We start from the raw sequence: 137,225 nt of genomic DNA, 5'->3' as shown, positions 1-137,225 counted from the left end.
CTGAGCCTCTGTCTGAGCCGCCACTCTGGATCCTCGTCATCTACAGGGAGGCAGTAACTGCTCGAAGCACAAAGCCGTGATTTTAGCTGTTTCTTCCCAGGTAAGACTTTTCTCCGTACTGCACTCACCAATGGTTGCAGTCACAGACAAACCCACCCACCCACATGCAGACCTTTTCTCCCCTTCTCAGTGCACCACTGCTAACTGGGTTGACTCCATAACCCACACATACGGTGCCAGATCATTATAGTCAGAAAACACAAAAATGCATAATCAGATACAGCCCTAAACGTGCAAGAGTTGGGGTTGTGGGACTGCAGTGTAACGTCCCCATAGCTCTCTGCATCCAGTTCACCCAACCAACCCCAAGTGCATTGTGAAAACGTCGGGTGTGGGGCACAGATTGCTCTTCTCTCTCTCCTTAACTCCATCCACAGCATCTTTCCAGCTACTGAATGGGATAACCAGAGGTCTTTGAAATATCACTCTAAATCTGTTGAGGCCACAAGTACAGCAAAAAGATCTCTAAGAGAGCAACTCGACATCACCAGAAAATGTAAAAACAAGTTTAGCCACTTCTGATGTTTACTGCGTCTTCAGCTTCTATGTAAGAGCATCTTCTATTCATTAAAAAAGGGTATAAATGTTTTGAATGATTTTGTCTTGAGGGACTACAGCTTGCAACGAGGCGCCTGTGCTGGATGATCACTAGTAGGGTGCCAGACAGAGCTGTCAGGGAAAAAAAGAGCGGGTAGATACGCGCGTGTCAGGTATCCCGCAGGGCTTGAACTATTTGTCAAATTTGAGCAAAGAAAACCATTTCCCTGACGGGTGTTTTCTGAGAAATGAGTGCGCTGCCTTGGCAATTTTTGTTCTGCCTTGTGCTGTCTTCTGGCTGCCTCTCCTTGGCAGCCACAGAGAGGAGACACCTGGGTCTCCTACCTGCATTTTACTGCCTTGGCCTTAGGACGAACACAGCCTCGCCAGACCTCAAACAGGTCATGCGAGGGGATGAAAAGCGCGCTTGACGTCTCCTTCTCCGAAAGGACTGGCCCGACTTCTCCAACGTGTTTGCTCTGGCTCGGTAATCTCCACCTCTCTTCACCCGCGTGGCCGTAGTTCCCGTGACCTGCAGCAGAGTCTCCGGTGAGAAGGCGGCGAAGGCAAACAAGGCACCCGCGACGGCAGCTCAGTCGAAGAAACGATGCCACCGCCCCTGTGCTCCCCCGTGTTCCTGCCGCCTGCGCTCGGAGCAGTGTGGGTTTGCACGGTCCAGGAGCTGTGACTGCAGCGTTGCACGGGCTTTCACTGAAGGATGCCGGCGTGGAAACATTTCTTTCATTAATAGTGGGATTCCCATCACGTGACAATGTTTCTTCAGCTGCTGATTCACAAAAACATCATTTAACTGACTTGGACGTGTTTTTTTTTTTCTTTCCCAGTTGGGAAGCTCCTGCAAACTTCCCTCGTCCTCCACCAGAGGCCTAGCAGGAGGCTCGAAAGATGAAGAGCGGCGTCTCTTGCAGGATGTGTCAGTAATATCACTTCAGCCGCACCACGTGGGAGTGCCGAGTATCAAGTGCTCCGGTCTGACAACCACAGCTTTCCCTGTTCAATACGTGCTTAGCGCTAGAACAGCAGCTACATAAAACTAACACCTTTTTTACTAGACTCTGCCAGTCCGGACTCACTGATCTCCGCTCACTTTCACTTTAAAAATAACAAACGTTGTCAGCTGCAACATTAAATAATACAGGTGTAAATACTGCTCCAGATCTGGTAATTATTTAAAATAAAGCACAATTCTCCACCAGATTATCTTTTTTTGGTTTTTCCCTGACTGGGCAGGACTGCCCTCTGCCTGGCGCTGGGGAGCTGACGAAACAGCAGGAGAGGGATTTGTATTGGGTCTGTTATCAACAACGCTGTTAAACCACTTCCAACTGCAAAATCTTTACGTATCCGTTATGAAACGGTTTCAAATTCTAAACGGTCTGCCAGCCAGGCAATTAATGCCATTAACTGAACAAAATTCAGCCAGAGTAATTGATTTATACTTAATCACGGAACCTGAAACTTCTCAAGGTGTCTCTTTACACCTTAGGCAGCGGGGCTGCGGAGCCCTGTGCTGGGCTGCGGGTGCGGGAGCACGTTATCACTCACATAGTTCTCGGGAATCCCCAAAACCACACGAGTGGTTAATGTTGAAGTGGTCAATCCTGGTGTGGTTGCCATAAAAACGAGAGGACAAACAACCACTTACTCAGACCAGAGCGCACTAAAAGGATATTTAGGAAACCCCACTTTTCCTCAATCAAGAGTTCACGAAACCAGGGAGCTGTGGGCTTTTCTTCTTTCTCTCTCCCCCACTCACGTTTCCTGCAGTTGGACAAGAAGAATTTGCGTTCTCTGTTTTAATGTGTCGGGGGTTTTTTTTAGGCTTTTGATAATCCTCCCATGATAATTTAAACTATCTACCAGGCAACGTAAAGCTTTTCAGTCCAGACTATTGAATCAGCTCTTTGTTGGTAGACACTTTATCCCCTTGAAGTATCCAGGATGATTTATTCTTATGGGACATGCAGACAAAGTGACATTTTCCTATCTCCTGCTATCTAAACACACGATTGCAATTACTGCAAAACAACTGGCATCAGAATGCGGTGCGCTATCGGCTTTTCAATAGCGGCTGTTTATGAGCTTTCCCCAGGACCTGCCTTTTTTATTGAGGAAAAGAGAAAAAAAAAAAAAAAAAAAGGATCTGGAAACAATCCATTCTCAGGCAAAGTTTTTTGAAGGAGTTATTTTTAATTTGCTGACTTGCTCCAGGGAAAGCGGTCTGTGTGTAAATTCGCCGATCTGCTGATGAGTAATCAGTGAGCTTTTGTGTTTTAATATTTTGATGGTAGAAGGGGAGCAGCGCAAGACTGACAGAATAAATACATATATTTACAAGACGTTCTGTACTGATTGGAGTACAAAGACCAAAATAATAAAAGTGCGACAAAGAGAACAACTAAAAGATACTAAAAGGGAGCTGAGGCCTAAGCCAGCACAGATCATCTTTAACTGACTGGTGCTGGAGGAGCGTAAAGCCAGTCGATGTTTCTCTCTTTGTCCTCAAGAACCGGAGGCTGCTCTTTCCAGTAGACCCCGACCTACGTCATTTAGAGCTAAAACAGCGATTTCAAAGAGATTGGGACGTCAAGGACAACCTTCACCCTCAATTTACATCTGGATTTTAGGTTCGTAAACGAAGCCACGTACAGATTTAGGAAGGGTGATAAGGGAATGGAAGCGTACGAAAGGTGCCGGGCATCTAGAATCAGGAAATTTCTATGGAAATGCTTGGTCGCTAACAGGATTTACGGAGAACTACTTGCCATAATGGATCTTTCTCTTCCACATAATTTCATTACTTGTTGCCTGCTTTTCCTGAGTAGTCCCAGCATCCCCGAAACTCACAGATTCAGCGGAGGAAGGGTTTGGGGTTGGTCTTTTTTGGTGTCAAAGTGTTGCATTGCAACACCAGAGTGGATCAACAACCCCGTGTTTAAAGGGTGGTAAACTCCAGGAACTGGCAGAGCTGGAGAGACGAGCTTGTAAAAGGCAACAAGCTCGAGAAGGCAGAGGAAGTCAGGTCTTTAACTGCTAGGCAGAATCACTAAAGCCCGTATCTAATGAACCATACGGTATTTACTGATGCTGTGTGTCCTTGCCCGTGTACCACGGGCATTTACCAGCGGACTTGCTTTCCCTTCCTGTTTTTTCCACTTTTTTTTTTTCATGGCTTGCATACACTACACATTTTTACTCTTGTCTTGTTGGATAATGCACATACTAACACGTAGACCCCAAAGCCCTCTCAACTTGCAGGTATCCTTCAGCTAAGTCTAACGGGGATGCGCTTTAGCCCCTTAAAGCCTGTCTTTTGGAAGTGAGGGGAAGAGAAGTGCATCCACACCCAGGAACAAGGATAACCTGTTGTCTTCAGAGCAAGAAAAGCAACTCGGGTGGGAGAGCTGGCCGCGTTTCCTCAGTTCCTTCACCCAAGAAAAGGAAGTTTTCTTCCTGCTCCCTAAAGCCAGGAGCTCTGCGCAGGAGGACCCGGCTGGCAGGACAGTGTCCCCGTAGTGTCCCCACGCCCCTCCAGCCCGGTGGGCTCCGCAGGTCCCTTCCCCAAGCAGCAAGAGGCCGTTCAGCCCCGCACGCCTCGCCGAGCGCGGCGGCAGGCAGAGGGCAGCAAAGGGAGGGTTTTCACTTTTTTTTTTTCTTTTTTCTTTTTTTTTTTTTTTTTTTTTGTTCTCAGCCCTTTGCAGTTGGAGCTTTCCAGCCCGATTGTGCTAAATGCTTATGTACCAGTGTTTCCATTTACAAACTCGGCCTCCCCTCCCCCGCCCCCCCCAACCCCGGCCCTTCTCGCATTAACCCGCCGCCGCCACGGAGGGGCCGGGAGCCACCGGGGGAGGGGGAATTGCCATCCCCATTCCAAGGAAACACGGCGGGGGGGGGGGGGTGTTGGATATTGAAAGGGAGCAGTTTGGGAGGGTCGCTGCCCCCCACCCCCCAGCCAGGCCGCTTCTCCCCCTGCCCCCTCCCTGCCCAAGGCCGAAGGGTTCTTGTCCCCCCGGCCGCCCCGTCACATTCTCCCGCTCCCCATCCGTCTCTTTCGGGGGTGCTGAGGGGCGCTCCCCGCGTTATAAAGGGGAAAAGGGGTGTCTGGTGGGTTCCACCACCCCACACCCCCCCCCCCCCCCAAGCCTGCACAGCGGTTACGAAGGAGTTTATCCCTCACTTCTCTGTGCTCCATCTGCACAGGAACGGGGGGGGGGGGGGGGAAGTGTGTCGCTTGGAGGGTGTCAGCGGGCTCGGGGGCCGTCGGGGCTGCGTGTGCGCGCCCCGGTGCGGCGGCGGGGAGGGGGCTGCACCGTGTACCGTGTCTCTCCCCCCGCCCCCGCTCCCGGCCTGGGACTCTTTCTCTCCCGCCCCGCCCCCCCCCCCCCCCTCACTCCTAAGCGGGAGTTTCCAGGAAGCGCTGAGAAGAGCCAAAGCACCGCGCAGCCTCTCGCACAGCGAGCTCCTTCCGCCGAGACCGTGGCAGAAACGCCAAGTAGTCCCGACAGCCTCCCCTCCTTCCCCCGCCAAAAAGCTCTCGTCCCGCTCTCCCTTAGCGGGACACCCTTTACACAAACGGGGAGAAAAGTGCTTCCCCCCACCCCGACCCTCCCCCCGCGGCCTCGACCGGGATAAGTCAGGAGGAAGCGGGGGAGGGGAGGTGAAAAAAACCAAGCGCCGGCTCCGGCGGAAGGATCCGGAGGAGCGGAGGAGTGAGGAGGCCCGGGGAGCTCTGCGCGAGGGAGGGGGGTGAGCGGGAAAACGCGGCGCGGAGCCGGGAACAGCGCCCCCCCCCCCCCCTCCCCCTCCGGCGGCGGGGGGGTGGGGGGGGGCCGCGCTCGGGGGGTGTCGCTGAGGGGGCGGCCGGCAGCCCGCCGCCTTCCCGCTCCCCTCGGCGGGGCGAGCGGTAAAAGTTCGGGTAAACTTTCCCCTGGTTTAGGGCCAGGGGGTCGTGCCTTAACACCCCCCCCCCCCCCCCCTCAGCGCCTCACACGACGTGGTGTCCTCCCTGCCGGCAGGTGAGCGCCCTCGGGAGCAGCTTCTACAGGGGCTGCCCCTTCTCGCCCCACCACCCGTGCTCGGGTTTCGTCGCCCTTTGCTGAGGGCCCGCGTTTCTGTCAGCGCACCTGGGCCCTCCCTCCGGCCCTCGCCCCGCAGCCGCTCTCCCTGCGCCCTACAGATAAGGGCTGGGCTCACCCCACCCCACCGGCGGCCACCGCCACCCCACGGGCGACGTATTGGCTCGTCTGGCTGGGTAACGAGAGCTCCCGAGTCGCCACGTTTAGGGAAGTTTGCCTCGGCTTCTCTCCCACCCACACACCCCCACCCCCCTCCCCTGATGTTTGACTGCGCACAGGACCCCACAAATCCTAAAGCTGCCCCTAGACGAGAGCTGCACATCCTCCCGTTAACCCTGCAGGGAGAGGAGGGCAAGAAACTCGGATCTAAGGCCTAAACACACATATACACCCCCCATCCCCTCCCCCTATCCCAGTTACACAGGCTTCGTGTCCTCCTATTAACCCTGTGGAGAGAGGACAAAAGCTAAACTATGATCCTGCTCCGCTTCCCCCATCCCATTCCCAGCTACATGAGCTTCACATCCTCCTGTTAACGCTGAAAGGAGAGGAGAACAAGAGCTGCTGATGATTGTAAGGCCTTGCTCTGCTTCTCCCCACCCCCTCTGCCAGCCCCATCCCCCACTGCAGCTCCCATAGACTTGTATCCCTCCCATTAACGCTGAAAGGGGAGGACAGCAGCTCTGATGGGTTTTTCTCAGGCTTACTCTGTTTTCTTCCCCCCTACCAACCAATACCAGCTCCACAGCCCTGCATAAGTGCAAAGCATGCAGCTGGCTCTGCTAGCACATCGCCTGAATGCCCCCTTTCCTCTGAGCTCCACAGCCCTGCAAGGGAAAAAAAAGACCCAACCGATTCCCCTCGTTTTGCTTATTCATTATAAGGGGTTGGTAGTGTGCTTTTTAAAACGTGTGATCTCTTGTTTTAGAAGCATCTGTGCTTTCAGAAGAAGGTTTTGTCTTCTGTCATCTTGAATGTAGCTCTTCATAATAATCTCCTGAAGTGCTCCATTTTTGTCCTTAAAGTTCTATTTTATTACCTCTTCTGGATCAGTGAAGGTCGGTTTAACCCTTTACATAAGAAAATCAGCAGTCACTTTAGAAAAAGGTTGCCTTTTTCTCTACTGATTCGCGGTTATAATAATATTTTACTGAGTGAGGGGGTTTTTCCAGACCGGTCCTGATGCACGCTGAAAGAAGTGTGTGCTTCAGCACTGATTAAAGTCATGTATGAGTTAATGAGAAGCTTGCAGAGTATGTGAAGCAAGAGAAAATCTTTAACCAGCTCTGCTGTTCCTTCTACATACCACAAACTTGCAAGCTGTAACCAGAAGGTGGATTGAGTATGTGTGAAATGCTGCAGTAGGAGCCTCTTGTAATTGCATCGCAGGTGGATGCTCACGCAATTAGTGGATTATTTTCAAAATACCTTAAAGTTGGGGGGGATTTGGTTCTTTTAAAAGTGTTTGCGATTGCATATTTCAAAGTGCGTTGAAATGCTTGGATGAAAGATGCTACAAGCCTACAAAGTATTATTTTCTGGATTTTTTTTTATTTTAAACAATATCCCCCCCCCCAACTGCTTCCCAAATTAATTGATAACACCTAAGAGACTCTCAAGTGCTGGAGGAACGTTAGCGGTGGTGTCAACATTCCAGTTGAGGGACTTCTAATTTAAGAAACGTATTGTCATAAGGAATAAGATCAAGGCTGAATCCTGCTTGCATTTAGGTCCAAATATAAGATACACTTTGGAAGGAGTCCCCACTGAACACCGACAGAAATTAAGTAAAAATAAAACCTTTCCCTTCAGCCCCCCCTTCCCCTTTTAAAATAGCCAAGTCAGTGCAACGCTGTTTTCATTCCACCATTTTCATTCCACCATTTTCATTATGTGTCCTGATACGTCTTAATTGTGTGTTGCATCTTAAATCCTCGCGTGACTTTATAATTTCTGTGATTTGGGGGTATTTCTAGACCGTACTTTTAAAGAAGTCATCACACTGTGTCCCAAAAGGAGCTATTGAGCAGTCATGCTCGTAAAAAGGACTGAGCCACTTACAGCTTTGCCTTTCCAAACACCTATTTTTTTCCCCTGTAATTTTCATACTTAATTGTTGAATTCCTTTTTCCTTACATGAAGTAAATATTTATTAGTACCAGTTGGGCTTTTTTCATCTTTTTAAAAGAGCAAAGCCTTGTCACTGAGACAATCACTTCATACTGCATTGAGGAGATGACATTAAAAAGGAGTGAAGGAGAGTTGTCTTGTGCTGAGAACGTCAGTGCCATTTTTGGAAAACAATGCTATAGGAAATGGAAATGTAAAATACGTTTTATGCTGGTGGGAACTTGTAATGAGGCTAAGAGAGGATTTGGTGTCTCAGAAAAGCAATCATTGCGAGGGAAAAAGCGGGACTTTATCATCCATTTGTAAAAGTTCTCTGCCTGAATATCCTTTTGGGGAACTGAAATTTGGCTCAAGTCTGTTTATGAACATCTGTTGAATGGAATTTTAAAAAGGCACAGATTATAATCTTAGTTTCTGTTGACTGTTTAAGACGATAAAACAAAATAAATGTATCTGCAAGTACCTTTTGTTTTGGGGTTTTTTAATTAATGAGCTGCCCGAATGTTCAGTAGTCTCTACTACTGGTCGTATGCATGTTTTCCGTACATTTTTCTCTTTAGCATATAAAATAGAGCTTCTACCTCTTTCCGTAGCTGTTTAATTCCATTTGAATCCTTTCCTGGTAAGCTTTCAAGTCGTCTTTTCTTTACAACAGGAGACTCCTGGATTTTGGTGTCTCTGACATTTTTTTTCAGAAAGAATACAGCGATCTATTGGAGGGGAAATTTTGAGGACTGCTGGGTGTTCCCAGAACTGTGGCCGTTTGCTTCGATTCACATCCTGCCCACCTGGCTTCTGCTCGGTTTCTGTAAATGCCAGCACTTTGTGGCCACTGCCTCTGGATAGTGCTACTTCAGCATCTATCGCTGCACTGGTTTGTGACCTCCTGTTATTCAGGGAGGTCTTCACTGTAATTTTCCCTCCTATTATTTTGTCTCTTTTGCAGCCTGATGTTTTCGCCGTTGTTTTATATTCCAAGCAAGGATCCTGTGAATGCTTCAGCTCAAAATTTAGGTCATCTCCGATGGAAGGAGGAAGACCTAAAAAGTAAAAATAAGATTTCAATGTGCCTTTAAAAGTGACAGCTCTTTTGGAAAAACCCGTGCACACTCATCTGTATTTTGTGGCTCTATGGACTGCAGGGATGGAGGGTGCCTTTCTTGATTCCAGAGTGAAAGCCGAGTACCTTCACGTGAGTGGGGTTTCTTTCCCATGTGCTTTCCTGGTCCTTTTCATTTTCACACCTGCTTTGAGCTTTAATCACTCCAATTATTCATAGACTTGCCCTGGAAAAAAGAAGAGAGTGACCTCTTCCCATCTGGAGTAGATGGATTTACCATCGATAGTTGTAAATGGACTTGGATGGCTTAATAATGGGTGTTACACTTAAAATTTTTAATTCTGTGATTTCATTGCATTTTAAGAACTCTGCGCATGGTCTTTTCTGAACTGCTAAGTTGAACTTACACCACAGAGATTTATTTCTTGCAAATTATCTCTCAGCATTGGGTTCCCATCTACAAACTGCTGATGATCCCCACGAGCTGCGGAGTCATCAAAGAACAGGCGTAACGACCGGGCCCCTGAGTTGCAGTTTTCTTGTTTTCTGTAATCCTACACGATGTCTTTTGTGACAAAGAACCTCAAGGCAATTTATGAAGTCAACAGCCACAAAAGCAACGCAGTCCTGTTGGGGGTTACGCATTCACACCGTCGACAGTTTAGCAGACCCTCCGCCTGAGGGTACGTCAGGGGACGCAGAGCCGACCGCTTCTCCCTTCGTGTCTGTGCAGCGAGCTGGAATCGATAGGTATCTGTTGCTATTGCCAGCAACTCTTGCTTTTCTGTTACTTTTAGTGGCTTAATTGAAATGACTAAGAAACTTGTGAATCTGTTTTGTTTGTTTTCTGCTCTTCCTAGCAGCTCTCTGCAGTTTTATGTGTATTAAATGTGCTAAGCTTCATCTGGCCTAGATGTATAATAAATACCTTAGTAAAGGCGGTTAAGTCCAGTTTCCTCTATGAACTCAGAAGAGATTTGTTTCTTATCTGAATTGTTCCTCCATTCAGAAGGAGAGAAGCCTTGTATAGCCAGCGTTCATCTAGAGAAACTGAACCTGGGGCAGAAGAAGCTACAAAATGAGAACAGTGGTGATTCAGACTCCGTGACCCGTGTGGTGTTCTGCTGTGGAAACGGGCTTGGCATGAGACACAGCGAGCCACCTGCCACCAAACCCATCCTCACGATGGAGGGAGCGCCACGAGGGTGACTTCCATGGGCCCAGCAGCCATGCCGTGGGTTGAGGCAGTCCTCCCACGTTTCTTTAATGTCATCCTTTGCACACGGTGCTGCCATTTTCTCTCTGTTGTGCTTTTCCGATGCTCAGAATGCAATGGGACAGGTTGGCGGGCAGTTTGGTGTCTTCTCGGGGCGCTCTCTCGGTTCACAGAACAAGGTGTCTCGCTTCCTGACGCTGATGGGTATTCTCGGCAGCTGCACGCAAGGGCCGCTTCAGAAATCAGCAGTTCTTCAGCTTCCCAGGTTTTATTAACTGAGCAGCATTCCGTGATTCTGCGCATTTAACTTTTAGGCGATTAGTAAACAGACATGGTAAGAAAATCTGTGGCCCAGCCGTTCCTCTTTGGGATTCCTGAGGCTTTGTCAACCAAACTCTGCACCCTTGCTGTCTACATTTCCGTGTCCCTCTCATCTTAGTGCAGTTTCTGGCTTTTCCGTTGAAGATGGAGACGTGTAAACCATATTTAAGGAGTTTTTGGTGCAAAGGAAGAAAGAAAATGCTCTTCAGCTGCTGAATGTAGGTGCTAGGTGCTTTTGTAGCACCAGGTCACTGCCTCCTATATTTGGTAGAATATTCATTTGGATTAATTCTAACAACTTTGTAAATTAGTGATGTATTTCACTGGCTAGAACAAATCCTGCAGGAACAGAGGAACCAACTGCTTTTTTTTCCTAATTTTTAACAACTATCTGAAATAGAAATGTTTAGAAGAGTTACCGTTTCCCAGCTATTCATCTGAATTGCAGTTGTCAGCTCAGCCCTGCTTCTCAAGTGCCCCCTTTCACCCTGAAACATCCTCTGCATCAAAGCAGTATTTGGGGGCTTCGTCTGCAGTATTGGTCTGTTATTGATAACTTTTTAATCAAAATTAGAAAGGCCTTCCTGGTCTTCACCCAGACGCTGCTATGATCCACAGCTATGTCATGATGCGCTCGCTAATTTGTCAGGCTCTACCGTAGGAGACGGGGCTCCCAGGCAGCACTCTGTGCAGCCACGGCAAGTCATCCGTCTCGGAGCGCAGGTTCTGTACCGAATGGTGCTAAGGCACGGGCTACGACTCTTCCTCACCCCACAGAAACGCTGCGGCTCTTTCTGATCATTAGAACTCTTCTGATTAGTTCCCAAGCTGCTCTTTGTTTGGTCTTCTGCCTAATTTAAACAATTAATCTTGTCTTTATTCAATACAAGGTTATTTTCTACTATTAGCTCTTTTATAACGTCTTCATTGCTTATTGATTACAGTTCTGAAATAGTTGGGGGTTGAGGGGGTTCTTCTTGATTCAGAGAGTGTTTGATGAATGTATTCGTTGGCACCTGCAAACTCTGTCCTTGTTTCCTCCTCTGCTTCCACATTTACTTTAAGGACCCTTCACAACCATCTCGACTCCCCTGGTTATGATGGGTCTTTCCTTCTGCTAGATTAGAGCTTCCTGTCGGTGTGTTCTCATTTCTGAGTAAGTCTGATCTCTTTCAGCTCGGTTGTTGCTTCGTCTCCTCAGCTCTCCCAGGGGTCTCGCACGCACTTTCAGTTCTGCCTTACGTTTTTGATTTTGTGAGGTTCCCTACTATTTACATTTCTTCACATATATCCTCTTCATGCCATCTGCTACCTTATGTTTTGCTCATCTCTGAAATTTAGTAACCATATTTCATGTGATGTTGTTCTACGCTGTTTTCTTACAATTTAATTAAAAGGTTCTGAAAGAACAAAGCAAATTGGAATTCGCCCTTTTCGCGTAGACACCTTAACTGATGAGGGAGCAACTCAATAGACCATCAAATGCCTTGACACAAACGAATTTGTAACCAAAATTTTGTACATTGTTATCCAAAAGGTATATTATCAAATCAACAAGGAGCGGTTTATTACTTATAAGGTTATTACTAAAGGATGCCATCTTCTATAAACTCTTTTTCTTTGGAATTCAGCAGCTCTACTCAGTAGTTATTTACTTTCCAGCGAGTGTGTGCCTGTGCCTTGTTAGATAAAAGCTGCAGCACTAAAACTGTTTTACTGAACTTAGCTCCTGACCTACCTTCTGAGGCCGTGTCTACAAAGGGATGATGCATCAATCTAGTCTGTTTGATCTAATTACAGCAATTTAACTACACTGAGCACAAGTACCCTCACCCCACTTTGTTATGCCGATTTAAGGTATTTTCACTGTTAATCGGGTGCACGGTTCTTTCTCATATTAATTTACCTCTGAAAATATTCTGGGCAGTTATCCCATGGAGTGGTGTGCTGCTACTCAGCTGTATGGTTTTTTCACAGCGTGTTGACAGGGAATTCCCAGGAATTTGGGGATTCTGTGGGTCAACATGACAAATTATGATTCCTTTTCTCCTGGCATCCATTGATTTTTGCCTGTGCAACTTCTTTTTCAAGCTGCTGCAAGGTTGCATGAAGAAGAAACTGGCAAATCCATTGCAGTGCATATTCCTGTGAGGCGGCACAGGTGGAAAGGTTTCGTTCTGCGGCTTCACAGAGCTTTTGCTGCTTCGATAACGGAAGAAATGCAGTAAGAGAAACAGTGAGATGTAACCAACGTGCTGCTTCTGCACAGGATTTAGCGGGAGTTTACTCGATGGTGTACTGTTTCTAGGTGTAGTCAGCTAGCAGTGGCTGATAGCACAGGGTACTGGTGCAGAGCTGGGATGGCCAGGAGCAGCAGCCAAACAGCAGGACGACAAAACTGCATTCCTAGAAACCTGTGCAGATCTCAGCTGCAGCGGCAGAATCCAAACCAAAGGTTTTCCTTAAGGTGCAGGAGCCCATTGCCATCTGTGGAAGAGCATCGTTTCCGGTTACTTCCAACTGAAAACCAGCCAGTTTTATGTCGGGGATATTGTCATGGGGGTTTTTTATGTATATATCTGGAGAAGGTGCTGATCTTCTGTGTCATAAAGCTTGGCAATGCGCAAGAAATTACCTAGAGTTTTTCCCTGGTGCAGTCTGTGAATCAAATAAGGGTTATGGGGGTTCAAGGAATAAACATGGTCTGTCGAGCCAGCAGAAAGGATTTATGAACACAGAGAACAACTTCTTAATGGTTGTACACGGCCTTGCTCATCAGTGGAGGTGATTTACCATCGCATGGATGGAGAGTGGTATCGCGAAACTTCTTCAGAACAAACTCGGAAACTGGAGTTTGTACGTGGCAGGGGAGCGTGGGTAGGAGCAAGAGCGGAAAGATGCTTTCAGTGTTGTGGATGGCCAGTGAAAAAGCCTCTGCAAAATAGCCATTTTATAAGGAAAAACTGCTCTGTGACTTTGTGAACGAGAGGTTACGGAGCAAATTAATCGAAGAAGCAGCATTTGACTGTATTAACAATTACTGTAGGTGATGTCGTGCTGCTGGGGGCTGAGGTGGAGCTCAGTGAAGCTCTTCAGTGAAAGTGTATCAAAGGAGTTTGACGTAGCAGAATATAATGAATGAAAAAGAAACCTTTAATCTGAAGTGCCTTGTAAACTTTAAACTCAGGGCGCGTGTGTGTTTGCAGGAGCGATGCACTGAACGTGTGTGCCCTCGTCTCCTCTGGAGCTGGCAGTTGCAAGGAAATCCTCCGAGTAACTTACTGAAAGAGACAGTGGCCCAGACTGGTGTGTCCTTCATCTAAAAGTCCACTTTTCTCATTGAAATATTCCTTTCTCACCAGTATTTTTCTTCCTGTGTTTGCTGTAATAATAAATATGACTGTCATGGAGACATCGGGAGGTCCTCAGTCCCATCCCAACCCTGAGATAAGAGCTTCTCTGTATCTGTACAGATGTTTGTGCATCCTGTCCTTAAAACACTCCAGAATGCAGGGCACCTCCAGCCTCCCTACCAGCGGTGTCACGGTATAAATGTCACTTGTGTCACTTGACCGTGAATCAGGTCTATTACCTGTTCTGCTTTCTGTGGGCATGAACATGTGATTGCTGACCTTGAACAAAGCGGACTAGTGGTTTTCCGTCCCTTCTCGGTTCTCACATGAGCTTTTTTCTTTTCCTTCTCCCCTTCCCTCTCCCCTTCCCTTTCCCCTTCCCTGCAAATCCAGTATTTCAGTTTGTTCCTGGGGGTTAGATTTCCTCAGCCTCCCAGCATTCCTATTGCTCTCTTTGTGCTCATTCCAGTTGGTTGATACTGGTTTTATTTTTTTTATGTGGTACCTGAAAATGGATTCACCGACACCGACTTGAGCAAGAGAATCATCATGGGTGTCCTGCATAAAGCAGCCGTATTTCGGTGCTGTGTTACCTGCCTTGCATTGACTCAAACTCCGTTTGTGATCCATTATAACCACTGGCCTCTTCAGAGCAACGCTGCTGCCCAGCCAGTTCCTCCCCTCCTTGGGCACGCTCATGTCTTGACCCTTGGCTACAAAAAAACTCCGCTGAAAATGTTGTGCCTGAAAACAAGGGGCAGAAAAAGCTCAGAGGAGGCTTTTCAAATGCACTGTTGTCGTGAACTCCAAGCGGGTTGGCCTGCCAACAGAAGAGGAATTGTGACATAATGTTAATTGTCAATATTGAGTGGAAATCATAGTACATTTTCTCTTATTATTACTCAGAAAGTGTTAATTTTATAGAAGTTCTAATATAAGCTGGCATAGGAATGTTTGCTTGCAAATGGGAAAGACCACAGTTACAGTACCCGAGTCCTCGGTTATCATTTTCTTGCGAAACTTTTTCACTCTCCTGCCATTAACAAGATGAGCAGAATAATTTGTTAATGTCCCTTTTAAAAAGTAATAGACGTGGTTGCTAGGGTTGAGATGAACCAAAGCTAAATCTGAAAGGCATTTGAAGAAAGAAGCAAACAACAACAGAAAAGTTACGGGATTCTGGTTTTGTCCAAAACATTGATGACATGAAGATACCATTTATGGATGTGAGGTGTCCTCTTGGTCTTTCATGCGGTTATCTGGTCAGAACATTGAAAAAAGAAAAAGAAAATAAAAAAGAAGGAAAAAAAAACCCAAAACTGAAGATGCTTTTTGGCTCCCTACCCCTGCCTGTTATTGTCTATAGAAACATGAAGAGGTGGCAGGTACAAGGAAGGAGCCTTTGACGGCGTGGAACACCGTGCGTTTGAAATCGTGAAAAACATCTCCAGGGGTCAAACAGGGAAGAACAAAAGCTCCCAAGAAGGGCAGCCATGGATGGGTTGCTAAAGACAAGTATGGCTGAAGCAGGTATGTTTTGTCGGAGAGCTTGAGGGACCTTAGATGGAAGGAAATAGGCGATGGTGTTTCTGGTGCTGGTATTTATAGTGGAAACGAAAAGCCGTTAGCAAGAACTGGAAATGCGCTGTGAGCCTCTCCTGCTCTTCTGGGGAGGTGGGACGCTTTGGCAAGCTCTGCCCTTAGAAAAGCCGGTTCTTGCAGCACTTCTCTGCAGAACTGGAGGACCATCGCGCTGCTGAGGTGACGGCGCGCAGGCTCGGCTACAACAAGGAGCCCCGCGTGGTTCTCCAAGCGCTGTCTGACACAGAGAATTTGCTGAGCTCGTGCGTGCTCCAGGGCCGGGTCAGCCCACGAGTTACTCGCTCTGTATTTCACGCTGCTTTACGCTCCTGTGGCCCGGATGAATTTAACAGGGAACTGAGCGGTGTGTTCAGTTTTCCTGCCTATGGTTCTTACGCTTTCGCCTGTCTTAATCCAGTGCCTCGCACCATGATGCCGTCTGTAATTACAAATCAATCCTATAACCTGCCTTCTCAAACCCTGTCTCATTCAATGAATGGGTTTTTTTTTCATATTTTCCTTTTATCCTTGTTATTTGATGTTTGCTTACATATTTTATTTATTGCATATAACTCAAGCGCTGCAGTAAATACAGAATTACTAACTGTAATGGATTTTCATGATGCTTTTCGCTATAGTAGCTGAATACTTTTAACCACCATAAATGTATACTGCAAAGAGATTTTCCTCTCACTTCACTTGATGCAGGGAAATTAATGACAAAGCTATCAAGGTTCTCCGCTGTATCTGTATGTTCCACGTTCCCTCGTGACAATAAACACATTTTCAACTTGCCCCAGTGAACTAAGTGTAAGTATCTTCTTCATTAATCACCCACCAGGCTGCAGGTGAGCTTTCCCAGGGAGCTGCTGGGACTGGTTGCCCTCGGTTTGGGCTTCCCTGACGCTGGGCTCGAGGAGCCTCCCCCATGCCAGGCTTTTGCAGGCAATCGTGTCTCATTTTGTCCGTAACCACAGCAAGCTCCAGCATAAAAACAGTTAGTCCCTTTGAGTCTGGTAGCCTCACTAGAAGGGGGTTTTAAAATCTGATTTTTCTAATAATAAGACGTTCTATTCTGATTTTCACCTTGTGTGTACTCAGGCCTTAATATCTATTTGGTGCCAACATGACCCTTTAGTTCAGATATCTGTGTTCAAGCCATAATCTATGTATAGGAACTAACCCTATCCTATCTCAGCCTTTCTTTTGTTGGCGTTAGCGGGAATAAAACTTCAGTCTTTTCTCACGATAGTTCCTTTGCTCTTGTAACCATCTTAGAAAGCCTTTTCTGTGACTGTTCTAGTTTTCATGGATCACTCTTGAATATAAACCCAAAATTCTGCAAGAGAGCTGTTGCCAGAATGTCTGGATGTGCCTTACCTGGTCTTTAGATCACATTTGTCATCTTCATTTTTGTGATGTTTAGTCATTTCTGTGACTAAATAATGCTTCTGAGTCTCCGTCCTTCTCTGTTAGCTGTGATGAATTCCCAGTTTACAAGAATTTTGGCTGTTAGTCCCTGTGTGAACAGCCTTGTGATTTGCATTAATCTTATTACTGCATTCCACCAGCCCATTCCTCAGGACCCCTGTGCTGTCCCAGAACCTCATCCCATTCTCCATCGAGGATATTCCAGTCTTCTGTATCAATGCTTTTTGATTTTCTCAATAACTAGCTATCTTAACACTCTTTTTTTTCAATTCCTTGTGCTCACGTCACTTAAAAGCAATAAACAGCACCAGTTCTGAGACCAGTGCTGGAGGAGCTTCTAAAGCACTTGCTCTCTAGCCCAAAAGTTCCCATTTCAACACAATTCAGTGTGGGGATTTAAGCCATTTTTTACCCACAAAACTTTTCTTGCGCTCATCATCGTATTTCCCAGTTTAACTTGTATTTTTGCATGTGGCACCAGATCAAATGCTTTACTGAGTATTAGGTGAGTGACATCAACTCTGTTTTCCTTTACCAAGAAAAATCTGCTTCCTTATCAAAGACAGACATCAGATTTGTCTGGCATGATTGCCTTCGTTAAACCTATATTGCATTTTATCTGTTTATTTTCTTCTACGTCTTTTTCCCCTCCAGGGGAAAAAAAAACCTTAAGTTTTACATCTCACTGAGGTCAGGCTAGCTAGTCTCTAGTTGTCCAGATGTTACTTTCCAAGTCTTTGGCTCAATTTCGGTGGGTTTTTGGTGGTTTTTTTTTCCTTTCTCCCCATAGTAGCATGTCAATTTTAGATTATTCTTGTACCCCTAGAGGTGGCAGAAAAAAATTCACTCATTTTTTCACAACTCAACTGTAGTTTTGTTTGGGTTTGGTTTGTGGTGTGTTTTTTTTCTCTTTTTTTTTCTTTAATTTTTAAAGAAAGACACTATGTCATGGCTATTGAGACAAGAAAAAGTAATGAGTTTTGAAGTATTGCGAAGTCCTTTAAAAAAACCTAATAACGAGAAGCTTCTTAACCGGTGATAGCTGAATCCAGGACTCCATTACCCTGCGTAACTGTTGATAACTACCAGTTACGCTCGTCACGACACTGATCACTGACACCCAGAAGTTGAGTTCAGCATTATTTGCTGCCATCGTTCCTGTGTTTGAGCAGAAAGGGGAGCGTGCTGGCTGCTCTACACGTACATATGAGGTAGCCCAAGAATAGACAAGACCAGTACAACAATAGGAAGGCAGCGAGTCTGGAGGGTCAGGATCACGCGGGGAAGGCTGCAGCGCTCTCGGTGGCGACGTGGGCCCATGCCACTGGAAAACTCAGGTTGTTAACTATGTTTCCTGAAGGCAGGAAATATTCTTAAATATTTTGTTTCGTAGTTACACTCCTCACCAACACAGACAACAGGTCTGAATCTCTCTGAGCACCTTTTGCTCAGGTACCTGAAGATAGGAATGTTAAGCCACCACCATGAAATGTTGGGATTTTGGGGGTTATTTTTGTGGTTGCTTTTGGGGTTTTTTTTTGCCAGATATACTCAATATTTTTATTTAAATTCAATAATATTAAATACATTTGATATTAGAGATATTAAATATTTTTAAACTGTGTCTTTTTTATGATTCTTCAGTATGTCTGGAGGATTCTGTTTTACAGAGCGAGTGAACAGTTCTGACCAATGCCTTTGTTCTACGGAAAGTGCACGTGAAAGTGTCAGCCTTTACGAAGAATTAACGTCGCTAAGATTTGATTGTGGGCGCCTCTGAAGTCCTAGAGATAAAAATGACCATGTTTTGCAGTTCCGGAACTGAATGCTAAAAGTTCCAGCGAAGCTGGTCCGAATGTGCTTTAGTTTTTGTTTCTCATGCAAGTGAATTTCCCTGAGGCCCGTACTTGTGAAGTTCAGGCGCTGACTTTTGGGCCATGTACGGTCAGAGGCTGGAGGCCTGAAAAGCAGAGAACCAGTCGCATCCCTGCACGCAGGCTGCTGCGCGCCTGCAAAGTCCTAAAGCTCCCCATGTGGGTTCGATTAGGGAATTAAGGTTTTGGAATACACATTGATGGGTGACTGCTGGAAGGTAGGTGAGTAGAACTTCGGTCTGGCCCTTTCATGGTCAAATGTTTCAAAGCTGGTCAACACCTTGTTCCTGTGGAGTATCGCAATTGTTTTGTTTTATTCAATTTTCCATCAGTTATTTGTGCCTGCCTTTGTACATCTGAAGTGAAGGGACATTACTAAGTGTTCTCCCCGTAGCATGAATATTTAATAGTTTGTGTGTTCTTTCCCTGTATTGTGTGTGTGCCTATATGATAGCAACATCTCTTAAAATCAGTTTTTGCAAGAGATTTTCAAAGCACATCACATGATTGAGTCGCAGTGCTGAGTAAACTAAGCTATTGTAGAATTTCATCTAAAATACTAGAATGAATTTGCCAAATGGTGGGATTTTACAAATAAGCACGGATTCGGCTAACTTCCCCTGGAGATTTTATTTCAGTTTGGTCTGAGTTCCCTGTACTGGATAGTCGATGTCTTTTAGAAATCAAAAAATCTTTAGCCCATTTGAAAAGCAGATTTTCTTTGTTTTCTCAGATGTACAGATACTCGTTCTCTTGAGCTAGGAGCTGGTATGAGTATTCTGGGCGGATCCTGCAAAGTGCTGAGTACATGGTTAACTTTAAGGGAGTATATGCCTAAAATCACCGGGCCTGCTGATGTTTAAAATTACGCAGATACTGAAGTACTCCGATGGCCCGAGGCCAGTGGCTTTTGCATCTTCTAGGACTGAGCCCTAAGGAGGCTACGCGGAGCGGTTACAGCTGAATTTTCTTTTCCCATTTAAAATACAAGGTTTAAAGCACAATTTCTGACAGCTGTTTAATTAAAAAGACTTCGTTTAACTGTGAGGAATGCTCTGTGCAGGGTCATACGCCTGGTTTCTTTCTGTCTCTCCTGGCATCCCAGCTCACGCCTCTCCAGCGTTAGTGCAGGGCTTGCAGTTTTCAGTCGTGCTCCGTTCCTGCCTTATCCTCTTCCATCTTTTCCATCTGCTTCATTCTGTTTGGAAAATGGCAATGTAGAATGTGTTTGGTGTAACCTTAATCCTGACCAGCATCTGGGCTCCGTTTAAAAAAAAAAAAAAGGGGGGGAAAAAAAAAAAGCATCTACTGCAGGCGAGGTTTCTGTGTGTGTTTCCCTGCTTTAGTAAAAGAAAGTTGGGGGGGGGGGGGGCACGACCACAACTAACTATAGCAAAATAATGTTTATTTTAATGAACATGTTCATCAATCTGTAGGGTTTGGTATGTTTTCCTGCACACATGGGCAAGCCGTGGGGTCTGTACTTTTCCCCTCTGTCCTGGTGGGTGTCATGTCAGGGGGAAACCGGGTTTGCACCAGTTTAGAAAAGGAGAGAAAGGGGCGGGGAGGGGGGGGGGGGGGGTGTTTGTCTTTAAATCTGAGCAGCCACGCTGTTAATTACTCACAAAGACGTAAAAGTTAATGCCACCATAAAAAAAAAAAAAAAAAAAAAAAGGCGATGAACTGAAATTCCTGCGTGATGCCTTATGACATTTCCCTGTTAAACTTTTACAGGCCTTTCGGAGGTCCCCGATGGCGAAGCGGTTTTGCGCTAAACGCTCCAGAAGAAAGTCACGCAGATGAAGCTGTGCCTGTCCCCGCTGTCCCCGCTCCCCCCGCCCCCGGACCCAAGCCGCCCCTCAGCCCGGGGTTGGGGGCTCCTGGGCCGGTTTCTGGGGCTTTTTTTTTTTTTTTTTTTTTTTTTGGAGGAGAGCTCAGCGTGTCGGACAGCGGGTGCCTTTGAAAATCTGGCGCTAGATGTCCCCAGCACCTGGAGATCGCGCACATGACTCGGTAATTGCGCACCCCGCGGAGCAGCATTGTGTCGAGCCACACGTTAAAACAGCCGCTTCAGAGCCAGTTCCGATGGCCGGGGTGTGACTCCTCATTACAATAACGCTTTGCAGCCAACTGCGCTTCCCCGAGGGGTGGGGGGGATCCCCCCCTTGTCTTATTTTTTTCCTTTTTTTTTTTTTTTTTTTTCCCTGGTTGATTTTCCCGACCCCGAAGCCGCATCTGCCCAGCGCTCGCAGCTCGGGGCTCTGAATTTCACTCCCCGAGCAGCCGCAGAGGTCGCTTCTGAGCAGCACGAAAAGGTGTTTGGGTTGGTTTTTTTTTTTTTTAATTATTTTATTTTATTTATTTATTTTTCCCCACTAAGGCTCTCGGTCCCTCATGGCCGAAGTGGAAACAGCACGTTGAAATCCTGAAGTGGGATTTCCCCCGTGGTGCCGGGTTGAGCTGCTGTCACTGCCCTGCCCAGGGCGAAGGCGCTGCTCCCCCACCTCTGCTGAGAACGCAGGAGGTGAGGAACAGGTTTTGACTCAAGCGATATTTTTCCGGACACCGCATTAAACCCCGGACTTGTGCGAAAAGCGAGCCGTCGGCATCAGCAGGCTCTGGCTTTATGAATCCACCATCGAGTGGGATTAAAGTTCTACTCCACCTTCCGTGGGGGACTAAGTGATGGATGTTTGTCAGCGATTTGAGGGTTAATTCAGCCAAGTTTCAAGCGTTTGGCGCTCTGGGTCTGTATACATGCGAAGAGCATGTGTGGTTTTGGAGTGAAGAACTAGCAGTGTGTACTGGGAGACAAAAACTATGTGAATATAGCATATATTGGTTGTGTATAAGCATGAAACTGGGGTGGGGGACTTTTTTTAGTTGACTTTTCACCCCGTTCGCAGACGATGCGTTTCAACACCCACTGGGAAGAAAGGGCAAGGGAAGGGAGGCAGGGGAATACCCAAAGTTGCATCTGGCCGCTGTAATTTCCAAGGGAAGGTGGCTCCTGCTTCATATTCTGTAGGTTGAACAGCCCTAGAGCACGCCTCAGCTGCAAGGCCTTTTCCCTGACGTCTCTAGGAGGCACCCTTCAGCGAGCAAGGAGAGAAAATCTTGGCAAAAAAAAAAAAAAAAGCACCGAAGGATGTGAACCCCTCGGAAAATTCCACTTCCTCCACAGCACTGCTTGTCCTTGGGTCTCTCCCTCCTTCCCATGCACTGAACGAGGGATTTCTGCCCCTGAAAATCCCACCAACCTCCCCGCTCCGTGCTGCAGAGCACCCCCCAGCTCGCTGCTCCGGCTCAGCTCTGCACGCTCTCTCACTCTTCTCTTCCTACTCCCCTCCATTTTATTTCTCCGGTTTTTGTTTTGGTTTGTTTTTTTTTTTTTTTTTTTTTTTTTCCCCTTTTCAGCAGACTCCCAACTCTTTCTTTTTTTTTTTTTTTTTTTTTTTTTTTTTTTTTTTTCCTCTCCTCCTGAACTTGCCGGGAACAAAAGGCTCCGTTCCAGATCCAGCCCGCAGTTGCCGTGAGAAACTTCCTCGCAAAGCGCTGGCTGTCGCTCCGCTCTCCCTCCCTCGCCCGCTCCCTCCCTGCCTCGGTAAAATGGCAGTGCAAGAGCTTGATGAAAAGGGGGAAAAAAAAAAAAAAGAAAACACCTTCTTTCTCAGCGCCTGCCTCTCCCGCAGCAACCCCCCCCCCCCTTCTCCCTGCCCCAGTCGTGACGCCTGAACTCAAACTTCTCTAAAAATACACTTTAGGAGGGCAGAATTTCACGAGAGTGAATAGATTTTTTTAATTATTTTTTTTTTAAACTGAAAAAGAGCAGCGGAGGGGGGAGAAGCGGGAGGGCCAGCTCGCTGGGAGCCGGTTTTTCTCTTTGCAGGCGAACTCGCTGCTGCTTTCCCCTCCCCGCACGGCATCGCCACTTCCCAAGTACTTGAAACAGAATAATAGTTTGGCTTCAGTGGGAAAATCCAGGCCCAGAGTTGAGGTCTTTCTCTTTTTCGCAGCTTTTAAAAGCCTTTTTTTTTTTTTTCCTTTTTTTTTTTAACTCTTCCGAGCGGGGTTTGCAGCGTCGCTCTGCCAGCCCACCCGACAGGTCCCAAATCTGGTGGGATTCAGGAGGAAATGAGCCGCTTGGCTCCTGATCCAGTGCAGGGGTTTTTAGCAACTCCGGTCCGCGTTTTGTTGGAAATTCTTTTTTTTTTTTTGGTCTTTTTTTTTTTTTTTTTTTTTTAAGTAGATTTACTCTTCCTTCCCCGAGCGCTCGGCACCAGAGAGCTGGTGGCTGAGGGCGGCTGTGCAGCCCCGTGTGCGTGAAATAAATGCGGTTTGCTCTTTCCCTGCACTTTATTCCCGTTTCCCTCCCCTTTTCCCAACAGCTGTCGGTTTGCTCGGGAATGATGAAATTCCACCTCCAGCCTTCCTTTTCCTGGAGGGGCTGAGAGCCCCTCTCCTCCAGCAGCCCCGAATCCGCCCACGTGTGCCCCAAAACTTGCTCCCGTTCTGCTTTTCCCACGCCGGGGGATGGCTTTGGTGGGGAAAGGGGCCGAACCCCCGGTGGCGGAGGATACGCGGGGGGGGGGGAGGGCTGCGCTCCGCTCCTCGTCCTCTCCGCAAACTCCGCTTCGCTTTTTCACTCCTCCTAGCGAGAGCTGCTAAAATAATGCGTTTCCTTGAGTCAGGCCGAGTCCACTTTCCTCCCTTAATATGCAGCCAAAGTTTTGCAGCTCCCTGTCAAACGCGAGCAGCGTGGCCGGAGCGGGGCGGCGGGGGGCAGGGGGGTCTCCCCCTTCCCTTCGGCACCCCGCAGGGCGGGGGGGGGGGAAGCAGCAACCCCCCCCACCCCTCTCCCATCCCCTCCTGCCTGCAGCAAACTGGCGAAGTTACCTTGGGCTGAAACTCCGCTTCGGTCGGCAGCGCGGAGCTCGCTGCCTGCCTGCCCCCGGTGCCATTTGGCAGCGCTGGGGAGGGAGATTATACAATATCTTGACTTTTTTTTTTTTTTTTTTCTCCTTTAAGAGGATAAATAAGCCTTGTCTCGCAGTGCCCAGCACATTAGCCACTCGCAGCAAACAAATAATTCAAATAAAATTAATCTCAGTGGTTACACAGCTGCAACGAGAGCGCTTAACCTAGATATGACAGTGGCTAAAGGCATGGGCCGGGCAAATATATTGGCAGGAAATGTCATTTTCTTTAGCAAAACTACCCTCAGATAAGCGGAGGTCCGGGAGATAACCTTTCCTGACTCCATTCCGTATTTTGCAGCGTGCTCCGTGAATTATAATAGATGGGTCTCTTGTTCTTGGGTCCAGTCTGCATATCTCAGCACACTGTGCCTTTCAGGAAAATGGAAGAGCATCCTCCTTCACCCAACTCTATCGGTCGCTTCCCAGCTCCTTTCATTCCAGCGTAGCTGCGCTCGTTAATACTTTTATTATAGAAACTCTACCCAATTCCTGAAGTAATAATCCAGTCCGTGTTTGTAGCGAGTTGAAAGGCTGGGGATAATGATAACTTGTGTGTGTGTGAGCGAGAGGGAGCGCCGCTGACTTTAGTCCGGTTTCCATGTCAACGATTCAGTCCATATTTGCCATCACACAGTTGGCAGAGCCTTTTATTTATTTATTTATTTATTTTCGGGCAGGGGGGGAGACACTACTCCTGTTTCTAGTACTCTAATCTAGACCAGGTTTCCTCAACTGCCTTAGTGTTGGGTTAAATGGCATGGCCACCTTCATGAAGGAGACTTCCACTCAGGAGGAGCCAGCCGAGTAGTGGTGGCCTGCAGTGCCATGTGAGAGCGCCGGGCTGGTTCCCCAGCCTATCTGAGCAGCCAGGGGCTGAGCCTGTTGCGGAGGAAAGCGTGCTCAGCACTTCGGGAGATGGGGAAGAGAGGACTGCTGCGTGCTGCCTTAGCAGGGATCGCTCGGGCTGAGCGAGAGAGTCTTGATGCGTTGCAATGAAAAAGGCTGGTCCGGTTCCGCAGAGCTGGAAAGATGGTAGTAACTGGCGGGAGGATTTTCAGCTATTAGGTGGAAATGTTGTTAAGAACTGGTACTGGCGTCTGCTTCCCGAACCCCATAGCTGGAACTTCACCGAATGCCTTAGTATTTTGTAAAGTGCCGGGGCCTCATTGATGAGGCATATTCCAAAATCTGCTTCAGCTTTCACAAACATTTGGTAAAGTGAGTGTCTCCTTATTGTGTGGGTGGCTGGGGAATCCAGTCTGCTTTTCACATTACAATCAACACCAGGTTTCAGAGTCTGACATAGCGCTCTTTGAAGAAGATTCCAAAAGACTGACACACGTAGAGCGGTTGTGAGCAGGGGGGGTCTTCGCCTGGAGGCACCTGAGCTGCAAGCTGAGCTCCTGAAACTTCTGGTGGTGCTCAGGCAGATGGTGGGGCTTTGCTTCCTGAAGTAGCTTTGGAGTTGGGGAGGTGGTTGCTCGAGGTGCTTCTGGGATTAAATGGCAGAATCCTCTCCAGTTTTGGGGTTTTGTTTGTTTGTTTGTTTGTTTGTTTGAAGTTTAGTGTAAATGAAACAGCTGAACAAGCGTATTTTGGTGCTGCGGTGGATTATAGCCCACCACAGACATTAAGAAAGCCACTGGGCCTCGCTTGTGAGAGTCCAGCCTGGCGTGTTGAAGGAGTTTTTCCCTCTGCTGCTGTGTCTTTCTAGAACCCAGGGTTTAATCAAATAACGGAGGCTCCTCTGAAGGGAGCATGTAGATCCACTTTTTGTTCTAGCACGTTCCACAGTTTTCAAACCCTCCTGAAGAAAAGTATCACGGTGGTTTTGCTGCTTCTGTGGTCCACACAGATACCGGCAAAGCCACAGAGCCTCCCATGTAAGACTCTAGCACCTTTACTGGGGCTCCAACCTTCACGAAGGCCTTTGAGTACTATCACAATACCGATGGCATCGTTTATTACCCTTTTCTTTCTAGTAGTTTATTTGCAGCTGGGGAGAAAGACTGACCGACCAATTTGCTGAGATGGAATCTGCGGTGTGTCACAGAGTCAACTGTAAAGACTGTAAAATGGCAAAGCTGTCTTTGTTCGGGAGCCTGCAGGGCAGTTTATTGCTCTAGAATACATTTAAAATTTTGCTATTTATTGCCCTGTCCCGCCTCGCCTCCCACTTTCCAGCTTTGGAATAAACCCCTTTGTTCCGCCACCTGCATTCTAGATGATAAATATTTTATATTATAAGTTTTATAATGAGTGTGAGGGTTGAGTTGACAGCAGGAGAGACCGAAATCTTCAATTCATCCGTAACAGGCATACAGCGCTGGCAGTGAGTCAATCCTTCTACGCGTCACCTCGCCTCTTGCTCTGGACTCAAATTTCCCCAGTGTCACCAGTGTTGTTAAAATGGGATTCCTTGTGGTGTGTCCCGCTGACTGCTGGACTCAGCCCTGCGCTTTTTTCACCATATGGCCAGTAACAGGAGTTACTTCTGCCCCATTTTTTTGTTTTGAGGCAATGTTCTGAAATGGCAGCCTCAGAAGCATCTTTTGCCTCTTCACCCATTGTTTTCCCATGTTTTCTGTCTCCTTAAAGTTGTATTTACTTAAACTTCACTTTTTCAAATACTTCCATACTCCAGAGAAGACAGCTGCCTGGATTCAGTACAGGGGACCCGGATCTAAGCCATACCGTGGCCGCCATTTTTACTAGGCAACTGCGTCCTAATTTCTGAGAGCCTGGTTTTTATCAGCCAAATAACTCATCCTTTTGTACCTGCCGTGCTCTGCTCCAGGTCTGTACCATTTGAAGCAGCTACAGAACCTGGCCGTGCCCGGGACAGAGTTCCAGGTACGTTTCTCTCCTCCCTCTTCCTGCTCTGGGAAAGGCCGCAGGGATGGAGGAGGTGGGAATCTGGGTCCGAAACGGTTGCAGGAGAGCACGGCATCGTTCTCCGTTCACCTCTTGACGGCCGGGGACTTTAAGCACCGCGTGACCCTCGGCAATTGCCAGAGCATCCTGTCCCGTTGCTCAACGTGTTGTGTCTAGACACGTTCAGGTGGTTTTAGTTCTGCCCATCCAGCCGCCCGGAGGGAGCTCCTGGGTCGGTGCCCACTGCCCTCGCTTTGGCAGGAGCGGGAACCGGACTTTCTTGGATGTCCGTGCGTGCGGTTGTCGTTCTGGCGCGCCGCCAACGCCTTTTCCAGAGGGACACGGCCAGCGGAGAGGAAATGACAACCGCTAACCGTTTGCAAAGGCTAATTCTAAATGGAATTTCTAGGGACAAAGACGAGGCGCTTCGTTAACCCACGGGCCATCTCCCCACCCAAACCCCAGACCCTCCGGCCCTGCGCCCTCGGCCGCTCTCCCGCTCCACGAGGTCTCCTCGCTGCCCTGGCCAGGTAAGGGAGCCCGCTGCCCCCACCCCAGCACCGCCAGCTCCCCCCCCCCCCTCCACTCCCGCCCCGCTTCCCAGCCCCGGGGCCGCTGCCCACCCACCCCCCGCCTCAACCCGCGCCTCTCGGCGTCCGGTCTCGGCTCCGCGCGATCCGCTGCGGGTTTTGCGTGCGGCAGCCTCCGCCGCGCCGAGCCGCCAGCGGCCGGGGCCGGCCCGCTCCTCCTTTGTGACGGGGGGGAGGCTCCCGTCCGGGCCGCGCTCCGCTCCGCTCCGGGTTTGGCAGGCGGCCGCGGCGCTGGGTAAAATGGCAGTGCTGAGCCTCGTGTCGGAGTGAGCCCCGCTCGGCGGAGCAGAGTCGGGAGCTGCCGCGCGGCTCGCCCAGCCCGGCCCCGCCGCCGCTCGGCCCGGCTCCGGGGACGGCGCCCGCCCGCTCCGCCGTGTTCCCCCCCCTCCCTCCCTCCCGCCTCTCCCGCACCGGGAGCCCCGTCCCGGGTCCCCCCCCCCACCCCCCCCCCCCCTCCTCCTCCTTCCCCCCCACTCCCTCCTCCTCCCCTTTCTCCGCCGGCTGCAACCGAGGAGGTACAGCGGGGCCAGGCCCCGGGAAGCCCAGCCCAGCGGAGCCCTCCCCGCCTCGCCAACCAGGCCGGGGGGGAATGAGCCCCCGCTGCCCTGAAGAGCCCGCCGCCGCCTGAGCGGGGAGCAGCAGAGCAGCGAGGCCTCACGCCGGCCGGCCAGGCAGGGAGCAGCTCGGGGGGGACCGGTCCGGGGGGGGGTGGCTGGGTGGGGAGGGGGGGGGGGGATCATGGCTGCTCAGGTCGCCCCCGCCGCCGCCAGCAGCCTGGGCGCCCCGGCTCCATCCGAGCTGAAGAAAGCGGAGGCGCAGCAGCAGCGGGATTGTCCCCCGGAGGAGGCGGGGGGTGAGGCGGCGGCGGAGCGCGGCGGCGGCGGCGAGAAGCAGGCGGAGAGCGAGGGCCCCACGGGGAAGGAGCTGCAGGACGGGGCCGAGAGCAACGGAGGGGGCGCAGGGGCCGAGTCCGACCTGAAGAGCTCGAACGGGAACCCGGGCCCCAGGCCCGCCGCTGCCGCCGCCACCCTGAACAATAACCTCCCGGAGCCGCCCGGTGGCGGCGGCAGCAGCGACGGGGTGGGGGCGCCGCAGCAGCAGCAGCCGCCGCAGCAGCCTCCCCCTTCCCACCCGGCCGCCTTGCCCCCGCCAGCCTACGGCTTCGGGCAGCCCTACGGCCGGGGCGCCCAGGCTGCTGCCGCCGCCGCCGCCGCCGCTGCGGCCGCCGCCGCTGCCTTCCACCAACATGGCGGACAACAAAGCCCTGGCATGGCAGCGCTGCAGAGCGGGGGCCTGGAGCAGTCCTACCCGGGGCCGGCGGGAGCCCCCGCGGGGCCGCCCCCTCCCCAGAACTCGCACGGCGGCGCCGAGCACGGCTTCCCCAACCACCAGTACAACTCCTACTATGCGGCCGGGGCCGGGCGCAGCGCCGGTTCCTACCCGCCTCCCCCCCAGGCCTACGCCCTGAGCTCCCCCCGGGGCAGCGCGCAGAGCTCCGCTCCGGCGGCCGCCGGCGCCAAGTCCCCCGCCGCCGCCGCCTTCCAGCAGCAGCGCTTCGGGGTCATGGGGCCCTCGGCCGCCGGCGGCGCAGGAGGAGGGGGCGCCACCCCGCAGCCCACGGCCACCCCCACCCTCAACCAGCTCCTCACCTCCCCCAGCTCCGCCCGCGGCTACCAGGGGTACCCCGGGGGCGACTATAGCGGCGGGCCGCAGGACGGGGGAGCCGCCGCCAAGGGCCCGGCCGCAGCGGAGATGGTCTCGCAGTACGGCGGGGGCAACAGCCAGGGCTGGGCCGCGGCGTCCGGCGGGGCCCCGCCGAGGAGCCACCACGCGCCCATGAGCCCCGGGAGCAGCGGAGGCGGCGGCGGAGGACAGTCCCTCGGCAGGAGCCAGCAGGTAACGGCGGGGCCGCGTGGGGCGGGCGGGCAGCGCGCCGTGGCGGGGGGGGTGGTGGTGGTGGTGGACGGGGACGGGAGCGGACCGGGACGGGACTGGGCCGGGGACGGCGGGGGGCGAGGGGCCCGGGGGTGGGGTTGAGGGGGACACGGGGACGGCGCCTCTCCCGCGGGTTCCCCCCGCCGGGCCGGCGCTGCCGGGGAGCTGCCATTGTCTGTGCCTGCTCGCTCGCTCTAAAATGGCTGCCTCGCCGCCTTCTCTTCCTCCCTCCCCAGCCTTTGTGCGAGGCTCCCGGCGAGCGGCCTCCGTCCTCCCCGCTGCCCCGGGGGCTCCAGCGGGGGTATGTGGGGGGGAACAGGTCGGCCGCCCCCGGTGGAGGGCGGCGAGGGGCAGGCGAGGCCGGGCGCGGGGGGCCAGGGCTGCGGGCGGGCCCTCTCGGGCCAACGCGTGGCCCCGGCAGCGCCGCCGCCATCCGCGTTGCCGCCCCGACCCCGCCGCCCGGCTTCCCTCGGCGGCCCCGGCGATCCCCGCCCCGGGGGGGGGGGGGGGGGGGGGGAGGGGGGCAGCACCCCCTCGGTGGGAACCGGCGAGGTCCGCCCGGGTGGTCAGAGCTCGGCCGGGCCGGTCGGGGCCATATTCCCCATTGGTCGGCCCGTGGGGCCGCCGGCCGGGGCGTGTGGCTGGGAGCGCTTGGTAAACAGCTCGGCGATGGGAGCAGCAAGTGCAGATCGCTTTGGTTTGGGATTTGAATTATGGAGGTAAAATCCTTCTGTCAAAGCCAGGAGACAGTTGGTCTTAGGTTGACATCCTATCTGTGATCTGATTGGCTCCCCATCTCCTGCTCTTGGCCATTTATAATTGCCTCTGATGTAATGGTACAACAATCCTGATGAGCTCATAAACTTTTACACTCCGGCTTTTCTGCCAGCCCCGGACCCACGGCAACCCAGCCGCTTCGTTCGCTCGCTCCCTCGCCTCCTCCGTGCCCCCCGCCTCGGCGGAACCGGCCGTGACCTTGAGGCGGTTGGGTGGCAGCCCCGCATCGGCGGGAGCGGAGCCCCAGACAGCCTGCCCTTGTTGCATTGTGCCCGGAACAAAAGAGGAGGCGATGGCATTTTGTTTGTACCTTGGGTTTATTTTGCTGGTGATGTTTTATGCCGCCTGGAATAAGAGTCTGTGTTGTCGGAACAGTGGCAGGGCTGCTCTGCACAATGGGCTGGCTGTTTATTTTGGTTATGTGACTTTCCCTTTGGTATAAATGATTTCTTTGATGGGTCTGAAGATGTGTTTGTTCCTGGCTAATTTTGGCCCTTTTCAAAACGGGGGCTGTTTGGATTCTTTATGAGATGGAGAACGTGGGGGTTTCTGGGGTATGCTATAGCCTTAAGAAGAAGGAAAAAAAAAAAAACCAACCCAAAAACCCCAAGCAACAAAACAATCAAAACCAAACTTGTGCCTGAAGCACCGAAAATGGTGAATTATCAATTTGTGTTCAATAGAGCTTTAATACACGACAGGCCTGAGCCTCTATAGCTGTATGTCTTAGGGCACATTTTGACTTATTTTGAGAAAGCACTGACGTGTCTCCTTCCCCCCATAAATAAAGGGACTCAGATGCTGATCGTGGTCAGGCTCAACAGTGTCACAACTCTTTGCTTTTCAGAGGAGTGGAGATAGGAAAAACAGGCCTGAGAATTACCGTTATTGTTGTATATGTAGAATTACCTGTTTGCTGGAAATATGGATGGCCAGAAAACGTGCAGAGGAGAAAGCAGTACGGCGTACACATCAGACATTTTAGATAACAGGAGAAAGAGGTGCTGGTCTCTAATATCTGGAAACCTTGATTAGAACCAGGTTGCTTTCCGTGTTTAGACATGCGTCTCCGAGGCCTGTCGTGGCCTCGTGCGGGACTGACAGACTTCCCTTTTCATTCGGTGCACTTTGCTCTAACTTCAGGCCCTGGGTCGGAGACATTTGGTGCTGCGTATGGTGACCTGCAGCCTCCAGAGTTTCCCTTCTTGCTCAGTACTTGTGTCGTTCTGGAAACGGCTTTAATTTTAGTTCCTTGATTACCGAAGGCGATGTCTCCTTCAGCGTCTTGAATTACTTAATTGTCTTTTCTGTCAGATTGCAATAGTGCTCTCTAGGAGAGTGGATCTTATCTCCGCTGTGGTCCTCAGACTGTCCAGTGGTAACTGGTAGCGAGTATTCGATTATCCTCAGTGAGGATCTCAGCTCTGCGGGCGCACGTTCGTGTGTACCTGCGGTCCGTTCGGACAGATGTCACGGACGCGAGGGTGTTGACTTGAAGGTACTTTTTGTATCCTGAAAAATTTCAATTTAGATAAAATGTGCGCTGAAATGTGGTGTCAGATTGAACTTTTCAAGCAGGTATTTTGCTACAGCACATACCTGACGGAAGTGTACTTCTGTCAGGATTCTGATAGGAATTTGGGAAAGAAGCTTATTTTGTCTTGGAAAATGAATTTAACTCGATTTGAAGAGCTGCTGATGTATAGAACATTAATAATATCTGAGTAACTAGTCCCGTCAAGTGGAGTTATTAATGGATAGTTGTTCTGAGAATTAGTTGAACTTTAGGTAGTACAAATGGTGTATATAAAAAGTAAACCAACAAACCCCTGTCCTGGAAACCAAACAACTCCCCCAAAATCCTTTTTTCCAAGGGTTATTTGACTCCAACTGACAATTCCTTTTTTTTTTTTTTTTTTTCCCCTGCTTGAAAAAGTAAAGAACAGGCTTACCTACCGTGATGAAAAAAAGCTTCCACATGTCATCTGTACTGCCTACAAGAAATGGTTGATTAATAATAATACTCCAGTCCTAAATTATAGCCTCCTTTTGCTGTGTATTTTGTTAAATTCCCTAGATTGGGAGAATTCAAAGCTTTGTGTCTTTTCTTTGTCTTGTACAGTGATGAGCAGAGTGGGTACTTGCCGCCTAACTTCTGAGAAACTCTGGGAGAGCGAGAGGAGAATGTAATTCAACTGACCAAACCCTAGAAAGAGAACCATCTCTTGGTGCAGGCTTGGACAAGATGATGTGGGAAGAGTGTGGGGTTCCTCCGCTCAGGAATCCTTGGGATAGTAAACCTGAGGTTTTGGGGACGGGAAGCAGGATGATGCAGAAAAGAGACGTGCCTTTAGTTCTTGATACTTTCTGGGATTTGTGAATGATGCCCTAAGGAGAGTTTCATCGCATTGCTCATCAAGAAAGGTGAAGCAATTTCTGGCGTGAAAGTTGTTTGGGTGGAATATTTCCTATAATATGAGAGCGTAGCCGCTTGCACAGAGGTCGACTCCGGTCGGCGGCTCTCACGGACACCTTTGCTCGCTGGCCGGTCCCAGGGCCGTGGTGCTGAGCCCCTGTGAAGGCAGATGGGCTCTGCGTTTGTCGGCACTGTGATAGAGGACTTTGCATTAATTTTATTTTTTTTTTCTGATTGACCTTTATAGCTGGGAAATGGGGAGTAGGATCAAGAGATCAGAATGGCTGTTTTACAGTGTGTGGGATGCGAACGCTATGGTTTTCTGTGGGAATGACTTGTAAGAATCTAGGCCGGGGATCTTAAGTTTTCCATTTTTCCGGCTTGACCATGTAGTCGTTTCCACCCCCTTCACCTTAGAGTGTGTAGCAGTTCTTAATAACACGCTGGCTGTCCCAATGCTGTGGGACTTAAAGGAAACTGCTTAAGAGAAAGGACTTTTCTCCCTTTTGTGGATGGGCGTTTCTCATGGTACAGGCTTTCGCTGCAACGAACAACACCTCCTGTAACGGGAGATGTCTTGGGATCGCATTAAACATTGACGTCTTGGATAACCTCCCCATAGGTGCGCTGACGTCTCTAGGCCTCTGCTATAAGTTCAGCAAAGGCAGTTTAAAAATCCTATGTTAATAAAAAAATGCTTTCGGGCCTGTTGCCATACAATAGCTATTTTTTGTTGACTTAGAGCTCAACTTTAGTAGCAAGTGAGGCATGAAAAATGTTGTTGGAAATATGTTTTTGAAACTAAATTGGCACCAAATGGCTGCGTGCTGCCAATGAGCTGCGATATCTTGGAATCGGAAATTGAGACCTGGCTCCTGCTGGCTGGTGTCGCAGGGTTTTTCCTTGCTTAGCATTGTAACATTAGGAGCCCTCGGATTGCTCACGAGGTGTGGTACACGCTAGATCTCTCCAACAAAAAGGAGAGTGGTACATCTTCTGTTTCTGGGGTAGGGTTCACCTCCGAATGAGTGATTTTAGGCCTTGTCTGTTTTAGAAAAAAGTGGGGAAAACAGTGCTGGTTTAATTTTGTTGTTAGGATCGAGTTAGTTCTGGTGTGGACGCTGAAGGTTTCGCTGGCTTACCTTTACCAATAGTCTGTGCTAGCCTGGAGTAAACTAGGGGTTGCCTGATTCTCTTAAAATCTCTTGTTTTCTGAAATACCATCTCCTTGATGCTCGATGTTGAGGTGACCCGTGCTCCCAGGCAGGGTGTGTGTAGGGTACAGGACAGCCAACCTCAATTCTGACTCTCAGCTGGAGCTTTTTATTTTCCCCTGCCCTTATCACCACCAGTTTACTGGGAAACCTGGGACAAACCACGCAGTTGTGTGGTATTTTTTCCCTTGGTGAAATGGGGTTAGCAAGGCTTGCCTGCCTGCCTGCCTTTCACAAAGTATACGTGAAATGCTCTGTCAATCCTTACTTGTTATCTGGGCTAAGGGAGGATTTCTACCTATGGTTCCTCTTGTAATCGTGGTGTTGGTTGCAAGACAGAAATGTGATTTCTGGAGAGTTGTATGTTCGACTTTTGGGCCTTTTTTTTTTTTTTGGCTACTTACTGGTTTCCTAAAACTGTCCAGTTTAATTCCTTTTACCTGCTACAACTTCTGTTTCCTGAAATGACTGCTCGACAAACAGGCAGAACTTCTTCCCTATTCTTAAATAATACTGGAAACTGGGGTTGGGAGAAGCATGAGAATTGAATGTTCCGTTGTCTAGTTGTGCCTTAGTGTTCTCGTGAGCTTGGTATGTTCATAATACTTTGTTTTTTTTTTTGTAGTCTCGTTTGAGAACACTGGTCAATGAATACTAAGTTACAGAAGCATTATGTGGAGACCCTTAATAGGGTCTTACAAGAAGACTGTATTAAAAAACCCAGCAGCTTTCCTTCAGGGAGAAACTAGTGTCTAAAATTAGGCTAAATAGCGCAGCTGTTCATTTATCTGTTACCTCACATGCGACTTTTCCACCATTTTTCTTCCTACTCTTTTCAAAGGAACACCAGCGACTTGGAAATCCAGTTTTTACCCTACGAATCTGAATGTGTGATCTCGGTAATTAAAATATTAGAGGAGAAGGATGCCCTTTCCAGTTTTTACTCTGTGTATTTGAAATTCTTTGTCGAGTCAGTTTGATTTCTTTTTTGAATTGCAACTCCTGTGTGATGGATTGCTCTGGGGAAAAGCTCATCAGCATGCCATTGCCCAATTCCTGCCAAGAATGTTTGAAACTCTCAAGTAGCAGCAGTAGCAAAGCAGAAACCAAAGGCAGGCAAGCGTAATTGTGGCGGGGGGGCTAATGAAAAAGATAAGCTTGTCAGTATTTTAGTATTGCTGTTACGGCTACTTGCTTTTTCTTCTGGAAGGGTCCTTAAACCATCAGCAGGGGTGTGAAATAGTATCTCCCCTTTTGTTCTGGTGGAAAAAATGAAACATTTTTCTTGGGGAAAAACGGTTGTGTTGGGTTTTTTTTGTTTTTGTTTTTTTTTTTTTTTTTGAGAAGTTCTGCAAAAGTTTTTCTGTCATGTGCTGATTTCAAGAAGTTCAACCTTTAATTTATCTGGAGGTTATGCATGTGCAGGGGTAAAACTATACTGGATGTCTGTTAGCCAGGGCCATAAATCTCCAGCTAGAAGTGAGTGACAGGTGGGATTGGAGGAAAAAAAAGCAGTTTTCTTTGGCACGCTGGACCAAAACTGACATGCGTTCTGTCTGGGTCCCTGCTGTCCGCCTGTTCCTGGATGACTTGAGAGGAGTTGATGCCTTTTTGTTTTTCTTTTTAGTGTCTGGAAAAGCAGAGAAGTTGGTCACCTGAAGAGAGAGCGCGTGTACTTTCTGTGGGCTCAGGAAGACCATGCTGTGTTTATAAATTGATTCCAGTAAAATTCCAATCATAAATTTGATGTCGTCTCTGCTGTATTGAGTGTATGCTTATCATTCTTAAGGCTGAAATTCTGTAGGAAGTAAGTTTCAGGCAGGCTTTTGTTTCGCCCTGGTACGTGGAGGAGGAACATGAGGTCTTAAGTTCTTACGGGGACTGGTTTTCAGCGAAAGCAGCCGAGATGCTGATGTGGGAACTTGCCAAGGTGAGGCACGAAGGCTGGGACAGGGCGGAGGGTGGGATATAGGTCTTCTGGGTCTCATCCTGTGCTGTAAGTGTGAGACCATCTTTCCTCCCTAGCATATGGTTTTAGCTGAATGTATTGTTAAGACTCTTGTAATGGAGTTCTGTGCTTAAAGAAGCAGCACCCAAGCCTGCCCTCGGAGGCTCGTAGGACGAAAGAAGCAGGGCTGGAACAGGAGGAGCTGCTTCTCTCAGGACTGAGCTCATGTACATATTTTACCAGTTCCTGTAGTGTCTTAATCAGATGATGATATGTATTAACATATGGATGAGGGAGGGGTTCCCATTTCTTACTCTTCTTCTGTGCACCTGCACTCCCAGTATCATAACTCAACAGTTCAGTTGTGCAACCTGAGTATTTTTGAGGTTTTTTTGGACTACATCGAGAAGAGTATTTTCAGGTTTGCCACGGTGTTCTTTCTGGAGTATTTCTGAGTTTAAGTGGCAGCTCAGTAAGTATTTACACAATGTGGGCATGAGCTTTCTGTAGTGAAATGTAAAGGATGCTACGTAATGGTAGGTAAACTTAATAAAAGCTACTTCAGAATTTCTCAGCAAATAATCTTTTTGCTTTGTATGTTCAGAGTAAAATGCTAACTGTGGCTAGAATCTAATTTCTGATCACGTTCTTTTTTATTTTTTGGGGAGAAAAAAGGGACAGAAGTGGGTAGGAGCAAATACAGAAGGGGATTGGTTCATTCCGTAAATACACACGGTAAAGACATTTCTTTATGGGAGAGTGAGAGCGTGGAGATAGAGACTGTGTGTTAATTCCTATGAAACTCCTGTGAAAAATCAGTTTGTGTAAATAACTGAAAAAGCTACTGCTCCATTACAGTTGCTGGCATTTCATGCGATAACCAGCAAGTCATTATTTCCTTAAGTTACCTGTAGTAACTGAAACTCTTCCAAGGACAAAACGATTTACTGCTAACTTTTTCTTTTTTTCCCTTATTTTTTTCTTCTTTTTTTTTAAACTTAAGTAACATCCTCTTGCTCCTGGATAATTAATATTATGCCCAAACTGCCCCAAGAAGCTGCAAATTAGATATGAAGAATAGTTTCTAGAGAAGCTGTGGGGAGCTCTGATGCAGCTGGGGTCCCCTCTGCATGGAGCAGACTCCGCTGCTTGCTCCTGTTGGGGGCTTGCCTTGCATTTTGTGGGTGCGTCTGCCCGTGGGGTGACGCAGAGGGGACCGGAGAACACTTTTACCTTTTCTGTGGGATGTGATGGTGGCATCCTGGATGTGGCTGAGGAGGAGTGAGCATTTTGGTGTCAGACCTGATGTCAGACCCGTGGCCTAAGGTAGCCGTGACTTTCCACCCTGAGAAATTCTGTAACTCTTCTCAAAGGGAAATTCTTGAAGTTTGGAGGACTCTGGAATTTCCCCCTGGGGAGAATTACTGGGCTGAAACAACTACTTTCCCCCCCCTTCTCCACTCACTTGTGAAATTTCATTCAGGTTTGACTAAGAGAAACCCTGAAAATTACCATTTCCCTTCTGATGTCAGCACTGTTCTGGCACCCTGCCTGTGAATAACTGAACAGGAATGTTTTAAAACCTGCGCTCAGGCCACAGCTACAGCTGCAGCTACACCTCCAGACGCCGTGCTGGGAGTCCCGCTCTGCCCCGGCCGGGGCTGAGATCTGCGCTACGCTCAGACCGGTGCATGACACGGCCAGCTCAGGTTGTCAACAGTGGGTCTGTACGTTCTTAACACTGTTAGTGTCCAGAGTGGTAGTTTCAGCAGCGTGAATATGGTCCGAGAAGCATGAGGTGCAGAAAAGGGGGGGTACCTGCTCTGAAAATGGCCATTCTGGTTTTGGGTTTGCGGCACTGCATTTGATCTTTTTTGGTGAGGAGAATGGGCGCTGTGCTGCCTGTGCAACCTTCCTGGTGGTTCGTTGCCCGTGTTGTCTTCGTAGGTGTCTGTATTTTTCTTGTTGAACGGAGATCTGGGTCTGAATCCGAAAGGTCACCTAGCTTGCTGTCCTGCTGCAGGACAGGATCAGCTCCACCCGAGAACAGGGCAGGCAGCAGCGAACACGGTGGAGCTGCCTCAGTCTGTTTCAGTGCTTTGCTACCCTTAGCACTGGACATGAGGAAAAATGTTCCAACTCAAATCACCGTAACTGAGTATCTCTTGTTGTCCTGGTCTCTCTAGGTATGGAGAATGGAGGCAAAAAGCTCCCCCGGAGCATTTAAATGTGTGGTTTTCTGCCTGTCCCCTATTTCCTTGAGATAAACTTGCTAGTTAAATTGCAAAATGTCTCCCTTTTACTTCCAGATTACTGTGCTCGCTGAGGATTGCATTGAAGGGATTGGACTGTTCGGCTTTGCCACCTGAACTTCTTCCAGGGTCCCGGAGCTGGCCGGGCTCGCTCTATACTTCTCAGTGTGGGATCCTTCCTGTAGGCTTGTTTGGAGTTTCGTACTTCATAACAGTCTGGTGATGGATTTAAAGTCCAAATGACTGTAGGACTATGCACCCTGTGCAAGTTTAGGAGGAGAATCTGGTATTCATTAACTCTATGTAAATAATTAAACCAGCACCAGACTAGAAGCGGTCTTTCCTCAGACGTACCCCTTGTGAAATAGTTTGAAGAAAAGTTTTTACCTCTGTGCAGAAGATACATTGAAATGGTGGAAGTGCTGGAATTAGTTAAAACTTGATTATTTATCCCGTTCCCCCCCCCGTCCCCTCCCCCCCCCCCCCCCCTTAAATGAAGTATCTCTGACTTTGAAGCTGGCATGGCTAATCAAGGAAAAGGCTTCCCATTCAAGGCTGGTTTACTGAGCATGATCACATGTTCCCAGTAACTGCCTTTTTGTTGTGCTGTGGCTGCTCGTGTTGTGTCCGTGGTCTAAGGAGTCCTGGAGTCCTGCCCTTTGGGCTGGGGTAGCCGTGTGTGTGTGTGGGGGGTGTGTTTATATTAAAAAAAACAACCCAAACTCATTTGCTTACTGTTGCATGTGGTGATTGTAGTGCTTTGGATCCCTTGGAAAGGATTCAGGGCAGTGCTCATATAACAGATTTGAACATTTTTTTTATCGTGTGTGGATGATTGGACATTGTGGTAGGAAGCATTTAAGTAATGAAGTATCTCCTGGACTTTCAGTTTATGGTGATAGACCAGTGTGAGCAGTTCTCCACGTCTCAGAAGCCTTTCCTTGCCTGCGCACCCCGCGGCTGGGTACATGGTAAATCTTCAGAGTAGGTGCTCAAAGCCATCTCTCTCAAAATCAAGATTAATACTACAATTACTAGATCATGGTTTCTCTCTGGCCATGGCATTACAACTGGAACAGTTTTCTTTGGTTTTATGAGAAATACCTTTCTGGAAATGCCTTTTTAGCTGCCCATGGGCAGAATGTGGCTCCTCTGGAACAGGGCACGTTAGTGGGGAAGGGACTTTCAGTTGATGAGTGTGCTAATCCTGGATGAGGGTGCATAATAGACACGGCATAAAAAGCCCCCTTATTCAGTTCCTGCTCTGGAGGAGACGCAAAATGCCTGGCTACCTACTTTCTACTCTTGGATGTGCAGAAGGGGCCAGCAGACCTATCCCAAATTATCCTCCCTGCCTGTACTTTAAAGATCTTTCTAAAGCGCCTTCTCTGGCCTTCCTGTTCAGTTCACAAGGCATGACAGCGTTGCAAAAGCTTCTTTCCACGTTAATTGTGATTGATTACCTTGCAATCTAGGACAAGATTTCCTTTGAAAAGCTATATGCTGATTTGGTGTCAGGAATTAAAATCAGATGAAGTGATTAGTGTTCTATGAAATATCCCAGAGCAATTGAGTGCTCCTCAGCTTTCAGCTGTCTTTTGGCCCTTAACCCTTGCCTCCCTTTTCCTCCTCTGGAGCAAGGCGCTAGATCTGTTGTCCGCACGCTCGGGCGAATAAGTCCTTAGGCGTATTGTATCAGGAGATCGTGGTATAATTTGCTGCTGAGCTTCAGAGTGTAGATTTACTGGCTTTAATGATGAATGCAGAGTGTGTTGAAAGTGCACTGTGTCAAGGCAACTGTGATACTTGTACTGAATGGTGAGCGTGTATTAAGGTTAGTTTTGAACCTGATTACTCTGTAAATGGCAATAAACTGTGCAGAGTTGTCACTGCTGTCAAAGTACAGTCATGTCTCATCTTCTTTTTCTCATACGAGTTGTCTTACAGTTTCTTGTTATACCTGTTCTTGAAACCAGTGGAGACTTTGCAGCGTTGGCTGTTCCTCCTCCCCCCATGGCATTGGCACAGTTATGAGTTTTTCTATCTTCTCACCAGCTGCCAGCACACACTCCTTTTAACTTGCTAAGCAACTCCCCACGTTGTTCATTTTGCTTTAAAAGAAAGCTGGATTTTTCTGGATGTAGATGAAATAAAAGCCCAAGGACAGAAGCGAGCGTGGGGCAGCGGACGCAGGCTTCAAAAATCACTGCAACCAAGGGCTGGTGGGCTATTTTTTTTTGCTTATTTTTTAAATAACAATGACCTTGTGTCGCTGTGGGGCTGGAATTCGTGTTGGGCTTGCCAAGTGTAACGAACCTGAATCACGACAGCGTTGGCTTGATGAAGGCTCTAGTAATGTGTCTTCACTGCTGTCTGGGAGCTGGCTTGGCTGCAGCTCCGAGTTTCTTGCCTACGTAGTCTTTTTATCTCCCACAACCTCCTCTCCCCTTACCAACGCAGGCGTGACAGCAGCTCTGCTTTCGGGATGCAAATAGATCATTTGGGTATAAATACTGGAGATTGGTTGTTGCTTGCTACAAAGTTACCAAGTGCATCCTTGGTAAATGCAGATGGTAACTTGTCGTTACTGCAATTTTAAATATTTTTGGTTCCATGGAACCCAAGTGGAGTCTTGAAGGCTGAATTTTAAGGCTAAAATAAGAGAAGGCTCAAGAAAATCTACGGAAATAGCATCCGAATTTGTCAGCTGCTGTAATGAGAAGGGAAATAACTTTTCTTCTTCCCATTAGCAAAACAAAGCTTTATTACCTCGTATCGTGTTGGATCCCTCCTGTGAAATACCGCGAGGGTCAGGAGGCATGGACAGGGTTTAAGGTGTACTGTGTTGCTTCCACATGAGGCGGTGCTGGGGCTCACCCTGGTGCAATACAGCCCGTGCTGCGGACGTGGGCTGCTTCCCTGTGACTGAGGTATGTTTGAGGTGCTCCTGAAATAATTAGCAGATCGCTGTCCCCAGGCTCCGGGCTGGGGTAAGGGTGTGCCGTTGGGCAGTCGCGGCTGGCTGGTCCGCGCTACCCCTCACAGCGCAGAGGCGATGTCCGCCACTGACCTGGGAGTTTGAATTCGAGGTCTGGGAGGCGAGGGTGATGGAGCACGGAGTTTTATGCGAACTTAAACTGAGGTTGCCTGTTTCTTCCACAGATCCGTTGCAAAAGGCAGGTTTCTTGGATTATTTTGATCTTCCTTTATGTTGCATTATACACGCTTTAAAATAACTGCAGTTATTCTGCAGAAACGAGGGAGAGCCTGTGTAATTCTGAAACGTGGCTTGTAGAAACTACAGGCCCCGACATGCAGCTCTTATTAAAGCAGGCAGCTGCTCTGGACAAGATGGAGCTCTGCACGCTGAGATGAGGTAGCGTCCGACAGCTGTACCTCTCTCGTACGATGAGCGTGGCTGCGTCCTCCTCCATCTTAGCGTGGTGTGCCGTAGGAGAGTTGGGACCGCTGGAGACCTGTCGTGTTTCAGAGCCCTCATCTGATCTGGAGATGTCTCTCAGGTGTGCCCATGCCAACCTGGCACGGTAAGAGGTCGTAGGAATTTGCCTGTCCGGTTGAATCTATTCCGCCACCGTTTATTCTGCTGTAAAATGAGACAAATTTGCAAAGCGATGAGGTATTCAAGTACAGATTGAGCTTTGAGACAGACACAAGTGGGTAGAAACCAGCAATGCTGCATTTTATGGATGAAGAGCTAGCAAGAAATTGTTTTTAGAAAGCTAGGAGGTGCCTTATCGGCTCTTGAGTGTGCCCAGCAGCACCCATCGGATTTTTGTGCAGAAAGGGCTTTTAATGAATGGATTCACTTTGTCCTGGAAAATAAACTCTAGTGAGCCTCTTGCAATGGGCCTTCCTTTGGGCCTAAAGGCTTGGAAAAAGTCCACCGTGTTCGGTAGTGAAAGACATCTGTCCGTGAGATCAGTATTGCTTGTTTTGAAGGAAACGGGGGTTACGGAGCGTTGGCTGGATGGCTGAAGTTCGCCACAGGTCGCAGTTGTCTGAACGTATTTACGGGGCTTCTGGAGCCCTTTCAGGTTTTCAGTGGTGCTTAGTGCAACTATTTTGCATCTTGCTAGCGATCTGGAACAGCTTCTCTCTTACTGATTGAAATTAGATCATGTCAGTAGTGGTGACACTTGGTATAATTTTGCTCTTCCATCCTAGGCCTTCCTCCTCTTGCTTTTTTTATGGCTTGCTCTTGGCCCGGTCCCATTTCTGTGGTACAACATGAGCTTGCTTGCTCCTTCTAGTGTGTAAGTAGGCCTGGAACGAAAACGCTGTAATGAGACACTTAACCGTCTTTTTGTTGACTTGCCTCCAGTTCATTAGAGCAGACGTAGGAGGTTGGCTAAACTTAAAGGCTGATTTAGTATTCAGGAAGGAAGTTTCTTTCCATCTTAAAAAGGAACACCACCTCATTACAACTATCACATGTTCTTGGGATCCTCTCCCATGGAGCCGAGGCACAGTTTTCTTTAAATCGTGGTGTTGCTTAGGTTTTGGGAGGAGTGAACAGTGGCGCTTTGGAAATCTTGGGGCGAGTTGGTTGAATAGCGTGCTTCTGAAGTGAGTTGAAGCCTGAGAGTGAGGGGATAGCTTGTTTCCTAGTTATTTGGATAAAAGGGAATTACATTTTCATCCTTAAACGTAAGTTGAAATTATTGGAGGTGTTTGAGGTCACACTGCCCGTCTGAAGAGCAAACTGCGTAATCTGACTGCGGCTACATGCGAAATGTCTGAAAAATTCACTAGTCTCCAGCTATTGCAAAAGAATCATAATCCTGTGTTAATTTTGACTGCATTTAACTCAATAAGTGGTGTTTGTCAGAATCTCCTGCCGTGTTAAAATAACCATGTAAGTAGTTGTCAGCTCCTGCTCCCACATCAGTGTCTGTTTGATAAAGAAGGAACCGATGGCCCAGCCAGGGCATCCGGGCTGGGCTGGGTTGTCAGATAGGGATAACGGTGTCGTCCAGCCTGCCGCCGAGAGCCAACCGTGCCGCGGGCAGGCTCGGCCTAGGCGTGGGCTGTTCTCTTCCCTGCCGCTCAGAGCCCCTGCGAGGGCATTACATTGCGGTGTGTTGAAACAACGTGGTCGTTTAGTCACATCGTCGGTGTCGTGCTGGCAAGAGAGAGATGGAGGGGGAGGGAAATGAATCCTCTGGTTGTTGCCTAGTTTTCGGGTGGTAGAGGATCCCTTGTGCTGTTTCCCAGGGACGGGCACTGAGCCTGCAGACGGGAGAGGTGTCCACAAGGAACCTGCCGTCGTGGTGCTTGTCAGGAGGATGAGGGTACCGTGTGAGCCCGGCTGCGGGCAAGGTCCAGTCTGGTGCTGAAAAAAACAAACCAGAGTTTCCCCCTCTCCCAGGTCAGCCCATCTCTCAAGAGTTTACAGCCTAAATCTTCCTTCAGGTCCTTCTGTACTACAGGTTTTCACAAGTCCAGAAAAATGTGCTGTTAATGTGAGCGTGCATCTGCCTTTGAGTAGGTCCTGAAGACTGCAGAAAACCAGTTGTGTGTCACCTTTAGATATGATAGTGGTTGAAATATTATGTCGAGGGTCCTGAGAGATACCTAAATAATGTGGTGCGATAAGCAGTGTGGCCATGTGTCAGAGAGAACAACTGACTGAAGAAAGGAACTGAAATCCAGAGCCTCGATAAGCTGGATTTGTTGAATTTGTTAAGGAGGGCTTAAAGTCAGGCTGGGAAGGAAAGGTGAGATCAACAAATGCACTTTGTTTAAAACACAGGCAGGCTTGGCACCTTCCTGCCCTCCACCTTTCAAATAAAAAAAAAAAAAGTAGAAAAAAACCCCAGGACCCTACTTGTACCTGGGCACGAATGCTATACCCCTGTCGGGTTGTTTCCAGTGAGGGTTTGAGCTCGAACTCTCCTTTCACTTCCCCACCAGATCACCTTCTTCTGATTGACTTCTTTCAGGAATAAAATGCTCCATGATAATACATCCTGTAAGCAAAACTCTGGTCAGTTTTAATCAATTTGAATAGTATTAGTAAGAGTGGTGCTTAGGAAAGTCCTCTGAGATGTGTGGACTGGCCTCTTGCTGAGCAATGTTAATAGGGTAATTACTGAATTGTATTTAGCCAGGGATATATAGTTCACAGTATAGCTGCATGGTAAAAACTTAATAACCTTTTTTCCACTGGTAGAACTTAGTATTCTGGATGTACAGAAAATCTCCCCAAAGGAACTGGTGTATAATCAAGGAAAAGAGCAACATTTAACTGGGCTGATTTTAAGTTTACAGCAGCTCCAAGTAACTCTTGGTAGAAGCAGGTGACTGAAGTAATTTAAAAAATGTCCCGTTTTCCTTTTGTGTGTAACGTTAGCTTTTTCTGAGGTCTGTGTGTTAGCAGGAGATTAGAGGAATAGAAAGTGACTTCAGTCAAACTCTGACCTACTGGAAAAAGCCAGAAGAAAAACCAGGCTCCCTCTAATTGCAGAACTGAAACTATTGAGCAGAGGTCAGTTACCTGAACACTTCAGCAACCAATTATTTAATCTACATTGGCCATTGATAATAAGATGATAATGATGTGTTACCTCTCGGTTACGTATTCAAATCTAAGTTAGATTCTAGGATTTGTGGGGGCGAGAGGGAGAGTTTTATTTTTCTGTAGCTTGCATAAAAATAGACTTCTCCTGCAAGTTTCCAAAGGCTGTTTGTAACCCTGGAACCAATCCTGTACTATGTTCCAAAAGTCGGGTTTTGGTACCCTAAGCTTATGTGGGTGAGGCGGAGCAGCCCAGCCTGCTTCCTTACTGCCGTGCTTGTTTGCCGGAGTGATGCCCCAGAGGGTAGGTGAGGAAAGTAACCCCTGGGTTCTGAGCAGTGTGGGTGCATGCTTGGTGTGCTGTCCTGCTTGTGCTGAGGGACTGAAGGAAGTTGGTGGATTTCTCAAGTTTAAAAAAGGGAGGGGAAAAGAGAAAAAGGAAGTGCACATCTCTGTGATGGTGTTCTCAGCAAAACATGCTTGTTGTTTAAACTATCCTGGTAAGAGACTTGGTACGCTTCAGTGTAGTGTTTTCAGAGGTTTTTCTGGGTGTTGTGTCTTTTGGGGGCATCTTCATCTGCTACAGGAGGATTTTTCTTTCTGTCTTAACTTCCCCTTGGCCTCTTCCACCTCTCTTTAGAAAGCAGACCACCCTAGGAAGAGAGGCAATGAAGTATGACCCGGTGCGCTGGCCCTTCAGAAGGCTATAAAAGGCAGCGAGTTCAGGCTGGGATGTTGACCTTAGCACAGCCAGTTGCACCTTAAATAGATCAGATGAAAGTGTTCCTCACTGGAAGATGGACCGTGTTTGCCCGCGAAGGGGAACGGTTGTTCGTTGGGGCTCGTTTCTCAGCCTGGACTCTCTGAACTGGTTACGGGGCGGGGGGGGGGGGGTCGGAATCACTTGTGCGTGGAGTTTCGGGAGATTTGGACAGATGTGAAAGTGAGGTGTAGACTGGGGGCATGAGAGGGAGTGGCTGCAAGCAGGGTGGCCAAAACATCTTGTCTTGCCCATTGGATGCTGTTGTGTTTTGCTCCTGTCCGTGTCGTGTCCATCCCCCCCCCCCCCCCCCCCCGTTAGTTCTTGTGGTGGTGGTGCCCTGGCGTTGCCATGGCTGCGTAGTGTTGCAAGGGAGTAACTGCCTGCCTCGGCCTTCCTTGTGACCTGGCTGGTTTTGGTGGATCTCTGAGGCCTCATGGCAGCTTGGGGCAATCCCTACCATGTGTTTCAGGTTTTTTCGTCAATGCGTGTGGTTTATGTACAGGTCCCATCATGTAGCTTGATACTGGTGAGTACGTGGGAAGTTGGGTTTGCCTTGACGCTGCAGGCAGCGTAACTCTCGTAGTGCCCTTCGAACTCGAAGATAGGCCTGAGGTTTAGTCTGGGGGGCGGCTCAGAGGTGGGAGATCAACCCCCTCGTCCCGGGAGGCAGCGTGGATGTGGGGCGTTAGTGGCGTTGGCTGTTGGGACCTCCGAGACCTGAGGCAGCCTTGGTGTCTCGCAGCAGCCTGAGCTCTTGGTAGCTCCAGAGGATGTGGAACGTACTAGAAATGGCAAAGGTCAGGGCAGCCTCTTTGCTTTGATTAGGGTTGCTTTTTTGAAACATTAATGACAGAGCCTCTTGGCAGCCTTGCGGTCAAGACAGAATATTTTTCCTGGGTGATTCTTCGTTTGCCATGACTCTCACATGGAGGTTCCCCTGCCCGCCTTGGCGTGGTTGGTGTTTCCCAGTGGGGTGGAAAGCACCGGAAAACGGGCAGGGAAAGCTGCTGATTTTGAACCCAGGTCTTTTTTGTGAGCCACTGTAGGTGTTACGAGCCTGTTAAGCTGGTGCTGCTGTCGCTGACTTAAAGCTTCATACAGCTTGTTGATTTTGATAGAAACGACACAGAAAGGTTGGAAGAGCATGGGTGGTTTTACTCGCTTGCCTGGTTTCGATGGTTAAATCCGATATCACCATGATCCCAGTTGACTGATTCTTAAGGAAAATGACTTCCCTTTCCCAGCGTTGTCCACCGCTAATATAATTTTTATAGCCGACATGGCAGCCTGCTTTGTAACTTCCCTGGCTGCAGAGACTACTTGTCCTTGCCTTTGGGTAACGAGGGGTTGGAGACAGGAGGAAAGAGCGTGCTTTGCTACCAAGACCTAGTTTCTTCACTTCAGTAAGATCCCATCCGGATCCAGGCCTCAGGGAGGAGAGCAGTTTGTTCTCTGAGCCTGCGGGATAGCGTTAACCAGCACTGGTGCTGGTCAGCATCATCTCAGCTCGGTGACTTCCAGCCTCCAGGGTTTGGTGGTCCCTGTCCTCAGGCCGGCCTGACCGTGGTAGGGGAGCAGCTGCCGCCTCTCGCTGAATTCGCAGGGCCCGGTCGGGCTTGTCTTTGTACGGGCGCTCAGCAGCCAAACAATAGTTTGTGCTCACGGGGCCATGTGGCGAGTCACGTGCGCGGGGCTGTTTCTGCCGGGGTCCTTGCCCATCTGTTCTCGGCTCTTTCTGGGTTATCAGGCGCGGGTCCAAGTCCTCACAGGCAGCCAGCTCCGTGGCCAGAGATTACGAGCAGTAACCTTCCTGGCAGGAGTGGTGTGGCTTTGCTTTTATGCAGATTAGCCATGTGCTTTCTCACTTCAAGGCGTTCCACAGGAAAAGACGTTTCCTGTGTTTGGTTCTCGGTGGGCGGCTCCGACGCGTTGTACCGGCCGGGGCCGAGCCTGTACGCGGCGAGCAGGCTTGGGAGAGGGATTACGGCGTGCTGCCCCCCCTTCCCCTTCCACCTCCACTGCTACGTCACCACAACACAACCACACGCGCGCTCATACTGTTGGTGTCATTCATTCAGTGCCAAGATTGCTTTAAAAAATTCCCTTGGCCCCAGTTCAAACAGGAGTACAGCTGGGATGTGTTAGATTTTAGGCAGTCTGCCCTCAATTTGAGATGAGTTATAAATAGCAGTGCCGACTTCCTTAACTACCACTCTCCGAGGTAAAATGCAGGTTAATTACTGTGGGAATCAATTAGGGCTTCTCTCGGTTAAACAGCCAGTAATGCTTTTTATTATTTTTTATCACAAAAAATGGACAACGAATCTGGTCAGGAAAAAGATTTCAAATCCAAGGTGAGAGCTTAGGGCTTTTTTATTATTTTTTTTGGCCTTTCTGTTTTTTTGGGGGGGCAGCTGAGGAAACCAGTCGTGGCTAATACCCACGTTTGCCAATAATTGAGTGACGCTGATTTGAAACTGGAGAGTTCAGTAAATGACTCTCTTTCCTTTTCTTCTTCTGGTGTAATAAAATACAAATATGTAATAAGGTAATCAGGGAAAATCAGAATTAACATTTTTCTGTACAGCTGCGGAGGGTTTGGCTTTCGCTTCCGGAGTGGGATTTGCCTCTTCCCTTTACTCATTTTCCTGCTGGGACCATTAAGCAAGTTGCCTCCAGCTTGACCAAACTGCTCTTTCAAGAGGCCAAATTTCTCTTCTGCCGGACAAAATCTGAAGAGTTGTTTGTGGAATCCTCTCGTCTGCTTAGAAGCTTTTTTTTAGGAAAACTCCAGCATTGTTTTTGAGGAATAGCTGGTTTTCACGGTGCTGTTTCATTTTAGGGGTCTGACATCCTTCACATTATGTGTACTGATTTGGAGGGCTTTTGAACTCGGCAGTTTAAGCTCACTTTGGGCTTGCTGTTACAAGCTCTTAGTCTAGAAATATCTTAAATTTTCCCAAAAGCTCAGCAGTTTCTCTGGAGCATTGGCTTACCATTGCTTTCATTACACACCATACCAAACAACTTTGCTTTTGAAAGTTTTGACTGGTGACAGGGCTGTGTTTTGCCAAGTTTTGGTACTTAGCAGTGTTATAAAACAGCAGAGATGCCGAGATTGAAGGGAGAATAGAAGCAATTTCTATGAATGCAGGGAGGTGTAAGCAGGGGGTCTGGACTTCAGTGATCAAGGAGCAACACTTTCTCTCAATTATGTCTCTCTGTGGCAGGGCCTTTGCTTTTGAAGTGTAATCACAGTAATCTACTCCTGCGGTTCCCTATTGAAAGGATTTCCCATGTATCAGTCCAGAGAAGAATCTCCAGCCTTTTGCAGTCGGAGTCTGGTATTTCCTTATTTATCCTGAAGTGTTCTTGCAGGCGTCGCTTCCTCTTGGCTTCCCCGTCTCCTGTAACACGGGTGTACAAAGGAGCTGTGCGGCACCTCCGCTCCCCCCAGCCTTCGCACAAACTCTTGGATCGATCCGCACTTTGCCGCTTTTCAACTTTGTCCTTTTCTTGAGGCACGTGTAGTTAAATTACCTAAAAGGATTGAGAGAGCAGATTCAAGTAGACTTCCTGATGGTAGGCTCTTTAAGCCAGAGCAACAGGGCTAAGAGGAGAGCAGTTAAAGCCCTGTCAGTGAAAGAGATGCGTGTCTTTAATGGGAGATTTTGAAGGGAGAAACAACGTGTTGCAGCGTTTGAGATGTTCACGGCAGCCCCAGGGAGCACGAATTAGCCTGTTGGTTTGCAAAGAGTCAGGAGTGTGTGCGCGAAATAGTTCCTTCATTAGAGATTAATTGGCGTTTACGTTTCTTCTGTTTATAGAATTTTATCTATAAGGCTGTAATTTAGAGTGATGCTCTTCATGTTTGTTTTTAGCATTCTGTGTGCGCTAGGGCCTTGTGGAAGAGTGGCAGCTCAAAGCAGCGCAGTTTGGAAGCACGTCGTGCACTCCTACGCTGAGCCATCAAGGTGACGACTTGGTCACATCCTGGAAATGTGTTTGGGTTTTGTGTTTTGGATTTTTTCTTTTCTTTTCTTTTCTTTTCTTTTTTTGGTATGGCTGCATAAACAGTTCCAAATGTTTCTTGAAGTTTTTTAACAGTCGTCATGCTTCCTGTAGGAGTCATGGAAAAGTGGATGTTCACCTTGTTTCTGTCCTTCCTGAAGATATGGTTAGCTTTGTGGGTGACCACAGACAAGAAAATCTGTGCAGAGGAGGCAGCGTGTGGTGTGTGTGTGTATTTAAAAAAAAATAATAATTGAAGAAATCCCTGAACAGGGATGTATTTGAGAAGCTGCCTTTGCTAGCAGGCTGTGAAGGTGAGGTAAGAACCAGGAGGAAGCAAGTAACAAACGGAAAAGATGCTGAAATGTTTAGTCAGTAACCCCAAAGTTGCACTTGATCAGGTAGAAGAAGGAAGGAGGTGTGTGTTTGCGGGTGGTGAAGGAGAGGTTTGACTTGTCAAAAGCCAGGGGCTGGGAAGCACTCCTGGTGGCACCGCTTTTACATACCAAAGAAGATAATGTGGGGAGGGAAAAGATGTCAGTAATCTACGGTGATACCCACAAGGCAAGACTCAGGAAGCATTAGGGACAATTGCTTGAAAGATGTAAACACAATTTGCATCCGTTAGGGTGTATGAAAGCTCCACATGGGTGCTGCCATTCAGGAGGTAAGTCACTGTAGCTCTGAGGGTTCAGACTACAGCCATCGAAGACCTTTTTTTTTTTTTTTTTTCTTTCTTTTTTTTTTTTTTTTCTCTGACCCACTGAATGGAATCTCTTTTCCAGAGCAAAACCCCGTGTGGGTGCATGGCATGGTCTACAGGGTATGTCTGTTTGGGAGTGCAGGGATCTACGGCTTCTCTGGCCGGGCTTCTCCTCTGAGGTCCTGCAGCCTCCGTCCATATTACTCCTCAGCAGTAGCATCTGTGGTAACGTGAACATAAAACATGAAATGTAACATTTCCAGAGCTGTTTTAGGATCAGTATGGATGAAAATGGAAACATGCAGCACAACTGAGCGTGGCAGGGCATCTCAAATCTGCCTCGACAGAGAGAATCGTACTGGTGCCATGCACACGGTCGTTGTGAGCAGCTTCTGTAGGATGGCAAGCACCGTATTTGCAGAGGTGTCTGGGGCTGAACTGGAGTGGAGGGAGGGGGCTTGGACCCGCTTCTAAATTGTTTTGTACCATATTGTTGCAAATTTGTCTAAGCGAGCCCGATTTCAGTTGAGTGGGTAGCCCCCCCTTACCAAAAATGGGGTCCTTCGCCTGCCATCTCCACTAAATTCCCTCCCATGGCCCAGCTCCTGTTGCCCCACAAGACTACCATTAACTCCCCGTTGCGCCCCTACTAACTTCTGTTTGGCGTGGGCTCGGTGCTGCGTGGCTTGCCTGGCAGGCAAGACGTAGCAGACAGCTGGTCAAACAAATGTTTTCAGGGTCTGTGTGTTGGGACTTCAAGCTGTGCTGGCTGTTGGGGTATGATTTTCTGAAGTGTAGCATACTGCACGAACTTTTTTTCCTAGGAGGGTGGATTCTGCAAACATAACTGAAATACTGTGCTGGTCTCTGGGATTCTTTGAGGTTTCCAGCAGGAGCTGGCTTTGTGCTATATTTGCTTGTGCTGGCCTGTAGTGCCACTCCTCAAGCACCTGATCTCAGCAAGAGAGGGTGGATCTGTACAAATACCACCCTAGGGCTAGTTGCAGGAAGGAATGGTGTAATAGAGAGTCCATTGTCATGGTGATCTGGTGGAAAACATCTAATTGGTATTAGTTAGGTCATCAGGAGATCAGGGAAGGATTCTTATTCAGTCTGAGCGATGGAGGTTAAAGACTGCGCCTGGGATTCATTTAGAGGTCACTATGCCAAAATAGTCCTTGCTTTAGTGTGGGAATAGTACTGCCTAGGTAGAAAGACTCTGTTTTGAGGTTTATAGTGTTTTCAGGAAATTTGATTGGCTGTTTTTAATGTCTTGGCTCCAGGCAGGGGTAGTACAGATTAGGAAGTCCTAGGAAAGTTGCATTTATTCACTCGTCTCATCATGTCTGCACTAAAACTCAGGAACCTGACTTACAAGGCCGACAATCTTTTTTTTCATGCATCTGAAGAAATTTAATTTAGAAACCTGTATTCTACAAAAGGCAGCGGACACAAAGCATGTCTAAAAAAAAAAAAAATAGGCAAAAATGGTACTGCAGCCTTGAACACGGTGAATGGCAGTAGCACTACCCAGTATTACTACATCAGTATGGATTAATTGAAATGCCGAAGTGTAAATTAACAGCCTGTAGTGTTTTGGGAGACCTTGTTATATGTGAAAGAAGCAGTGTTTCTTGTGAATATTTAAATTTTCAGCCTAAACTTACCTTGTTGTGGAATATCTGGACGTTAAACTACTACCTGCTCTGGGGAAAAGCCACTTAACACTGATAATTCATCTTTCTTAATGATCCTTCCCCCCCTTCTTTCGTATTCCTCTGGCCACGGGAGATATGTCAGCATAAAATGACTTCTCATTGGGTTTGTTCTTTAAGAAACATCTGTAGGTTTGAAAGGGCAGTAAGAAACCTGCTGTAATTCAGAATGTAACTGTGGGATTTAGCACCTGAGAAGAGACAGACAAGCTTCTGCTTCTCTGCGCCAACTCACTGAAGTTTTCTTCTGGGGTTTTTGGGACGTTGTGGATGATTCCTGTGTGTAGCTGGATGTACATCACGTGTCATAACTTGCTTTTGCAGCCTGCAAGCCCCATGGATCAGATGGGGAAGATGAGGCCTCAGCCGTATGGAGGAAACAACCCGTACACACAACAGCAGGGACCTCAGGCGGGGCCACAGCAAGGACATGGCTATCCGGGACAGCCGTATGGGCCGCAAACTCCCCAGAGATATCCCATGGGAATGCAAAGCAGGACGCAAAGTACAATGGGCAGCATCTCATATGCACAGCAGGTAGGGCACCCAAGCTTCTGTAGTCTCTGTTTACAGCGGCGGAGGGGGGGCAAGCAGAAGAGCAACAAAGCACTGGCTCTTCTGAAGGGACCACCTTCAGCCAGGGTGGAATCAGGGGCTTGGGTAAAACGGTGTTTCTTTAGGCTACGTGTTGCACCACACCTGGATCCAGGTGTGATGGATGTACGAGGACCGGTGGAATCCTTGCTTCCAAGAGAGGCAGCGGCAGAGCAGTGAATCAAACAAGGGAAAAATAAATAGTGAGGGGAGTAAGATACTCTTTACACTGTGTTCTGTTAAAGACACAGCTGTTCTTTACAGAAGAAATGACTTCAGGTCAGTTTTGGCTCATTACATGATCCAAGTAGCTCCTGCTGGACTGTTTGCAGGATTCAAAAGACTACCTGCCTTTTTTTTTCTTTTTTTGGAGCAAGCAGTCTTTCCTTTCAATGTTAATATCGTTGAAGAGTGGTCAGATAGGGATCCCTAAAAACTGAGTTATGGTGCCTATTAAAATTTGTTGTTACTGCCAAAAATAATGTCACAGTCAAGTGACGTTTGCTGTTGTCTGGGAAGTATCTAGGTAGTGGCATTTCCAGTGTATTCCCACTTAACTGCTCTGAGCAGGTCTCTGCATTTTTTTATTCTTGAGCACAATCTTTGTGTGTGTATGTAAAATACCTTCATAACTGGTATAACTCTCTCTTCCTCTTCTGTAGATTCCTCCTTACGGACAGCAGGGCCCCAGTGCATATGGGCAGCAAAGCCAGACTCCGTATTACAACCAGCAAAGCCCTCATCCCCAACAGCAGCAGCCTCCATATTCCCAGCAGCCTCCATCCCAGACCCCTCACTCTCAGCCTTCTTATCAGCAGCAGCAACAGCCTCAGTCTCAACCTCCACAACTTCAGACATCGCAGCCTGCCTATTCGCAGCAGCAGTCCCAGCCGCCCCATCAGCAGTCCCCAACTCCATACGCTCCACAGCAGTCCACGGCCCAGCAACACCAACAGAGTCAGCCTCCCTACTCACAGCAGCAGTCACAGTCGCCCTACCAGCAGCAGCAACAAACTCAGCAGACGGCTTCCTCGGCTCTTTCTCAGCAGTCATCTTCATACCCTCAGTCACAGCCGCAGCAGCAGCAGTCTGCGTACTCCCAGCAACGCTTCCCCCCTCCTCAGGTAGGCTGTCTCCCGCTTTGTTTCCTTCTGTGAGTGATTTTTAAAGAAACTTGGGCAAATCCTTTTTCTTTAACGCGCATTAGAGTCAGTTGAACCACACGTCAGCAAGCTGGATGGAATGATTACGGTAATAGATGTGCTGCCTTCTCTGTTGTGTCTAGATCTGTATCTCTTGCAGAGAGATGTTATGGTGGTAACAGGCTAAGCCGTGCTAATACTGCAGTTTTGAAGACTATTGTAGAGTAAATGCTGCTGTTTGGCAATACCAGTCTAAAGGATTTCGTAACAGAATGGTTTTCACGCTGCAGAAGTTCTCCATCCAGGTGGTCTCCCGGAGATACTTGGTTTAGCACAATAGCAGAACGCAGTTTGCAGAGTGACGCATAGATGGTGATGGAAGAGTTTGCTCTTAAATGGAAACCTTGGCTTTAGGGAGGAGAAATAAAGCAGCAAGTGCATGGAATTGAAGATGAAATCATGCAGTAATTTGGTTTTTTAAAAAAATAAATTGTACTTGTTTTCAGCAGGGCTTAGTACTATTTTAATAGTTGTGTGAAAAGCTGGCCGGGACCTTTCAGCAAACATTGCAATGCACCGAAGGTAGCTTTTGAAAAGTTGAAGATTTTAATTGTCTTGGCTTGTTTGTGTAACGAGGTACTTGGAGCTATAGCAAGATGTTAGAAGATCAGGAAGCTAAGTGGACGGTCTCCCAGGACAGTCTGTGTTCTTCAGGATCAGTAATAAGGGAAAGCTGGAGAATTACTGTTCTGTCATGTTTTAGACTTCTACTCCCAACAGTCCCCGTAGCAGTCCAGCAGTGTTTGTCCTGCCGAGCAGCAGGCGTGCTGGCTTGAACTCTTTGCTGCCTTATTTCCCGTTTTGGGCAAATGTCACTAAGGGTACATAATTCTTGCACAATGCGAGAATATACCAGAGTGATTCCAACAGAGCCTTTATTTTATTCCCATTTGTGGGTTTTTTTGGTGTTTCTTGGTGTTTCAGGAGTTATCTCAAGACTCATTTGGGTCCCAGGCATCATCTGCTCCCTCAATGGCTTCCAGTAAAGGGCAAGAAGATATGAACTTGAATCTTCAGTCCAGACCTTCTAGCCTGCCGGTGAGTGGTGAGCTGATCGAGAAGTGAATGGGGCGAGGGCAATCAGAAGCACAGCAGGATAAATTAGCACTGGTAGTATTCCACATGGAAATGGGAATGATGGAGGCTGCTTGTGCTTTTTACTAAGTCATTAGCTTCTGGCTTCCCACTGGAGATTAAATGTAATTTACAAAAGTAATGGATTTGAGAGTAAAGTTTAACCCTACATGCTCCGGTCTGCGTGTTCCAGGTAAAAGATTTTTTTTGAGCTTTCTGTTTGCAGTGTCGGAAGGACCTGCCTGCTGTTAGAGTAGACCCTGACCTTCAGGGAAAGTGTCTCATTTTTATTTCATTTTCTTGTTCCTTCGGCCCACTGTTGTGTCGTTGGATCCTTATACTGCTGATTTAAGTTTCTTTGGTCCAATCTGAGTGAACAGTTGGTGAAAAAGACAAGTTTATTAGTACCTGGAGTGAGGAAGATCAGTCACAGATAGCTCCTTCCTTGACAGATGGAGTATTATATTTTCTTTTGCATTCTAAATCTGCTTGCTTATATGTGCAGTGAACAGTTGGGTGTGAGGTTAGTGCCACAGTTTTTGGACCGGAATAGTTTGGGTTAAAACTTCATCCAGAAAATGGAGAAGGGTTAGAAGTTTAGATTAGTTTGCACAAGTTGATCTGTGCCTCTGACTTGGAGGAGAAGTTTTGAGCTGTTGAGTTCTGATTTTGCTGGTTACTTTCATTGTAATCGGTAGGAAGTGAGTGAGCTTTTATTTTTTTATTTAGCCACTGGCTAAGTCAGTTTTCTAAGCTGCAGCTGGATTGGTCAGAGGAGAGTGAGCTGTGTATATAGCAAAGTTATTTTTGCTCTCGGCAATGAGAACAGCTTTGTCGTGAGCCCCTTGAAATAATTCCCTTGGATTGTGGGTACAAATTGTCACCCAAAATACAAAGTGATTCTAGTTCTGACCACCTAATGGGAGTAGTTGTGGGTTGTTTCTTTTTCCTTTCTTTTCACTTTTTTTTTTTTTTTGCCTTTCCTTTTGGACCCTGATTACAAAGATTTAATTTGTTCTGAGGCCTGGGGAAAAAATCCTTTTAAATAGCATGTTTCTTTCCACTCTGCCTCTCCACAAGTTCTTCCATGTGACCCATCTTCTGGCAAAGAATGTAGGAGAAGTGAAGCCACTGAAGTAATTGAAGAAATTGCTCTAGCTCGGAACGGTGGGAAGTCCTGTTCAGTAGCATTGTTGATAGAGCCTTCATGAATCCTACCAATCAGCGCCCTCTGACTCAGATTATAGGAATTAGTTGCTCTGCTTAGCAGAAGTGGCTCCTTCTCAGCGCCAAGTGGGAGTTTGTTTTATACCTTGTGTTAAATGTATTTGGCCCCTTTCAAGTTTTCCCTTCTCCCGAGCAATTTAAGAAAAGGTAGCCATCTCTGCTGTGCACGTGCACGTGAAGGAACCTAGGAGTGAGGTTTTTAAGAGTTTTAAATGCGCACCAGTTTCTGATGAGGTACTTCAGAGGTTTGCTGAAGAGGGAGTCCAGGGTGTGAAAAATGGGTCCAGCTTTTAGAGTTGGCTAGCTATGAAGCTCGCTTCTGTTTGTTTAAAACAGACTTTAGAGTCATCTTGTTTTCCTGACTTTAGCAACAAATAATTTGCATTTAAGAAATCGAGCGGTATTTATCTTACCGGGTCCCGCTATACTTTTGGGCTTTCTCTGCCTTGGTAGGCAAAAATTTTAAAAAAAAGGAGACCCCCTGCAGAAACTCACCGTTATTCTTGTGCGTGTTTCATGATTCCTTGTCATCTTTGTCAGGATCTTGTAGGACAAGACCAGCACCCCTGTCTGTAAATGGAGAAATGCATCAGACAGTGATGCTGGGGCGTGGAGGACCTCTGAGGTGTACTGAAGCCAACTCTTTGTTTCAGCGATCAATCTCTTGCCCGAAGTTTGGCCTGGAGATGCTTAAAAACAAAAGAGCTACGTGGAAGGGTGCTATCAATTTCTTTTTATCTTCCTTATATTGCTCAGTCTGTCTGTGTTAGAAAGCTTTACCCTACTCAGGAGGATTCCTAGGTCCCTGTTTTGCCATTATGTATGACTTGGAGAAGCATGGTTAGTTTGTGGGCTTTTAATTTTTTTGTGGAGTTCTGAGCCCTTCTCCAAGCCTCAGTGGGTGCTGTGGAATAGCTCGCTGGGTATCTTGGCATGGGGGCAAATCGTGCCGTGCGTCGTCTTTAACTACACATAGATCAGCTCCAGCAGGAAAAGGAGATTGCTGCTTTTTAGGTTCCTATGAAGTGTTAAATTTATGTACCCAGTGCCTTTACGAGTCTTCGGCCTTCACGTGTTAATATTATACATCAATATTAACGTTGGAATTCTAAGCAATGAAGGGGGGGAATATTTCTTTGGCTGATCCTATCACCATTGCAGGAGGTGGTGATCTCCTAGATGGTGACATTGTCAAATTGTTCGACTCGTGGTGTTGTTAGGACTGCCTGAGAAATGTCTCATTGATCATTCTGGGTGGGGGTCTTCAAGATATCTTCCCGATAATTTTTTTTTTTTTTCGTCACTAACTACACTTTTTCCTGACAATGTTGCTGTATTCAGACCTTTTAACGGCAGAAGAGTCAAATTATCGATTTCTCTTATGCTTTGTCTGCTCATCTGTAAGTAGCAAAATGTCTGGTGTTCCATTTCTGCTTGTGTTATAGGCTGCTCTGGCTTAAGTATTTCCTGGTTCGTTGTTCCCTTTCTGAAGATTATTCTTGCTGGATTTTGGGGGAGAATGCTGCTGCTAACTTGAACTCATTGGTGCCTTTTAAAGAGTAATGCATCTGTGCGAGTGTCCTGGCTGGGACTCGTCTCCTGTAGCAGGCTAGGTGAAGAATTTCTCTGAAGACTTTGCTGCTTCCCTAGGGAGTCTCTGTCAGGATTGCAGCTAAACTAAACTTAGATTGCTATTGTGTATGGGAGAAGTGAAGTGCTAGTCTTTTGTGTCTGGGTGTAATAGAGGAATAGTAATCCTTAGTATAAACCTGTTTGTCCCAGGAGATTCCCTGGTCTCTTCTCCTTAACAAAGAATTCTTCTTGGTGAGTTGTATCCAGTTCGTTTGGTGTCTTTACCTTTTGAGGCTTGGATTCTGAGTCAAATATTTCCAGCTATTAATTAGCCTCTCCTTGGACATGGAAGGTGCTGGTAGCAAGTACAGGGGAAGGAAGTGGGGGGCTAGGACATCCGTTTGGGTTTGGATTGCAAATCAGTTCTGCTGCAAAGTTCTCTGGAGTTTTAGGTTTGTTGGGAGGAATTTTGTAGCTCATTATGGAACACGCAACACATTGTTATCTTGCCCCAGTCTCTGTCTCTTAGGCTGCCTTGGAGGAGTTGAGTGCAAGTTCCTGATGTCTTTGACACGGAAGACGAGTAGAGCATTGAGACATCATTGCCACACAGGCTGTTCATACCTCCCGACCGCAGAAGTTGGTGTCTGTGGTGTTAGATTGGCCCCAAAAGCCGTTGATAAAGCAAAAGTGATTTGATACCAGTATGTACTGGCTTGTATTTCCTTTTCACTGGACCTTCTGGGATTTCTTTAGTGAAACTTTCCTGTCTGTGGAAACCAAAACTTTTGAGAGGTGGTGTTTTCAGCAGTGCTTCAGTAGGAAAGGTTCTGCATGGGCTGGGACTTCTGGCCAAACCAGGAGTTTCAGATACTGGCAAGGTTTTGGAGGTCCTGAAACAGCAAGATTGCCTTTGGGGTTTTGTCACAGCGAATACCTAATGAAGCAAACTGGGCCGGCTTGGACAGAAGTTTCAGAATTCCCACCCCAGGATGTCCTTCGCTTGTTTCGGTGACCGTGCTGTGTAGCCTGAGGGAGAAACCCCCATCCCTGTTCTGGGCAACTTATTTTCATCTTGATGTGGAGAGGGAATAGTTTTCATCTCGGTGTTTTGTGCTATTGGAAAACTATTTCGCTTATTCAGCTGCGTTTCAGTTTGGTTCATCTCTGACTTTAGATCTGAGAAGTGTCTTGTCAGTGGCAGAAAGGAATTTAACCAACTGAAACCGAATTCCTGATCCATGTTTTACTTCTGAATGTGCGTCCCGGTCTTGGGTCTTTGCAGTATGGATTTAGCAAAATTAGGTTTTGTGGGGAGGGGAGAGGAGTGAGGCTGCAGAATTTGGGCTTGTGCAGAAAGAACCTTTCTGTGAATATCCCCAGCAGTTGCAGGGTATTTTTTTTGTTTGATTACCTCTTCTTTCTTAAGTCAAGTAGTTTCTGAATTTGGACACTGGAGGTTGTCACTGAAGCAGCGTTTGGATTTTCCATTCTTACGAAGTGGTGATTTCAACCTGTACTCTGTGGGTACTTGAAGTGGAATAAAGTTGAGCTCTGTCAGCTGCATCCCCTGACCTGGAAATAATCAATGCAACAGGCTGAAATGCAGCAAAATAAAGCTGCCGTGGATGGGGAGGGAGGTGCAGCCCAGGAAATGAACGTTTTCTTAAAAATTCTTTGAGCTTAAAATAATTATTTTGACAATTTTGGAGGGGGAGCGGGGTGGGGGAAGGAACCTTTTATAGTTGAAACTGCTGGTCACTTCAACTTCTTTTCTTTTTTTTTTTTTTTTTTTTCTTTTTCCATATGGGACTTCCTGCTTCTGTTTGGTTTGTATTTGGCCTTTTGAGCTTGTCTTATTGCTTGCCTTAAGAGAGGGATTAGTGATGTATGCATTTCAAAGCAGGGTAGTTGCATGCTGTGGTGCCTGGGCATCACAGTGGATATGCAGATAAACACACCAGCACCCGGAGGCTTGCCCCGAGGAGCACAATACCTGAAACACTGGTATTAGAGAGATGGGTGCATTCCAGTTTATGTTGATATGAAGGTTTCTATGCCAAGTTATGGTGATAGAAGGAGTTGAAAATGTGGGGGTTTTTTCCTCACCAAGGCTCCTCTGCCTAAGCTTTTCTCAGCGTGCCATCATTTCTGTGTGGTTTCTTGAGAAGGCTGTGCCTTTTTTAAACATATTTTTTATTTTGCTGATAACGGAGAGCGTGGAGTGCTGCTCCCAAAGCTACCCTAATCATCCCAGCCGCTCCAGTGACATGTTTCACGCCTCTGACCCGCTTCTCAGGTTTGCTCAGCTATTTGTCCATGTGGCAATTTTCTCTCCTCCCGCCCCTTCCTCCGGGTTTGAACTCGGGCTAATCTGACCCGGTCCTCGGGAGGAAACTCCCCACCCCACGCCGCATCGCCTGGGCTGCGCCTTCGCCACCGAGAAGCGTCCCTTTCCGAAACGATGCTGCGCGGAGCCGGCGATGCAGCTCGGCGGGAGCCTGCGCTGGCAGCGGGCTGCGCTGTGCTCGAGGCCGGGCTCCTTTCCTGTTTCTATTCTGGTCGCGAGCAGCTCAGCTCTGCTTCCTGCCTGCACGCCTCGCAGATTCCCCGAACCCCCAGCCTTTCGTTTTCTTAGGAGCGATTTCAGTTACGGACCCAACGGAAAGTGGAGACGACGACCTCTGCGTGGAGGTGGGCGGCAGGGATGGCGGGCAGCCCGCTCCGGAGAGGACGGGCTCTTGATTCTTTTAGGCCCGGCCGGAGTGACTAGGCGGGTCAGTGTTTTAATCAGGAAATTGCTGCAGGATGACCAGTTCTGGTCTTGGATCCTGAACAATAGTCTGTGCTCTGTCACACACGCATCCCCTGCGCTGCCGCAGCCTGAAAATGCCGAGCTGCTCCTTGCGCCGTGGCTGCTGGAGCGCGCGCCTCGCCGGGTGACCCTTCGCTTTTAAACGTGCTTTCGAGAAGCTCGTCGTCGTAGGGCAGGGAAATCAGTTTTTCACTTCCTTTTTGCTGCTGATTTGGTGTCATTGGAGACTCTTGTAAAATGTGCGGAAGCCTCTTGTCAGTCTGACGTCGGATGTCCTAGCCTCATCCTCTTCCCTTTCCATCAAAACTTAATCCTGCCAGAGGTCTCGCACTGTGCAGGGGAAGGAGAGTCCGTGTTTGGCGTGACCTTCATCTGCTGCGTGGAGCAGTCGCAGGGATAAACGAAGGTGCTTAACTTGGGCTGACAGCGCGTGTTTTAAACGCTGCCACGCCTGAGCTTTCGGTTTACAGGAATCATTTTCCTGTTAATGGCCTTTTGGCGTGCTGGATTGACTTGTCTTGGAGACATGCACCATCATAAATGCCGTGGAGAAAACTATTTCCACATGGCGCTCAAATGTGGGGCATGGCAGGGGCCCAAGGCTCGGTCTGCTCCGCTCCCGTCCTGCAGCGGCCACGCTGCTCCGATGGGCTTGTACCCATAAGGGTGCGGGCACAAGGTTCGTGCCGTGATTTCAGATGAGTCCTGGTAATTAGAGGAGGAGCTGTGTAATTGGGTTTTATTGTCATTTTGAATCGGGTTTTACCCAGGAAAATAAAAACCTTTTTTTTTTTTTTTTTTTTTTAAATAAAGAGTTGAATTTCCTGAAATGACAAGAAGTGACATCTCTCGAAATTGACTGTTCTGGCACCCTGACCCCGAGGGTAGCACCGGGCGTACGTCAGCGTCTGGCATGGGCCAGGTTTCCATGGTTATGTTACCTCTTCCCGTGCACGCTCGCTGCGCTGAGCCAGGGCGAGAGGAGGATTTCCTTGCTTCTGTCCCAAAGCGTCTTCAGTTTCTCTGTCCCACGCAGACCAGCGGTCCCTGGGTGCGGGTGTGCTGTTGCAGACGGGTTCTTGACTGGAAGGGCTTTCTCTAGAGATGCCCCAGCTGGCAGCATCGGGGCTCAGCCGCAGCCCCTCGTGTCGCTCCGTCGCTGCCTGCCCAGAGGTACGATGGACTTTGGGAAGGAGCTGCCGCCTTTCAGCTGTCTCTTCAGCAGCTTTTTTGGAGCGAGAGAACTGCCAGATTCATCAGGGTTGCACAGACCTGATACCTTAGAAATCTTGTTCTCTCCTAAAATCTTCCTTCCTTCTGCTTTATTAGAAATTGATTCTGTCACTCTTAATTGTTTCAAAGAGGCTGATAACAATACTAAAAGCTGAGGTGTCTTAAAATCCAAAGTATTGGCCCGAACGGGGGCCTTTTAATTATTTTTTTAAAAATTTTTTCAGGCTCCTGCCTTTGCTGCCTTTCTTTGCCCACCCTAACTCGTGTGGTTGGCATGGTGGCATAATCACATGCTGAGATGACTAAATGCTTTGGAGTCTAAATTGAACACATCAAGAGACTGGAAAGCGCCTTCCAGAGGAAGCACTGCTGGGGAACTGGGATATCCTTACGGCTGGCAATAAGAGGGTATCTTCCTGCCTCTTACGTGGTTTAGCCCTTTGTATGATCTGGGGTTTGTCTTCAGTGTGTAGTAGAATACTTAAAAACCTCTGGAAGAAAAACAAAAGCTCTTTGAATAAATGGGTTGTGGTCTGTCAGCTGAGGCCCGTACTGGTTTCTCGCTTGCACTTGCCTTCCCAAGGCCTGGTGTCAGACCTGCCTTTCTGATGGACGTGGTCGCGTTGTCGGTCTCGCTCCCCCTGTATCCCCAACACCCTCCAAAATGTCAGTGTTGCTGAGAGCACCCTCTGATGCTGCTGTGATGTGGCTGCTCGGTGTGTCCGGGGCCCTCTGTGCTGCTCTCCTGCAACTTTTTTTAGGGTCGGTGGTTACTGTTGAAGCTGGAGGTTTAGCCTTTCGTGTGGCAGCTCTGCTGCTGGATGCCCAGGCTGACTTCTGCGTTAGCCAGGGTGACTCTACTCGGTCAGGCAAAAAACTTAAGCATTTACCACTGCTGCTTTGAATACTTTATGTTGTATCAGTGTTGAGATAAACCTGGGCGTACTTTTTCAAAGCTGAGCAGCTTTCAAAGGGTCAAATGGAAACTTGTGGAGAGTTTTGCTGCTGCATTTCCCAGGGTCCTGCAGAAGAGCTCAGCACCCAGCGCTCCCCGGGTGGGAATGCTGGTCTTCCACGCGGTGGGTTTTCCCTTCAGCGACATCTTGTTCTGTGGCTGAATGATCTTACTCCTTCTATACTTCGTGCTGCAACTACAGCTTTTGAATCTCTCCTCTCCAAAGACCAAGAATACAAGATTTGGTAATCTGCTCAGTGTTTGGAGGGGAGGGAAGGCCCCCCACCCCCCCCCTTTTTTTTTTTTTTTTTTTTTTTAATTTTATTTGGAGGGGGAAGAGAAGGAGGGGTGGCACAGGGTAGGAGCAGTAGATGTGATTAAAGCTCCTGCCGAGTAGATCTGTGGGAGTGGAGTATCGACCTCTGAAAAATCAATGGCTGCTGCGGTAGCAGGGCTGGCTGTTTTGCAAGGTCTCCCGTTGCAGGAATGTAGTAAAGCCAGCAGCACTTCCGTCTGTTGTCCTCCCTTTTTATTTTGTACCTGCTTTCTGCCAAATGACCAGACTCACCTACATTTACTGAGGTGGATTAGAACAGCTTATTTTTGCAATCAGTGTAAAATTTCTTGCGTGACACTGAGCCCCTCCTCCTGACAGCCTCCTTTCCAAATGCTCTTTTTCCTGCAGTGCAGCTAGAGCCAGCAGCTTCTACCAGTTTGTCGAAAGCTAGCCTGGAAGAATGAGCTTTTCAGCTGCTTTTTTGAGCAAGGAAACTGCCCGTAGTTTCCTTGCATGTTCTAGTCCCCATCTTAGGTTTGTAATTGTCAGCGCTGATGCCTGAGAGAAGCTTAAACTCCTTGTAAGGGAAGGGAATATGGACTCCATCTAGCAGAGGCTGAAGCTTGATAGTGTTAACCTTACTGATATTTGTTTTAGTGGACAGGTGGTTTCGCCTTGAAGTGGTAAAAGTCTAGCACTTACTTCCTTTACCTAAGGACTACTTGAATGAGTAAGTGGCACGTAATAGGACTGAAAGGTTTTTATGTGTGCTTAGTTTTGTAACCAGGATCTTGGGGTTTTCTCCAAAAGAGCTTGCTGCAGGACCTGAGCGCTGTCTAGTTTCTAGTAGCTCACACATGGTCCTTGCTCGAATCGGAGGTATTGAGCTTCCAGGGACATATCCAAGGGGCCAAACCCAGTGATTTTATTGCATAATTAAATCCCTTTCTTTCTTCTGATTTCTGATCTTGTCCCATTTTGAAGGGGGATATTAGAGAAGAGGCAAGGCCATGAATTTAAAAAGCTTACATAGAAGTGTACTGTGCAGCTCGTGCTAGTGTGGCAGTGATCTCCCTTCTGGGCATTCCCTGTTTCTTGTGCCAAGAGAAAGTAATCTTTCCCTGTTAAACTAAACCCAGACTTCTCAGTGCCTTGGAGACTTAAGAGATAGGAGCTGTGTGGCAGTGGAGGAAAGGTGCGTATGGCCAAGGGGACACCAGCTTGTGTTGCTAGGTTTGGTTATATTTGATGAGTCTGTAGTCCTCTTGGGTAGCTTGGGAATGTGGATGAACATGCTTCCCACACGTGTATGAACACAAAATCAGTAACAGGTAAACTGGCAGCTTAAAAATACGTATTTTGGGGTTTTACCTTACTCCCCCCAAAGTATGACAAGGTACAGCCTCTCAGGAACAGAGTGTTAACAGCATCTTCAAATTCACTTTAAATTCCAGAAATGTTCTAGATGTGACAAGAGGTTTTATTGGAGGGACATGCTGCACACAGCCTTCCTCCTCCTCCCCTTTGTCTCTTGTCCGGCCCATAGGCGCACCAAGAATGATGATCATGCAGAGGTGCTTTTGGTGCTGTACAGATGGACTCGTTATCTTCTGCGCAAAAACTGATGGTAGAAGAGCAGAGTGAGGCGATTGGTGGTCTTCCCTGGGACAGCTTGTGTATTTTTGGGATAGGACAGGACTCGGAAATCTGCTTTGGCTTTGGAATAGTTCGCTTTCTTCTCATGGCGACGGTAGGTCTTTACATTCCCACCCAGGGTGTTCAGCGAGCCTGCAGCTGCCTACCGAACACCGAGAGCTTGTGCTCGGTGGTTTTCGTGTTTGTGGTGGTACGTGCTGATGGATTTTGTCAGAATGTTAAAGCGTGGTGGTTGAAACTGAGCTGGTGGTGATGTTGGGCTTGCAGGAGGGTGGCCCTTTCCAGCGTGCCGCTGGACCAGCTCGGAGACTGAAAAGCTCCGTTCTGACGGATTTGTCAGCAAGAAAAAACTTTGGAGACAGTAGATTATAATTCTCTCTAGACAAAAATTATCGACTGGATTTCTGCTGTAGTTTAACTTGTGTTCCCCACCTCCAGCTTCTGGTTTCTACTGGGGAAGCAATCTGGAAGAGGCATACAGTAAGTAGGAAGGCGGTGGCAGGCTGCAGAGCCTTCTCCAGACCCTTCGGTCACATCTGTGGAAATCTCAAGTCAACTTTGCAAGGTGTCTTCTTGGATATGATGTGAATCTGTAAGTCTGGTGTAAATGGAGCACAGTGAGGTCTCCAGGCCACGTTGTGTTATGAGATAGAGTGCTTTGTGAAGCATAAGATGCAAGATTCATTTGTCTGTACTGCAGAAGGAGGAATGAGTCTATCCATTTCCCTGAAATAGCAGGGAGATCCTAGCTTGCCAGTCAGCTGTGTAATTTTTGTGATAGAGAGGATTGAGGTATTTTGGGTGTGGAAATAAAGGGGAAGGAAAGGACAGGCTTGTGATTTTTAAGTGTTGATAGTTCCTGAATGAGTGGAAAAGAAACTGCAGAGAAAATGAAATTGTAATAGAAAGTAGGTATTTCAATTAGTCAGAAGCAATGAAGAGGCTTTTTCCCTTTCAGAAGGAATCGGGGAATAAATTTAGCCATTGTTCTCTGGTCTTGCTTGTAAGCATCTTTATGGAAACAACTGGCCTTACAGAATTTATAAGCTCCACCACATGCTCGTCTCCAGATCATAATTTCCTTGAGTGCTATCTAGTGATCTGATAGTGCCTACAATCACTGCAGTCTGGCTGCGCTCCTTCCCTCTTCCCCCACGCTTTTCATATGCACTTGGGTTGGGGATAGGTAGGGGAGTAGTGGAGGAAGGCTGCAGTCCCCAGTGATGAGATCAATTTGCTTTCTGGTCAGTGTTCCTGCTCTTCCAGATCAGTGGGATGGGCCAGAGCGCAGCCTTGAATCTCTTCTCCTCTGGGGTTTTGTTACCTTGATCTTAAGTATTTCTTCTTGTTTCATCTTTATGTTTGTTTAACAAATGAGCTTGTATCAGATAGTGAAATGGTGGGTTCCTCTCTTTTATATAAAAGAAGCCGTGGTGTTTCCAGCATAAACTAACTGGCTCCCTTGTGTTGGTCATGCCAGGACTTGCAACCCTTTCCCTGAGATAGATGAACTCCCCTGGCCCCTCCTTTGGGTACCAGATTGTGTGATTTCAGGCATGGTTTTGTTGTGGTGTGAAAAGAAGGTGTTAGCTGCTGAGTCCTTGTTTGTCAGCAGTACTGACAAACCCATGCTGGCATCGGCGAGGGTTGGGCAACCAGTCGCAGCTGGAACGGTTATCGTTTCGGGGTCCCTGTGGGCTTCCGCTATCAGGTCACATCCCAAAATAACACTGGGCAGTATTTCAAGTGAAGAAACTCAGGCTTTGGGGCTGCAGCCAGCCTGGAGTGTGAGATTCTGTGTGAAATAGTTGGAATCCCTCCAGCGTTTTTGATCTGCATGGCAGATGAGCAATAAAATGCATAAAAAACACATTGGAAACACGTGAGGAAATTCTCCAGACCCTGACGTTTCCTTCAAGTTGGCAGAGTTACTGCTGTCGAGCCTCACCTCCTGTCTGGGCTCGACTGGCTGCGCTCGCGGGAGGAGGGAAGAGGAGAGCCCTGCTCCTGGTGCTGCTGTGGCTTTCCAGGTCTCCTCCTGATGCTCTGTGGGAGGCAAATAAAACCTCCCTGGCCCTCTCCTCTTGGGCTTGATCCAGAACCTGCTGCCGGCAGCAGGTCTCCATTATTTCAATGAAGTTTTCTTTTTCTTTTTTTTTTTTAAAGGCTTCTCTGCTGCAGCCATTCTTAAAATGATCTGTAGAGAGATGGAGAGATTTCTTTTTCCCCTACTTTGTGGTGCACTTGAGTAAATAGGATATCAGAGCTGGAGGGTGTCCTTTAGGTTTAGTTAAAAAAAAAAAAAAACAAACAAAAAAAACCAAACCCCAACACTCTTGTGCCTTGATGGTTGGCATCCTGGGAAAATCACTTGATAGGTGGAAAACAGCTCCTTACTGATTAGCTGCTTGCACTTAGGCATTCCAGTCCCTGCTTCTCTCCTTCCCCTTGCAGCAGTCTCACTTCTGAGAAACTTAGTCCTGCTGAATAACGCACTCAGAAAATGCTGCTGTGCTGGCAGAGCGTTTCTTTGCTGGGAAATGGCTTTATTGTTGGAATTCATAAAACTTACAGATCTTTAGAGGTGAAAGGCACTTTATGAGTTACTTGATTTTTTATGGTCCTGTTTCAATTCATGTCCTAATGTCCAAGAAAGGTTGAAGTGTAATTCAATTTTAACTTATTTAGACTGATGATCTGAGCGTCTGATTCACAGCCTTCTAGCTAGAAGGCCTACTTTTCCTGTATGTGAGGTCCGTGATGGTATGCCAGCAATGCAGAGGGGCCCTCGCTCGCATGTCTAAAGCAACCCTGTATTAACCTGCTTAATTAAAACTGAATGTTTTTAAATAACTTGCAGTACTTAGGTTAAGCTTTGATGCATAGGCAAGGTCGAAGACATCATCTTTAAAGATTGTTATCTAGTTACTTAGGAGTTAATTTTCAAACAGTTTTTAACATTGCTTCATTTTATGTCTGGCAGATTATTTTCGTGCTTGGCATTACCAAGTCATATCCTCTTAGTCTGCACAGTTCATGTGTGAATATTGCTCATACCATGTAGCAGACAGTGACCTCCTCAGATCCTGGAGGCAAACCTTCTCTCCTACCTCTTGGGGAAGCACATCGCTTAAACTCCTGATAACGGCAGGGAACTTTCACATTTCACCTTGCACACTTGCTCTGTGTCTGTCCTTTCATGCCAGTATTTGGTCTCGGGTGTGCATTTGTAACGTGTTTTTTTTTAACTTTGAGCCTAAAAATCTCTGTCTGAGTAGCTATAGGCTCTGCCCCTCTGGTCTGAAGGTTTAACTGCTCTGAAACGCCGTACCCGCATATACTCGTGGTGGTGGGGATTTTAAAGCTGCAAAGGGTTTTGGCCTCCATTTCAGTGATGATGAAAACAGTGTTTGGATGCATTTGGTGATTCAGACTAAAAGTACCTTAATGTACTTAAGGTAAATACCAGTATTTTCCATCCAATTTTAGGTTGAACTGAATTGACTACTGGACATTCTGATCCCTTCGTTGGCTCGGAGGGGAATCTAGATGTGTGTGTTTCACCGGTGGCTGAAGTTAGCTGCAGTGAGCCTCAGGGAGAGGAGTGTTTTGCTTTTGATTGTTTGTGTTGGTTGATGCTTTTTAATGCAAAATGTTGGAAATACTGTCTCTTTACTCCCACTTCAGATGGTTTCCGCAGTAGGAATGTGGGGTCTGTCAAAGTTGTCCAGGGGAAAAAAACAACCAAGTAGCTGCATAAAGAAGCAATGCTTTTGATGTTACGGTAGGAAGATAGTGAGAATTGCAAGAGCTCTTAGATACTATTTTTAGGTTTTTTCTGCAGTTTTTTAGCTTTCATTGAAATAAAACAAAGCGCCTTTTTTTTTCCTCAGGAAGATAATACTTCAGCAGTAAGCAAATATACCTCTGAGACTGTCATACAGGAAATGATCTCTCAAACAGAAGCAGTAATGGAAGGAGAGGAAGGACATGCTCTGCACTAAGTCATCCCACCAAGTGACTGGTGTTTTCAGCTCAAATGTAGCATTTGCCAACATTTGTTAGAAGCGTTTTGATCAAATTCCACTGTTAAAATAGACAAGATTGCCCTTCTGCAGCAGACAGCTGAGCGTGGTGCAGCTGATGCCCAGCTCTGCCCTTTGTCCTTCTGAATGTCACTGTCTATCCAACAAGTGCGATGAGGTGGTTGGATATCTCGGGGGTCATTTTTTTATTCTTCCATAACTCCGGTTTTCCATTTCCTAGGATGTGGTGACGTGCTGTTCTCCAGCCTCGATGGTGGGGATGTGCTGTCAGAGCCTTTTCACACATCACCTGGCAGACAGGTGTTACAGAGCGATAGGGCTCTTCCTTGCTTTTCTGAAGGCTGATAAGTTTGCAGTATCTTGTGTCTGGGGTCCTTCCGCGCTGCACAGATCCGGGAAAATGTTATCCAAACTGCTGCCTAAACAAGGCATCATCCAGTCGGTGTAAATGAGACCAGGGTGTCCAAGTTATTTATCAGTTGGCTCAGCCTTTCTGCGTGGTGTTTTAAATGAGGTTGGCTCCGTTCATGCTGGTCAGCTGAATTCTGTGCAGAGGGAGTTCATCTGAAACGCCTTCAGGGCTCAGTCCAGAACGCCTCTGATCCAGGGTTGATTGCTTTGGAAGACTTACAAAGGATGGGTGAAGCCCTTGTAAGCTTTGCTCTGCCACTTCTTCACCTGCTGTGATCCTTTGAATCTGTGGCAGAGATTTTTTTTTTTTTCCTAATCACTGGAATAGTTATAACTTCCCAGCTTTCTGTTCAAATGTGCCATCACTTACTCTGTCTCGGACTGTTACTTACTCATTTACTCCAGGCCAGGCCTGAATAGCTCATGCACCTTATTATCAGACAGCTAGTACAATTGTTCATGTTGGATCTGCACATCATCTTCTTGGAAGTATCCCTGTTTTTCAGACTTGCCAGCTGATTTTTGGTGCTGTCGCTTTGCAGTCGCTACTGTGGCAATTGGAGGTTTCATCTTTCTTAGGCTTTTCAGGCTTTCCTTCTTCAGGGTGGATGCATGCAGTAGGAAGGGTATTTTCTAGCCTCACATTCAAGAAGAGCTGAACTTTACAGGCTGGTATTGTAACTGCTAATTTTTGCTGTCTTTGAAGAAAGGGAAGTGGGAACCCTAAAGAGTATTTTATGGTTTTCTTTTAAATCTCTGTTTAGTTTGTTTTTATCCATCTCAAGTGAGTAGTTTCCCAGCTCATATGAGGTTTATGAATTAATTATGGTGAGGCAAGAGTTTTCTTTCAGAGGCTGAGCCACGTTTCTCTTCCAAGCCACGATCACACGGACTGTCTCCTCTATTTGCAGTTTTACATGTATTGCTGATGCATTCTTTAATTTCTCGCCTCCAAACTGAATTAAAAGAAGCAAGTAGGAGAATTAGCCGGTTGTTTGGACCATCAGCAAGCACTCGGCAAACCAACTAGGGAACGCTTGGGTTCAGAGATAGGCAGCAGGGTAAGACACATTTGGCAGTTACCTCAGTCTGCAGCAGCCTTCGTTACTGACAATAACATGAACAGAGTTCATTGATTTCTATTTGTAGTATGCCTAAGGGAGAAATGCACTCTTTCTTAGTGCTATGTGAGAGAACAGTCCCATGTCTTTTTATTTTTGCCTGATCTGTTTCTCTGTGTATTGCAGGACCTGTCTGGTTCAATAGATGATCTACCCATGGGTACAGAAGGAGCCCTGAGTCCTGGAGTGAGCACATCAGGGATTTCCAGCAGTCAAGGAGAGCAGAGTAACCCAGCTCAGTCTCCTTTCTCTCCACATACCTCTCCTCACCTGCCAGGCATCAGAGGACCCTCTCCATCCCCAGTTGGATCTCCAGCTAGCGTTGCTCAGTCCCGCTCTGGTCCACTTTCACCTGCTGCAGTACCAGGTAACGCTGTGTGGCACGTGTCGATCTTTTGGTGGGGCTGCCTCGTGCAACTGGAGAGTGAATTAAAATGGCTAGTGGGAAGGAATTGGCCAGTGTCAGTACTCTGTGGTTACTGAGGTCCTGTGATCTCATTTGTTTGCTTTAAAACGTCTGTAACTTTAAAGGATGCAGTAGGATGGGTGGGATGGCTGGTCAACCCAACAGTGTCGTTTTGCTGGGTTAATGTGACTGATCTTGCTCTTGTTTTTCTGTACTGTGGCTAACTGAATTTGTTTGTAGTTCTGGTATTTAATACTCCTGCGATCTGGGTTTTGTGGTGTGCAATTTTTGTGATTAACCGCTCTCCTTTTTGTGGTGTAGGCAATCAGATGCCGCCCCGACCGCCCAGTGGCCAGTCGGACAGTATCATGCATCCTTCCATGAACCAGTCAAGCATAGCGCAAGATCGAGGTGTGTGACATGAGTTAAAAGACTTAATTGTAAAGCTAGGTGTGTAACTAAAAATTACCAGGCCTGATGACATGGATCCTATGGTGAGACAGCGTTTAAAAGCTGCCCCAGGTTTATAAGCTGCAAGTGTTTAGGCATCTTGCAGTAAATTCAACTGCTGCTGGTGGTTTGGCCTCTTAAAGTTCCATCCAAGCTAGTAGTTTGACTTGTAAGATGTTTTCTCTGGCTTTTGACACGTTTTTCTGTGAATGTAGCTTGTCTAAGGTCCATGACCTTAAGCTTCAAAACGGGGGGTGCTCGCAACAATATTGCGTGCCGTTTCCCCATAAGAGGGTAAGGTTAGTGTGGGGGAAAATGTGTGTAAAATTTCAGCTCTCGTGGCTGACGGTATATAGTTGTCAGCCAGAGAAAACAAAGAAGCAAACAAAAAACAACCAGAAGAAGCAGCCCCTAGGATTTGCAGAGTCGTACTGTCTACTCCTGTGACACTAAGTTGTTCTTTTTTTCTGGTTAAAACAGGAAATTGGATCTGTTATCTTAGCAGATAACACTGGCTCCTTAATAGCAACCCCTGGAAAATCTTTCTAGGCTGTTGCTGAAGGGGTTTTGCTAGTGGGTCCCAGGGTTGCTGTTACCTGAGAACATCTGTGTCCAGTGGTACCTCTGGATACTTTGCACTAATAATGGTCTGCTTCGCTCACTGGGTGACCAGGTTACATGCAGAGGAATCCTCAGATGCCCCAGTACAGCTCACCCCAGCCTGGCTCAGCCTTATCTCCCCGTCAGTCTTCTGGAGGACAGATGCACGCTGGAATGGGGCCATACCAGCAGAACTCCATGGGAAGCTACGGACCCCAGGGTGGGCAGTACGGACCTCAAGGTAGGACATGCTCAGCTCCTCAAGGTGGGAACTGAGCTCAGCAAATACAAAAGGTCTCTCTCTATTGTAACATCTTGTCTTTGATAAACTAGTTTTATTTGCCCCCTCTTAATGTGTGGGTAATACAACGCTCCTTATGAGCTGGAAGAAACCGTGCTTTGTTCGTGTTGAGATTGATGAAATATGTTGTTTTCATGGCTAGTTGTACTTGTACATGTAGGATCCTTCCTCATTTAAAAAGATGTAGGTTGTGCATCCAGTGTAACAGAGAAGAAGGGCCAGCTCTCTTTGGAAAGGAAGCAACCTGAGCGTGGTATGTTTTGGAAAGGGTTGAGTTTTTTTACATCCTGTCCTGGACCGTTCAGCTCACTCTGCTTGGCTGAGGTTTGGGAGAGTTTCAGGCAGCTTTTGAATCGATGTTGTTAGTTGGCTATGTCAAAACACATTTTACGTGGCTTATATCCAAGTACTTTGACTTTTTGTTGAGGTGTTAACACTCCCCCTCATCTCTCTTAGTGATCTTTAAATATTTGCTGATAGAAGATTTTTATGGTGATTCATAAACTAACTAGTTGAATGATGTTGTCTTCCCCTCTTTTTATCTCCTTAGGAGGTTATCCCAGGCAGCCAAACTACAACGCTATGTCCAATGCCAACTACCCCAGTCCAGGAATGGGAGGAAGCATGAACCCCATGGGAGCAGCGAGCCAGATGCATGGGCAGACTGGTGTGCCACCATACAGTGGGCTTCCTCCGGGGAGGATGAGCCATGCAACCATGGGGAACAGACCTTACGGACCTAACATGGCGAATATGCCACCTCAGGTGGGGACAGGGATGTGCCCCCCACCAGGTGGCATGAATCGCAAAGCACAAGAAGCGGCTGCCGCCGCCATGCACGCTGCTGCCAACTCCATCCAGAACAGGTGAGGAGTTGAGGTTTCCCCTGGTCTCTAGGAAAGGCCCTTCCCTATGTCACATCTAGGTTTCAAAGCTGTGGATGGAATAACCCAAATTTGGGGTTATACTGAACATACTTCCTTGAAGGTTTGCCCTTCTGGGAGACTTTTTCCTCAGGCCTAAGGGTTAAAAAAGGAGGAGCGTACAGCTTGGACAAGCAGTGCGTTGGAATACATCATTACCAACATGCTCAGGGAATTTTTAATATTCATAGGTGACATTATTTAAATCTGAGATCGCTTCAGTTGTTTTCACTTTCTGGTCATCTTTGTCACATGAGTGACATGAAAGACGCCGCTTGTGCGGTAAAGCCCATAACTGTAGCAGGCAGCCACCCCGCTGCGTTTGTCCGAACCGAGGCATTACTGGTCCAGGGTGATGGACTTCTTCCTTTTAGGGCCTCGATGAGCAGCTGTGGGGAAGTGAGCTGGCATTTGAACTTTACAACTATTTTATGCGTTGGTTTTTTTAATTGCACATTTCAGAGTATATGTATGTGGCCTACCAGAATGCCGTGAGAGCCATGAACCTGCTTATAAATTGGGTTCCCCCCGAAAAGCTGTTAGATATGTTTGTTGTCTGACTGGGCACTGTGCTCTTTATCCTGACTCGAGGACTGCTTCTGCAATCTGCCGTCTGACGTTACCGATGACTGACGAGGTCGAGTTCCCAAACGCCAATAAAGGCATCAAAGCCCATCCCTTTGAGTAACAAGTCTGAGCGACAGTTGTGCATGAGGTTTTCTGATAACATGTAAAATAATGTAGCTTGTGTGGGTAACAAAGAGGAAAGAGAGAGAGAAAAAAATCATTTTGTGTGGCTGGAGCACTATGCTGTTCATCTATACAAATGACGTACTCTCACTTAAATGCACAGGGCTGCAGTATTTGCAGATCTTCCCTGTAAAGGCAACAACTGAAATGAAGTTCAGTTTGGGGACGTAGCAGGACAAGATTCAGGGTGAAGATGTTCAGAACTGCAGTCCCTCTTTCAAAATGCTTTGCGTCCCCATTTCTTTTGAGAACGAGCCTTAGGCTCTGGGGTCACTAAGCTTTAAAAGAGGGCCTGATCTTTGGTCTTCTGCTGGAAGGGTGAGCTGGAGAACCTCACCCTCTTCTTTGTAGAAGGTTTCTTTTAGCCAACCTACTTCCTTAGAAGACAAGATCTTAATGCTTAGTATTTGGAGTAAGCATCTGTGTCTTCCTTGCTTTCTCTAGGCCTCCTGGTTATCCCAACATGAATCAAGGGGGAATGATGGGCACTGGACCTCCTTATGGACAGGGAATTAACAGTATGGCTGGCATGATAAACCCCCAGGGCCCACCCTATCCGATGGGTGGGAATATGGCCAACAACTCTGCAGGTAAGCCAGTGCTGACTGTTGGGCATTTCGTTGTTTTCATTGTATTGGACTGAAAATCAGTGTTAAAGATTCTTTTGACTTCCTAGGGATGGCCGCAAGCCCGGAAATGATGGGTCTTGGGGACGTCAAATTAACACCTGCAACTAAGATGAACAATAAGGCAGATGGGACGCCGAAAGCAGAATCCAAGTCAAAGGTAAAATGTTTTGAGTTTTCTTTTTAATGACTCCCATCCTCTTCAGCATCCAGGGAACCAAAACCATCGCGTGTTAACTTGGATTGAGCGGCGCATCTACCTAGTAGTGAGTGTGGTTCCTGAGAGAAACCTGACTTGGTTTGTCCTCCTTGCCCTGAACTGACTTCTCGTTAGCATGGTTGTCCTTGCCGTTGTGCGGTCCGGCTGCTGCTGGCGACCATGGTTCTAACTCAGGAGTGTGATACCCTCTTTTGGAGCGTAGTTAAATAAGTGTCTCGAAATGCACGTATGTGTGTTTTAGAGTAGGCTCTGGCTGTGTTTGCAATAAACCACTAAATACCCACGTATGTTAATAACGGTATTCTTGAGGAGCCTGAACTCTGCCATCCCCTGCAGAGCCCCACTAGCCCTCAGTAAGGCCAGGAAAGGGACTTTTCTATTGGAATTTGCGTGTCCTCCCCTGTTTATAACACAGGAGTTCAAGCCTCTATCTAGAATTTCTGTTGGATGCCTGGAACACCTTATTTATATGTTCTCGTTTCAACTGTGGGCTAGGCTTGCCTTTATTCACTGGGGAGAAGGTACCTGAACAGATGCACCTTTTGGGTCAGCGTTATCCGAGTTCCCAGATCCTATGAGTAGCTAATCAGACTGTTGCTTGAATCAGGAGTGTAAAGGTAAAGACCATGTAGTTGGACTGCTCAGTGTAAGGAGATGCAACGTGAACTACGCTTGATTTGTCCAGCCTTGGCTATGCTTGAACTGCACCAGTGGTTCCAAGAGGTTCCTCAGGATTTATCAGGAAAATCCAAACGATTGTGGTTCTTACTTCTGGGATTCATAAGCTGTTCAGAAATGAAGGGGAGCATTTCCCAGTCCTTTGGGAGTAATCAATTCCACTTGCAAAACAGTTTAGTATTAGGAATTATCACCTGCCACAGTGAAACTGCCAAAAGAAGTGTAAACAAACCTGAATTTGTTTCTGGTGTAGGCTTGGAGCTAGTCAGTTACTGCCTCTCAGCTGGGAGGTGGTACCCTGGAGTGTTACAGTTGTTTCACAAACAAACCTCTTACTAATCCTGTATTAAAGCCAGAAGAGGGAGGCAAACAAGTTCTTCAGGGATTGTTTTTCTTTGCATTACTGCTACCAGTTTGAAAAGAACCACCAAAAAAGCCATTTCTGAGCCCGTAGTCTCCTCTTTTGCTACTTGAAGGAAAATAAATGCTCTGCAAGTTTGATACCTGTACCACCAGCAGTCTGCAAGAAGATTCAGAAGATCTCTCACTTCTGCTCATGTGTTCTGGCATCTGCCTTTCTATTAATGACAAACAAGGACTTGAATGCTCTTGGGCTAGGAGATGCCAGGAGCTACCAGTAAGGGTTGTTCTGTCCTCCTGGTCTGCGCTGTTCAAGGATTATCTCGTGTGCTAATGAATACGCTCAATCTTGGGTGAGGGGCTCGTCTAGAACATCATCAGATTTGAAGTTCACCTCTACTTTGGAAGTCAGTTTTTAAGTAAGCGTTTGGAACGCCAGAACCATTTCTCCCATTACTCCAAGTGTACGTGATCCAGGTGGTGAAGGACAAAATAACGTGCTCATGCGCTCCATGGAGGGACCTGGGGGAAGCAAGGCAAGATGCAGGACCACACGTTTTACCTCTAAGTAGATGCTCGAACAATTCAGTGAATCAGATGCGTAGGAACTAGCGTGTGGTACTCCATAACTGTAAACCTGTAGTCCAAATTCCTGTGATACCTTTCCATATCAGTCTTCCTGGATCCTGATATGCCAGGGATAGCAAACCCAGAGCTTACATTGCAGCCTGGTAGCAGGAGATTTCTGCACTTCTGTCAGTGGGCAGCGGCAAGGGAAGAGGGATGGTCTTTGTGGGGGACCCCTCGCACACATTTGTCAACACATTTGTTGCCTCTGATCTTTAGTTTTCTTTGGGGTGTGTTTCTTTTTATTCCTTTGCGGTGTTTAGTGTCAGTTTAACCTGGCATCTACCACTTGGGTAAGAGACTAACCAGAGGGCAGTATTCACCCTGGCAGAGTGCAGTAGCCACGGGGAATCTCATTTGCAGTTGAATTAGATGTTTTCTCATGTATTTGGCAAACGAGCCCACAAATAATGTCTCAAAGAGATGGCGCTCTCCAAAGTCTCCTTGAGGTTTGTTTGGTTCCTGCGGCATTCCTGCAACCGTTCACTCTTTAAAAATACATACTCTGTGAATTCCCTGAGCAGTGGCTGGGTTTGTGATAACTTTTGTCGAATAATACTGGCCTGACGTTGATCTGAGACAAGCCTGGGGACTAATATAAAGCTGTTCTCAATGTCACAGCAGCACTTTGAACTCTTACGTGACTGCTTTTTTGAACCCACCTGGGCTGTAAACTGGCTGCTTTTGTGCTGCTCAGTCCTGATATCTCTTTCCTTCTCCTAGAAGTCCAGTTCCTCTACTACAACCAATGAGAAGATCACCAAACTCTATGAGCTGGGTGGTGAGCCCGAGAGGAAGATCTGGGTAGATCGTTACCTGGCCTTTACTGAAGAGAAGGCCATGGGCATGACAAATCTCCCAGCGGTAGGCAGGAAACCCTTGGACCTTTACCGGCTCTACATCTCAGTGAAGGAGATTGGAGGATTGACTCAGGTGAGTGTCCAGCAGCCAGCGTGGTGACCGGGTGTTTGTCTTCAGAGCCACCCGCTGTCTGGCAGTCACAAGCCAACGGCCAACTCAATTCAAAGTTAGCGTTGTAGCTAGATGTGAGCCGTGACTTTCCATTTAGCTGTGTTTATTTTCTTTTTATTTTTTTAAAATAAAGCTTATAAAACCCAGTGTCCTTTAGGTGAGTCAGATGTCTTCTCTCCCATTGTCTGGTTGAGAACAGTCGGTGGTGAAGTTCAGTTCAGGTGCTTCCCCCCCCACCCCCGCTTTGTCCAGTGCAAAGATTGGCGGCACTGTCTTTGTCTTTGCATCTGGCTGTCAACTGACCTCACGACTGATTTGATTGTCAGTTTGTCCCTGTTTGAAAAGTTTTCTCTAGGTGAGGAAGAGAGTTGACTAGCTTTGGGTTTTGAACAAAACTGTGTCTGCTCTGCTTGGCCCTTACTGCATCCTTTGTGTTAGGTGGGAAGTGTTGATTTCTCCCCAGAAAGTTTCTTGGAGGGAGAAGTAGCTGAGATTTTGAGTTTAGAGCCTGTTGTTTGGTTGTGCAGGTCAACAAAAACAAGAAATGGCGTGAGTTGGCCACAAATCTCAATGTGGGCACGTCCAGCAGTGCAGCTAGTTCTTTGAAGAAGCAGTACATCCAGTGTCTCTATGCCTTTGAGTGCAAGATTGAGCGAGGTGAAGACCCCCCTCCAGATATCTTTGCAGCTGCCGATTCAAAGAAGTCTCAGACTAAGATACAGCCTCCATCTCCAGGTGAGTTTAGACACTGGTTTAAGTTGTGCAATGAGCGTTTGAACCCGAGGATCTCTGGCACCGTACACCTGACTCCACGTGCTGTGGGCCAGACTGGTTCCAAACTTCTGCAAAGCCTCCATGACTGTTTCTGATGAGATGTTCTCTGGTTGTGTAAATTAAATACTTGTGGAATTTGGGAGCGAATGATACTGGGAATAAGTCAAGCCTCTTGGGATAGTTCAGATTTTGTGTGTCCCATCTCTGTGCTAAGTTGAAGAAAAAGGAAAACAAAAATATGTGCATACTTAGACACGCACCTCTACGCTTACTAGTGCATCGCTGCCTTATGAATCTGGCAGAGAAGAGAAGTCTGGAGTTGTCCCTACAAGGCGATCTCTGCGTGTTCTAACAGCAGCCCTTGTTGCTGCCTGGCTTTGGGAACTTGCTAGAAAAGTTGTGCTTGTTTTGACTATGCAAGTGCTACCTTCTGGGAATGAATGCTTGATGTGGGTGTGCACTCGTCTTCCTCATGAATTACTTCTGTCTGTCTTCAGCAGGAGACAGTGAGGGTGTTCTGAGGCTTTGTGCACAGAGAGCCTTGTAAGCCTGTTACAAGTTGGATGCTGTAGAAATCGAGCCCTTTAAAATGAACTTCTGCTGTTGTTTCACATTTGGTGGGGTGCTCCAGTTTCTGAGTGTTTGAGCTTAAGTACTCAGTTCAGATTGGTGAAATAAAAAAAAAAAAAAGGCAAAAACGCCCAGACGAGCAGTGCATGCTGTACTCTTTAGTCTTCGGAAAGTCTGATCGTTTCTGTCTCATTTGCATTGAGTTCGCTGTTTGAATTGCTGCTGAACTTGCCAACCCTTTAAGCTGCAGTTTTCCAGTTTGTCTTATAAGTAAAACCTTCAGATGCTTTTTCTGGTCAGGAGCCTGTTCGTGTAGGTGAAATAAAAACTTTGGCTGCTTTGAAGTTCCTGTAATGTTTGCAGAAAATGCCTTTTTGGTTCTGAAACCTGGCATCGTTTTTGTCTCGCTCCTGAGGAGTGGAATAATGAACGTTTTTTTGATTGTACGGCAGTTGTGGCTCAGCCCTGCTAAGCCCTTGATTGACAGCGTGCTTGTCCGAATATTCTGTTGGCCACTACATTTATCTGTCCTCTCAGTTACAGCATGGTTGGTTTTTCAAAGACCTAAATCATGTCTTTTCACTAGTCAGGAAACCTGTCCCAGCGTAGCTTCTACCTTGATATGATCTGCAAGATAAAGCAACTTTTGTGTCATTAGACTAAACTTCTGTCTAAAGTGGTGTCTGAGTTCCACTGAAACTAGACTACAAATCCATCCCTGCTTTCTTTCCAGAATCTCTTTCTTGCCCCCTGAGATACCAGGCAGTGGAACAAAGATGTTAAGTGTTTGGAGTTTATTCGGAGAGGGCTGAGACTTTTAGGAGGCCACTTAAAACTTCATCCAGCCCTAGGTGCCTGTCAGAATGGATTAGATGGTGCATTGATTTTTGTTTTGTTTTTGTTAATATGGTGTATGTGAAGGTCGTGAATCTGCCTTCTGGGCTGTGGGACAGGTGATCTCTTGCTTCAGCACGTCAGCAGTAGGAATTGGCAGGGCTGCTATCCCGAACTCTGCTCATTTGTGCAGCTTTGTTGACTTAGTCACAGGTTTGATTCCTGCTATGGGAGGACTGCGCCGTGTTCCCTGATGAAACTGTTCTCTCCACTTGTCCTACTCCAGACTCCTGCAACTAGGAATATGCACAGGCAGCGCTGAAGCATGGTTGGTTGCTCTGATCCTTTGAGCTGTATCACTCGGCGTGTTCATGCTCCTCTTCTACTACTTTTCTTCCTCTCTCTTGCACCCCTGGACGGGCAGGAGCCGAGGGTGTAGGGCACGACACCCAATTGCTCTCTTAACCCCAGCTCCAGGCTGAAGAGTCTTAGAGGAGCATTGAGTCCCAGTGGACGCTGCTGTTCCAGGGGCTTGCTGAAGCAGCGTCCTCCAGGCTTGCAGACCCAGAGGCCCCTCTCCCAGTGAATCACCTTTATGGAGAGTAACTTCCCTGTTTGAAAACCGAGCGGACAGCAACGGGGTATTTGGAAGTCCCATTGTGTGGATGAAGAGCGCGGGCATCCCACACAGACACACGTGCTTTGCTCTCCTTGCAGACTTTATAACCTGTTGGCGTTGGCTTACACTTCATTTCAGCCTGTTCTGTCAAATTAACTACCGTGTAACTTCGTGAGTGATGAGGATCGCACTGCACAGTTCTCCATTAACCCCTTTTGGAGGCTGCAGAGCATTTAAAGGCCTTGCAGGACGTCATCTAGGTAGAGCCCTTGGTGCCGGGGCTGTTGTCCGCGCCATGTGTGTTCATAACCCTCAGAAAAGTGTTTACAGAAAGGCCTTGGCGGGAGTGGACTGGGTATTGCCTCGTGGGCACTCAGCGCGGGTTTCCTGCAAACCTTCTTGGGCTCCTGCTCTCCAACTGCAGCGTGTCCCTGGGGAGGTGTAATCAGTTGGGTTTTAATTCCCAGAGCGTGGAACTGGCCCGGCTCCAACTGTGTGTAAATTTGTGAGTGGGAGGGACGGCAGGGGGTGGGGACAAACACCAAATGGCAGCAACGCAGGGAATGTCTCGGGGCCTCTTCCTGCCGATGCCAGCGTTACGAACACAGCGAATTCCTGGGGGAAGCGAGTGGAGCTGAACCACCACTGATGAGGGAAGGAGAGCGTGGGGAGGGCCAGTGAATGAAACTCCCCCGCTGAGCTTGCCTCTGCCCTTCCTTCTCCCAAGACCTCCCCGGGCTGGGAGGGAGTCTCGGAGTAGAGGACAGGGTGCCAGGAAGGTGGGGTGTAAACAAACATGCCCTGGACGTGACCTCGGAGGATTTTAATGAATAGCTGAAATGACTCATCAACCAGCAGGGCTGAAGCTGAGGGATATCGGGTGCTGGGGATGGTAACTAATGGAAACATTAATTAAGAGTTCAGCTCTTGCCAGCTGCGAGGAGCGTATGAACCTAAGCGCTGACACTGTCACAGCGATCCAGGGGCAGAGGAGAGCTCCTGGAGCTGACGGCACAGCTGGATTACACATGCCAGCCTGGGATTTTTGATGAAAGCCTACTGTAGCGTAAAGCAACCCCACAGAGCCAGGGAACTTGCTGGACGGGTTTTGTCATTCAGTGAAAGATCCGGCATCTCCGGCATTCCCTGTTCCAGGAATCCTTGGGAGTGGTGCTTGAATTAACCTGCGTGAATTAACCCCTCTGGAAGGGCAGAGCAGACAGAGGAGCCTTGTTCAGAGTGACTTCAGCTGATGTTCTGGAGTTTCCATCACTAGAGAGATTGTGAGACTTCCAGGAGAGGGCTCAAACCCACCTTCTTTCCGGGTAGAAAGAGCATGAAGGTGATGGGTCCGTGGTTGTCACTTGGCAAGAAGCACCGTATTCCCTGCCGCGTGCTGCACTGTAGAGCATCAGCCTTGGAAGCTCGATAGCTTGGGCAACACCACGCAGTGCCACAGTGGTGGCACGGTGTGTAAAAGGGAATGTGGTTAAGAATGAAGGTGTGATGAAAATGAACATGTCCTCTCTGCTTTAGATTACTGTACATGGTTCTTCTGGGAAGTCTGGCCCAGTAGGTCCTTGAAGTGTTGAGCTCTTTGTACTTTTTTGGCTGTGTTTCATCTCTCTCTTTCTTGAAGGACTCTTTGCTCTCTGTTCTCTTGAGGCTGATGTTCTGGGAGGTTCTGGGTCGCATCCGTAGGGCGCAAAGCTGCTCACACCACATTTCTGTTCTTGCAGCGGGTTCAGGCTCAATGCAGGGTCCTCAGACACCTCAGTCCACCAGCAGCTCCATGGCAGAAGGAGGAGATTTAAAGCCACCAACTCCAGCATCTACGCCACACAGTCAGATGCCCCCTTTGCCAGGCATCAGGTACGAAACCATCGCACCCTCTTCCACTATGTGGGATGCAAGCTGTGAACGTGAGGTCGCTTCTGGCTGGAGACTTGAGTACCCGTTTTGGGGGAGCTCCATGGCTTTGCTCCTTTGTTAATGGCTCACAGCAACGTCGTTTGACTCTGCATCTGTGTGTGAATAATCACTACTTTTGAGTTTGGGGCTGAGGACAGCATTGTAGAAGGGCAGTTCTTGATGCCTCTTGTGGGAGGAGCATGGCTGTGGTCCTTCCTAGGGGACAGCAACACCTGAGGGGGAACATGTGAGGAAAAGTATCTTGAGAAGCATTGTGGACCTCTATAATCATGTGTTTGTGGGGTTTTTTTGAATCAGGAGTAACTCAGTGGGCCTTCAGGATGCCTTTGCAGATGGTAGTGATCCTACGTTCCAGAAACGGAACTCCATGACTCCAAATCCAGGGTACCAGCCCAGCATGAATACCTCCGACATGATGGGTCGCATGTCTTACGAGCCAAATAAAGATCCTTACAGCAGTATGAGGAAAGGTGAGGAAGTCCTTGTGTGCTCCTCTCCCTTTTGTCCTTGAGTACTAATCCCTGTATCTGGCTGTACGCTGGGGTGTGCTGTAGGAGAGCTTCTGCTTGCCCTTCTTCCCTAGGACACGGGATGTATCTTTCTAAGGCAGAGATAGACAGGTTTATCGGTCCTTCTTTCAATATTTCAGCTCCAGGAAGCGATCCCTTCATGTCCTCAGGGCAGGGCCCCAACAGTGGTATGGGTGACCCTTACAATCGTGCTGCAGGTCCAGGGATGGGTAACATGGCCATGGGACAGCGGCAACACTATTCCTACGGAGGTCCTTACGACAGAGTGAGGTGGGTACTTGAGCCTGATTTGCTTGACTTGTGTGAAGTGATTACTTTCTCTTCACTCCTGTGGCTTTGCTGATCGTCCTTTTCCATTTGAGGAGCAAAGGGTGAACTTTAAGTGGACGTGTGGGGTTTTTTCTCTTTGTTTCCATGTAGGACGGAGCCCGGCATGGGACCTGAGGGCAACTTAGCAACCGGAACTCCGCAGCCAAACATCATGCCTTCCACCCCTGAATCGGGGATGTATTCTCCCAGCCGCTACCCGCAGCAGCAGCAGCAGCAGCAAAGGTCTGTGCGGGGTGTTGCCGCAAACAGCTCTTCCCAGTTAGAGAGCTCTGAGGCTGTGAAAGGGAAATGCTTCCAAGTAACGCATCTGTTTCTTCTCCAGACATGATTCCTATGGCAATCAATTCCCTGCTCAAGGCACATCCTCGGGCAGCCCCTTCCCTAGCCAGCAAACTACCATGTATCAACAGCAACAGCAGGTAAATTATCAGAAAGTTTCTGATTTGTTTGACTGAGAGACAGAAGAGCTTGATCTGTGAAATTTGTGAAGAGAGGAGGATGAAAATTCTTTGGGCTGTGTGTTTGCTTTATGAATGTGGAGAATTAAGTACCTTATACAGGAAGCTTTTTTTATCCCAGTTTCCAAATAGTTTAAGTAAAGTTTTAATTAGCATTTCCAGTGTTCTGTTAGCAAAACAGTGTTCTGAGAATGGAGGTTGTGTCGTTTGCAGATGTACACGCTCTGGTCAGGCAGCAGGAGATCAGGAAGCTTTATTGGGCCTCTCTGCCCCTCTGGAACTTTCTGAATCCCATCATGTTTCTGTAACAGTTTTGGTCCAAGGGATGAGTTTGTTTGGAGTAAGATCTTGATCATTCTGAGGAGCTGCTTCAGGTGGATCATTCTGCACAACCCAGGGCTTTTTTTTTTCAGTCTTTGCCTTACTGAGCCTGCAGACAAAGGCTTCAGACCTGCCTCTGCCCCACTGCCTCCTACTCACTGTTCTCAAAAACATCAGGTTTGTTGCAGGACAGAGTTTGAATGAACATATATCTCTTTCCATAATCCTTGTGTATGACTTGCTCTTTGTATCCGTGCCAAGACCCATAATGTTTTCCTGATAATTTTGAGTCCTCTGGTTTAGGAGAGTATAGAGAGGGCACTCACTGAGCTGTGCTAAGAATAATTCCAACTGCTCTGCAGTTTGGCTCTGCAACCAGAGCCACGGGGCTCTGAGCCAAGAGTTCGAGTTACTCTGGTAGTTGTCATCTTTGAAGCCCTAGAGCTCCATCTGAAGCGAGTCATGACCGTGGAGCTTCTGAGTAGACTGTACAGCAGCTAGAGCGTAGACCCTTGGAGGCAAGAGAGATCTTGGATTTTAATTTTGTCTCGACTGTTTTCTCCATTTGCACTTAAAAGAACTAAGGGGGCAGAATGGTTCTTGCTCCTTTCAGTGGTGTGTTTTGAAATCTACAGGAAGGGAAGGAGCAGGAAGTTAACAACAGTTTTTAATTTATCTTATTTGATGCTTCAGCAGAAACCTCTGCTTTCTGGGAAATATGAGAGAAATAGGGTCTGTTGAAATTCCTGGATGTGAAAGGAAACACCTACCTGCGTACAGTTTGGTGTGTGGTGAACGTATAGTAGAGCTGAGTCTTTTTTACAGGAAAGTCCTTTCTGTGGGCAGGCTTCTGCCCCCGAGGCATCCTCGTAGAATCCACAAGGAAACTACCCAGCCAGCCGCAAGGAATTGGTCTTGGCTTGTGAAACTGAAAGACCGATCCAGCCTCGCTTTGGCTATGGCTGACAACGAGACAAGTCTTGCCCTCTTAGAGGCCGTGCCGTGGGGCATATCCTCCGGCTCCGAGTCGCTCTCCCCGCTGAGGTTTGGGTTGCTTGTTTCTGAGTAGATAATCTCCTATCGTTGCTGCTTTGCTTTTCCCCGTAGAATTACAAGCGACCGATGGACGGCAGCTACGGCCCGCCCGCCAAGCGCCACGAAGGGGAGATGTACAACGTACCGTACAGCGCCGGGCAGGGGCAGACGCAGCAGCAGCTGCCTCCAGCACAGACCCAGCAACCGAGCCAGCAGCAAACTGCACAGCCGTCTCCACAGCAGGACCTGTATAACCAGTACGGGAGTACCTACCCTGCTGCTGACCGCCGATCTGCCGGAGGGCCGCAGAACCAGTTCCCATTCCAATTTGGCAGAGACAGGGTCTCGGCTCCCCCGGGCTCCAATGCTCAGCAAAACTTGCCTCCTCAGATGATGGGGGGTCCCCTACAGTCTGCTCCAGAGGGCCCGCAGCAAGGCGCCATGTGGCAAGGGCGCAATGAAATAGGGTACAGCTATCCGAATCGGCAGAGCACCGGCTCTGCGCCCCAGGGGCCTGCTTATCACGGAGTGACTCGAACAGATGAAATTCTGCATTCAGACCAGAGGGTCAACCATGAGGGACCATGGCCTTCCCACGGGAACCGGCAACCTCCTTATGGTCCCTCTGCCCCCGTGCCCCCAATGACTAGGCCCCCTCAGTCCAACTACCAGACCCCCCCTAGCATGCAGAATCACATTCCTCAGGTATCCAGCCCAGCACCTCTGCCCAGACCTCTGGAGAATCGCACTTCTCCTAGTAAATCTCCATTCCTGCACTCGGGGATGAAAATGCAGAAGGCAGGACCGCCAGTCCCTGCCTCGCATATAACACCAGCAGCTGTACAGCCTCCCATGATCCGACGAGACATCACCTTCCCTCCGGGATCAGTAGAAGCCACGCAACCTGTGTTGAAGCAGCGGAGGCGGCTGACGGCAAAAGATATTGGTAAGAGGCAACTCCTGCTTTTCTGCTTGTGCCTGTCGAGGGGATGGGTGCTGCCGTTACCCTTTGGTATAGTACTGCTACGTAGAAGGGCTCCGCTGGCTTCGAAAGAACTGTATTTTTGCGGGTTGATTGTGTTTTCAGACATCATTTTGGCATTGTCTGCGGAGAGATTGCTGGTACGTACAGTCTGTGCATCATCTTAAACAGGCTCTGCTCTTCGTGGGTCCAAAAAAGTGGTATCAAGTATCTCGTTTTTGTTTTTTAAACTCCAGGAGCTGGAAGTATCATGTGTTTATGTTACAGGAACTCCTGAAGCCTGGAGAGTGATGATGTCTCTGAAGTCCGGGCTGCTAGCTGAAAGCACGTGGGCCTTAGATACCATAAACATCCTGCTCTATGATGACAACAGCATAATGACCTTCAACCTCAGCCAGGTGGGTGCAGATGCTCTCTGGTGCAGGTCTTTTGAAGTGCTAATTCTATAGGGTTTTCTGTCAGCGAGGTGGCAAGAAGCAGCTCGTGCCCTTGTGACTCCCTGACGTCCCTGTACCTGTGGAGCACGCCAGGTCGGAAGAGAGCACGGGGTCTGGGTATAGCTGTGCGCTGGTTGCTCAGTGGCCCGTGTAATTTAGATGTTTGTTGGTGTGCAAGCGTGTGCGTGCTCCTCTCTGTGAGATGTTTTGTCTGTGGAACAGAGGAGGTGAAGAACGGTGGGAAGGCCCAACGGACTTTGCGGCGAGAGTGCTCTGAAAGGCTAGAGCCTGCTTGCATTTTCGGGTGTTGGTGGCGTTCGTTCACCTCTGGCTCTGTCCTGCCCCGGGACAGCGCTCAGCGAGGCTGGGATGCTGGTCCAGAGGGCCAGCCTGTCCCGGGGAGCTGCCACGGGCCTCCATGGCTGATGTAACAACTGCTCGGCAGTACCGTAAAGGCTGTTTTGCTTAGCGCTGCCCTTCACCTCCCTGTGTGTTAACCAGAGGGGAGATACAACCGAGAGCACATGCGTATGTGCACAGGTTATGGGTGTGTGGAGGGGGGCGGCTTGGGTACTGACAGTATCTGGTTTTGTCTTTATTCCTTTTCTCAGAGGACGGAAAGCTCTCTTTTGCAAACAGTTTATTGCCAGCATGAAAAGAACCCGTTAATTAACAGCACTGTTGAAATTCTTAGCCCTTTATGCCCCGCTTTCCCAATTGCTCCCGTTGGCCTAAGTTGTTCTCTGATCACTGTTCCCTTCCTTCCTTCCCCTCCTGTTTCTCTCCTCCCTCATAGCTGCCAGGCTTGCTGGAACTCTTGGTCGAGTATTTCCGGCGCTGCCTGATCGAGATCTTTGGAATCCTGAAGGAATACGAGGTGGGAGACCCAGGGCAAAGAACACTATTAGATCCTGAAAGGTTCTGCAAATCTTCCGCTTCCTCTCATGAAGAAGGGGAGGAGGAGGATGATCCACGGAGCCTAAACTGTGAGGAGGAAGACGACGACGAGGAAGAGGAGGAGGCTGCGTTTTCGAGCAAGGACAAAGTACCTCTAGAGAGCAGCGAGGAAAAACTAGTTAGTAAATTTGACAAGCTTCCGGTCAAGGTCGTGCAGAAAAACGACCCGTTTGTGGTAGATTATTCAGACAAGTTGGGGCGAGTGCAGGAGTTCGAGAGCGGCCTGCTGCACTGGCGGATCGGCGGCGGAGACACCACCGAGCACATCCAGACCCACTTTGAGAGCAAGACGGAGCTACCTTTGACTCATAAACGAGCTTCCTGCAACTCTGTCTTGAGGAAACGTTCAGCAGCTGAGAGCAATCCGAGCACTAGGGAAGGAGAGACTCCTCCATCCGACAGCTCCTCGGAGAAGAGGATAACTGCCACCATGGATGACATGCTTTCGGCACGTCCCGGCTCCCTGGCAGGGGAGGAGGAAGAGGTCAAAGCTTTGGAAACGGCGAAGGAAAGCAGCAAGTTTCCCTTTGGCATTAGTCCAGCTCAGAGCCACAGAAATATAAAAATTCTGGAGGACGAACCTCACAGTAAAGACGAGACGCCGCTCTGCACCCTCCTAGACTGGCAGGACTCTCTGGCCAAGCGCTGCATCTGTGTCTCTAACATCATCAGGAGTTTATCGTTCGTGCCGGGCAATGACTTTGAGATGTCTAAACATCCCGGGCTGCTGCTGATTCTAGGGAAACTGATTCTCTTACACCACAAGCATCCAGAACGCAAACAGGCACCCCTGACCTATGAGAAAGAGGAGGAGCAGGACCAAGGGGTGAGCTGCAACAAGGTGGAGTGGTGGTGGGACTGCTTGGAGATGCTGCGTGAAAATACGCTGGTCACGTTGGCCAACATTTCTGGCCAGCTGGACCTGTCCCCTTACCCGGAAAGCATCTGTTTGCCCATCCTGGATGGACTCCTCCACTGGGCAGTATGTCCGTCAGCAGAGGCCCAGGATCCCTTTCCAACACTGGGGCCCAACGCGGTCCTCTCCCCTCAGAGACTGGTTTTGGAAACACTCAGCAAACTCAGCATCCAGGACAACAATGTGGATTTGATTCTTGCAACTCCCCCCTTCAGTCGCTTGGAGAAGCTGTACAGCACCATGGTGCGGTTCCTTAGTGACAGAAAGAACCCGGTGTGTCGAGAGATGGCTGTGGTACTACTGGCCAACTTGGCACAGGGGGACAGCCTGGCAGCAAGAGCGATTGCTGTGCAGAAGGGCAGCATTGGCAACTTGCTGGGCTTCTTGGAGGACAGCCTGGCCGCCACGCAGTTCCAGCAGAGCCAGGCCGGCTTGATGCACATGCAGAACCCACCCTTTGAGTCGACGAGCGTGGACATGATGCGCCGAGCTGCTCGGGCGCTGCTCGCCCTGGCCAAGGTGGACGAGAACCACTCGGAGTTCACGTTATACGAGTCGCGGCTGTTGGACATCTCCGTGTCGCCTTTGATGAACTCTTTGGTTTCACAAGTTATTTGTGATGTACTGTTTTTAATTGGCCAGTCATGACAGCTGTGGGATCCGAGACCCTGTGTGCGTGTGCGTGAGTGGAGAACTTAGAAACTGACTGTTGCCCTTTATTTATGCAAAACCACCTCAGAATCCACTGTCTGCCCTGCGCTGTCCTGCTTCTCCCTTGGGGAAAAGATGTCCCCGTTCCCTCTTCCCCTTCCCCTGCCCTTCAAATTTGTCCTGAATCCCTTATTAAAGGAGACAAAGTTCTGTCTACATAGAAGACTTTTTTTTTTCTTTTTTTTTTTTTTTTTATTTTAACCAAAGTTACTGTCGTTTACAGTGAGTTTGGGGAAAACGACTTGCCGTGTTATCACATTGACAGGCACCACTTTCATAACTGTTTTTAATGGTAAACTCTGAAGGACAAAAGTGACTGCTGAACTCTGTGTGGTTTATCGTTGTACATTCACAATCTTGCAGGAACCAAGAAGTTACCAGTTGTGAACAGACCTTGTCCAAGGGAGGCCTGTGCAGTAGCGTGTAGAACTTCATGTACTGTACACCTTAAACTGTAAACATACTGTAATAACGTCTCACATGGAAAAGAAAAAAAAAAAAAAACGCTGGATCAGCAGCAAGCTGTAGTTTTTAAAAATGTTTTTAGTTATTGTTGAGGAGAAAAAAAAGGCTTTTCCCCCAAAGTATCATGTGTGAACCTACAACACCCTGACCTCTTTCTCTCTTCCTCCTTGATTGTATGAATAACCCTGAGATCACCTCTTAGAACTGGTTTTAACCTTTAGCTGCAGCCTGAACGCTGCCACGTGTGTATATATATATGACGTTGTACATTGCACATACCCTAAGATTCCTTGCAGTTTTGTCCCCCTCTCCCTACCCCTTTATAGTATGACGAGTTAACGAGTTGATGACCTGCAAAAGCGAGACACAATTATTTAATCTCTTGCCAGACATCCCTCCCTGGAGGATGCTGTACAGGTCTCTGTGTATAAAGTCATTGCTGTCTCAGCAGCCAATCAACTTATAGTTTATTTTTTCCTGTTTTTGTTTTCTTTCTAATCGAGGTGTGAAAAAGTTCTAGGTTCAGTTGAAGTTCCTGATGAAGAAACACAATTGAGATTTTTCAGTGATGAATTCTGCATATTTGTATTTCAGACGATGTAGCTAAAAACTTGATGTAAATTCCTCCCTTTTTTCCTTTTTTGGCTTAATGAATATCATTTATTCAGTATGAAATCTTTATACTATATGTTCCACGTGTTAAGAATAAATGTACATTAAATCTTGGTAAGATGTTTGTAAGGGTTTTTTTTATGAGCAGAGCTTCAGTGCTGTCAGGTCTGGTTGACGTGGTGGTGTAGGTCAGCTCCTTCTGGCCGCGCAGCACAGAGGCCTCAGAGGTCCTGCGCGGTGCAGCAGTGTCTGGGGGTGACAAAGCCCCGTCTCGCTCGTTGGTCTGGCTTTGCTTTTGCCCTTTGGCTTGTTCCAGCGGTGGAGTTTTGGCTTAGTGCTGCTTAGGCTTGGGTAGGAGTGGATGTGAAGCGTGAGGTGAAGCTGTGGCAGAGAGACACTTAGCTCACAGGGTGAAGAAGGCTCTTGCTCGGAAGGGAGCTCTGTAAAATGGAAAATTTTCGTTCCCCTCGCATTTTTCACATTTTCTTGGAACTGTGGTGTGGACTCTTGACTTCCTTCAGAGGATGGGGTTTTCCAGCGGACAGAGCTCTGATGCCCTTCAGCAAACGGCCAAAGTTCAGGCTCTTTATATGAAAATCTCCACGTTTTCATGGGTTAGTAAATGGGTATTTTATTTAGCCTGAAGCTTTAGCCTCAAATGGTAATAGAAGCAGGCTAGCTAGAAGTGCACCGAGTTCATTTAAGCAAAAGAGCTAGTTAAAGGAGAAGCTTTTTTAAAGGCAAATGTCATTTTTGTTCGAAAAATGACCTCGTTTTATCCCCCTAGTCCTCTCCTAGGGAAGCTCTCCGTTCCCAGAGCCCTCCCTTAGCTGTATTCCTTAAACGTCAGATTCCTGGAAGTAATTGTGCCAGAATCAAACTGACTTCTTTTCTGAAAAGTCTCTTTATCAGCAGGAATTGCAGGAGCTCTCTGCCTGGCAGAAGGAGAGTCCTTAAAATGGATTTCTTAAGAGACAGGGATGGCGCTGGGCTTCCTTGGCTTTCAAAGATACTGAATGGAAACCAAGTTGTGAGCTAAGAATTCTGCTGGGCTTCGCCGTTCTGTGTCAGTGTGGTTGATTTAAATCCAACTTCTCTGGTAATTTAGCTCTGTATTCCTGGAGCTTTGTTTAGTCTTGATTAAATTAATGTAAAAAATTTCACTTCTTTTTCTGAACAGAAAGGACCTCGGCAGCAAGGTTGAAGAAGGTGGTAACGTGAGCAGCTTTTGTACGGCTTCTGTGTTCGTGTTGTGGTGAATTTAATCATAAGTGAATGCTACGTCTGGGAGGGAAAGAAGAGTCACAAGTGGCTCTAACTACCCATTTTGCCAGTATTTATGCAACTGGCTGATCTGAGGGGAGTAATTCTGCTCCCCCAGCGCTTGCACGCACGCAGACACATACGCCTCTCGTGCTGCTAAAACGGTTAAAAGAAAAACAGCGTAGATGAGAAATTAGTAAAATGAGAACAAGCAGTGTTCACAGTTTGTAATTAGGGCCTATTTTGAGAGCCACACCTGATCTCAAACTGAACTCGGCTGCCCAGAATGCAAATCCTTGATGCTTTGACCTGATTTGTACCCAAAGCTTTCCATTTCTGCAGACATTCCATGAAACACCTCTCTCTGACCCCGACTGCTCCGGCATTTCCCATTTTTACCAGCAAGGGAGAAAACTTGAGTTCTTCCCAAGCCTGATCCTTGTTTAAAAGCACTTGGGGAGTACAGAGTCAGCTGGCGATGGCGACTTCTCTCTCGTTCCTGCAGTAGATGTGGTCAGGCCGATGCCACGGCACGTCGGTTGTAAGCACAAGGAGTTGGTGCTTGGGCCGTGCCGGCACTCGGCAGGCGGGCAGCGAGACCTGATGGCGTGCTGCCACGGGCTTGCCGTGTGGTTAAGCGTAGCGTGAGCTCGGTTCAGGTGAAAGCAAAATCCGATGCCTCCGTCATCACGTGGACGAGATCTTGAGGGAAACCTGCCCACCCTCTTGTAAGAGTAAGTAATTAATATAATAACATAGACTTATTACCAGGCTATTGTTATGTGATGTTGCTTAATGTGTTTTGGCAAGAGACCCGTTCGAGCCGTGCCCTCGCTGCGGCCGCCGTGCGGCTTCCTTGGAGGTTTGTGTTGGTGCGTCTCCAGGAGTAACACCTCGCCCTCGGCCAGGGCTCCCGCCTTCCGCGGCTCCTGCTCCCCGAGCCCCGCCGGCCCCACTGCCTCCCCCATGGCCCTGCCTGGCTGGGGGGGGCCGGGGCGAGGGTCCGGGATCGGGGGTGGCCACGGGCCGGGTGAGGAAGGCACTGGAGGCAGCCCGGGGGGGGGAGGGGGAGAGCCAAGAGAGCGTCTCCCCTCTCTGGGCACCGCATGGGAGCACCTCGGTTTTTCAGGTCGCTTCGACGCTCCCTGACCTCACGGCAAGCCAGGGGAGGGCTGGGGGCTGCCCCGCGGCCTGCGTGGAGCGACGCGCCCCAGCGAGGCTCGCCGTTACCGCCTGCTCCCCTCGCCGGGGGCAGGGCCCGGGCTGCGCTGGGAGGCCATGAGCGCCGCCGCCTCCGCCCGCCCTTAACAAAGATGGCGCCGCCCGACCCTTCCCCCCCCCCTCCAGCCCACGCACACCCGGCCGCCGCGTGACGCTGCGCGCAACCCCGCTGCGCGCGCAGCCCCGGAAAGAGGCGCAACCGGAAGCGGGTGGGGGGGGCGGTGACGGCGGGATGGAGCCGGCGCGGGAGCCGCGAGCCGGGCGCTCAGGTGGGGGAGGGGCGGGGCCGCGTGCGCGCCGCTGGGGGAGGAGGGGCGGGGGCCTGCCCCTCCCCCCCGTCCCTCATTGCACGGGGGCTCCGCCCCCTCAGAGACACCCCCACCCCCACCCTCCCGGCCCCGCGCACCCCCGAGGGGCCCGGTCGGGCCTAGGCCTGTCGGGGTCCCGGGCCCCGGGGGGGCCTGAACCGCCAGGAGGCGTCGCACCGGGAGGCCGGGGGGATCCCACCCGTGCGGGGCCAGCGGGTCCTGGAGCTGGTCCGAGCGAAGGGGGGGCCCGGCCGAGGCGGGCGTCGTTTGGGGCTTGGCTCGGTGTTTCCCAGGCAGCCCTATGGAAAGGCCTCGCTGCTCAGGGCAGAGGTGACGGGCCCGCGTTCCTTAGGCCGGTACCCGGCGGGGCCCGAGGCCTCTGCTCCGGCCGGCCCGGGGCCGGGGACAGCCCTTAGGTGCTCCTAGGGCAGGCCGGTCCCGCACGGGCTCGAGCGCCGGTCCGTGAATAAACGCACGAGCGGTAACTCCCTGATCCTGAAAACATCCCTGTTGACTCCTCAACCGTCTCGAACCTCTGCTGGAGCGTCGCCGAATCGCCAGCCCGGCTCAGCTCCGGCCACGGGGAAACAATCCCGCGTTTCGCTCCCATCCCCCCGAACACCGGGTGTCGGCCGCGACGCCCTTGCCCGTCTGAAAGCGGCAGAGGAGCGCGGGTCCCCGGCCGGAGCGGGGCTGCGGGCGGGGGCGCTTCACCCGGCGGGGGTTGTCGCGTCGCTGCGGGCGACAGCGGAGGTGGAAAGACTCGGGGAAGCGACCGCGGCGCCGCTTGGCTCGGACCTGAGCGAAATACCCGCAGCTCCAGCGTTTGCTCAGCGGGTCCGTTGTCCCAACTGAGGGGTCGCGTTGTCCTTTGATCCGGAATAGGTTTTGTTCACACGTGCGGGCTGTTACAAGAGGCGCGAAGGGTCAAAACCTCCCCGTTTCCATTCAGACGCAGGCGAAGCAGTGCTGGCGCTGCAGCCTCCGGACCCGCGGCCGAAACCGGGCAGGAGGGAAAGCGGCGGCGGAGCCGGGAGCTCCCAGGCCCACGGAAGCAGCGCTTGGTGAGCGGGATTTCCAAAACCCGGCTGCGTTTCTTCGGCGTCCTGGTTAGAACAGGTTTCTCGATATGCCTGGAGCGTCTCTTGAATGGAAGAGCAGGTTGGAGAAGCACCGGGATGCCCAGACCGTTGCTCTGGAGCGTTCTGGGATGCAGTTTCCCGATGGGAATCCCGGTACCCCAGCCAGGAGCTGGTTGGTGTGGAGGGAGGAAAAGCCTCTGTGGCGAGGGCCTGCTGCCACCGGGTGGTAACCGCTCTCCACTGCGGCTTCGCAGACCTTGCCGGATTCGTATTTTCATTTACGTGATAATTTACCCAGCCTCTATTTTGTTCGTTTTCACGTCCTTTTTTTAGCACGGTTTTCAGAGAAAAACGCCATCCGAATCTGAGAGCAAAGGGAAAGGCAGAACACGGCGAGAAAGACGTCGTTAATTAACGCTTTGCCTCTTTTTCAGCTGAAATATTTTTAGCCTACTTCTGCCTTTTCATGTCCTTTTTCCATTCGTGCAGGTGCTCTTTCATGCGGCGCTTCTCGGGGCAGAGACATTCCAGCTCTGACGCCGTGACGGTGGTGGTGGGCTGCAGCTTTTTGTAGGCTGGGCTGGTTTTCCGTGACAAGGTGTGCTGCGTCGTGACAGAAACGGGCTTTTTAAAGCCGTTTGCTTTGAGCCTTCTCGGCACGTTCGCACGAGGCTTTTTCTCCGCTTTTTAAAAACTATTGAGAGCGCTGGGACGCGTTTTTGCCGCCGTGCTTTGATAGGATTTGCAGCTGCGAATGCGCTTTAATAGAATTTACAGCTGGGCTGAAGCATCCCCCTCGCTTGAAATAACATTGCAGCTTCACGCCTCGGGAGGACGTGCCTCCCACGAGTCGCTTTGTCTGTAGCTGTGAAGGCTCTGGAGCAAGAGGAGAGAAAAGGAGCCAACCCAAAACTTTTGTGTGGGGCTGAATAGGAAGCGTAACCTGTGGTTGGGGACCGGAGCTTTAAATGAGCGTGTTTGGATCTTGCTTTTTGCTTTGCTGATACTTGCTTTCTGCTCTCTCCTGCGGTTTTTAACCTGCCAGGTTGGTTTTTTCCCTCCATCAGTAAAATGGGAATAGGAAAACCTCGGGTTTTAGATCGTTAGGATCAATAGGAAAACCCCTCGGGTTTGGGGATGGCAGGTGGGAACCAGCGCAGGATGTGGTGTCGCTGGAACCGAGCGAGGGCTGCGGGTCTTCTGTTCCTCCAACTGAAAAGCAGTTGGTGGCTGGGGAACCAGCGGAAGAAACGTGTTCTCTCACAAAGCTGCCGATCAGATCCCGCCTGCCTGTCGTGGCGCCGGGCCAGCAGCTCTCACGGCTGGTCCCACGATCTGTCAATCCAGGATCACTCAGAAAAGGAAGCAGCGGGTCTCTACGGGGTGGTTTAAACCTCGCAGGTGAGGTTTGCAGCGAAGAGGTGGCCGAGAGCCACCTTAGCATATGCGAGTTGCTTGTCAGGCAGATGCCCTCCCTCTGGAGCCCAGGACCCCTGCCAAAATACTGGGAAATTGCAGGTGGCGAGGGCGAAGTGGTGCGAGCGGCACGTCCCGGAGACGCCGTCTCTGATCGGTGGAAGGGCTGGGGGAACCCTGCGTGTCCGGGACGGCACCTTGCTCCGATGGAGCTGGTGGGGTCGGTGCCGTGGAGGCAGCTGAAGAAAGGGAGGGGAGAGCGTGCCTGGCAGCGCCCGGCCGGCTGCGAGCCCCGCTCAGCAAACTGCTCACACGGATGTTACGCTCCACGTTTTAATTCTGTCTCTACTCCAAAAAGAAAAAAAAAAAGGGAAAAAAAAGGTTTAAATCCCGTTCAGCACATCAGAACTTGAATGTGTGTGTAGATGCTTGGCTTGAGCTGCTGATGTTTCTGCTGAGGCAGCCGAAGAGCCTGTCTGCTTCTGGTGTTTACACTGGCCCGGTGAGAAATGGGCTGAGAGTGCGTGTCACAACCTCTCTGCCTCCTGGCCAAGGTTAAGAAGTCGGGGAATATTTTTTTTTTTTTAATAGGAACAATATCAAAGCAGTCTCCTGCGTCATCTCCCAGTTCCACAATCTGCTTCATAAGTGACTCTCTTGTTGGTAGAGATCCGCAGCCCTTTGAAGCGCCTGATAGTAAATAAAGGCCCGTTAATTACAAAGCCAGAAATACCTTTCTGTGTCTCTGCTCTCTGTTTGTCGATGCAGGTTCCCAAAACCAGAGGGAGAATTTCCCTGGCATCACCGACCTACTGAGGCCCCCTTCGAGCTCAGCATGAAGCTGGTGAGCAGGCAAGACCCCCGCCTCCGAGAGGTCGTGTGGTTCGCGGCGGGCTGCAGAGCCCTGACGCTTCTGCTGCAGGCAAGTCTCCTGCTGCCCCTCCAGAGATGCTGCCCCTCCAGAGATGCTGCCCCTCCAGAGATGCTGCGATGTCTGGTGTTTGCTGCTCCGAGGCTCCTCTCTCCAGCACTGCCCCGTGCGCTGGCTGGTTCTGCTGGGCTGGGAAACATCTTCTCCTTTGGAGAACCAGCAGCCCAGCTGCAGCCGGGGAGGCAGGTTGCTGTTGAACTACAGACATTTCCTTGTAGCTTAGCGTGTTTTCACGCTGCTGCGCAAGAGGCTGGTTCGGCAGCACGAGGGGCTGAAGTCTCTGTTTATCGGCGGAAGAACCACCATAATCTCCTCCTGCACGTTCCTCCCAAGCCTCATTTCCAGAGACGTCCCTCTCTGAGCATGGGAGAGCTTGGCTGCCCCCTCCATCCTACCTGCGCGTACCGAGACGGCCAGCAAAGAGCCTAGCTGTAGCTGTGCCCCTCCTGAAACAAAACCAGGCTGAGAAAGCTGTTGAGCTGCAGGCCACCAGCCAGCTGGCAGGTTGTGGCAGCCCCGGTCACCGCTGGGTAGGGCTGAGAGGAGCCATCAGCTGAGATGAAAGGCTGGAGTCTTTCAGTGACAAACGCCAGGGGCCTGGTTTAGACCAGATGTGTGCTTCATGGTAAAACAGCGGCTTTGTGTGGTTTTCAGTCCCAGTTTCTTCTGTGTGGCCTTTTCTCTGCCAACGTTGAATTCATTGCGGGGGAGTCATCCCAGTCTACGTGTAGTTAAGCTACCGAACTTACCATCTGAGGCTTTGGGGGTTTTTTAAAACACATTTTCACTTGGTATTACATTATGACACATTAAGTTGCCTATCTCCTATCTCACGAGCTCTCTCTCTCTGGGGTTTTTCTCTCACCTTTTAAAATGTGGTCAGCACCGCAGGCTCCTGGGGGCAGAGGGGGGTGCGTTCTGCTTGCTCATCTCCGACAGGCGAACCCCTTAAGGCAACGCCGAGCCGCAGAGGCGATGGAGATCTAGAGGGCAGAGAGGAGGCTGGGAATCGGCTGCTGTCTCCTGCATCCCTTTGCTCTGGGAAAATCTTTTTTCTCTAGTTCTTTCTTCTCCCTCGCGCGTCATCTGGGACAGTAATGCCAAATTCAGTGGAGCAGGAGGCTTACCAGTGCTGCAGGGGTAACTGGTGCCAGCGTATGCCGTTAGATGTGCCTGAGCATGGGGCTGAGCAGTTTCCCTCTCCGGTTCCGTGGGGATACGCGCTGGATCTGTTCCAGAGCTTTATTCAGTTTGGGTGTAAATGCCCCAAAAGGTTGTGTTTGCACCTTTTCACAGACATCCTTGCTGCCAAGCCCCTCAGCCTGGCTCCTGGGCTGCTCTTGTCCCCTCCTTTGAAACCCAGGAGTCCTCCTCCTGCTTGGAACTTTCGGTAGGGTCCGAGAGGATCTCTGCTGGATTTCAATCCTCTCTTTCTTTTTCCAGGCTCTGTTCAACCTCCTGATCCCAGATCACACCGCGGACGCCTTCTCCCCGCCTCGCTTATCCGAGCCTGGCCTGTGGGACCTGCTTTTGGAGCGGCTGCTGGGAGGCCTCTCGCACTGGGACGCGGAGCACTTCCTCTTCATCGCCGAGCGCGGTTACCTCTACGAGCACAACTGCGCCTTCTTCCCCCTGTACCCCCTGAGCCTCCGGGCCGTGGCCGAGGGGGCTCTGTGGCCCTTGCAGCCGCTGCTGCGCTTGCGGAGCCGCCTCCTGCTGTCCGCCGTCCTTCTCAACGCTCTTTTTTCCGTCCTGGCCGCCGCTGCCCTGTATCAGCTGGGCTGCCGCGTGCTGCGGCGGCGCGGGGTGGCTTTCCTGGCCGCCCTCCTCTTTTCTGTCAGCCCTGCCACCGTGTTCCTGGCGGCTGCTTACTCGGAGAGCATGTTTGCCTTCCTGGTGTTCAGCGCCATGTGGCAACTGGAGAAAGGGCAGAGCTGGCTCAGCGGGCTGCTCTTCTCCCTCGCTTCTGGGGTGCGTGCCAACGGGCTCATCAACGCCGGCTTCTTTCTCTACTCCTGTGGTAAATGCTTGGCCCTCCAGCTCCAGGTGGGTTCAGGATCGGGAAGGAAGGTCCCGACGTTGTGGAAGCAGCTCCTTAGCGTGGCATCTTCAGCGGTTCTGATGTGTGCTGGGATTTTTCTGCCTTTTGCTTTGTTTCAGTATTATGCCTACGTGAGGTTCTGTGGTCCCGCCACCGGCCTGGAGCGGGCTGTTCCCAAGCCGCTGCTGCAGCTGGCTCTGGCCAAGGGCTATCGTCTGGTGACCATGGACGGGGTTAAACCCCCGTGGTGCTCCCAGCGCTTCCCCGTGGTCTATTCCTATATTCAAGACACTTACTGGAACGTGGGCTTTCTAAGGTATTTTGAGCTCAGGCAGATACCTAATTTCTTGCTTGCTTTGCCTGTCACGCTTCTGGGCTCGTGGGCCGCCTGGACCTACATCGTCGCAAACCCCCGGCACTGCCTAACTCTTGGTCTAGAGAGAAGAAAGGGTGAAGAAGAGGATAAACCGAGAGCTGGATTTTGCTGCCCCGCTGTCTTCGTGTATGTGGTCCACGCCACGGTCCTGCTGGCGTTTGGATTCTTCTGCGTGCACGTGCAGGTAGGACCTTCATGGCGACGCTGAGGAGTCACTTCTTCAGGGGAATGCGGCGTGGTGGCTGAGGTGGTGACAGTCACAGCCTGTCCTCTTTCAGAGCTGCTTCCACAGGGAGTTTCCAAAGCCAGTTAGTTCCTCTGCTCAGCTGGAAAGCTCCTGGAGAGAGCTTGCCAGGTGCTCAGGGTGGTGAGGACACCGGCACCGGGATCAAAGGGTCTGGCTGGTGTTGGGTGGCGTTTGATGTGTGCTTAAGGCCGGGCTCGCCAAGCCCTGCTGATCAGCTCTTGGGGGACAAGGATGCCGGGTCATTGTGTTGGGCCGAGCTTCATGGATGGCAACAAAAGGATGCAGAGCCTGTCCCCAGTCTCTAGAAAGCATTTGAAGGTCTTTTTAGGGCACAGCTGGTGGCACTAAAGGTTGGGGCTTCCAGTGAAAAAAATAGTTGAAGAATAAGATTCAAATCTCCAGTGCCCCTGCCCAGCTCCTGAGCTGGACGTGACAAGGGGTGACAACTAGTGACCATGCTTGTCCAAAACCTGGGGACTGCTTGACTGCTGACCCAAATGTAATAACTCAAGCAGGTTGAGCTGAGGGTTTTATTCGGTGTAATAAATCCCAGCACCATGAATCGGGGCCGTATGTCGGTTCCCTTTATCAGCGGTCTGAGGCAGATGACTCCGTCCGTGCCTCGGGGTCGGGGCTGGTCACCGTCGGAGACCTGCAGTTTGTGTGATGTTTGCTCTGCCTGTTGTCCTCAGGTGCTGACCCGCTTCCTTGGCTCCTCCTCTCCCATCCTGTACTGGTTCTCCGCTCACCTGCTTCAGGACCACGAACCTTTGCTCTGGAGGGAAGCGACTGATAACCAAACTGCGGCACCTCGCTCCGAGAAGTCTCTTCTAGGTAAATCTCCTGGTTCCTGTGGGAAAGGGACTTCAGAAAACCCCGTTGTGAGGCTGCTGCTGAACTTTAGATTAATTACCCCTCTCGGCAAGTGCATTCTCGGATTCTTCTTGTCCTACTGGCTGCTGGGACTGATCCTGCACTGCAACCGCTTGCCGTGGACATAGCCAGGGTGTGTGGTGGTACAGACGGGGCGCGGGGCAGAAGCACTGGTTAGAATTGAAACTCAGTTTTTCTGACAAGCCTGACGTACATGTAGTGATGCTGTTGTCTCAGTTACAAGGGCGTTGCTCGGTCTGTCCAGAGCTGTCACTGCGTGGCCGTGGCCAAAATGGGCACGTTCTCCTTGCTGTGAAGCTCCAGCATCCTGCCCTTCTCTCTGCTGGCGTTCCTGACGGCCACAATTCCTGCAAGCTGCCTGGGAAAGGGAACGTCCCCCTCCTACATCTCCTGGGGGACGTGCTGCCACCGAGCAATGGTTTGTGGCGGGGCCCCGTGTCCGTCCGCTTCTCATCCACCGCGAAACCTCCGGGAGGTGTCCTCGAACGGCACAGCGGGCCTCGCTGTCGGGGAGCCTCCCGCGGGGACCTCTCCATCCCGGTGGGACCTCTCCCGTGTGCCACATCTCCGGTGCGGCCCCGCAGCGGGCGTGGGGCAGAACGGGGGCGCCAAGGGAGGGGTCCGGTTGTCCCTCGGGGGGTGGCGGTGCTGCCAGCCGGCCTCTGGGCACACGCACGTCCCCTCCAAGTCGTTTGCCGGACGATGGAGGGGGGGGGATATCCATGCACCCCCCCCGTGCACCCGCTCCCCCGGGGCCGGGGCTCCCGGCGGTGCCCGGCGCGGCCGGCAGGGGGCGCTGCGGCGGGGCGGGGCGGACACGTCCGCCGGGCGAGGGGCGGGGCCGGGCGAGGGGCGGGGCCGGGCGAGGGGCGGGGCCGGGCCGGGCCGGGCCGGGCGCTGCGGCGCCATGAAGGACTGCGAGTACCGACAGATCCCGCCGGGGGTAGCGGCTCCGGCAACGGGTACGATCGCTTCACCGTCTCCGTTACCCACCGGGCAAGAACGATCCGGTACGGCCCGTCGCCCCCGGCGGAAGTGGGAGGTGTTTCCCGGTCGTAACCGCTTCTACTGCGGCGGCCGCCTCATGCTGGCGAGGCACAGCGGCGTCTTCGTCCTCACCCTCGGCCTCATCCTCGTCACCAGCGGCCTCTTCTTCGCCTTCGAGTGAGTCCCCAACGCCGGGCCGGGAGCTCCGGGCACCGCCCTGGGGCCTGCGGGGTGTCCCGTGTCCCCTCCCCCCCTCCCCCCCGTCTCCGCTGCTGGGGGTCCTTCTGGTGTGTCCCCCTGGGCTGGGACACCCTCTTCGGGATCAGGCCCCCTTCCCTGCTGGGGTAAAGCTGGGGGGGGGGGGGGGGGGTCTGGCCCTCGGTTCGCTCCCCACTGGGGTCTCTGAGCAGCTCTTGTCCCCCCGCCCCTCCTTTTGGGGGGAGCCGTGGGTTAGCTGGCATCCCACTCGTGGTGGGAGGAAGGTGGGCTGGGGAGGCACCCCTCCCCCTGCCATGGCACCACTGGTATCCCTTCCATCTCCCCATTGTCCCCCCGCCCAAGGCATTGCCCTGCTGCACAGCCCCCAGACCCACTCCGCAGGCAGTCGCTGCTTCCCCTTTGCCTGGCCCCAGGTGTGTGTATGGGGGGAGGCAGGGGGGGGCCTGGACCTTGTTTGCTCCGTCTGGCCCCAGGAAGGGGTTTAACATCCTCCCAGGATACCCCCCTCATCTCTAAATACCCCAGTCTCCCCTCCTGCTACCGAGAACCAGTCCAGAATCGCAGCCAGGAAACCCCCAAGACTGGTGGCCTTTGTCCATAGAGGAATAGTGTTTCTGTTCAAGTTGCTTGAGAAATGGCGAAACCCTTTGGGGTCCCACCTCGAGGGTGGGCACTGGAGCTCTGCCCCCATTGTGCAGCGGAGTCCAGGGAAGAGGGAGCTGCAGCTCTCCCAGTTCCCTTTGCTTTAGAAAAGCTGGCCTGGGGAAGCTCCCCGCTCCCACACCCTAAGGGAGGGGAGAGCCACGAGCACCCCACGATGTCCTGCGCTGCCCGGAGGAGCCGGGGAAGGAACACCGTTGGTTATTGACACCTCCGAGGGCTTCTGCTGTCCTGCCTCTGCATTTCTGCCTCGGGAGGGAAGGCAGCTTGTTTTTCCTGCCGCTGTACGGAGCGGGGGGTCATGCCTGCCTCGGGATCACGGCGTTATCTCTGCGAGTCTCCGAGCAAAGCTGCCCGAGCCTGCTGGTGGGGAGATGAAGGTATTTGATCGGATTAGAGGTTCTGAGAAGTCAGATGAGCTCAAAGGGGCAGGCAGCTGCGGGAGGCAGTAACGGCATCCCGACGTGAAAACTCCTTTCTTAGTATCGTCTGTGCCTCTCTGACAGCTTTCTCTGCTGTATCTGAAACTAATGGGCAGCACTAGCACAGTAACTGCTTTGTACAGGGGCAAGCAGAGGACATCTGCTCTCCCCTCCCTCCTTGCCTAGTCACTCTTTCTTGGTCGAAGATAGCCTGGGGCTTTCCGAGTTGTTATTTTAGCAGCGTGCTTCTGTTGCATGGGCTACGCTGTGCTAGATGGTATAGCAAATACATCCTGCCTGTGCCTACGGTTCACTTGCAGTTCACTTTTTTTAAATGAGTTTTCTTCTGGCCTGACAGGGGAAAGCAGAGCCTAGAGATTCTCCTGGAAAAGGAGTGGCAGCAAAGTTCACGTCTCTCGTTTCAGAGACTTTTCTGTCCCTCTGTCAGGGAGAACGACTGAGGGGCTTGGCAGCAGCGTTGGGTCTCGGGCCGAAGGGGTTTTGTTGCTTGGTGGCCGCTTTGTTCTGGCCAGCTGAGCTGGGGAGTTGAGACAAAAGTTGCTTAATCCTCTCAAACTGCCTCGCAGCGTTACTGAGCCTTAGCACGGCCCGCAGACAGCAGGGCTCGAGCGGCTTGCCCGTCTGCGCCCGACTCTGGGTGCTTATCGGTGCTTAGAATAGCAAATCCCCCTGCAGAGCCAGGGGCGGGAGGGTTCTCCGGCCCTGCACCGTGCAAAGAGCTGTGCTCCTCGGCTGTCTTCGCCCGCCGTGCCGCGAGTGATGGAGCTGCCCCAACGTGGGAAAAACAGCCCCAGGTCGCAGCAGGGCAAGGCCAGGAGCGGGCATCGTCTGCTTGGATGCCTGGTGGCTTGTCACAGCGGTGTCAGTGCTGGAAGGCGTCATCCAAACATCTGGCACGCCGTGAAGGGCACGCGAGTCATCCGGAGACAGCAAAGCCGTGTGGAGTCGAAGCCAAGGTCCCTCTCAGCTTCACATATTGGACCAAATGGGATCGTGTTCACGCTGATTTTGGTCCCTGCTTAGCTTGAGGTGTTTCTCCATGTGTGCTTGATGCTGCCGGTGTAGAAGGTGACGGGGCTTTGGGGCAGCTGGCAGGTTTTTGAAACGCAATTCCGGGACTTCAGGAGGGCAAAGAGGTTGTGTACAAGGGCTTGAACCGACGTCTTTGTGCTGAAGATCGTCTTCTCAGCGCTACTCGAGTGTTTTCTGGCCTGGCTTTTGCTGTTCCAAGGTCTCTGCAAAGCAGCAGCACTTCAGCCCACTACCTCACGATAATTCATGGTGTGTAGGGTCGCAGCTGACGGCCAGTTCTGTGGCAATCGTTGGTAACAGTGCGATTGTTTTTTCTTTTTACAGCTGCCCCTTCCTTGCCAGTCACCTTACCTTGGCCATCCCCATCATTGCAGCCGTCCTCTTCTTCTTTGTCATCAGCTGCCTGCTCCAGACAAGCTTCAGAGACCCAGGTATCCTGCCCAGAGCCACCCCAAGTGAGGCTGCAGACCTGGAAAAGCGGATTGGTGAGACTTCTTTTCCCTCTCCTGTGTTTGGTCCAGTGCGTGGTTCTGTGTGTGCACGTGTGTTTCAGACTCAGCGAGTCTCCTTTTGGTCTTTACTCCTCACCCCTTGTCCAGGGGGGAGAAGAGGCCAGAGTATCAGATTGTGAGGCTTGACAGTGTCTTACGAGTCCCGGTAAGGGAGGTGCCCCAGGCTCAGCAGGCAGCGCTTCAGAGAGAGGATCTGCAGAGAAGCAGAGGTGGTTTTCCTTTTCCATCCAGTCCCGTCGCTTTCCCAGGCAAAGCCCTGTACGGTGGGCTGTGGCTGTACCCGTTCCTGCCCTCGGGATGACACCTGGGTGGGCAGCAGCCCTGTGCAGAGCTCAGGGGAGGGAGAGCTTGTGGCATCGGTGTCCTAAACATGGATACAGCGGCTGGGGAAGCACCAAGTCCCCCTTCAGAATCCCGCTGCCGTGAAGATGGAGCGAGAGCGCCTGCGCTGCTCCGTAACGGTGCGTTAGTTACTTTGGATATTGTCCAAACTCGGAGGAATCTGACCCTGTACCTTCTTCTGCAGAACAGGGGTGGTGAGGACGTAGGGTAATTAATTTGGGCGTGAATCCTTTTTAAGGTTACGAGTCGCCATGGAGCCTGCTGTGCTGCGAGGTTTTCCTTATTGTAATGGTTTCTAACGGGTTGTGAGTGTTTGTCCCCATCTGAAAACTGCTGTGTCACGCTGTTCTGGTGGTGGCCCAGGAGGTGTATGTATCCAGGATCTGGGGACCTTGTTGATGTGACCCGTAGTAACAAATGCTTTAGTAAAGCTCGTGTGAGACAGCTTGAATCTGCCCCGCTGAAGACAGTTGCAAGGCAGTAATTCTACCTCTGACTAAAAAAAAGGGGTTTAAAATATCCTCAGAGTGGTTGTCCGTGTTTCTGTTTATAAGTGCCTGAAGCAGTAATCTGGCTGCAGATGCTGCCTGATGTGCCAGCTGTTCCTGTTCATATAACCCACTTATTCTCCTCCTAACATACATCTCTATTTTCAAAGACTTCCTCAGAGTCGGAAAGGTGCCCTTTTAGGAGTGGCTAAAATAAAGGAATAACCCCCCAAACTGCCAGCGCGCTACAGAGGTTTGCCAGCTCACACTTTTGCTGAGCAGAGAAGCGCTCTCCAGCTGCCAGTCCCCAATGAATAACAAAGTGCCAGCGCACCCAGCGCCCCTAAAAATCCTTGGGTTCAGCCTTGAGGGGGAGGAATCCTCTTGCGCTGCTGACGTACGCACGTCAGATGACAACGAAATCTGCCTGGAGCGCTCGAGACCCCCTCGCTGTCCTCCCCCGCCGCGGTGGAAATGAGTCCCCTGAGCCTGGTGGCACTGCTGGCCCCAGCTGTGGGTCGGCAAGTTGTGTGCTGGCGGTGGCAGGGGGTGCTCCTGCTGAGGTCACCCGGGTTTCTGTAACTGGGATGCTTACGGCAGAGCAGGAACCACCCGTACGTTGACAGATGACGTTGCCTGCCCGTGCCGTGATCCGTTAGACAGGCAGGGATGAGGTGGTGTTACTGGGCTTGCTTTTAGGCTCGTTATTTATACATTGCTTTATGTTCTCGAAGCATTGGGCAGCTGTTGCTTCCTCTTGGCATCCCAGCAGCACTGCCATTGCCCAGACAAGGAAAGGACATAAATAATGCTGCAAGGAGCCGACCGGAGTTTCCTGGCTGCCCACCCTGCAACAAATCCTGTAGGCTGAGCTGCCTCTTAGCTTCTACTTAAAATCACGAGAGCACATGCCCATCCTTTACCCTGCCAGGAAGCAGCTCGGGGCGATCCAGGGGCTTGGGTTTCCCCCGCCCCAGTTTGACCGTCCCTCCTTGCCCTTGCAGACAGCATGGGTACCTCTACCTACCGCCCGCCGGCCCGCACGATGGAAGTGGTCATCAACAAGTACGTGGTGAAACTCAAGTACTGCTACACCTGCAAAATGTTCCGCCCTCCCCGCACCTCTCACTGCAGTGTCTGCGACAACTGTGTCGGTAAGCCCGGAAAGTGGAAAGATGCTGATATCTTGGGGCGGGGGGGGGGACGACGACGTGGTTTTTTTTGTTCCTGGATGAGTTGCTTTTGCTTCTTGTGAAGGATTATAAAGCGAGCTCCTGGTGGTTTGTCTTCTTCCCATCTAAACTGAAAGAAACGCCGGTGCAGTGGCTCAGGGCAAGGGGGCAGCACGTCCAAGGCTCTGTGTTTCTGCTTTCCCTGGCTCTGGAAGGCGGCTGAGGCCTCCCCCAAACACGAGGTTTGCTGCAGGCTCCGGGTTGTCTGTGGCCTTGCTGCCACCAGGCTGGTAGAGCCGCCACCACCATAGCTGCTGGTTGAGCTCTTCTCTGTCCTCCCCCCCTGCCCTCAGAGTGTGATGGGGCAGGAGCAAATGACCGAAGACCCCTAGAAAAGCCACTGATGGTTCCATGCAGGCGTGGGGCAGCTGCAGAGAGGTGGGTAGGGAGGTTCCCAGTGCAGCCTGGCTGCACCAGAGCACCTTGAACCGGCAGCAGGGTGGCGTGTGATTTAGGGGCACGCCAGGAGAATTTGCTCCTTGTACAGCCGCTCCGGGTCGTGCGTCGTGTGGCTGCGGAGGCCGTGCTTCGTGCTGTCTGCCAGGGCAGCCTGAGGAGCGACCGACCCACCCACGAGCGCTTGCAGGACCCCAGCGCTCTGGTTAAGAGAAGAAATTTGGGAGTTGCCAAGCATCGCGTGTTTGGGGATAGCCGTGGGGGGCTGCGAGTCCTCCTGACGCCGGACCAGCTCGCCGGAAAGCGGCCGGGGCAGCGCTCGAAGCGGAGCCGTCTGGGGGAGCGGGCATGTGCCTGCTTTGCGTGCGATGGGTTTCGGTGGCGCTGGCGTCCCCCGCCGGATGGTTACTGTTAGTCTGAAACGCAGCCCTTTCATTAGAAGGCAGTGGGGAGTGTTGCCAGAGAGATTGCACCTGTCCTGCCTTCCCAGGCAGTTTCTGTGGTTTGAGAGGCACCTCTTTACAGCTTTGAAAATTATTTTCTGCCCCGAAGAAGGCGGAGGAAGCTGACACGTGGAAAGGGAGGCAGCGATGCTGCGTGCACACACCCAGTGCTGCTCGGTACTGGAAAAACTGCCGCACTTTCCCTGCTCTCTTTCAGTTTTAGTCATGGTAGATGTTACTGGTCACAAGGCTTGTATTTATGCAGGGTTTGGTGCGAGGAGTGGTTTGGCTTTTGATGATAAAGAAGGACATGTGAGCAGGCGGCTCCACTGAAACCTCTCGCTAACGTACTGCTGCGGAGGGGTTCCGCTCTCGGGGCGGTGGGGTGGCAGCTCCATTCGTAGCGCCTGGTTTTCAGAGGCTCCGCGGAGTTGGCTCTGTTAGGGGGGGTGGGGTGCGAGGTGGCGGGAGTCCTCACCGTGTCCCTTTTGTTTCAGAGAGGTTTGATCACCACTGCCCCTGGGTGGGCAACTGCGTGGGGAAGCGCAACTATCGCTACTTCTATGCCTTCATCCTCTCCCTCTCCTTCCTGACAGCCTTCATCTTCGCTTGCGTCGTCACCCACCTCACTCTGCGTAAGTACGGCGGGTGCTAGCGGCGATGGGTGCCGTGCTCCCGGCCACGAACAGCTTGAGGCAGCCCTGGGTCGCTGCTCCTGTTGGGCAGAGCATGGGGAGGGTCTGGCTGGTTTACACCAGGCTTTGCAGGGTCGGTGGCCTGAATAAACCGGGTCTCAGACCGCAGGGAAGCCCGCTCCTAACCTGGCGGGGAAGGTGACTTGCCCGTCAGCCCCAAATCTCCTGGAGCTGTGTCTGTGCAGTGACATTTCTGCAAAGTTACAGGCTGCAGATGTTGCTGGGGCAGCCAAGCAGATCCATATGGTCCACGCAGGGGGGGTGGCCGCATGCTTGGGAGTGAAGCGTTGGCCGGAGCTGCGAGGCTGCCTGACGGGATGTCCTTCCTTGTCCCGTTTCGCTTTGCAGGCTCTCAGAGAGATGGATTCCTCGCCACTCTGAAGACGACACCTGCAAGATATCCTTCTGACCCCATCAGCTGCTCAGGCTGTCGAGCCCTGGTGCAGCAACACTAACCATGTAACAGAGAGGTGCAATTGTAGGGTCGCCCTGCTGTTCTTTCCACAACTTACTTAGTCCCCTAGCTACCTGGGGCAGGCAGGCGCCTCTTCATCTGTAGACTGATAACATCACCAAATTGGGAAGACCTTCAGTTCACCACCAGGGGCCAAGAGGAGGGGGGTGACCAACTTCTTTCCCAGTGTGCAAGTTTACGTGGAAAGGGAAGAGGCTGGAGCAGGCTGTGCCTTGGTGGATGCCTGCAGAACGGCGCGGGGAATGGGGAGCTCGCTGGGACGTTTTCGTGCCTCGGTGTGCGTGGTCACAGCACACACCTCCCAAAACAGTCCTCTGCCCCTCCTTGCAGGATGATTTTTTTTTTTTTTCCTTGACTTTCGCTTCACTGTGCTGGAGCTGGTGATTTGTTTCTTCTCAGTCTGGTCTATTTTGGGCCTCTCAGGTTTTCACACTTATTTAGTCGCCTCCAACCTGACGACGAACGAAGATGTAAGTACCTGGACGCTTGTCCTTCCGCGGGGCCGGCCCTGGTCCTTCCTGAGTAGAGGTGAGGTTGTCGGGGGATCCCTGGCTGCCTGCCTCAACGCGGTATCTCCTTGCCTCTGATAACCCACTGCGAAGCCAGAGGCGTTTAGGCTGTCGTTTCGGGTGGCTGAGCGGGGGCAGAGCAGCGGGGAGCTGTGCAACACGGCGCCAGGCTACGGGGGGTCACACGCCGCAACGTTACAACGGTCACGTGTGTGTTTTTTCCAGTCTGTGTCTTAAAATTAGGAGTTCTGAGACTGAAAAAGGAAGGCCGGCCCCAGAGATTTACTCGGGTGTTAGCCTGGGACATGGGTGATCTTAATTCAGCATCCTGCATAACCACAGGTTTCCTCTGAGCGCCCCCCCGGGCAAGTCCCTTTGTCTCTGTCAGTTCCTCATGTCTAACAGGCAAATAACGTGCAGACGCCTCCTGATGAGATTTACCTCGAAGTCTGGGGTGCGTGCAGGCTCCGAGGGCCAAATGAGTACCCTGAGCAGGGCAGATTGTACGGAAAAGCAGGATCTGTCTGATCCTCAGAAGGAATCAAAATTCACCCTTCTGGCCAGAAGTACCTGTTACCCTTGCTGGAAGCTTCCAGCCCTGCAGAAGGCATGTTTGCATCCCCCCCCTTTTTTTTTTTTTTTTCATACTTTTTCCTCTCCACCTCTGTCACGTTCAGAGGTGTTGGCAGAGCGGCGCAAGGCCGTGTAAGTGGAGCTAATGGAGGTCGCAGCCCGGTACTGGGAGCACCAGCTCCGAAGCGCCGTGGCCCGTTGCCTCTCTGGCTGCGTTGCCAGCCTTACGCTGCAGCTGGGGAGAGGAAGTAAAACCAGAGGGAGGAAATGTCACGGTAAATGGTTCGCTGCAGCCAGGGGCCTGAGGCCAGGTATAGCATCTGCCCCCCTCGTGTGTGCCCACGCTTGATGTGACCGGGGTTTCGGAATCAGGAGTCCCCGTGACAGCTGCTCGGGGTGGGGACAGATGAGATTGTTTCCTCCCGTCGCAGCATGGTCTGGGAATCCCCTTGTTGTTTGTTCAGCCTGAGGAGCCCAGGAGGGACCGCGAGCTGGAGCCCTGCTCTGATGGGCTTTCAGCCTAGGAGGGAGCGAGAGGAGGGAGGAGGAGGAGGCAGCTGGCGTTGAAGATGGTGACACTGACAAGTTGCCACGCAGCACGGGGAGGGCACAGCTTTGGAGCTTTCTAGCTGCAAGGCTGAAGCTTGGCAGAGGCAGGAGCAGCATATTGCTGTCTCCTCTGGCTGCCTTTCTGCAGCTGTCCTGCTTGTTAAAGCAAAGCGAGGGAGGACGGTTGCAGTAAGACGAACCTTCTGCCTCTTGAGCAAGGCTTGGAGCCGAGTCCCTTATCGTGTCATTAGCTGCTGTCATGTCTTTCCTGTCTTAATCCGTGTGTGTGCTTTCCCTTTCAGATCAAAGGGTCCTGGTCAAATAAGAGGGGCTCGGAGTTTGCCAATCCCTACAGCCATAAAAGTATCCTCACAAACTGCTGTGCGGTGCTGTGCGGACCGTTCCATCCCAGGTAAGAGCCTTTGACCTCCACGGCGTTGGGAATTGCATCCTGCTCTGCGAGAGGGGGCCTTGGAAAGGACACATTTACCACGATTCAGGGGAGATTGTGCCAGCACAAACACCTCTGCTTCGATGACGATGAGGAAGCAGTTTCCCAGTCTCTGCAGAGAAAGGCTGGAGAGGTGGATAAGTGTTGCTTCGCCTGTGTTTGAGCTTGGCGAGTTCCCATCGCTTGTGTTCCGTGGAGCTTGCAGATAAGACACATCCTGCGATTCAGGGAGGGGAGAGTAATGGCACTGAAGGGCTCGGCAGCAGATGATAAATAGCAGTAGTGGCAGCACTTCTGAGCACGTGTTTTTCCTCCTGTGCTCTGAGGATCGAGCATCATGGCAAGCAGCCAGCAGAGATCCGCACCAGAAAAAACCTGGGGTTTACCAACACTTAGACTACCTGAAATGCTCAGTAGCCTCCTGCCAAATGCTTTTACCCCGTGAGTGAGCCAGAAGTGATGTTAAACCGAGGTGGGCAGTTCTCTGCAGCGTAAGGAAGCGTTGGGACCCGGTCCCTGCAGCCCAGGGTTCTCGCTGCTTTGTCACAAGAGGGTGCAATTGGGCAGAGCCAGGCCCGGCATCCCCTGGCGCTGTGCTGCAGGAGCTGAGGACCCGCACGCTGGAGCTCTCAGCCTGTCCTAGGGCACGTGGGGATCCTTGGGACAAGTTTATTCCGTGGATCCAATTTGGATTTGCGCGGAGGGTCTCGGAGGTGCTGACGCAGCAGCAGGGGAGGGGGTGTGAGGCTGTGGAGCTGGAGTCAGAGGGTGTTTTAACGCTTAACGTCTGGCCCTGCTCTCTGAAGTGCCCCCAAGCTTTTTGCTGGATTCAGGGGGGCCATTCAGAGCTGGTAAAATCTGCGGGTCCAGGGAGCCCAGCGGCGCACTGGGAGGTTGTGGGGAGAAGAGTGTTTTCCTCCAGCTCTTCCCTCATTCGTGTGGTTTCCCCGTTGCAAAGACTTTTTGCCGGTTCCCCTTTGGGTTTGTGGTGACCTCAAGCTTGAACTGCCTAAAGGCTGTTTGGTGGCTTCTGTGATACGTTTGTGGCTTCTCTCACGGGCAGGGAGCCGTGTCATCCAGCGCCCTCCTGCCGATGCTTCGGTTGGCAGCTCCCCCCAGGAGAGCCCTCCCTGCGGGCTGGGAGCGCCCGGCTGCGCCGAGGCTTCCTTTCCTTAACTCCCCTTGTGCCCTCCCTGTTCTGTTTTCCAGTTTGATAGACAGAAGAGGATTTATCCAGCCAGATGTCGGGACCCCGTCCAGTCCTAAGACCGAAATCCCTTCCTTTGGAGCCAAAACTGACACCAGCATGGTAGGAGGCATTCCCTAGCAGAGCTGTGATGTAGCCCAGTGCCTGCTGTGCCTGCACCTCGCTCCAGCCAGTACCTTCCCCTCTTACCATCTCCCCGGCCTCAGGCAGGACAGCCCTGTGATGCAGAGCTGCCAAAGACTCAGTCGAGCCATACGTTGCCTTTTTTTTTTCCCCCTCCTTTTTTTTTTTTTGTTTTTAACTTTATTTATTATTTTTTTGTTTATTTGTTTCACTGTGATGTGGCCTGTCTGGACTTTTGCCTGATAGAGCCCAACAGCATGTGAGACCCTCAGAATCGTGCAGAAAGCGGGGGGTTCCTGCTGCACCTGAGAAACAAATAGGTCTGGGGAGGCACCAGACCTCTGAGCCCGGAGCGTCTGCTCCAGAGGGTCGCTGTGTTTCCTACCTGGAGTAACGAGGTGGGCCAAGGGGGGGGAGGTGAGGACTGGCAACCATGTCCCACTGAGCTGGGCTGTCACACCTCATCTTCTGGGCTGGTGGAGGTGTTCCCTGGTATCCCTGCTATCTCCGTGAACACGTCCTGCTCCCTGTGCCAACGTGGAAGGGCTGTTCAGTCTCTTCATGGCCAGATTCTCACCTTGGCCACTGCCAGAGCGGCTTTGCTTTTCCAGAAGCTGCTGTGCCTTGGTAAGTTGGGGCTGTTCAGCTGGCAGGACTCTGGCTCCCAGCAGATGTGGAAGCTAGCTGGATGTCCCAGCTGCTGTTGATCCTATTTTCTGGCTGATCACTGAGGAGGTGCTGAAGAACTCTGTGTTTTGGCCCTGCCAGTCAGTAAGATGATGTTTTGCAGCGAGGACACAAGTTAGGATGACCCTCCTTTTAATGGGGAAGAAGAAACACGCAGTGCTCTGTGGCTGTCCTCGTGAGACGCTGGTTAGCAAGGCTACAGTTGTAAGATTTGGGAACCTTGGCTTGCCAGGAAGGCCTCGTTATGTCCTGTCTGCAGGAGACCGAAAGGCAACAGAAAAGTGTGTGAATTCCTGAGGGTCTCACCCTTCCCGGGTGGAGCCTCACCGAGGAAGCAGTGAGCAGGTGCTGGTCTCGGATAACCTCACGTTGTGCTCTTGGCTTGGGTTTCTGGCCGGCAGAGGAGAGCAGGGCCGTCCCCAGCGCCTCGGGAGCGATTCCCCTGTGCCTGGGCTCATCCATGAGCATCGCTCTGTGCCCGCAGAGGCAGGGGAGAGCCTGGGCAGCCAGCCCTGCATCACTGACACTGGAGCGTGCACAGGGGAGAGTCACAGACCTTGTTAGCAATACTTGAATCATGTTATTAAAAGCTGCTGGATATTTTTGCACAATTTGTAGATTTTTGGGGTGTTTTTTCCTTTTTTTTTTTTTTCTATGTAGCACATTTTATATTCGGTGCAGGTAGCGTTGTGCATGTTAGCACCAGGGCAGAGGCTTGCAGCGTTTGGTCCCAAGCTGCCTGGGTAGGTTTCGGGGGGGGGGGGGGGGGGGGGGTCGGAACGCGGGTATTTCAACCTTGGCCAGAGGCAGCGCGTTTCTGGGGGCAGCCAGTCCCCTCCGAATTCACCAGCGTCCTCCTTTGCACGCTGCGAGCGGCTGTGCCAGCCCGCGCCCGGCTCCTGGGCGGAGGCGCAAGGTTCCCCTGGCCTTGACGTTGTGGCCGCCGCCAGCTCGACTTTCCCCTCTGCCGAGAGCCGAGGCGCGAGCGCGGCCATGGCTGCCCGATTTCTCCCGGGCCGGGCGCTTTTTTTTTTTGGTCAGTGTTGTGGCCGGAGAGGCCGCCTTGCCCTTCCTTCCCCTGCAGGGATGTCCCCAGCTGCCTTCGAGGAGCCTCGGCGCCACCTTCTAGGGGCAGGCGTGGGGCGAGAGGGGCTGGTGTGTGAGGAGCAGCGTGGGGGCTGTTATCAGGGGCCAAAGTCCTTCCTCTTTTTATTTAAACTGGTTTCCTTTGTTACTCACCATAATAAAATTATATTTTTAAAGAGGTAATTGCTTGCATTATTATTTTATTCCTTTAAGACAGAAGAGGGCAGGTGTCTCGGTGTTTGACGCACGGCAGTTGGACTCTTTATTAGGCTCAGGCCTTGCCTGGAAGCTCCTGTAACCTCCTGCAGGATGGAGCTGCGAGGGATGCGGAGCAGCAGTTGGTGCTGCCGGGACTTTTGCTGGAGTAAAGGGATTTTTTCCCAGGTTCCAGGCTGGGCAGGGTCTCACCCACTTGCCGGCCCCCTTCCCGCAGAAGCCGTCACCCCAACATCCTTCTCCCCACCCACCTCGCTCGGCCCAGGGTCTGTGGATCCCCCTGTCTAACCCAGCCTGCTCCGGCCCTACCGGCAGGCGTGGCGGTGCGTAACCTCTGGTGTCTTCCCCAGGAGGATGCCTGCCAGGACTTTGCCATTTCCTGCACAGCCTGACGGGATTTGCCCCCTCCTTGGACGTTAGCCCTGCTTTCTGGGGGTTAGCTGGTAAGAAAGCGCTTTCTCCTCCTTGTCATCCATCCAGTGACCCATCTCGTCTCCACTGCATGACCAGCTCTGTCCATGGAGCCCATCACCTTCCAGTTGTGTAGATGTCTGTCCATCCCACCAGTATCCCACTGGCATCCCACCGGCGTGAGGGGCGGCGAGCCCTGGGTTGTGCCGTCTCGGTGCGGGGCGGCCTGGCAGAGGGGTTGCCCGCAGCCTTGGTGAGAAGAGGGGGACGTTTTCCCCCCAGCTTTGCCCTGGGGCTCGGTACGAGACGGAGCTGCCCGGTGGACGTGGTGCTTGGCAAACGGCGCGGCTGGGGGTCGGCTCAGGCTCTGGGCAAGAGGGTTCGTGAAGCCCGGGGCTTGCCGGCTGGCACGCCGTGGTGGTTGGGGCTCGGTGGAGCTGCCGGGGTGGGGTTGAAGGAAGCCCCCCAACTGATGCAGAGATTTAGCATTTGGAGCGAGCTGGGCCCCCACCAGAGCACTGGGAGCCGGGAACAGATTTTTTACTCCCAGCTCTGACCTGCTCTGTGGGTCAGGCAATCCCTCCCTTCTCTCCCCCACTGTTTTGCTCTCTGCAACACCAGCTTGCTCCTCCGACGGGCCCGTGGCCACGGTAAGTTCCTTCCAAAGCACGCTGCGACCAAGCCCCGCTTCACTTGGGCTGCAGAGCTGCCCCTCTCCCCCCACTGCAGCACCCCACGAGCTCTCGGTGGCAGCAGTGGAGGAAGGCTGCCCCTCTCTCCCTGCCTGTGGCTGCCAGCGCCCTCCTCCATCCCAAACTGTCTCCCCTTTCTGCCACCGAGCCTGGGTGCTCTGCTCTGCTCCCTGCTGCTCCTCGCTCATGTTTCTAGCACTAACCTTCTCTTTCTCTTCCTCCTCTCTCCTCTCCCTCGCGCTGGGTCGATCCAGTATCAAGAGCCCTGGTGGCCCGCAGCCCTCTGCCTCTCGTGGAGCGCCCCGTGGGCAGCCAAGACGCCGCGGGCAGCACCCGAGACTACAGCCATGACCACCACCACGAGTGCCTCCGCTCGCCAGGGCTACGCGGCTGCGCCTTCCTCCCTCCCGCCACGAGAGAGGGGGGGGGAAGCGGCCACGCACAAGGAAAAGCTTTTCCAACCCCCGCTCTGGGAGCCGGGACGGCCGTCCTGCGGGTTCGAAGCTCTAAGCCATACAGCCGTCCCAGCCGAGTGCAATAACAGGAGTTCCTGCTGTCTCCTGCCGCTGGACAGACACACCGCCGAGCCGAGGCTGCCGGGGGCTCCCCGTAACCACCAGCTTTACCCCCAGTGAAGGTGTCTTCCCTCCCGTAGATGCTGGAAGGTAGCGGTTAGCATTCCAGCCGGCTTTCGAAACAGGCTTCACGCCAGAGCGGCTACAGCCGAGCCCGTGGCGTCACACACCCAACCCCACCAGCCCCCTCTCCGAGCCATGGCTGTGTCGGGACTCTCCTCTCCGGATGGGAGTTAGTCCATGATCAGAGTTTACCCTTGCAACCCCCCCCAGCCAGCTCCCGCCCTATTTCGTCTTTGCACGGCTCTAGTTTTAGGGGAAGGGGTTCGAGTCCCGCAGCACCTCGACCAGCCGGCATCGCCGGAGGCTGCAGCGCAGCCCGGGCTGGGAGCCGTGCAGCCAGGCCTGCCCCCCAGCCCAGCGTAGAGCCCGGTAGGATTCACCGTCTATTTATGCCTTTGACTTTTGTAACACAATAAAAGTTTCTCCTATTTACTGTACGCCAGCGTCTGGCTGCTGCTCGGCCGGCGGAGGGGAACTGCTCCCTGCAGCCCGTGCCTGGGCATGCCGGGGCTGCGCGGGGTGGGGGAGCCACGGAGGGCTGACCCCCCCTCTGCCACCCCATGGGGCTGGGAGCCAGGAGCTCCCTAAACCCGGCTGTGGCACAAGCCGGGGCCTTGAGACGAGTCGCCGGGCACAGCGGGGGAGGGCACGAGCCTCGCTGCTGGCAGAGGGAAGGAGCGACGGGCAGCGCCTGCGGGACCCGGGGTGCAGCGAGCACCCCTCGGCAAAATCCATCCCCTGCTGAAGTGTCGGGAGCCAGCAGCGTCCCCACAGCCTGGGGAGTGGCAGGGCTGGATGGGTGAGTACGGGGTGGCCGGGCAGGCTGTGAGCATCCTTCCAGTGCCGCTGGGAATGGTCACGAGCATCCTCTGCCTCCCGCCTGCCATCGCGGAGCCGCTCCAGCCCACGCCTGCCTGCAGCATCGCCAGCTCGGCTCGTAGGACTGGAGACGTGCGCCGGCCTGGGCAGTGTCCCCTGGGACTGGGGTTTAACTGGGTGTCCTTCTCTGCGGGGCGATGCGCCTTCTGGTGCTGCTCTTCGGCATTCAGGGCACCCATGGGTGCTCTGCGGGGTGATGCTGGAGCCGAGCTCACCCGCAGCCTCTGTGCAGCGATCTGGAGCTCTTCCCTTCACCCACCCGCTGATTTTTCACGAAACCGGTAGAGCAGAATGTTTTTGCAGCCTCCTCTCAGCCCGTTGCAACCAAAATTTGGCAGCAGCTCAGCCCCCTTTGGCAGGGGCTGCTGGCAGACGCCTGAGCCGAGCCTGAGCCACTGCACACCCCAGCCGAGCTTCTCGTCCTGCCGGGGAGGGTCCTGCTGGGGGGGAAGGTCTCCCCACGGGGGTCCTCTCAGCACAGAGCCCCCACAGGATTAAACAGCCCAAATGCTGGTGCAGGATCAGCCCCAGGTTTTGAAGCTGGGTCTGGCAGTGAGAGCTGGGGGGGGGCTGCAGACCCCGATCATGTACAGCTTTGCTGCTCCAAGGGGTGTGAGCTCTGACTAACGCCCACCCGGGGATTGCTGCTTTTTTGCAGGGGAAGGAGGTGGGTTTTAGAGGGCCGGGTACATCAGGCCACCCGTTTGGCCCCCGGCCCCTCTAAGGGGGCTTTTGCTCTTTGTTGAAGCTCTTAGAGGGTCCCTATGGGGCTGCCTCTTCCCTCATCCCCCCCTTATCGGCTGGGCAGAGGGTGGGAGATGGGCAGTGGTCTCCTATGGGGCTGTTGCTTCAGAAAGAGCTTTTCCCGACTCAGCGGGGTGTAACCTGCTCCCACAGTGGATCACGCTCATCTGGGGAAGGGGCTGTGCGTGACAAGGCTCTGGGGGACACACAGAGGGGCTGCAGGGAGGCTGGAGGAGCTGGACACCCTCGTACTCCTACCACATGGAAGCCCTTCGATGGGCAGGGGTACCCCAGACCCACCACATGCCCGGAGGCTTGGTGAGGATGGGGTGAGCAGCCCCAAATTCCCCTCGCCAGGGTGGGGAGGGAGTGATATGGAGGCTGGGAGGGTCTTTTCCTGCCTTGCACATGTTTGGGAAAAGCATCCATGCATCTTTCTTGCGTCCTCCGTCCCCAGCATCCTCCATCTCTGCAGGAGCTGAGCGAGGCAGGGGGGGGGGATGACGGGGACGGGCTGCTCCCGGCCGGGGTGGCACCGGGGGCTTTTTGCAGGGCTGAGTAAAGCAACGAGTCACGCTGATGGAAAAGAAAATTAATTAATAAAACCAAACCTTTTTTTGCCTTGGCCCGATGCCGCCGGGCACCCGCCCCACCCTGCCCTTCCCGCACGGCTCCCGCACGGCAGATAAGGCCGGGGCTGGGCGCAGGCTGCGAGGCCGAGGCTTCGCCAGCGCGGCCAGGAGCCGCCAGCGCCCGGCGTGTGGCAACAAGCTGGAGCAGGATGAGAGTGAAACTGCAGCGCAACGCCAAGCCGAGATCCTAATCGAGGGGCGGCGCGTTTCCACCGGCGGCCCAGCACCGACGGCGGGTTTGTGTCAAAAAGGACTGAAAAAATGTAAAAAACCAAAAAAAAACCCAACCCAACCCCCAAAACTCTCGAATTCCAGCTTGGGAGGTGAGAAATGTCCCCGTCGAGCTGCTGGGATGGGGGAAACGCAGCCCTGAGCTGGGCGGGGGGTGAGCAGTGGAGGAGCCCCGAGGTCAGCACGGCTGGGGGGTCTCCCTGCCACCGGCCGGATCCGGGCTCGCCCCGCCGGCGGCTGCCCCATACGGGAGGTTTCGGGGGGGGGTCAGGCCCGTCCTGCTGCGCGGCGCCTCAAAGGCGCGGGGCGATTGCGCCCTGCTTTGGGGCGGGCCCTCCCGCGGCGCTTGGGCGAGCCGCTGAGCCTCTCTGCCTCGGTTTCCCCACCTGTGGGAATAAATACCTGCCCGTCAAGCCCTCGCAATTACTAGCGAGTTAATCACCATATAAAAATGACAGTGATATGATTTCTTTTTTTTTGGGGGGGGGGGGGGGGGGGAGAAGGAAACCATTTTTACGACCGAACACACCCCATGGCCCATTTCTCCAGGAGGGGGTGGGAAGAGCTGAGCGCTGCCACATCCCCGCGTACCCCCCCCAACCTGATAACCCAGCGGCTGTCACCCTTCCAAGCACTTTGAGCAGCAGGATGGGCGTCCCCTCGATCCCGGGGTAGGCGTTGGCTGGGGGAGGGAGACCTCCGGGGCATCCACGGGTGCTGCACCCACTGCCGAACCCTCCCCGGGCACCCATGGGGAGGGCAGGGCGTTGGTCACACACAACCCCCCCCCCCTTGCCCCTTCCCCAGCACCCGCCGCCTGCGGGCGATGATTCACGGCAATTTTCCTTTTAAGGCCGGGCTCACTGGGGAGGAAGCAGAGGAGGAGGAGGAGAAGGACACTCCTTCGACCTCGCTGGCTCCTCCTGCTCTCGCTCGAGGCTCCGACGCTCAGCCAAAAACGAATCCCGGCGGCGGGGCTCAGCAGAGGCTCCGACGGCTCCCGGCCCCGCTCCTCGCCCAAGCGTCTGCCCCTGCGCCCACGTCCCAGCCATGGCAAGAAACCACCAAGTGCAGAAGGCCAAGCTGGCCGAGCAGGCTGAGCGCTACGAGGACATGGCAGACTTCATGAAGGCGGTGGTGGAACACGGGGACGAGCTGTCCAACGAGGAGCGCAACCTCCTCTCCGTCGCCTACAAGAACGTGGTGGGGTGCCAGCGCTCGGCGTGGAGGGTCATCTCCAGCATCGAGCACAAAACCGAAGAGGGGGATGACAAAGCGCAGCTGGTGAACGAGTATCGGGAGAAGGTGGAAAGGGAGCTGAATGGCGTCTGCAAGAACGTCCTGAACTTGCTGGACAAGTATCTCATCAAGAAGGCGAGCGATCCCGAGAGCAAGGTCTTCTACCTGAAGATGAAAGGCGACTACTTCCGATACCTGGCCGAGGTGGCCACCGGGGATGACCGCAAGAAGGCGATAGACTACGCCCAGGAAGCCTACCAAGAGGCCATGGACATCAGCAAAAAGGAGATGCAGCCCACGAACCCCATCCGCCTGGGGCTGGCCCTCAACTTCTCCGTCTTCCACTACGAGATCGCCAACGCCCCCGAACAGGCCATCTCCCTGGCCAAGACCACCTTCGACGAGGCCATGGGGGACCTTCACACGCTCAGCGAAGACTCCTACAAGGACAGCACCCTCATCATGCAGCTGCTCAGGGACAACCTCACGCTATGGACAGCCGAGTGCGCCGGGGAAGACGGCGGCGAGGCTGGCGAAGAGCCCAAGAACTGAACGGCCCCTGCAGAGCCGGGGACCGGCCCCCACCTGCCCCCTCCTCCAGTCCCTTCGGCATCTCTTCGTGGGTTGTTTTGTTGGTTTTTTTTTTTTTTTTTGGTTCGTTCGTTCGTTTTGGTTTGGTTTTTTGTTTTTTTTTTTTTTAGGGGGAAGGCATCTCAGCTCCACCACGGCCCCCCCCCAGCCTGGATGCCGGGAGCGGTGGGCGGGGGGGGTGGCTGTGTGTGGTGTTTGCTGGGTGGCTTTGGCATCGCCCCCCCCCTTCCCCCTGCCCCGTCTTCCCTCTCCTCGATGCTCTTGTTTGGTGGCGGGGGGGGGGGGTGGGGGGGTGGTGAAAAGGAAGGGAGAGAGGGTGCCTCCATCCTGAAGGGCTGCCAGCACCCCAATATTTAACATTTTTTTGGGTGGGGGAAGCACAGCCCAGCATATGCCGGCTCCAAACCCACCATTCCAGAGGGCTGGAGCTGTGGCGGGAGGAGGTGAGAGGCTGGGATGGGGTGATGGCAGGAGGGGGGGGGTCAGGGCAGGTTCCCCCCCTACATGCCACATCCCAGGGTGGGGTCACGTATTGCCAAAGCCTCTGTGCGTCTCCAATAAACCGTCTCCTGCACGCCTGCCTCTGGTCTGCCTCGTCTCTTCCCCGCACACGTGTCCGGGCAGATCCCGCTGCCGCCTGGCTTCGCCTCCTGCCCCGCCGGGATCGGGGAGCGGTTGGGTCCCCCGGGATCTGCAGCACCAGTTCGGCTGCTCCTGATTCCCCCCGCTCCTGCCCCCAGCCCCGCGACGGGGTCTTGGGGTGCCCAGCGAGCCCCGACCCTCGATGGCTCCAAAGCCGCAGCCCATGGCAAGGCTCACAGGGTGGGCTCAGCCTCCGTGGGGGCGAGGGCTTTCCAGCACTGGCTGCTCCACGGGGTTCACCAAGGTCCCCGACACTGCAATGGGGTGTCCCACCCCCTCCGTGCAACTCCACAGTGCCCCCCCCAAAAAAAACCCCATCGCCGAAGCCCTTGTGCAGGTGTCGTCTCCCCCCCCCCCCCCCCCCCCCAGCTCTCCTCTGTGTCCAAGGTGTGCGTGTGGGGGGGTTGTGCTCCCCTAAAAGAGCATCAGCAGCGACAAGGGGACAGCCCTGGGGTGTCGTTAGGGTGGGGACGTCCCCCTGGAGGTTTGGACGTGCCGGAGTGGGAGAAAGCTCAGCACTTCTGGCCCTGGCGCTCGGCCACGGCAAAGGGTGCAGCTCGCTGAGCGCAGCCCCGTCCCCGTCCCCCCCCACCCCCCGCACCCCGCCGCCAGCACGAGTTTGGACATGAAAAATAATTACAATAAAATACAGTCACGGCACCCTGGGCTATGAGCTCATCAGATCAAGCGCAGCAGGGCTGGGCAGGAGCCGGCCTTTGATGGCAAACGCCGGGATGCCGGGAGGAAACGCTCCGTGACTCAGGACGCGCTGCCCCGGTTCAGCGGGGTCCCCAACTGGGGACGTGGGGGACATGCCAGCCCCGAGCCGCGGCATGGCCAAAATCCAGCTCCTGGAGGTGGGGGTGGGGGGGGCGCCCAGGAACTGCTGGGCTTTGGGGAAACTGAGGCACGACCACGGATGTGCCCCCCCCCCCCCCCCCCGTCCCTTGCTATTGAGTGTAGGGGTTGAGGGGCACCCGGCGCAAAGCCCACGGGGCTGCTGCTCCCCCCCCCGGTGCAGGGACCAGCCTGGGATGTAACGAGGTTTGCCAGGGCTCTGCCGTGGGAAAGCGCTGGCTGCTGCGGGAGATGGAGCTGCACAAAGCAGAACCTGTTCGCCCTGGATGCGCCGTGTCACCTGGAGCAGAGCCCAGCCAAGGGGATGAACCCCTGCGAGCCCCTCCCCAGCCCCTTGCCCACCCCCAGCCCCCCCCCCCCCCCCCCCCTCCCCCCCCCAGTCCCATCCCCATCATGGCACCTTATAGACACAAGCGAGGGTGCCAGCTTGGCCCCGCTGAGGATCGGGTCCCTCCAACCCCAAAAGGTTGCACTTTGCTCAGCAGGTCCTGGCTGAGCTGGGTCGGGGGGGGGGGGGGGCTGGGGTGGTGTTGGAGAGCGCAGCCGGTTCCCGGGGGGAAGGCCAGCGAGGGGCCCCGACGCTTGGCCTCCGCCTGGCCCCGAGCGCTCCCAGACTGGGAGCCAGCCCCAGACCTGTAATTAGCCAAACTGGGGCTGGCTGACGTGAAAAACGAGCCGAGGACTCTCACTGGCCCTTGACCCAGCGGTCTGGGGACACGAGCAGCCTGGGCTGGTTAAACTGGGGGGTGGGGGGGGGGATTGGGGGTGGTTGGCGAGGTGGGAGTTGGGGAGGTGCCAGTGCCCTGGGGAGGAGGTTAACCGAGGATGGCCATGTGCCCCTGCGGCTTCTCGGGGCCCGGGGGTGGCGAGAGGACAACGGGGCTCCCGCCGGCTTCCCAGGAGTTAACCGATTTCAACAGCACCCAAAACTGCAGCGTGGCTGGGCCGTGTAGGAGGACGATGCTCCCCGGCCTCCCAGCCGGTTTGGCAGCTTTTTGGGACTGGGAGGGAGGCCCTGGGCCCCCCCATAACACCTCCTGTGAAAGGGTTGTGCTGCTGGGGAGCATGGGGGTGTTCCCGGGGGGGTCCTCCTGGCCTCCTGTTTCACATAGGGTGGTGGGACCCAGATGTTGGGGACCAGGGAGACATTGGGACCCCAATCCCCGTCCTTGCCCCATGGCTGGGACACGCTGGAGGATGCTCTCAGCATCCCTGACGCTGCACAGGAAGGGGCGCACAGCCAAGCTCTCAAATAGATGTGGTTTAGTGTCTTTAACGCCAGCAGAGCAATGGGACATGGGTGCCCCAGGGCCAGGGAGTGTCCCCCCCCCACCCTGGAGCAGGGTCCCAACACAGCCCCACGCACAGGGGCTGCCCCCGCTGTGGCTGGTAGCCATGGGGGCTACTGAAACAGATCTCTGAGGGCAAGCAGGGGCTGCTGCCCCCGGCCACGCCGCCTGCAAAATGGCTCTGCCAGCCCTGAGTGGGGCTGGAGGGCTGCAGGACCCGCAGCCAGGCTGGTCCCTTGTCCCTGGCTCTCACAACCTCCCCGCTGGGCTTTGTGCCCGGGGCTGGGGCTGGCAGGCTCCCGGTTGCCCGGCGGGGCCGGTTGAGGCTGAGCCACCGACAGCACCTCCCCGGTGTCGTGGCACCCAAGGGAGCCGGGGCTGGGTGGTGTCACCGCTGGCCCCGGGGTGGCGATGGGCAGCCTCCTGCCAGGCAGGCACCGGGGTGTGCCAGGCTCGCCCTGGGTGCCTGCGTCTGGGGGCTTTTTAGTTTTCGGAGAGGCTTTCCATAGCCCTGCAGCGAGCACCACTTGAGGGGGAAAGCTGCAGCCCCCTGATGGAGCCGGCAGCCCCCCAACCTTTCCTGGGGCAGATGCTGTGGGGGTCACGCTGGCCCCATCCTCTGCAATTTTAGCCCATCTTGTCCATCCCACAGCCCTGGCGAGACTCCCAGCACAGTGGCGGGGGGAGCCCTGACCCCCATGGCAATGGCTGGGGGCTGCCGAAACCACTCAGCATGTCATCCTGGTGCCCGCGCTTGCACCAGGCTGGCTGGGCCTGATCCAGTGTTTTGGGCTGTGGGGAGGGAGCCTGCAGCTGCCCGGGGGTAAGCCAGCTCTGGGGCACCGCTGCCTCCCCAGCAAGCAGCTGCGGTGACACTTTGCTGGGTGGGATGGGCAACCAGGGTCCTGCTGTGGTGGCCTGGCCGCAGGACAGGGCTTGGGGCTGGAAGCTGGGGCGAGGGACCCCCAGCAAACCCCAGCCCAGCGGCTGCAACTGAAGCCCAAACGCCTCCATCCCCAAAAAACCACGACCTGCTGCGTTCAGTCTTGCCCGGGGCGGGGGGGGGTCCCACACACGGTCAGGGTGGCTTGGAAGGGCCAGGGCAGGTAGGACCAGCTCAGCAGAAAGAGCCTGGGTGCCCCCCCCCCCAAAGGGATGTGCCTCAGTTGGGGTGACTAATCCTGGCCCTTCGCCCCAGCTCATTGCTCAATGGGAGTGACAGGAGCCAAAGTGTCACCTCCCTCAGCCCCAGGAGCCTCGTCCCCTCCCAGCGTGGGGACATGTGCGTGCAGGAGCCGGTTGGATTTCGCACCTGGGGTCCCCGGCTCTCCCTGCCCGCTGCAGAGTCGTTTTGTTCTTCGCCCCGACCAGGAGCAGCCGGTATCGTCCCTGCCGAGCTGCGGGTCCCAATTCAGCCCCCCGCTTTCCAAACCCAGGCTGCGAGGAGCCCCTTGGTGTGAAAACGCTGCGCTTCTTGCAGGCTGCAGCTCTTTTAGCCCCCAGCATTACTTGGCTCTGACACGGCGGAGGTTCCCTGAGCTGAGAGGTTTCTGTCACCTTTGATTTCCATCTTCTCCAGCACTGGCAAGGCTGGGGCTGCAGATACTGCCTGGGTATTAAAATAAAAAAGCCAAACAACCCCAAAAGCTGTGATGGCTGTTGCATAACTCCAGCTTGACCTGACGATACCCTTTTAAGCCACCAAATCTCTCAAAGCCATGAGAAAGCCATCATAAAACTCGCATTTTTTTTATGATCACACCTTCCAACTCTTCACAGCAACTTCAGGGCTCGAAGATAACAGGGACAAGCGCACAAGACCACAAGGCAAGGCTGGAGTTTCAGCTCTGGTTAGGGTTAGGTTGGCTTCCAGGCCTTCAGCCCCAGATAGCGCTGAAAGGCAGCCACTGGGTTCCAGCCAGGAACACCCAGGGGAGTCCCTGGGCTCTGGGGAAAAGCGCTCAGGCACTGAGAGCAGACAGGAATTTGACTTTGATATTCGAAACATCACTGTGGTCTTTCATTGCGAACTGAGCTGGTTAAAGCACAAGCGCGCGCGTGTGCGTCTGCGTCTGCTTGCGCGTGGAAGCACGTGTCTTCTCCCCCCATCCCGAGCTCCGCCTTGTCTCCAAATCCTGGCCACCAACCTGTGAGGTGCAGGGAAATTTAGGTGTGATTCCCCACCAAGCTGCAGTCCCTGCCAGGCGAGACCCTCCCCCCCCCACTCGCATTTGAGATTCACTGAGTCAGTGGCCTGCAAGCGCCAAACCGTCCCGCATAAAGGAGCTGTCGTAGCTTAATGCAAGTTCTTGGGCAAGAAGCGAGGCCGAGCCGGGAGCCGGGAGTCTCTCCCGCTCCTCTCCCACGTGGGCAGCCCTCGGGGGGGCTCCTCAGTGCGGACACCTCGCTTCTCATCGCCCCAACCTTCCCCATTCGCAGCACCGAGGGCCCCAAGCCGCTGCCTGCGGCGGGGATGCAGAGGGGGGCACGTCAGGCCGGGAGCTGCCGCCGTCACCGTCGGGAGCTGCAGCCCGAGCGAGCGGGAATGACGTGAGGAGGAGGGGAAGCCCCAGGATTTGGGAGGTGGAGAAGGTACCGGAGAAAGCAAGCCCGGGAAAAGGAAGGTGGATGAGGGCAGACGAGCCAGCTGCTGGGAAAGGCCCGAGATGCAAACGACGCTCTCCAACCTCCCGCTGAGTCACCCAGGGTCTTTCTTAACCCAAAGCCTCCAAAAGCCCGAGCTTGCAGCTCCCAACACCGGCGTCCAGGCCCCGGAGAAGCGCAGGTGAGGAGTGACCTGCTTTCCCGCCCCACAGCCGCTCTGCCTCACGTCCCACAGCCGCTCTGCCTCGCTCCCTCCAGCAAACCCTTTCGTCTGCTCTCGGGGAGGTCACAGAGGGACGGTGCAAACGCGGAGCCTGGCCGCAAAGCACACCAGGCAGCGGCCGCTGGGACGTTCCCACCAGAGGCTTTTCAGCCTCGGGCTTTGTAGCACCTTTTGGTTTTATTTATTCAGGTTCAGCAAACGCGCAAGATGAAAGCGAGACGAAGGAGTGTTTTATTAAGAAAGAGTCCATCATTATTTAAAAAGAAAGAAAGAAAAACAACCACCTTTCTGTCCTCCTTGAGACAGGTTGGAGGCTTCTCAGCCCGGATACTCCTCGGAGCACGAGGCCCACGCACGCTCCTCCTCCCATGCAGTGAACCCAGCGCTTCTGTCTCAAGTCTCACTGCAGAAGAGGCAGCTCAATCGGATTTTTCTTTCTCTGGCTCTGTCTTAGTCACGATGGGGAGGAGGAGACTTGGCAAAGGTGGATCTCCTTTATCTTGCTTCTCTTCTCTGGCTAACCATGCCTTCACCTGGCTAAACCCCTCTTGTTCCTAAGGGAAGACCCGGCTTGCCCTGCACTCGCCCACGGCCTGCCTGCAAAAACGCTGCTCTGTGCAGCGGGGCTGAAGCACAAGAGGTCAAACCCTTTCGGGGAGGGAGTCCAGCAGCCAGGCCTCTGCCCAGACAGGCTTTCACTTGGTCTGAGTCACACCACAGCAGAAATCCCTTAAGCTCCTGGCAGGAAAAGGAGAGGTGTCAAAACAGAGAGCAGCTGGGGAAGAGGTGGGTGTGTTACAGATCCATCACTTCTTCTTCCACGGCTTTGTCCTGAGATTGCACATACTTCTCCTGCACTGCAAGCGTGCTGATAAGGCAGTAATTAAGGAAAACAAGGGGCTGGGCTCAAACACTCCCTTCTGCAAGGAGCTCTTAACGTTCTCAGCGAGGCACCAGCCCCACATTAGCCTGCAGGCTGGCAGGAAGACGGCAGTACTGGCACCAGCACGCATCACCTGAGTTATTTCTGGCTCTGGCTGATCCCAGACCTGACAAGTCCAGGAGAATCCATTGCATGGTTTGGACAAGGTGGAACGAACCAGCCCAGGTGAGTGTGAGAGAAGAGGGGAAAGTTGTCCAAAGCTTCCTCCCACATTCACAGTGTCCATTAACAACAAATGTGGTGGCTTTGGTGGGGACATCTGCCTGCTAAGGCCTGGGCTGAGCCCTACCAACTCGCTACAGGCCTCTCACCAAACAGCATCGGATGGTGTTAGGAACAACCTGAGCCTGCAAACCGCCAGCCCCACCTCCAGCCTCTCCCCCCCAAGGCAAGAGAAGTGAAACCCCCACACAGCAGAGGATTTGCAGCGAAGGATACGAAGGGAAGTGGAAATCGGCTCCCACCGCTGCCGACATCAGAGCTTCCAGGCTCCTGTGCTCCTGGTCTCCGAAGGAATAGCCGTTGGCTTTGTCCACCGCCTGCATCACCTGCCGCATGCTCTCCTTATCCTGGAAGGGAGGGGGGATGACAGGCAGGGAATATAGTCCTTCCCTGGAGGCAAGAGCTCCTGCTGGGCTGCACCACGGGGTTTTCTCCCAGGGTCTGGCCCACCCACACAGCACCCAACACCCCCGAGGACGCTGCCGGCCTCCAGGAGCCCAGAGGGGCCACAAGACACCAGAGGCACCGAATACAAGATGGGCTGCCACCCTCCACCCTCTCGCTCCCTTTCATCACCTCTGTCTCAGCCCATTTGGCTTCGTTGACACATCTGCAAACGACCAGATGAAGGTTTTCAGCCCTTCCTCCCCAAATGGATTCCTCCCAATCTTCTAATTATTTCCTGCTCCCTAATTGAACCACGTTTTAGGCAAATCTTTGCCTAGGTTTGAAACGCAGGCAGAGAAGAGCTGAATGAAGGGGGAGCCTTAATTCCCTACCCCAGGACACAAGGCCCACGTAGCCCCAAGCTCATCAGCCTTTTCTTTTCCTTTGGCTGCCACAGACCATTTACAAGTCTGGGTGTGTTTCGCTGCCCTCCTCCATCCCCCCCGACGCCTCTTCACAGCTGAGGTTTTCAGCCCTCGTGGCTCTGGGCAGAGAGCTGCTACCAAATGTGCTGACTACAGAGGCAGCACTCCCTGTCCTCTCCACCTCCCTCCTCCTGCTGCATCACCTGGACGTTGAGGGGAACGAAGGACACCAGGCTGTAGTCCTCGATCACCTCCACCAGCTTCTCGTTGAGGCGGCGGTAGTTTCTGAAGAAGGGGTCGGACGCCAAATGGTCAACCAAGTAAGAAAGGTCCAGGACCTCCGTGTAATAATCCAGGTTGAAAGCTGCAGGGAAACACCAAGGAGCTCTGAAGGCAACGGGGCAAACTGAAGAACCCGGCGAGGTTCAGGCCCGAGGCGGCCCAACGCCGCGCGTCTCCCTCGCCAAGGCTCTCACTCAGCTTGCCGTACTGCTCGATCAGGTCCATCTTGGAGAGGACGTTGACGTGGGGCAGCTCCACGTGGAGCATGGTGGAGAGCGAGGTGCAGAGCACGGAGATGAACTTGCCGGGGTCCGTGCAGTAGTGGGAATCCACCAAGTGCACCGCAGCCAGCTGGAGAGAGGGACAGCGCCAGGTCAGGGCGGCGGCGAGGCCCTCCGCTGGCTTTTGGGTCAGCCTGAGCAGGACAACCCGTTCAGACCTGGCTACAACCACGCAGGCTCCCACCGAGGGAAAGTTATCACCTACCTTCGAGCTCCTGCATCTCAATCAACCCCCTAAATGAGCGCACTTACAGGTATATAAGTATGTATCGCCACGCTCACACCCACGGACCACCCGTGGGATTCAGGATCCAGGCCGCCGGTGCCACAGAGAGGGCCGTGGGGAGGCCGACAGGGGTGCTGAGCTCCCCCAGCAGCACTGAACGACACTTAAACCTGCAACTGCTCCCGCTTTGCTCCGGGCTTCTTTCTTCCCAGCTGAAGTTCCCACGCTTGTCTGAACTCTGCGGGTTTCTTGGGGGTGGGAGCTGGGGTTAACTCTCCTTCTGGACAACGTGACTGCCTCCAGATTTCCACCTTCCCCACAGGAACGCTCCCGCACAGCGTACGCTGCGGAGCAGTAACTGTAGAGCACCCCGCTCTGCCGGGAGAACCAACTGCCACGCGGTTTGAAATAATAATTAATAACTAAATTAATGAGCAGCTTGATTCCCTGCGTTTCGGGCAGCTGTAACAACGTGGCCCGAGATCTCTGCTAAGTGACTGCCTGTTACACAACGTTAGGCAGAGCCAGGGCTCTACAGTCGAGCGGGGCTGAGTCACAGCTACGCTTCTGCAGCAGAAAGAGCCAGTTTGAAGCTCACAGGCAGGTGTAAACACTCCAGGGAGCATCACATCAGCAGCGTGACTACCTTTTTTTTTTAGTAACTACGGTTTCACGTACATTTGTTTGGATAAAAATAATCCCCAACGTGCAGATTTCCAGTGACATTCCCAAGCAAATGAACTTGCCCTTCTCGCTCGCCCCACACGGGGTTTGCACATTCACGCTTTGGCCTGAATGCAAACCAAACGCAACGTAAGCAAGTTCGGGACTCTTCTCACCTGCCCTCCTTCCTCATCTGCATCTTCCATTGTGCAAGGAAGCACAAGGCACGTACCCCAACGTGCAGAGCGGTTCGGCTTGGCCGCGGGAGAGCCAGGCAGGGCCTGAGGTGACACTGGGATTTCTGAGGTGGCCAAGGGGGACCACACGGGTACCTCCCCGCTCCGAAATACAGCGCCCGCTCGGAGGAAGCACGCAGGGGCTGTGGAAGAGGACCCTGGAGCCCAGCGAGAGCGTGTGAGGGAGGAATCCGTGTTTCTGCTCGTGGTAATCCCCCTGCATTCAACGCCCTGAACAAGCCGCTCTTTCGCCAATCCCTCCGAACGTAAAATGGGGAAAAATCCCCCTCCTTCCCTGATAAAGCCCTTCCAAATGAAAGGCCAAAGGGGTTAGTGAAGAAAACAGTCATCAGCACCCACCATCAAAAGCTGTGACCACGCAGCGGGCAGCCTCCGAGCCCCTCGCACCAGGCTCTGACCCCACCTCCCCACGGAGCCCCCAAACCTACCCTGAAATTCCACTTGGCCAACCGCGCGAAGACGTTCTTCAGGGCGTCGTGGTGGGTGTAGAGCTCCACCTGCCCCGGGCAGTCAAACAAGTAGTAGCGCCCCTTGAACGCGGCCAACTTCTCCTGCAGCCAGTCCAAGTTGGCCTCCAGGTACTCCATGCAGTAGATCAACCCCCCGTTGGGACCCAGCTTCAAGCTCTCCATCACGTCGGGCAGGGTGATGAGCTCGGCGATGTCCACGGCGCACGGGTAGGGCATCGCCTCGTTGGCGGGGTCCAGGTTCACCACCGTCACCTGGCGCCCAATCCTGCCCAGGAACTCCTGCATGCCGTGGCAGTAGGTCGTCTTCCCGGAGCCCGGAGGCCCGATGACCACCTGGCCAAAGGCCAGCGAGCTCCCCTGGCTGCCCTCAGACATGTCGGCTCATTTCCTTCTCCTTCTGTGGACCCAGAAAGGAAAAACTCCCGTTTGCCTTTTTTCTTTGCATTTATACGACTGCGATCTGCCGGAATTCACACCCGGGGAGCGGGGGGCGAGGAAGGGAAAGTGGAACCGCCGCCCCCTCGTCACTCCTGGTACGGCCCAGCCCCGGGCCGGGGTGGACGTTACCCTGTTCCCCCCCCCCCCCCCCCGGCTGGTGATGCCGTGGCTGAAAACAGGCGCAAGCCCCCAGCCAGACCCACGGGACGCAGAGCCCTGCTCCTGCCCACGTACGGGGTGAGTTTTACCCCAGCGGGGTCCTTCCTGATGTGGCAGCGCCCACACGTTCCCTCCCTCGCCCCAGCATGGCCCCACGTCCCTTTTCTTCCTCACGTCCCATCACCTCCCCATGTAACCCCCATATTCCCACTCTCCACGTATCCTCCCTTCTCCTCATGCCAGCCTGGCCCCTCTCCCACACATTCCTTCCCCCACCCCATAATCCCTTCTCCCCACCATATCCCCTCTCCCTCCACGTCCCACATCTCCCATGTTCCCTCTTCTTGCCACCTCCCCTCATGTTCCATCCCCCCTCTTTGTCTGCATCCCCTCTTCTCCCCATGTCCCCCTCTCCCCCATGGCCTCCTTTACCCCATGTCCCCCTCTTTGCCTGCATCCTCTCCTCACCCCCATGTCCCCTCTTCTCCTCCACATCCCCCTTTCCCGCCATGTCCCCTCTTCACCCCATGTCCCTTCTTCTCCCCATGACCCCCTCTTCTCCACATCCTCCTCTCCCCCGTGTCCCCTCTTCTCCCTATGACCCCCTCTCCCCCATGTCCCCCTCTTTGCCTGCATCCCCTCTTCTCCTCCATATCCCCCCTTTTCCCCCATGTCCCCTCTTCTCCCCCACATCCTCTTCTTTGCCTGTATCCCCTCTTCACCCCCATGTCCTCTCTTCTCCTCCACATCCCCCTTTCCCCCCATGTCCCCTCTTCTCTCCATGACCCCCTTTAACCCATGTCCCCCTCTTCTCCCCCACAGCCTCCTCTTTGCCTGCATCCCCTCTCCTCCCCATGTCCCCTCTTCTCCTCCACATCCCCCTTTCCTCCCATGTCCCCTCTTCTCCCCATGTCCCCCCTTCTCCCCATGTCCCCCTCTCCCCCAGGTCCCCCTTTACCCCATGTCCCCCTCTTCACCTGCATCCCCTCTTCACCTCATGTCCCCTCTTCTCCTCCACATCTCCCTTCCCCCCATGTCCCCTCTCCTCCCCATGTCCCCTCTTCTCCTCCACATCCCCCTTTCCCCCCCGTGTCCCCTTGTCACCCCATGTCCCCTCTTCTCCCCATGTCCCCCTCTCCCCCAGGTCCCCCTTTACCTCATGTCCCCCTCTTCGCCTGTATCCCCTCTTCACCTCATATCCCCTCTTCTCCTCCACATCTCCCTGTCCCTCCATGGCCCTCTTCTCCAGATCCCCCTTTCCCTCCATGACCCCCCTTCTCCAGATCCCGCATTCCCTCCATGATGCCCCTTCTCCACATCCCTTTTTCCCCCCATGTCCCCTCTTCTCCCCCTATCCCCCCTTCCTTCCCCCCTCCATGTTCCCCTTTCCATGCACCTCCTTCTCCCCCATGACACCCTTTCCCCCCACGACCCCCATCCCCCCCTTCTCCCCCCCCCCCCCCCCCAACTCCTTGCCCAGCTCCCTTCACCCCTCATACCCCCTCCATCTCCCCCCTGAGCCCCCTCCCCATCCCGGTAGGCCACCCCCGCTCCCGTTAGGCCGCTCACCACCCACCGCCGCCACCGGTGCCCCAGGCGCTGGGTCCGGGTCGCCGCGGGGGCCCCCGAACGCCGCGTTCCGGGTAGGGAAAAGCCGCCGCTGTCACGGCGCCCCCTGGCGGCCGGAGGAACGCGCGGCTCTTGCAATCGCCGGGACTCGAACCCGCGACCCGGACCCCGATTCCGGGGTCCGGGTCGCGGGTTCGAGTCCCGGCTTCGGCCTTTGTGCCTTCAGCGCAACCCCCCCTCCCCAGCTCTCTCTCCAAGAGAAGGGGAAATTACTCCCTGCACACCCCCCCCCCCCCAACACAGCAACAGCCTTAAGGAAGGCGCACAGGGCCAAACCAGCATTCACCAATTCATATTCAACCCTCCAGTACCGGGTCACTGGGACGAAGGCTCTTCCCCTCCCCCCCCCCCACCCAAGAGTGCCTGCGTCAGGAAAACGGGGCACGTTCACGAGAGCCGTGGAAGGAAGCACCCGCTACACCCAACCGCAGGGAAACGCCTCCCCACAGAATTCCTCCGGAGGCTGCCAGGACGAGTCTTTCATCCCGATGAGTTTCTCCCAGGAGTGTGGGATCGTCACGCCCAAGCCAACGCGAAGCTGCGGGCCAGGAGCGAGCTTTCGGCAGGACAGTTACCCTGCCGCGGCTGGCCCTGCCTGTACTTGCCCTGCCCTGGCTCTCAGGCAGCCATGAACTACGAGTTCTGGTTTTTTAGGCTGACCCAGCACACCAGCTTGGTCGATCCAGGGAGCAGCATCAGCTTTAAACCACCAGTGAGAAATGCAACACCCGTCCCTGTTCCCACCGAACAAACAGGACCGGCACTATTCCCCCTCATTTAAACGGCTCAATCAGGTGAAAAAAACACCCCAGCGAGGCAATTTTTGTTACAAGCCTATATTTCTTACAAAAATAAATACATCCTGCTCCAAACCCGAGACCAGGAGCCAGCCTGGGCTCGACGGGAGCAGAACCAGTAGGAAGGCTCTGTGACAGTCTCCGCTCAGCGTGACTGGGGACTGAAGGTCTTCAGAGCACCGTGTGACGCCCGGACAAACGCCATGTCCTGCCTGTACTTCATGGCAGTGGGTGGCTGGCGTCTGAGCAGCTGGTCGCCGCTGTCCTTTGGGTCAGGGTCATCGTAGACGGTCGAGATGAGGACGGGAGCGTCCCGCCGGGGCTTTTTCACCTTGCTGAAAGTCGGCAGTTTCTCCCCGTGGTACCTAGAGGGAAGCAGGAAAACGTTTGATCCAACGTTGCTGAGGCAGCTGGGCAGCCCCGTGCATCCCAGCTCATTTCCTTCACGTGCTGCAGGGGAGAAGTGGACAGACACGGGGCCATCAGGACTCTCGTCGCATTCCTGGCGGCAATATTGCTCTAGAACAAGAGTCATCCCTCACAGCGAAACTCGGCGCTGCACGGAGCCCCCCGAAACCCCACAGAGAAGGCAGGGGTGAGGTGCACAGCTACAGCCCAGCTCCCTTGGGCTCTTCCCCTCCAGGATATCGTAGCAGAGGTGACCCTCAACCCTCGAGCACAGCCCTCCCTCTGCTTTTGTGCGCTGCAAACGGTCCCAGCCCTACTCTAACCCCACAAGCTCCTCTCAGGAGCCCTGGACCGTGAGGAAGAGCAGCGTATTTAGCTCTGGAGCGCTGTGGCAGATCCCTGGGGCAGCCTCACAGGTCTGGTTCACACTCTGCGGCCAGCTGGCCGCTGCGGCAGCCCAGAGAGCCCAGGCAGAGGCTCTGAACACGGGCCCGCAGGGCAGGGTTGGGTACTTACCCCAGCCCCCTCTTGCATCTGGGGTTCTGACCCTCGTTGTCCAGAGCTTCGGCCATTCCAGAGCTGCTGCTCCCCAGCCCCAGCCCCTCCGTCCAGCCCTGCTGCTCCAACACCTTCCTGCCAAAGCCCTGGGAGAGGGGGGGGAAAAAAAAAAGCTCACAAGAGTTGCTGGACAAAGCCCACCCTCATCTTTCCAGAACGCTCTGCTCCCTCCCCACACCCAAGACCTCTCTTCCCCCTAACCCACACCCTCCGAGCATCGCCACCACCGCCTTTCCTGCCCTGCCCCATCCTCCCCCGAGCACGTATCCTCACCCTGGTGTATCTCTCGAAGGTGCCAACCCGTTGCCCTGAAACGGAGCCATCCTCCAAACCGTCCCGGAGCCGCTGTTCCAGCCACATCTGGACCGAGTCCCGAGCATCCTTATCACCTCCATCTGGGGAGAAAGACCCAGGAGTCAGAGCAGCACAGCTCGGGAAAGCCGTTCACCACCGTCATTTCCCCCAGAGCACCACGCAAGGAGGAGGCAGAACCTGTTTTTTTGGCAACTCTCACCACCAGACAAGAAAAACGTCGTTTCAAGCCCACTGACGTCTTGGACGCTGTCAAAGGATGACAGAGCCCAAGAGCTCCCCACTGCAGAACTTCTGCAGGGTCAGAATTTCCCAACCCCTTGGTTTCCCGGGGGGTGTTTCAGCTCGGATACCTTTGTCATAGTAGACGCTCATGTCCACATCCCAGTCGTCCGCAGTCTGCTCGTCAAAGTCTGCCAAGGGACAGAAAGCACCGGTTTTAGCGATGGTTGTGGAAGTCTGACCGAGAAGAGCCGCTTGCTGGTGGCCCAGCTCCCTATTTTCCCCTCACAAAACGGGAAGGAAATGGTGTTAGGGACTCCGCAACCCCCAGCGCTGACGCCACAGGCGGCCAGCAGGGCCGCTGGGGTCTCCAGCGACCGGATTGAGCCCGCTGCAGGTCTCTGTGATTTTAAAAAAGTGATGGCAAGGTGCCCGTAGCTGATCTGGGAGGCTCCTAGGGGGGTTACACCCGATTCACCCGCAGGGCTGGGCTCCCTCAGACGTTGTTCTGAGGGGTCACCGCGTAGGGGGTGAAGGTGTAGCTGCCGCAGAGGCCCTGAGGGAGGGGACAAGGGGTGAGCGGCTGTGCCAGCCGAGCTGGGAGTCCGTCTGCTCGTGTCACGGACCAGCCCCCTCTCCCCAAGCCTGCCCACACCATACAGGCCACGCGAACACAACCGCCTTCCGTAAGTCATTAGCAAAGAAAGACAAACCAGCTTTATCTCTGACTGCCATCATTACGCTCCAGAGTGAACACTCCTCATTCTTTCAAAACCAGGGCTCAGCGGCACAACCGCCGCCGTTACCTCCGTTCTTCTCCTGCCAGTACTGCGCATCCGTGTAGAAGACCAGGCCGGAGCCGCCTTTCTCCCACTTCAGCTCGATCTCCTCTTCAAAGAGCCGCTCCTCCCCGCGCTCCTGCTTGGTCACGTCCTCGTGCAGAGCCTCGTGGCGCTCCCACTCCTCGCAGGTGTCGTCGTCCTGCAAAGGGGCCGGCGAAAGGTGGGCGACCCCAACCGCACCACCGCCTCCTCCCCCCTTCCCCCTTCCCCAACCGCCTCCTCCCCCCTTCCCCGGACCCTCACGACCCCCAACAGCCCCACCGTCTCCTCCCCCTGACCCTCACAGCCCCATCGTGACGCCTTTCCGACGAAAACAGCTTTGTCGACAGAGCTCGCCCCAGCCTGCCGCTTTCAGGCGCTGACACGACCGGCGCTGATGACCTCACCCCCCTGACTAACGCCATCTCCAGCGTCAGCAGACAGAAGCGGTGAAAAAAAACCGCCACCTCCCACCCACTCCACGGCAGGCTTTCAGCACCGTGCCCGCTCCGTAAGGCACCGATGCCCATTTAAGGAGCAGGTGTGTTGCCCATAAAGTCAGCGCCAGCAACAAATTAATTCCACTCCAGTTGATCCCTAAAGAGATTGTGTCGGTTGCAGCTCGCTGGCACAGGCCCAGAGCAGGCTGACAGCTTTACTGCTGCCTGCCCGGTTCTGGGCAGAGCCCTCCGAGGAAGACATCAACCAGCTCAGGGACAGCCAAAAGAGTGACTCGAGATGGAGGGAACAGCCGGGGAGAAACGGCTGGAGGAGTCTGGTTAGGCTGGAGAAGGAAAAAGGCCGAATCGAAAGTTTGTAAAGGAGGGAACAAAGCGTTCCCTGTGTCTGCTGTTGCTAGGAGAGCCTAATGGGATGAAATTGCAGCAAAGATCTGGCATCTTAAGTTAATTCCGGCGGAGCAAAGAACGGGAATGGCTTGCCTCGGGATTGTGCTGCCTCGGTAATGACAGAGGGTTGTGAGAACAGGCTAGACAGGCGTCTGCCAGGTGGAAGGAGCGGGAGAGTCTCCGGAGAGCCTGTCCAGCCCAGTTTTCTAGGATTCTTTGTCCTGAAAGCCGCTTTTCTCAGCACGACTAACTCCAATCCCAGGAGCATTCGAGGTCAGCCATTCGTACCGCGTTTCCAGCACACGGACGTGCTCCCAAATCGCCGGTGGCCTCATGTACAAGCGACAGCAGAGCCGGGCCGAGCTGCTCCCCCAGCCCCAGCCTGTGCCTGCTCCTCTGGGCCAGACCCTTTGGGGTCAAGCCCTACGACCAGCTCGACCTGGGCAAGCAGTTTTGGAGGCATTAACGCCCACCGAGGGGCTCAGTGCACGCGAACAACCGTATTTTAACACCATTTTGAAAGCAGCCATTCGTACAACACAATTAAAAGATTAAAAATGAGCTCTGAGAGTTGTACCAGCCCTCCCAGCTTCGCAGCTACAAGAGCCAACCTTGGATGGTGCTGGAAAAATCCACTTACGTCATCCGAGGGCAGCTCCTCTTCCTCCTTCTCCTGCCCCTCCTCATCTTCCTCAGCACCGGCTGGGTGAGTCACCTCAGATCTTGCCACAGGCCCCTCTTCCTCTGTGATCTCATCCCCCGTAGCAGTGTAAACTCTTTCTTCTTCTATAACTGTCTCAGTGTCCTGGTATTCAAAAGGCACATTCCCGTACCTACGGGATGAGCCTGTCTTTGGAAAATCCAGCTGCAATTTCTTGATAATCCGGGGAGGCAGCCTGCAGGCCCGGATCAGCTCCAGGAAAACTCTCAGGGGGGTGCCCACGTTCCCGTACGGCATGAAGGAAGGAGGGTTGAACTCGGGCAGCCGCTTCAAGTCCGCTTCTGCCACAGAATCCCCCGCGGCCGTCTTGTCCCCGCTGCGGGGAAACGTCTCCGTGCCTGGAGGAGAGAAGGAATGGTTTTGGAGGGGGGAACACACACACTCCATCGGAGAAGGGTCACTCAGAGCCCTCCTGGGCAGGGATGAGCAGACCCCAAACTGACTTTTATTGCCTCATCATGGAGTTATGGCATTAAGGAAATTCCATGAGGGGTTTTAACCACCCGCTGCCCTCAGGTTGCCTGCTGAGACCCGCAGGGGTGCGACCCAGCGCCCCACGAGCCTTCCAGACCCTTCCAGACCCATGAGGGAAGGCCCAGCCCGGCCTGCACCCCCCTCCCCGGTGCCCGCTCCTACCTGTCCCGGGACTGAGGCGGACCCGGTGGATGAGGCAGCGGCCGGGCAGCGAGGCGCCGCCGGGCCCGACCCAGCGCTTGCCCGAGTACATGCGGACGAAACGGCGGGCGCGGCCGGGCTGCACGGCCACCAGGCAGGAGCAAGTGCGCGGCGCCGCGGCCTCCCCGCCGCCGCCCGCCGGCGGGCGCTCGGGGCGGTGGCGGTAATGGAAGCAGAGGAAGCCGCCGGCCTCCACGAACTGGCTGAAGTAGGAGCGGAGCTGGGCGGAGCGCAGCGCGGCCGGGATGCCGCTCACCAGGCAGTAACGGGCGGCGGCGGCGCCATTACCGGCGCTGGAGCTGGGCGCCGCCATCTTGCCCCAGCGCGGCGGCGCGTGGCGGCGGCTGGGCGCGCGGCGATGACGTCGGCTCCCGGAGCGCGCGGTGGGCGCCGCCTGGTGGCGGGAGAGAGCGCTGCAGGCGGGGGGGGGGGGGGGGGGGGGTGGCCAGGCCGTAGTGTGGGGTCACAGGCCGTGGGGGTGGCCAGGCCGCAATGGAGGGGGGAGGGGGTCACAGGCTCTTGGGGTGGCCAGGCCCCAAGGGGGGGTCACAGGCCCGAGGGGGTGGCCAGGACCCGATGGAGGTCACAGGCCGTGGGGGTGGCCAGGACCCAATTGGGGTCACAGGCCGTGGGGGTGGCCAGGACCCAATGGAGGTCACAGGCCCTGGGGGTGGCCAGGCCCCAATGGGGGTCACAGGCCGTGGGGGTGGCCAGGACCCGATGGAGGTCACAGGCCCTGGGGGTGGCCAGGCCCCAATGGGGGTCACAGGCCGTGGGGGTGGCCAGGACCCGATGGAGGTCACAGGCCCTGGGGGTGGCCAGGCCCCAATGGGGGACACAGGCCGTGGGGGTGGCCAGGACCCAATGGGGGTCACAGGCCGTGGGGGTGGCCAGGCCGCAATGGAGGGGGGAGGGGGTCACAGGCTCTTGGGGTGGCCAGGCCCCAAGGGGGGGTCACAGGCCCGGGGGGGTGGCCAGGACCCGATGGAGGTCACAGGCCGTGGGGGTGGCCAGGACCCAATTGGGGTCACAGGCCGTGGGGGTGGCCAGGACCCAATGGAGGTCACAGGCCCTGGGGGTGGCCAGGCCCCAATGGGGGTCACAGGCCGTGGGGGTGGCCAGGACCCGATGGAGGTCACAGGCCCTGGGGGTGGCCAGGCCCCAATGGGGGTCACAGGCCGTGGGGGTGGCCAGGACCCGATGGAGGTCACAGGCCCTGGGGGTGGCCAGGCCCCAATGGGGGACACAGGCCGTGGGGGTGGCCAGGACCCAATGGGGGTCACAGGCCGTGGGGGTGGCCAGGCCCCAATGGGGGTCATAGGCTGTGGGGGTGGCCAGGCCCCGATGGGGGTCACAGGCTGTGGGGGTGGCCAGGACCCGATGGGGGACACAGGCCCTGGGGGTGGCCAGGCCACAGTGAGGGTGTCACAGGCCGGGGGGGTTTAGCAGGGGGTGGCCAGGCTCCAGGAGGGGGTCACAAACCCTGGGGGCTGTCAGGGCGCTGGGGTGGCCAGGCCCGCCCCGTGCCACACAGCATAGCCCCTTGTAAGGGGTCCTGGCCTTGCTCTCTTGGTGAGGTCCCATCGCCACGTGTCCTGCAGCGGAGGGGTGGCCTTGCGGTGTCAGCCCTGCCTCATGGGCAGCGACACGAGTGGGTGCCACGCTGGGGAGCCCCCAGCAATCCCCTGTCCCCAGGGGCTGGTGGGACTGGCGGCAGGATGGAGGCGCTGGGGGCTCTCCCCTGCGCTGAA

General features: G+C 52.3%; 6 protein-coding genes across 11 annotated transcripts; 4 read left to right on the top strand and 2 right to left on the bottom strand.

The window, feature by feature from the left end:
* The first annotated feature begins 27,840 nt into the window (after window positions 1–27,840).
* Window positions 27,841–88,032, top strand: ARID1A (AT-rich interaction domain 1A). Of its 2 annotated transcripts, none has more exons than XM_086479265.1 (20): window positions 27,841–28,998; window positions 51,699–51,911; window positions 52,631–53,092; window positions 54,095–54,208; window positions 69,684–69,924; window positions 70,285–70,374; window positions 71,087–71,254; window positions 71,865–72,180; window positions 73,432–73,577; window positions 73,664–73,773; window positions 76,222–76,431; window positions 76,998–77,205; window positions 81,007–81,139; window positions 81,497–81,669; window positions 81,849–81,999; window positions 82,150–82,281; window positions 82,382–82,478; window positions 84,579–84,819; window positions 85,123–85,253; window positions 86,089–88,032. In XM_086479265.1, exons 1-20 carry the CDS (start codon window positions 27,841–27,843, stop codon window positions 87,811–87,813), a joined length of 6,219 nt encoding a protein of 2,072 aa, XP_086335391.1. In that variant the 3' UTR covers window positions 87,814–88,032. The 2 variants fall into 2 exon arrangements, with proteins under 2 accessions (XP_086335391.1, XP_086335390.1); XM_086479264.1 differs by having other exon boundaries at window positions 83,946–84,819.
* Window positions 88,033–91,682: 3,650 nt separating this feature from the next.
* PIGV (phosphatidylinositol glycan anchor biosynthesis class V) lies at window positions 91,683–98,914 on the top strand. Of its 5 annotated transcripts, XM_086479273.1 has the most exons (5): window positions 95,042–95,165; window positions 96,618–96,709; window positions 97,288–97,297; window positions 97,380–97,775; window positions 98,531–98,914. In XM_086479273.1, the coding sequence occupies exons 1-5, from the start codon at window positions 95,079–95,081 to the stop codon at window positions 98,837–98,839; spliced, it is 894 nt and encodes a 297-aa protein (XP_086335399.1). In that variant the 5' UTR covers window positions 95,042–95,078; the 3' UTR covers window positions 98,840–98,914. The 5 variants fall into 5 exon arrangements, with proteins under 5 accessions (XP_086335398.1, XP_086335399.1, XP_086335400.1 ...); XM_086479272.1 differs by adding an exon at window positions 91,683–91,706 and having other exon boundaries at window positions 95,012–95,165; window positions 96,618–97,775; XM_086479271.1 differs by lacking the exons at window positions 95,042–95,165; window positions 97,288–97,297 and adding an exon at window positions 95,289–95,799 and having other exon boundaries at window positions 96,618–97,220; window positions 97,335–97,775.
* Window positions 98,915–99,638: 724 nt separating this feature from the next.
* ZDHHC18 (zDHHC palmitoyltransferase 18) lies at window positions 99,639–112,658 on the top strand. Its single transcript, XM_086479277.1, has 9 exons — window positions 99,639–99,896; window positions 102,398–102,558; window positions 104,420–104,569; window positions 105,984–106,121; window positions 106,530–106,578; window positions 107,024–107,126; window positions 108,590–108,699; window positions 109,948–110,047; window positions 112,408–112,658. Exons 1-9 carry the CDS (start codon window positions 99,640–99,642, stop codon window positions 112,447–112,449), a joined length of 1,110 nt encoding a protein of 369 aa, XP_086335403.1. The 5' UTR covers window position 99,639; the 3' UTR covers window positions 112,450–112,658.
* Window positions 112,659–117,334: 4,676 nt separating this feature from the next.
* On the top strand, window positions 117,335–118,075 carry SFN (stratifin). The gene has a single exon (XM_009955219.2). It carries the CDS (start codon window positions 117,335–117,337, stop codon window positions 118,073–118,075), a length of 741 nt encoding a protein of 246 aa, XP_009953521.1.
* A 5,863-nt stretch (window positions 118,076–123,938) lies between these two features.
* On the bottom strand, window positions 123,939–130,071 carry GPN2 (GPN-loop GTPase 2). Its single transcript, XM_086479281.1, has 6 exons — window positions 130,053–130,071; window positions 127,845–128,283; window positions 126,184–126,340; window positions 125,911–126,071; window positions 125,112–125,242; window positions 123,939–124,598 (listed from the first exon to the last, which is right to left on the bottom strand). The coding sequence occupies exons 2-6, from the start codon at window positions 128,259–128,261 to the stop codon at window positions 124,526–124,528; spliced, it is 939 nt and encodes a 312-aa protein (XP_086335407.1). The 5' UTR covers window positions 128,262–128,283; window positions 130,053–130,071; the 3' UTR covers window positions 123,939–124,525.
* An 872-nt stretch (window positions 130,072–130,943) lies between these two features.
* On the bottom strand, window positions 130,944–135,787 carry GPATCH3 (G-patch domain containing 3). Its single transcript, XM_086479275.1, has 7 exons — window positions 135,436–135,787; window positions 134,719–135,137; window positions 133,216–133,390; window positions 132,541–132,600; window positions 132,149–132,270; window positions 131,834–131,961; window positions 130,944–131,274 (listed from the first exon to the last, which is right to left on the bottom strand). Exons 1-7 carry the CDS (start codon window positions 135,785–135,787, stop codon window positions 131,055–131,057), a joined length of 1,476 nt encoding a protein of 491 aa, XP_086335401.1. The 3' UTR covers window positions 130,944–131,054.
* Between the last annotated feature and the right edge of the window lie 1,438 nt (window positions 135,788–137,225).

Source organism: Leptosomus discolor, chromosome Z, assembly GCF_034619465.1.
Source record: "Leptosomus discolor isolate bLepDis1 chromosome Z, bLepDis1.hap2, whole genome shotgun sequence".
Taxonomy (NCBI): domain Eukaryota; kingdom Metazoa; phylum Chordata; class Aves; order Leptosomiformes; family Leptosomidae; genus Leptosomus; species Leptosomus discolor.
Note: the sequence above shows the minus strand (reverse complement) of the source record. Positions and strands in the feature narration are given on the sequence as shown.

Coding starts and splice junctions, on each gene's coding strand:
- GPN2 (XM_086479281.1), bottom strand. CDS start 128,261: ATGTCTGAGGGCAGCCAGGGGAGCTCGCTGGCCTTTGGCCAGGTGGTC. Junction 126,341..127,844: donor TGGCCAAGTGGAATTTCAGG/GTAGGTTTGGGG, acceptor CCCTCTCTCCAG/CTGGCTGCGGTGCACTTGGT. Junction 125,243..125,910: donor TCGTTCCCCTCAACGTCCAG/GTGATGCAGCAG, acceptor CCTCCCTTCCAG/GATAAGGAGAGCATGCGGCA.
- PIGV (XM_086479272.1), top strand. CDS start 95,079: ATGAAGCTGGTGAGCAGGCAAGACCCCCGCCTCCGAGAGGTCGTGTGG. Junction 95,166..96,617: donor CCCTGACGCTTCTGCTGCAG/GCAAGTCTCCTG, acceptor TTCTTTTTCCAG/GCTCTGTTCAACCTCCTGAT. Junction 97,776..98,530: donor TCTTCTGCGTGCACGTGCAG/GTAGGACCTTCA, acceptor TGTTGTCCTCAG/GTGCTGACCCGCTTCCTTGG.
- GPATCH3 (XM_086479275.1), bottom strand. CDS start 135,787: ATGGCGGCGCCCAGCTCCAGCGCCGGTAATGGCGCCGCCGCCGCCCGT. Junction 131,962..132,148: donor CCTTCGAGAGATACACCAGG/GTGAGGATACGT, acceptor CCCCTCTCCCAG/GGCTTTGGCAGGAAGGTGTT. Junction 131,275..131,833: donor AGATGCAAGAGGGGGCTGGG/GTAAGTACCCAA, acceptor GCTTCCCTCTAG/GTACCACGGGGAGAAACTGC.
- ZDHHC18 (XM_086479277.1), top strand. CDS start 99,640: ATGAAGGACTGCGAGTACCGACAGATCCCGCCGGGGGTAGCGGCTCCG. Junction 106,122..106,529: donor CGTCACCCACCTCACTCTGC/GTAAGTACGGCG, acceptor TTCGCTTTGCAG/GCTCTCAGAGAGATGGATTC. Junction 108,700..109,947: donor TGCGGACCGTTCCATCCCAG/GTAAGAGCCTTT, acceptor TCTGTTTTCCAG/TTTGATAGACAGAAGAGGAT.
- SFN (XM_009955219.2), top strand. CDS start 117,335: ATGGCAAGAAACCACCAAGTGCAGAAGGCCAAGCTGGCCGAGCAGGCT.
- ARID1A (XM_086479264.1), top strand. CDS start 27,841: ATGGCTGCTCAGGTCGCCCCCGCCGCCGCCAGCAGCCTGGGCGCCCCG. Junction 73,774..76,221: donor AAGCAGAATCCAAGTCAAAG/GTAAAATGTTTT, acceptor TCCTTCTCCTAG/AAGTCCAGTTCCTCTACTAC. Junction 82,282..82,381: donor CAGCAGCAGCAGCAGCAAAG/GTCTGTGCGGGG, acceptor TTTCTTCTCCAG/ACATGATTCCTATGGCAATC.